Genomic DNA, 102,080 nt, shown 5'->3' on the forward strand with positions numbered 1-102,080 from the left:
TTTGTCATTGTCAGCTAGCTGAGATGTTGGTGGAATGATGAGTAGTACCGAGGCATTGATCCATTTATAGGCCTTGCCCAAAACAACACTTCTTTCAACCAAGCTCACACCCTGTGACACAGCAGACAAAGCCAAGTGAGGGCAGGATGGGAGGGACATGATAGCTCTTTGTGCTTTAGACAGAGTAACTTGGACTGCTGTCTGTAAGACGACCTTAGCATAAACAGCGTGGTCCAGAACATAATCATCACAAGAAAAGATTGTGAGGAGGAAAAGAGAGAGTGATTCTTTTTCAAAGACACTCCACCCCCCACACTCACTCAGAAGACCCCCTACAGCTCTCTTCTCCCACATTCACATCCCCCAATTTTCAATCCTCGCGTTACTTTCTAGTCTACCTACTCCATTTTCCTTATTTAGTATTTTTTCTTAAAATATTCACTTTTACTTTGACTCCGACAATCGACCATTCAATTTCCCTTTTCCTCTCATTCGGTATTGTGCCCCTTTTCTTTGATTACAGAGATGGTTTTGATGGACAGATAAGCTGCTGGGACAGAAAGAGGATCTCTCTGAGACTGCTGGATGTTATAACCAATGCTCCAGAGACTGTGGACTTCTGCCCTACTTCAGTGCATTATTCTGTTGTTCCAGACACAATCTTTCATAGTAGCTACAGTTCCTTTAAGTAAATGGTCACTGTGTTACTCAAACAAGTGCCACCAAGCACCTACAGTAGAAAACAAAATGAAAAATGAAAAAAAGAAGAATGGTGATTTCATGGCAAATGCATCCCTTTATGAAAACATGTCAACATAAATAAGTAGTGCCACAGTTTATGCTACAAATCCTTTTTCAGTTGTAGTATTTATTGCATTATTTGTACTTAGGATCGAATACTTATCAACATTACTCATTTATTTAGAGCTTGATTTTCTACATGTTTCTGTTATTGATATATCCCCTTGTGTTCGGTGTTCACTGCTGTTATCACAGTGGAATTTCCCCTCTGGGATTTGCAAAGAAGTTGTTATCCATTTATCTATCTATGTCTAGGCTTTATTCGTGTCCAGCACCCCTGCCTTCCAGTTCTACTTTTGTACATTGTCTTTGGGAAAGACCAGGTGGGCCACTAACCTCCAGGATACAGAACAGACCCCTAGTGACAGACCAGACTCCTCAGTCTGCCAGCCATTAGGGACACTTCCGCAATACGGCCAGTACCATGCCAACAGTGCCCTGGGAATGACCAATCCCTTCACTCGAAACACTTTGGTCCCCCTCTGCAGAACTTGATGGAACCAGAGCCGATCCGATTATACTTGGCGGTTCTGTGAAAAATGAAAAATGAAACGACAAGGATACAAGAGAAACCCAAGCCATCGAAACAAGGCTCTAGTACAATGACAATAAAGGACCATGAATGCTTAACCCGAATAACTGGCCTCATTTCCACACCCTCAGACACAATCAGACACTCTGGAGGGAGCCAATCTGCTCCCTTTTTACATCTAATAGGCTTTGTATCACAACGACTTTGTTTGTGTATTTGTGTACGTGTGTGTGGGGGGAATAGAACATGCCCTAAATCTCAATTTTAGCAGTGAGGTACAGCAGTAGGTGCCTTCTAATGGCCACGTGAGTTGACATGTCAGGTGAGCTCACGATGCACGTTGAAGGATGACAATGTAAAAACTATGAGCTCTATTATTAGAGCAGGCTGTCCCCTATGTACTGCAAGTTAAGTGTGACCAAGGTTTACATGCTGTACAGTGATACTGTACCTGAACCTTATCTACAGAAATGATCAAAAAACTCTACGAAGAGCTGTGATTCAAGATATAATCACACAGAAATCGGTGTTGGCATTAGAGAAACAGGTATAGCAATACAGGAATTAATGTAAATTGTCACTTAACAAAGTTACAGTATGGGATATGGAGTCCGTGACGTTTTTTAAAGACAATTCAGAAATGACCAGGTTTTCCAAAGTGGCTAAATAGAGTACAGTTCTATTTTATAAATAGTTATAATTACAATGTGAATGTCCATCAAACTTTGATAAAAAATAAAAGGAAATGGAGTACGACTAGAATGTGATACCAAGTATTCAACTGTATCCTTATCATGTTAACTCTTTCTGACCCATATAAGATCAAAAGGTATATTATGCTGAGGGTCGATTATACACCTGCCCATGTCAACTGGTGAGTGTGTGGCATGTTTGTAAATTATATTCATTGAAAGTTAAGGATTACAGTAGTAGTCTAGTTTGTGAATTCCTTTAGTGACAGGGGCCCTGCATAACCCAACTCTTGGGCCAAAGTTGGTGTAATAGTAGTTGGCAACAATATCTGCAAATCAAGCCATATATATTCTCACTTCTGTAGCTTTTCACTTAACATCAAATACTATAAAGATGATGATGAATTGTGACATTTGATTATTTGATTATAATAGTATTATTATTAATCACTATAATGATTCATTAATTAATTTAATATCATATTATCTTCATATTGTAATAATCAATAATATGTATTTTCATGTTTCGCTGAGGCTTGTGTTTGTGACACTGCAGGAACTACAAAAGGAAGTGGTTGTATTGGAACGTTGGCTAAGGTCAGACTGTGGACTCACAGTAAACATCTATGGTTAGTCATTAACACAGTTTAAACAGTTTATCCATCAGTCCTGTGCCGTCCTTGATTCTCAGGATGTAAGTAAATCAAATCTGTCTACTAAATAGTTTCTTCTGACATACCGATAATGTTACTTCTGGTGTGAAATACCTATGCTTAATATTGTTGTTTGTCACTGAAAACATTCAAAAATGTGGTTGATGGGGTTGCAAGATAATGTTTGTTCGCACAAATATCCTTCCTTCTGATCTATGATCATTAGGACAAGGCCATGTTGAACTATTGGTTTGAGCTGTTGATAAAAACTCACAGAGAGGTAAATGTTCAATCCAACTACTTCACTATGTGCAACTAAAAATATCACTTTCATATCTTGTTTAATTGTCTCTTCCCTTCAAGCTCTCACCCAGAAGGTCAGACACTACACAGAGATTGTTGGTCTTCACTATCTGGTGCGGAAACCTGTCTCTAATTTCACAACACATTTGTATACTTAATTAAGGAAAAATGATCCTCCATACTCTATGGAATTGGACAGAACACACCGTATTGTGGCAAAATCTAGATGAACATAATAATTAGGTAAATCCCTCAAGCACATTGCCTTACATGTTTTTTTCTTGACAGATTACATTGGCTGAAGGGTCTGTTGATATCATGGGCAGCCTCTTACTGTGGGTGTCACTGGCTTTTGCTTTGTGGTCATCCTCTGTTCTGAGTATGACAGGTAATAAATGTTGCATTTAAGAAAAACCACCTTGCTTCCTTAAGTATCCTTATTTGTCCATTCAGTGCACTTATCATTCTTCTACCATTCTTTTCCTCTGAAAGAGCCTTCATGGCTGCATTCATAGATACATTTATGGATGCAATATTGCTGTTTGATAATTGTCCATCTCATACATGGACTAGTTTTGTTCTTATTCTACACAAATACATGATCTCATAGTCCAATCAATGTCTATATCCACTTAGTCCCTGTCTATACTTGGTCAACTTATTTACTCCTGGTTGTGTTTGTCAGTGTTCTCCAGTGGCCCCGAAGCACACATGCTTCTCCGCTCTAAAAGAGCTAACAGTTTCCTGGAGGAAATGAAGGCCCCTTCTCTGGAACGTGAGTGTGTGGAGGAGAAGTGTGACTTTGAAGAGGCCAGGGAAATCTACCAAACCAGAGAGGCCACGGTAAGGCATCCAAGGCATTTTTTCCCCAGCATGTTCTGTGTCTGAAACAAGAATGTTCTTCATTAAACATTTGTTATGAGTTTGATTTCAGATGGAATTCTGGACAAAGTACACAGGTATGTTAACACAATTTATTAGTCACAGAGGTGCCTTTCTTTTTTTTCTGTAAAAGCAAGCCCACTATAACTATATTGTCGTTCAATACACCATAGGAAACTCTTGCATTATGGTGCATATCTAAATGTGATGTTTTATAGATGGGAACCAATGTAAACCGAATCCCTGTGTGAACGGAACTTGTGTGGACCTTTATCAGAAATATGTCTGCTCCTGTCATCCAGAGTTCGAAGGAAAGCTCTGTGACCACCGTAAGTCCTTCTTACCACCAATTCTGTTGTGCTTGTGATACTAGGTTATAAGGTTTGTTTGTTTTTGAGACCATTTAACAGGTTTTGATTGTTTTTTTGCAGCTAAGACAGCCACAAATTGTTCAATTGACAATGGCGATTGCGATCATATATGCACGGAAAGCAAGGACAGTCTGGAAAGAACATGTAGCTGTATCAAGGGATACCGTCTCCAAAGTAACTCCAGAACTTGTCGCCCTATTGGTAAGAATCGTAAAATGTTTACAAGGCAGTGCATGTGCTAGTCCAAGTGAAGATGTGCATGTATTGGGAGCACAAATGGTCACATATTTTCTCTCCATGCCCTTTTGGAATAAAGATGATCATTCTTGTGGACAGTTACTGACAGAGAAGAACTCCTACAGTGAACCCATAATAGGTTTACTTCCCTGGCTGATGGGAGGTGAGGTGGGCAAAAAGGGGGAAAGCCCCTGGCAGGTACAGTACAGCCAATGTCATTTGTGTATGATATGAGATCACTACATTTAGAGAAAACTGGATGGAAACATGTATTTTATGTCTGTAGGCTCTCATTATTAATGCAATGGGGATGTTCCATTGTGGAGGTGTCCTCATTGATCCTAACTGGGTACTTACTGCAGCCCATTGCTTGACTAATAGCCTACGCTTCCGTGTCAAACTGGGTAAGTAGTTTCTGTACATAATATAAACCAAATATCCTCCTCACTCCATCTTAGTCTACATTGGTAATGCCTTGAGATAGTGTGTGTCATGTTTCTGAGAATAGTCCATCAACACTCCAGGTGACTATGAGCGCTTGAAGAAGGAGGGCACTGAGGTGACCCTGCAGGTAGCTAAAGCTATCCCGCACCCTAACTACAACGGCAAAACAATTGATAATGACATTGCCATGCTCCGCTTGATCACTCCGGCACCACTCTCCAAATATATCGTCCCGGCGTGCCTCCCAGAGCGCAGTCATGCGGAGCGAGTCCTCCACCTTAACGGCACGCCCACTGTCGTGTCTGGCTGGGGCAAAGATGACCTGGATTCTCCGCTCCATACCTCTGCCCTCAACGTCATCAAAGTACCACTGGTCGACCACAACACATGCTCTCGCCAAATGACTAACAATGTGTCAGAGAACGTGTTGTGCGCAGGTATACTGGGCAAGCGTGTCGATGCATGCGAGGGCGACAGTGGTGGGCCCATGGTCACTCTGTACCGTAACACCTGGTTTGTCATAGGCTTGGTTTCATGGGGGGAGGGCTGTGGCAAACTGGACAAATTTGGTGTTTACACCAAGGTCTCCAATTACAATGAGTGGATTGATAGCGTGCGTAATAAGTGGGACCAGGATCATCCCTGATCCCATGTTTGTTTTAGTTGCATTGAACCCACAATTTCTTGTCCCTAAGTGTCAGTCATTTTGCCGCTTTGTTAAATAAATTGACACCCTCAAAGATGTCAGTGATTCTTTATTGTAATTTGTGTAATTTATGATAAAGATATATAATCAATACAGAAAACAAACAGATGTATTCTTATGCTATCTACTAGTGAAACTGTTTGAAACGCACACAGCAATTGTTACGTTTTACTGAGAGCTAATCACTATTTTGAAAGTAACAAGTGTCAAGCCTTTACCTTCAAGCCTCCAGCCAACTGTGTTCCTCTATTACTGTTAGTAGGCTACCAATCACAATGTGTGTGTTAACGGGTCAATTTTTTGACATGCCTCATTCATAAACTGTTTCTGTCTCAACACGCTCAAGTTTCCTGAGTTGCACAATGCATCATGTAGAAGCTAAAGTCTAGTAACAGTTCAAATAGAAAGTTGACTGCTGTAGTTTTAAAGGGATTTCACAGTAAGGGTCAGTACTACAGAAGTTGTAGGTGACCTCTACTGTCCTTGTATGGCACTGATCACAATACCAGCAACATGATCGCTCTCCTAAGATGACCATGCTATTGTGTGATGTTCTCGCTTAACCCTGTTAGAAATATAGCTGTGATGCACATTAACATATTTTTGCTACTCAAGCAGCAAATAACACCTGATAAACACTCATACATACACAGCAATAATACATACATCTACATCATCATTAACATTTCTACAAGTATGTTTGCTGCAGTGAGCCTCAGAAATGTTCATATTTTGTTCACATACAGTAGCCAACCAGTCAAAAGTTTGGGCACATTTTCCCAATGTGTCCAAACTTTTGACTGGTACTGTATATACACATCTAGACATTGAGAATACACAATATTGTTGCATACAAGGTTTGAAAAACTGATATGGGGACCATAAAAAGCCACCCATTTAGTATTGTAATTTATTTTGCATTTCACAGTCATTTTAAGGTAACTAAGCAGCATATGCATGTGCTGTTCAAACCATGGTTGCAAAGGCATACAATCACTGCAACTATCTGTGTTTGGAAAATACACAACATGATTCACAGTGGTTGGATACTAAAGCTCTGTCTAATGCACCTTGAAAGTACTAGTGTACTTCTAATAAGCCCTTCAGATGTAGATACAGTTGGAGATTACCTGAGCATAGTGTTTCACAAGTAGCTGCTCTAAAAGTTGTATCGGATTATACCGTGTTGACAAATGTTTAAGACATTTGACAGCTTATGCGTTTCTGTGTATTTTCCTGCAATTTTACAATATAGCATTGTTTCTTATACTTGTATTTTTTTTCTTTGAAAGTGTACACGTTTAGTCCCCCCAAAAGGAATCCCAATGGTCTTTTTTTTTTCAACAGTTGTTTTTGAATAGATGCATTCTTTTGTGGGGAAATGTTTCTCTCTGGAGGTATGAAGTGGCACTGCAATTTCTCTCAATTTGATAGAGTAGACCAGGGCTGCGCAGTACCTAGGAAGCAACAGTCCGGTAGGTTTTCATTTTTTTCAATCTAACCCTAATCCAACACAACTGATTTGAATAATTTGCTGTTTGTCAAATGGAATCATGTTTGTTGCAAAACAAATGTTTGGAGGGAAACCTACAGAAGGTTGGACAGCCCTGCTGTAAAGTATAAGGTTCAGCAGATGTCCAAGATGCTTGGTACCAGTTTACAGATTGCACTCAAGGTTTACGTCTATAGCAAATATTTGTGTCCTGGCTACAAGGATATAGCCTATGCACAGAACTGAAAAAGAACCCAGTACCCATATGGGACATAACTCCTTGCAGGGCAGGGAACTGGACAGACAATGGAGGGCTGCTGTACAGATATTTAAAGGAAACATATATTCTGTGTTTTTAATGTTTTTTGATTGAAGGCATAGCGGTATAAGATGGGAGATACTACAGGGTGCAGGTTACCACAGAGGCTTAGCATTTACTCAACCTATATTTCCCAGGTTCTGGATGGTTTAAAGGTGCATTCTGGTTTCAACAGTGTTGAGAGGTGGAGCATCCTTCAGGCTGGCATTTTGCCTGCCTCCCCACGTCTCTTTTTCAGCTCTTGCTCATACCTTTCCAACTGGGCCCAGAACCCTGGGTTGGGCTCTACTACTGAGCGAGAGGTCTTCACTTTCTGCAAAAGAGGAATAGTCAGTTGTTTTGGTCCCAGAGGTATGAACTGCTGAATTTCAGCACACAGGATCTGATACTATTGCCAAAGGAAAAGCTTAGACCATTCAGGATACAGAACAAATCAACTGATCCACAGAATGGTTGCTTTCCACACCTACCGTAAAGGCATCAGCCAATGAGAGCTGCCTGTGCTTCATGAGGTATGCTAAACAAATGGTGGCAGAGCGGCTGCGTCCGTTCTTGCAGTAGACGACACTGTGCCCTCCCCTCGCTGCCTCATCTGCGATGCGGTCTGCACAGGCATCAAAGTAGCTGTACAGGTCTTCGTTAGGGTCGTCATATACAGGGATGCGTAGCACGGCCACATGAGATGCTGGAAAGGGCTGCTTGCGGGTGACGTTGATACACAGCGTCACCGCCTCCTGCTGGATGAGGTCGTCACTGCAGGCTGAGCGTGCGTTGCTTATGAACAGGGCTTTGGTGACCTTGCACAGCTGAAGCATCTTGTACTGTAGGACTGTGATACTTTAACAGAAATGTGCACTGCCCCTCGCTGAAATTATCTTGTTACATTCAACCACACACACTTACAGGAAACCTTATTGTCTGCCCCCTCTCTTTATCTTCATACACATTCATTCACACACAATTAACAATATAATTTTAACACACAATAACATTTTACACTGTGGCAGATCAATACACACAAGTGCATACATTCACACACATGCAATGCCTACCTAAAGCAAAAACACAGTACAATTACTATTATAAACATCAAGGATACTATAAACCTTGTACCAACAATCACACTCACTTATTCCATCAATGCCCTTGCCCTCTCTATCAAGCACACACGCTCTTCGTCTAGAGTAGTGACTGACTATTCTTCAAGCAGGACTTGTCAAGGGGGTGTTCTACCAGTCAGCTTGAGCCTTTTCCTGACTTTGCCCTAATGAAGGCTATATTTACTGCCGGGATAGGCCATTCCACGGTCAGGCAAGCCCTGGGTCCTAGTACCACTACAGTTCCTGGTGGATGGTTTTAGTGCAGATAAAACTACTTGAGAATATGTGGGAAATATACTGACAGCATTCTGTAATCTGTGACAACCAAGTTCACAGATAAAAATCCTGTGTACACACACATTTATTATCGAGAGACGAGTAGCATTCATAGATGGACATTATAATGTGTAAATAGATGAATGAATAGATGAGCAAATACAAATGTTAAACTATTATATAATTCATGATAAGACATGTCCATATAGTGTATGTCTGTAAGACAGGGGTTAATTTATGATCAGTGTGGCATTTCTAGAAAAACACTAATTCTTACGTACTTACGTACTGACGTTACGGTCTCCCGCGACTTGCGTGATTTCGTCATCTTGAAAAATCACCAAGGGGAACGGAACAAAAAACGAGGAGGAAACGCAGAGATGAAGGCCGTAGGTGGCTAAACACGAGAAAAGACAACTCGAAACAAATTAAATAAACATTGAAACGCTTATGATTCAACAAAAGAATACATTTCAGAAGAATCTAGTTTATCATAGCTAGATTACTCTGCTTGGATATTTTTGGTGAGTTTCTAGCATCGCGTTGTTGTTGTGAAGACAACTTCTACCGGGCGCCATTTAATTCTATGTTGTCAAGCGAGTGTACGCCGAATAAATCAAATGAAGAAGAATTTCACATTTTATCTTGGCACACTGTATCTTCCAAATATCATAACCAAATGTAATTAGTATGTTGCTATTCCCTTTATGTTAGACAAACTCGCTTGCTATCAAGTCTAGCATCCATACCAGTACACATGGACTGTCGTTAGCATTTCGCCAATTACGCTAACCCCTGCCAAGCTAGCTAGCCTAGGTTTTTAGATTTAAAAATATGTTAGCTAGTTAGATATCAATTGCCAAATTACACACACTGTCCTGCATTTGTTTGAATTATAGTGAATTAATTGGCTTTGTGTGTTTAAAACACTTGCTTAACCACCAAATCTCAGAGGTAAGCAACGTCAGATCAGTGTGCAGCATAACAACAGGCTGCCTAAGAGCTGAGAAACCCATGTGCGAAACCTTGCTAGATAAGGTTAGCCAGGTGGATCCAACTATAGTTTTCCATAACCTTGCTAGAGGATTGAAATAAGATGTATAACTAATCGACAATCGTCTCTGAGGTAGCATGCACCAACTTTAAAGACAGGTTATTTTGGCCTATTATCAACGCTTTTGTTTAAATGTAGACCCAATCAAGTTAGTCAGATAGAACGTGTAATGTTGATTATCTTATAATATGGTTCAGTCACTGTTGATGTAGAGCTGGGGATTCAAACGTCTCATTGTAGAATTTATGGAAATTATTATTAAGGAAAGTACTCAATTCAGCAAATGTTTCTTACATTTGACGGAGAATAAAACTCCACTTCTCGATTAAACTGCTATTTTAATGTAAATATTGTTGCTTGAAAATATGGTGTCTTGACTAATGAAAATTAATTATTGTAAAGTTGGCCTATAGAATAAATTATATTCCAAATGTAGGATAGTTTATTTTCACTGATTCAGGTCACTTAAAACGTAGAATAGTAGGTCGGCGCAGTAGTGGTGAGGGAGGTCCTTTAGTAATAAACTTTATTAGTGGGATGTGTGCTTTGAGACTTTTTGATGAGGACGTTAATTTATGGCTTTGATGGGGAAGTTGGAGCTGTCTCCAATTTGTGTTGCATATGTAGTTTGTCTGACAAGTGTCCAAACTGACTCCCAGATACTCCATGCATGCACTGCTAATAAATAGAGATGGACGTGGACAATGATTAAAAAAATTGTTGCTCACGCCTATCAGCTTGTACAAAAGAGCTTGACTGTGGTCTCGTCATTGAGACATGGGGTGCTAATGTGCTCACGTGCTTACTACCAGTTGTATTTTACTGGCCATAACTTAAACTTCAGCTGTGAGTAGAAAAAATAGCAAAATATAGTATCATTTATAATGTAGTAGCCTAGTCATTGTCACACACTGATATGTAAAAGTATTACAACTTATTACATTGTCTAAATGCTTTAAAGGGACCCAAAATATGTCTCAATTTATTATTTTAGTAGGGATGTGTATTGTGTGCTATGTAATAAGTTATGTTCATGGATACAATTACTCTTATGCTATGGTAATAAAGCCTTTACCACTATTTGACTTCTGTTGATAATGTCGGCAATTTAATTTCTAGTGAGTTAAAAATATATTGAATGTTTTTATGGCATGGGGGGAAAAAAGGTGGTTGAAACGGGCGTCTCAAAATCATCATAAATGTTGCCTTGTGAACGTAGAACTTAAGCTCTTATTACCTCCCAATAGTTTGTGTTGAACGTACAGCTACAGTGTGGTCGAGTCTTCAGCTAAAGCCAATCAAACATTGAGCCGGTACTGATAACACCCCCCCCCCCCCCCCCTGCCTGCATTCATAGATCTAGGCCAGCTACCATGGCGACAGACATCGGCTCCCCGCCGCGGTTCTTCCACATGCCGAGGTTCCAGCACCAGGCCCCGCGGCAGGTGTTCTACAAACGGCCTGACTTTGCCCAGCAGCAGGCCATGCAACAGCTGACCTTCGATGGCAAGCGCATGAGGAAGGCAGTCAACCGCAAGACCATCGACTACAACCCCTCAGTCATCAGATATCTGGAGGTACAGAAATTGGAGTTGAAGCCTGTGTTAAGTTTTAATTTTTTATTCCGGTGTTTGTGACCTGACTTGCCCATAGTACTCCACGTGGCATTTTCCTTTTACCAACATCAATATAGCCTGAAATGCCTGTAAATGTACGTGTGTTTCTTATTAATAACGGCTTTCCCCCTTGCAGAACCGGTTATGGCAGCGGGACCACAGGGATTTCCGTGCCATCCAACCAGATGCAGCATGCTACAACGATGTGAGTGTTGAGACCTTCTTCACACATTTGTGGAATAACTGATTTGAGCAAATGCACCAGTCTTCGAAATTGATTGTGCATGTTAGGCTTTCCCTTTGATCAACTGCTGAAATGTTTTGACTCGTACAACTTGTGTTGTTTTTCTGTCTGGTCTTATAGCTTGTTCCTCCAGTGGGTATGCTGAACAATTCCATGAATGCTGTCACCACCAAGTTTGTCCGAACTTCCACCAACAAAGTGAAGTGTCCTGTGTTTGTCATAAGGGTAAGTACCCCTCTCTCTGCCTTGGTCTCACCACCATGTTGAGCTGTGTATGAAACCAAGCTGGAGTATTTGAAGCACAGCGTTACATAACCATGTCCAGACACACACTACTACTGATTCATGTTTAAGTGTATTTTGCGGTGGGATTAATGGCTGGCCTTTTTTCACTCTCCCCTTCTAAAACATCTCATTCATTGTTCCTTCCTCTTGTCCCCTTATTTCATCCTCTTCTTCTCCCAATCCTCATCTCTCTCTCATCGCTCTCACAGTGGACTCCTGAGGGTAGGCGTCTGGTCACCGGGGCCTCCAGCGGGGAGTTCACCTTGTGGAACGGACTCACGTTCAACTTTGAGACCATTCTACAGGTGAATATCAAATCATCCTCGGCAGTGAAGCCGGCCGCTTCATGAAAGTGATACCCGGTGTGTTGTTGGTGGCAGAGCGGTCCTGGTCAGTGATGCTGATGCTGTGCTGCTTTCCGTCTCCTCAGGCCCATGACAGCCCTGTGAGGGCCATGACCTGGTCTCACAACGACATGTGGATGCTGACTGCCGACCACGGAGGCTACGTGAAGTACTGGCAGTCCAACATGAACAACGTCAAGATGTTCCAGGCTCACAAGGAGGCGATTAGAGAGGCCAGGTCTATACCCAATCTACCATTTTCTGTAGTTAACCCAAGTCTGTTATTGCTGCCCCTGTGTCATGAGGGTTTTGTCAGCAGGGGGCGCTGTTCAGTGTTCTCCCTGCACTTGTGTCGCCTTCAGTTCTTGTCCTCAATGATTGACAGATGTATGTGTGTGCTGTCGCGACACGGCACTGATTTATTTTTGATATTTCTCCTATTATTGCCTTCATTTCCTGTGGCTTATGAGTTGTGTATCTTGATTTTTTCTATACATAATTACTATGTACAGAAAAGGTTGATTTTCACGGTCTTGTTAAATAAAGTGTTTTATATACGCACGTTAAAGCAGTACTGGTTCACACAGATAGGTCCAGTGGTATACAGTAATAAAAAATAAAGTGGGACAGAGGGATACATTAAGCACAAATAAAGTGGAGAGTTTGAACATGAAAATACTTAATAGCGAAGCGTTCTGAGTGGATCTTCTACAAGGCCGTGGGACATCAAGAAGTCCCTCAAACGAACACATAGTGTCACCCCTGCACACTTCGCCACAAAGTCACACTGTTGCTTTGAAGGGTCTGAGGTGTCGGCAAGAGCATGTCTATCATTTGAATCCAAGCCACCCCCTTAATCGGCCTCCCCGAACATTCCCTGCTTTTGACTCTCTAGACATGCAGTTCTACTTAGCTTTTTAAATAAAGATTTCCTTTTTTTCCCTGCTTTTAAGTGCACATTGCTTCTGGGGTAGGAACAGTTGGTGTACACCTTTCACTTTTAGTTCCCATGCAACCCACCACTCTGTCATAAAACATCCACTCAGCCACCAGAACCCTCTTCAATAACTTGATTTGGCTGCATTAAAGGTTTTGCTTTGTTGCTAATGTCTGCCATTGGTGGCGGATGTCCTCAAGAAAATCGAGGAGAAAAAAAATCAATAAAGATCGTATAGCATGCTAATACTACTGTATTTACAGACCATGCAACTACTCAGTTAAAATTTGTGATGCATCCCTTTTGAATACATAACCTCCTGTGCCACAATTCATTTATTTGCTTACGCTAATTATATAATTTTTATATTATATATTATTTAATGCATATTGAATCACAGGGCCAATGGAGAACGAAATAGGGCTGTGGTCATGGTCCTCTGATATTGATTCACACATGGGTTTGGGGGAACATGGTTAACACTGGCACCGGGCAAGAGAACTGCGAGTTTTCATGGCAATTTAGTCATCTGGCATTGGACAAAGTAACTTTCAGTGTGCTCTTGTAGTTTGGGATTTGCTCAAGATCAAAATGGTCTCCACCAACCATTTGCTTTTTTTTCCTTCAAGGTGTGTAAAAAATACCCTCTAGATGGAGCCATTTAGTTTGGTGGTGACCAAAGGCTGGTTACTGGCAACTTTTTTCCGTTTTCTTCTAATACACACATGTATTAGGCCTGCTTCAGCCCTAAAGACAATCAGCCAAATACTTTAAATAGAAGAACTTAGCTGAAGACATTTGTCTGTAATTAATGATCACCACCAGTGACGTATTTGACCTTATAGGCCTAGGGGATGTGCAACATGTATTAGGCCTACTGTCTGCTAATGGAAGAAGGTATACTATGTGCTTAACCACATCAGATGTGCAACACTCCTTTCATTAATTGTTATGCAGATTTAACATTTGCTATCGCTTGCCATGTTTTGTGAGATGTCTTGTCACAAATTGGGTACATTGTTGGAACAGAATGCCATTGTTGGACTTGTTGAAATGTTAGATGGATCTATTTTGGTAAAGCACATTTTCTTTCATGCTGGTGGTTTTGGCATGGCAGGGGTGATTCAACTTAGGCTTTAGTGGTATTGTGAATCTAGACTAGGTGGATTGACATACTTGTCTAGTCAGTAATGTGTGTTTTCTGCAAAGTGACAGGTGCAGATAAATGTTACGTATAGTCTTGAGATGGCTGTGGCTTGCCTGATTACACCAGTGTGAGCCATGTTTGGATTTGTTTACGGATGTTTGTTGACATGTAGTGTCTGCTGATGGAGATGGCTACTAGTCCTTCTGCTTGAATAAGACTTGCTTGTTGAAGATGCTCAACTTAGACTCAAACTGGGTTTAATGTTAGTGTAACACTGTAAAAGGAATGGATGTGAAACGGCGGCCTTTCATCCACTGGTTGTGCCCAGCCAGTCAATCCTTCCACATGCTGGGTGGAAGGGGTAGCAGCCACCTGTGTGAACCCTGGTGGCCCAGCTGTGACTGCCTGCATTATTGATTATCTTCCTGCCTGTGTCTTCAGTTTCTCACCTACGGATAATAAATTTGCCACTTGCTCTGACGACGGAACAGTCCGCATCTGGGACTTCCTGCGCTGCCACGAGGAGAGAATTCTAAGAGGTATGTTTCTGTGGATAAAACACACTAATGTACCTTCCCCATACACTGCTCTCATACTCTAGAACCTCATACGCAAACATGCACACCAGTGGGACAAGAACTTCAGCTGTGGGTCTGTGCAAGGAATTCCAAACTTAAGTTTAGTTCTGATTGTTGAGAGATGCAAGAACTACAATTTATTGGAATATTTGTCAGAGTACTCCAAGAGTGAAAGATAGGCTGCCTCAATCAAAGGACTTTTTAGACTTCTACCACAACAGAAGAAACATTCTGTTAAATCCTACACTAAGCTTGTTTATCATTTGTTGCTGGTCAATAAAGTAGGCCTTACCACCTTGCTTTGTAGAGGGCTGTGCAGTTATGTCATTTAGATGCTTTTCTTTGGTCAGATTTTTCCAAAGTCATGCATGTGACCGTGAAAGCGTAAGATGATTGAATAGTATGTTTGCCTTCAGGTTTTTTTTTTTTTTTTTTTACAATAAAAAGTTGCGGTTTCAAAACTGAATAAACAAAGTTGAGTCCAGAATTATGAGGCAGTTTAGAGGTCCAGTTTCACTTTTTTCAATAAACATTGAGTAGGGAATCTATTTGTGTCTAATAATCCTCTCATTAATGAGAATAAAATGCATTTCCCCCAAATTGTTTGCTGTTTTAGGCTGTCGTCTGTAACCATATCGCAATAATCCTTCACAATATAAACGTTAAAATAAACACTGAAATGTCCTCTCAAAAATGGTTCTGCGATTCTTTCTATAAGCTACACATTCCTGATTTGATATGACCCATCTGGCTCAATTGTAGCAGGCCAGTTGTAAATGGAGTCATCTCACACACGGACCGCTTCCATCATATACACTGCTGTGGGATGCCCAAAAAAGATACAAAGAAAGTCCATATTTTCATTAAGGTTCCAGATGATCTTAAATATGTAAGCACTCATATTTGGACTGCACATGCACATTCCTAGATGAAAACATTATTTAAACCTTCTGAATGTTTTAATTGAACAATGAAAAAGTTATCTGGATGTCTTTGATCTATAATTAATGGTTTGTATTTTATGTATTCGCCTGGCTTACGTTGTGTCATGCAATGGCTGTTTAACTTGGCTGACTGAGTACACATCACTACTGTCTATACTGGCTCACTCACATGTAAAGACTTAAGCTTAAATGAAGATGCACACTTCTACCTTTTCTGTACTATGCGATTAATTACTTCACTGGCCATCACTCATTTACCCATTGAATATTCCAACACATACGTTTTCTTTGTAATGTACCACAACATGTTTATTGGAAATCAATGGTCTTCTGTGTTTCAGATAAATCATTCACATTTTGTATGGTGTTTTTGTCTCACCCTGTGTAAACACTGTAAATGTCCTTTACCCTTGTTAGGTCATGGTGCTGACGTGAAGTGTGTGGACTGGCACCCCACCAAAGGCTTGGTGGTCTCTGGTAGCAAAGACAGCCAGCAGCCAATCAAATTCTGGGATCCAAAGACAGGCCAGAGTTTGGCTACACTGTGAGTTTTAAAAGGCACCACCAAACCCACTGCTTTCTAATTAAATGTGCAGTTGAACGTTAGCCTACATGCGCACTCACTCCTTTTCCTGTTTCCTTAACCCTGCCCAGTCATGCCCATAAGAACACTGTGATGGAAGTAAAGTGGAACCTCAATGGTAACTGGCTCCTCACAGCTTCGCGTGACCACCTGTGTAAGCTCTTTGACATCCGCAACCTGAAGGAGGAGCTACAGGTGTTCAGGGGACATAAGAAAGAGGCCACAGGTTTGTGAGAGGACAAATCAGTCATCCCAATCTTTTTGTGTGTGTGTGTTGCAAATGCTCTGTTAAAACACCTTGTGTGTGTGGATATCAATGGGGTGTATTTTGTGTTTGACACAATGTCATCATTTCATCAGATTAGCAGGAGTTGGTAGCTTCGTATTGTAAAGTGTGCTGTGCTAATGCTATGTTTGTGTGGTGTGTAGCCGTGGCATGGCACCCCGTCCACGAGGGCCTGTTTGCCAGCGGAGGCTCGGACGGATCACTCCTCTTCTGGAACGCAGGGTAACAGTGACACCTCAACACCGCTCCCCCCCTCCCCAAACTGCACTTACAATCCCCAATCGTTGCCCCTTTTCCTCTGGCTTTTTACCCCTGCAGGGCTACATGGGTAGATCACTCTGAAGGTCATTAGTGCCGAATGGATTGAATGACATGGTGTGGTTTTGGTGCTTGTGCTCTGCTCTCAGGGTGGAGAAGGAGGTGGGTGGGATGGAGATGGCCCACGAGGGCATGATCTGGAGTCTGGCATGGCACCCTCTGGGACACATCCTGTGCTCTGGGTCCAACGACCACACCAGGTAGGACAGTGGTTGTTCTTGTTGATTGAATGTAAAGTGAATTGTGAATCAAATACAGGTGCTTTGTCTTTTTTATCCTCTGTGAAAATGTGTGTCCTTACAATCCTTTTTTTTTTTCTTTCTAAGTAAATTCTGGACAAGAAATAGGCCAGGAGACAAAATGAGGGACAGATACAATCTGAACTTGTTACCAGGAATGTCAGAAGATGGAGTGGAGTACGGTGCGTTGTGTTATTGTGACCGTGAGGTCACTGTGTTGGAGGTTGCATTCTGTCGGCCGGTGTTGTGACATGGTTGTGGATTTATGTTTCAGATGACATGGAGCCCAACAGCATGGCTGCGATCCCTGGCATGGGAATCCCTGAGCAGCTTAAAGCTGCTATGGAGCAAGAGCAGAGTGGTGAGAGAAGCTTTTTCCGGTGGTGGGGGGGGAGGGGCAAATACTTTTTCTCTGGATCCATTTCTGGTCCTAGGCACGAAAGAGACTGTTATACTGCATAGTAAGCAAAATCACTTTAGATGTGGTGTTGGATGTTAAAATGAAATTGTGTGTGGCATGGTAAAGACGCTACGCCCGAGTTGGAGATGTCCATCCCGGGCCTGGACTGGGGGATGGAAGAAGTCATGCTGAAAGACATGAAGAAGGTTCCACAGAAGAAAGTGCCCTACGCCAAACCCATCCCTGCCCAGTTCCAACAGGTACGCAACTCTACAGATCCAAGGTCTCCTCGACGAGCGTGGAAGGAAGAGGGATGCAAAGTTCTGCACATAACAGGATATGCACAGCCGAACACAGCATGTGCTTTGTTTCATAGACCTCTCTCTCTCTTCCTCCCCCTCTCTCTCTCTTCCAGGCCTGGGCAGACAATAAGGTGCCCGCGATGCCCCCGGGCGGAGAGATGCCCAAAGAAAGGAAGGTGGAGCCGAAAGGGGACGGGAAGAAAAAGTCACAGGCTGACATGGAGCAGGAGATGGCCGCTCTGCAGTATACCAACCCCATGCTTCTAGAGGTACGGAACCAGAGCACTTGAGAGCCACCTGCACGCAGACCGACGCAAACTCGGTTCACACAAGTTCAGAATGGACTCTGTGGTGAAGCACTTTGTGGAGTACCTGTTTAGTGTCAGGGATTAGGAGCCTCCTCATGCAAATTTACACGAGTCCTGCTGAATGACGAAAGCCAGGGTCATTTCTCTCTTGGGCCACCATTGGGATTTGACATTGGGATCATGCTCTTCCTGCATGTTTCTTGTTAAAGTGCCTTTGTCCAATACTTCTCAGTGCCAGTAGTAATGTCTTTGTTCTGTCCCCAGCAAATGAAGATGGAGCGAATGAATCAGCTTCAGGCTGATGGCAGCTTGCCTCCACAGGGCCAGCAGGGACCAATGCCCCCCTTCCCTGGCCAGGGAGGGCCCATGCCCCCTCCTCCTCAGGGCTTCCCACAGTCCATGCCCCCTCAACAGATGCAACACAATATGGGCCCCCCCATGGGCCCAGGTGGAATGCAGGCTCCATTCATGCCTCCTGGACAGATGGGCCAGCACCACCAGGGGCCCCCGCAGGGCATGATGGGGCCACCAGACATCCATGGGCCCCAGGGCATGCAGAGGCACCCAGGTCCTCACAGAAACATGGGCCCACAGGGGCCACATGGAATGCCTCCTGGACCCAGAGGTCCGCCTGGTGGCATGCAAGGGCCTCCCGGTGGGATGATGGGTCCCCCACCTCGAGGAATGGGGCCCAGAGATACTCAGGGGCCCCCTCCACATGTTCCCCAAGGGAACATGATGGGTCCCCAGGGCCCCATGCAGGGCGGGATGATGGGACCCCCTATGCAGAACCCTACAAGGACACATGGAAATTATGGGATGGGCAATATGCAAGGGCCTCCTCCTGGAGGGATGCATGGCCCACCTCCGGGTAACATGCAGGGGCCCCCAGGCAATATGCAGGGGCCACCCGGAAACATGGCGCCATCGTACATGCCACATCAGGTGAGTTTGTAAAGTTCTTAAATTAAGTTTTCCAATGACTTGATGGGGAGGAACACAATAATGAATTAAGAATCAAACAATCTAACTTGGACTACTTCAATTCTGTCTTCCCTACTGCTAACCACTGAACTTTTATGGTTGGATAAGCAGACTCCCTCTAATGTTAAAACTTTGTCTAGCAGGCGGGTCAGAACTCTGGACCAATGATGCATGGGATGGGACAGCAAGGACCCAATGGCAAAGGTAGCTGGAGGAACGTTTCTGCCATGCATAAGTGATTGTGTTATACATAAGTCTTATCATTCTAGTGTACTGACTGTTACTGTGTCCTGGTTCTTCCACCCATTAGATTCTCGAGGTCCTCCTAACCACCACATGGGTCCTCTAGCCGACCGCCAGGGCCCAGGGGGACCCGGGGGACCCGACCAGGGCTCGGCGCCTTACTGGGGGGGGGACTCCCAGCAGGGGCGTGGGCGTGGACACCCAGACTTTGAGGGGGGTCAAGAGTTCCATGGCAGGGGAGAGGAGAGCTGGAGGCAAGGGCCTGGCCAGGGTTACCAAGGAGGGCATCGGGGAGGAGGAGCAGGAGGTGGTGGAGGCAGTGGAGGAGGAGGAGGTGGAGGAGGGGGTAATGGAGGGAACTGGGGCTCCGAGGAGAGGTTCCCCCGTGACGGAGGAGAGTTCCGCGGACGCAGAGATGAAAGGTGAGCTTCTTCTGAAGTCACTGGGGACGGAACCACATTCTAATGTGACCATACTAATATTCATTCTAATGCAACCATACTAATCTTCATTCTAATACGACCATACTAATCTTCATTCTAATGCGACCATACTAATCTTCCAAGGACATAACTCTCACCTCACATGGGGCTTCTTACGTTTTTTTGTTTCTAGAAACTTAGCTAAAGCTAAACCCTAATCAAAGCTAACTCCTATTCCAGTGGGTGCTGAGGCAGTGGGTTAACCTGCAAGCTTGGCGTGTGTATGTTTGTGTTAGATATGATAATTATGGGGGCCCGGGAGAGGAGTTTGACCAGAGGCAAAGAGACAGACGTCCTCCTCCGAGACATGGCCAGGACTCTGATGACACGTGGGTCTCATGCGCTAATTAGCTTTCCATGTTTTCTACTAACACACTTCCCAACCTATCTAAAATGCACCTTCTTCCTAACTTGTGCTTGTGTTTGTGGTGGCACGAATGATCCATGAGACTTATATATTTATTTTCAGTGAGAAAGAAACCTATCTTTATTCTTCTGAAGTGAACCATTATGTGCTGATCCACCGAACTATGGCACCTTGTTTTGAAGGACCTGAATAAAACACAAAGAGTGATGGATGTGTCACCCAGGAATCTGTCGGGGACAGAAAACTCACTCTCATGGGGTCCCTCTCCTCCACACAGGTACAGAGGGGGCGGGCCAGGGCGCTCGGGAGGCCGGGGGTTTTCTGACGAGTACGGCGGACAGGAGGAGAACTTTGAGGGCCCAGACGAGATGGGCCGAGGGTGGGACAACGGAGGAAGGGGGAGACCCCCCCGTGGAGGTGGACCACCAAGAGGAGGTTAGACTGGGTTGTGTCTCGTCCAGCCATCTCGCCTGGCTCTCACACCACTTTCCTTCGCTGTCATCCCCCCTTCATTCTGTCATCCCCCCTTCATTCTGTCATCCCCCCTTCATTCTGTCATCCCCCCTTCATTCTGTCATCCACCCTTCATTCTGTCATCTACCCTTCATTCTGTCATCAACCCTTCATTCTGTCATCTACCCTTCATTCTGTCATCAACCCTTCATTCTGTCATCTACCCTTCATTCTGTCATCCCCCCTTCATTCTGTCATCTACCCTTCATTCTGTCATCCACCCTTCATTCTGTCATCCCCCCTTCATTCTGTCATACCCCCTTCATTCTGTCATCTACCCTTCATTCTGTCATCCACCCTTCATTCTGTCATCCACCCTTCATTCTGTCATCCCCCCTTCATTCTGTCATACCCCCTTCATTCTGTCATCTACCCTTCATTCTGTCATACCCCCTTCATTCTGTCATCCACCCTTCATTCTGTCATCTACCCTTCATTCTGTCATCCACCCTTCATTCTGTCCATCTATCGCTTTCTTTCTATTGGTTATCTCTCGGTCTTTTGCGCTACCTGTACCTTTATCTGTCCACCGATCTATCCATCTTCCACTCAACCCTGGTTGTTATCTCAGGTGGTGGACGCATGGGCTTGCTCCCCACCCCCGATGAGTTCCCCCCACACTTTGAGGGAGGCAGAAGTCAGGAGTCCTGGGAGGGCGGGAGAGACCAAGGTAAAGGGGTGTCTCTTTATCTAGGCTATTGAGACTAGTCTTTTTGATAAGGGCTTTGGATAAGGAAACCAATTAGGTTTATGGGGGTTAAGGAACATAACCAACACAAGCTGCTGTTACCAAAGTGAAGATAATGCTGAGAATGGCATTTTTCCAGAGATTGGCGAGACCAATTGATCTGAGCTTGTCAATGCACACCTCAATTTACAGGAAATATTAAAAACATATATGAGAAGATGACTACAATGGCTACCAATGACTTTAGTTTGACACCCCTGTACTGAAACTAGAGCAGCAACTGCACAGGGGACAAAGACAGCTTAAAGAATATAAATGCCACAACCAAGTGTGATAGTGAAGAGGAGTTGGTTTGACCAACCTGGTCAAAATGAGTTCCAGGGGATAAGGTTTGGGCTTTATCTCAGGTCACGAACCGTACCGTGAGGGCCAGAGACCGGAGCACACGATGCATGACAGCCCGTCACCTGCCAGCCGCGAGCGCTCCTCCTCCCTGCAGGGCATGGACATGGCCTCTCTGCCCCCGCGGAAACGGCCCTGGCATGACGGCCCGGGCAACGGAGACCCCCGCGACAGAGAGTCCCCTGGGACAGGGGCCGAGGACAGGACAGGAGGTAAGGGGGAAAGATGAGCTGGGGGCTGGGAAGAACGCGTCAGGCAATCGCTTGAGGATTATCCGCCTGGCCCTGCCAGTCGCACTCTACACTCGTTGATGTCTTTCCACGACTGCAAATGGAACTTCCCCCTTCTCTCTCCAGGCCGACCCCCACAGCGAGAGGATGGCAGTTACGGACCCTCGTCCCGTGGAGGCCGGGGAGGCTGGGGCCCCGGAGCGGGTAGCGCGGGGCCAACCACCAGGAGAGGGACGGCCCGTGGCGCCCCCAGGGGAGTACGTGGTCGGTAGGGCTGGAGAAAGACTCAACTACCTACCCCCAACACCCGACCACCCCCTCAACCCTGCCCTAATACTCTTGGCTCACCCCACCCTTACCCCCTCACAAGGACAGACTGCAAAGAGGACAGGGACCAAAAATGAGACACAAACACTATCCCAACAACTCCTGCCCCTCCGGACCAGGGTATTAGGTCTGTGTTCAGACTACATCTCGTTAGACAAGCTTGAAGGATGGATTGTTTACTTGTATGTATTGGGCCCTTAGTGGGTGTGTTGTGTGTATGCGCGTGTGTTTGTGTGGAAGGAGGGTTTATACTGTATGTATCTGCACTTCTACAGCTTGCTGACTGACAGACACCTCCTCTTGACTTCCCCCATGAACTTGTGACATCTTCAACCTGAAGATTCCTTGATGGAAACCCATTACTGAAAAAAATAGAACTTGTCTGAAGCTCTGAAATTGTCACAAGGCGTGGGCCTTGTATGAAAACATTCAAATGGTGTGCCTGGTTCCACTTTGATTCCTTGCCTTCCGTTAGTATCCCTACCTCATTAATGTCCACTTATCTGAAAGTATTGGATGGTTGAAGTTGATATGGAAAAAGCTCTTTTTGTACCATTGGAGGGCTACATTGAGCCAGTTGCATGTTGCCCTCCCTCGTCTGATTTGTGCACATTGAAGATTTATGGACTATTGGAAGAGGACAGGGACGTAAATGGAACCAGGTCTTTGGTTTTCATTTTCTAAATGCACTGTCTCAATCATACAGTGGCAAATCCAAGTTCAGGTGGATGTAACAATCAGGCTTTCACAGAACTGCTGTGTGGTGAGTATTCTGAACATACAATATTCTTTATGATGTAAAATAGTGTGGCTTCCCTGTACATTAGGATTCTATCTGTAAATGTTCAGATGACATATCAAGCTGAATATGCCATTTTTCTAAATTCCAAACACTAGGAAAGGAATATTCTGAAATAAAAGTCACTCGTAGGCGTTTCTTTCTGAAGTTGTGTTTTGTCACTGTTGGTTAAAAAAAAAGAGGAAAAAAACTAACAGGAGGGCTTTGAATGTGTCAGTCCCCAAGTCCTTGGCTCCATTTATTTAAGTTTCAATGTGAAATAATGGAGAAGATTCACGCTATCTCATCGCCAGGCACCTCTGAATATCAAGGGTTGCTTCTTCTGTTTCTAAATGTACAGTTTGTCATGATATTGTCATATTGTTTTTGTCCATTTTTGTATGAGACTATAATAAAAGAAATTGTGCAAACTTTACCGAAATGATATCTCCTTGAGAATAATATTGTAATGACAAGCACACCCATGTTAATACCCATATTTGAAATATATCCTCATTAGTTACTACAGACATTTGAGGGCAACAGGTCAGACTTCCGAAAAATCACGTAGCTGGTGAGATGCACTGTATCGATCGACTCTGGAACCAACAAAAAAAGGTTATATTGTATCAAGGTACATTTTATTAGTCAAAATTACAACATATACAATGGTTTGCCGAGGTTTGCTTCCATTCAAGTGTTTATTCTCAAATTGTATCTGGGTTGTTTGTCCATAGGAAATTCCCCTCCAATCTTAGAATGTAGCCAGCAGGAATGTTTCTTTGGACTGTCCATCCCTGGAAATCCTAACAGCGCACACTGCTCAGTCCTTATCACTGCAGCGGCCTGAACAAAGTTCAGTGTGAATCATTGGTCTGTTTGACAGCGTGTTAACATGTCTATGATCAAATAGGCATTGTTTTACCAGTTACAGTCCGTTTGATTGCTGACGCTGCCATCCCTCCCATGAACCGTATACCTGCACTGCCGCCAGGCAACAAAGAAACGACGTACCCAGCGATGACAGCAATCTGGACAATAGCTCCAAGTGCGGTGAGCACAGTGCTGTGAAGGCTCAGGGCCGCATATAAGGTTCCGCCAAGTGAACACAAATATACCGCTGCGCCAGGAGTCGGAGTTCCAATGAGCTTACTCGGTCCTTTTAGTATCGCCGCTCCCATTAACGCGAAAAGCGAACCTAGAGACCAAAGTAGTGCAAATTTGCGAGCATACAACAATAGCAACGGCGCGTAAAGGGCGGAAAGTCCAAAGCAAATAGCAGAGAAAGTAATGCAGGTCCCAAACGCTACCAGTCGTTGTGAGCGACTCATTCCGGGCAGGCATGGGTCCGGCTCCGTAGACCATGGCCAGGAAAAGCCGGTGCTCGATCCTTGGCCCGATGAGCTCAACCTGCTGCTGGAACCAGAGAATGGACTTGACCAGTTACCGAACCAGCTCCCGGGAACTGATGCAGGGTCATCTATGTCTATGGAGGTACTTGAGCTGGACTGAGATATCGTCTTGGCACCCCCTTTGGATTGTGCCAAGTACTCTTGAAGTTGTCGATTTAATTCTGCCATTACCTCTATATCTACTTTCGATTGTTGACAAATCCCTTGCTCTATGTTGATACAGACAAGCAGTGTGAAGCTAACTTCAGTAAGGAGTTTACATTTCCGAATGTTTGCAAAATAAAAGTTACGAGACAAATCTCTTTATATTATTAAAAGGTCCAACGTTGAGCTGTTTCTGATCCTCGATCTTCTACTGTACATTTCATGCACTGTTTTATAAATAATTGAGTCTGTTGAGTGAATACAATTTTAAATTTAAGATAAATCTCGGGCCATGCTCTTATTTTGTAGACAAATCCGCAGAAACGGAAATGATGTTATGTTACTCTGGAAGCAACGCGAACAGGAAGTTGTTGTACAGAATTACATCACATTTCGCGACAAGCAGTTGAAACGCGCTCTGATGACATACTATTTTATTTTTGCATAATAAAGAAAATTACACCCAGAATCTAGCCTGACGTTAATATCGAAGGAGAGTTTTCAGACTCATATTCTGACTAGAATTATGAGTATGACAACTCTCCTTTGGGCGTGTTTCAACCGAACTCGTAAAACAAATGCCTCTTCGCTCAATTGGATAGAACTACAACCAATAAGAGCAACGTAATATGTTGTTTGTTGAAAACGAATTCAAACAAAGAGCTCTTTCGTGACGTTGTTGATTACGTTACTGTTGATCATCTGTCCATCGTCGTATAAAGCCCGCCCTGGCAATTTCATTGGTCTGCCCAGATATTGGTTTTATGTAGTTGTTCCCAATACAATACCCTCCAGACCCAACTTCCCGACCAAATTTTTTTGTGGCGGGGAGAAGTTGGGCTAGCAGCCAGGCTACCCAGAATCAGCTGTGGGAACCAATTTCCCAAGTTGAAAATGTGCTTCTTTACATTAATCCACACATCATACACAAAGATCAATAAAAGTACACGAATTATGTCCAAAAAGACCTTGGCCTTTGGCTCCAGTGATACCACAGGAGAAATAGTGTAATTCCACGCAATACATAGCCTATAATTACTCTTTGCCAAGTATTGAATTTTAATGTAGAATTAGTTAGTCTGGTAATATCATGTTGTGATTAACTGCCACTAGTACAATTGGCTGTAGGCCTATGTAGCAATCTGATTAGTGAAGATGTACTGCCCTAGATATTGGGGTGGGGGTAAAGGGCACAGAGGCACGTGTGTAGGTTTTTCAGGAAGAGAACCGCAGCTGCTTAGGTGGTCTAAATTTATTCTGTCTCTCCATTGGCCACCTGACCCCAGAGCCTTTTTAGGGTACAGTATGTGTATGTGTGTATAGCACTAGGGCTCTTGGACCACGAGCAGACACAGAAAGATCTATTCATATATGGATCATAATAGAGGGACCAGGTAAGACATACAAACACACACACACATAGGGAGCGGGGAAGACACATTTACACATTTTACAGTCAAATACAAACATGCAAACCTCATATTATGCACTTAACGTCCTTACATTTACAATGTTTACACAAACCTTACACACAAAGCCAGAATTGTGTTTATTTAACCGCTTGTTATCACTAATGTGTTGATATTTAATAGCCAAATTACTCTATAGTGGATGGAAGCTAACTAGCCTATCTTGTGTAATGCCATAATAATGTAATTGTCATCAAGCTAAATAACTTAAGTCAAACTAAAAGTGAGTGAAAATCTTTGAATGAAACTAAAATCTTTTAATACATTTCTGCTAGTGTTATCTGATCTAATGACGTACATAGTAAAGTAGAGGAGAATACCTATTCTGTCATCACATCTCCATGCTGTCTTGTGTGTCTGGCAGCCCCAATGTCGATGTCACAGATCACCCCTACCCTCTTTCTGAGTGGAGCCGATGCCCCCCTCAACCAGGCACTTGTGTCTCGCAAGGGCATAACCCTCATTGTCAACGCCACCCTCAACCACGCTTGCCCCATCTACCCGGGCGTTGAATGTGTTCGCGTTCCTGTCTCCGACCTACCCAGCGCTCGCCTGGGTGACCACTTCGACCGGGTGGCAGAGCGTATCCACAGCAACCGCGCAGGGGGCACCCTCGTGCACTGCGCAGCGGGCATGAGCCGCTCTCCTGCTCTGGTCATGGCTTATCTAATGCGTTACAGGGGTACAACCCTCAGCCAGGCCCACTCCTGGGTTCAGAGGAGTAGGCCGTATGTCAGGCTCAACGCAGGCTTTTGGGACCAGCTCTTGCAGTACGAGAGGAGACTTTATGGGAAAAACACAGTCAAAGTAGCACCTGCGATGGAACCACAGTCTCCCCTGCCACCACGGGCGCCTTTGTCACGCCTGGCTGCTGTACCCAGGTCACCACTGTTGCCTCGGACACCACTGTTGCCCAGGACACCACTTTTACCACAGAGAACCAAAAAGGGAATGAGACGCTCAAGGATTTGACTGAAGATGTTTACCACACCTGTAATTCCTGGTTTTTATCTTGGCTAGTATTTCAACAATGCACAGGTTTTGATGGTAATATAACAATGTATTGTCAAGGCACCCGTATAACCTAGGAGTATTGCCTGAGAGAAAATGTTTTAGCTTATTGAAGTGTTATGTAGTTATGCAAACACATAAGCAATAAGTATGAGCTAGATGTTGAAATCGTTGTTTCAGTGCTCCAATGCTTTAGTGTTCAAAAACATTATTTGACCAATGGACCACATAAAGTCGACATAAGAATTGAGGTTTTTATTCTTGATGACAGTACGTTTAGCAGGCTGTAGGGGGCAATATGACCAAAATGTGGACGTTGTTTTGGTTACTGGATTTATGGAAAACTAAAACAGACTTTTGTGTCAATTAACTTAGGAATTGATGAATGAACAATATCAAAAAAGTGAATTATCATGAATTTAATTGGCTACTTCTGTACAGTCTTACTCCATGAAGCACCCCAAATGTTCAAAGTTAGGATGAATGTGTAACCTTTTGCCCTCATTTCTCCATCTCCTTACTGCTAAAACAAATTCACATTGATTTAGTATAATGGGTACAAAATCTATAATTGTGTGTGTGTGTGTGTCTGTTCATAGCACATGTCTCCACGTCCGATTATAGTGAGACATTGCTTTCAGCAAGCCCATCATGGAGTAAGTACTCCTACCATTATGAGTTGCTCATTTTTCTTTCGGCACATTGCTTGACATCTATCACGCCTTGTACGGTAAGGCAGACTTTCTGCGAACCAGACATTAGAAATATCCTTGGAAGGTATAGTGTGTGTGTGGCTCTTTGCCAAGCATGAGGCGCCACTTTACGAGAATGATCTCATCCAAATCCATCGGATTCATCGTACTTTGTGTGTCTGTGTGTGCGTTCGTCCACAGATTCAGTAAGTCCCACAGCAACAACAGCTGTATGTTGTGTTTATGCAAAGTTAAACTTTTAAGGATGTTTTTTTTAGTATCTATTCAAATAAACATTTATTGAAAGGTTTTATTTTTACTGTCATAATTCATGAACTTACTGTTTGATATAGAGATAATATAGCTTCATGTATATAATTGAAAACTTGAGAATATTAACTAAGTACACTGTAGAGACAATGACCAGAATCAATACATTTTTTTATTTAAAGCAAAATATATCCTCAACGTTTTTATCACAACCATAAATGAATAAATATTATGACATTTATATACTGTTAGCATGTTGAAAAGAACCTGAAAGTAGCACTAGACAAATACAACTATATGGGCATTATATGGTTAGGGTAGATGCTGTTGTTTGTTGGATGACTGAATGAATGTTGTCCTGAACATGTTGATAGATAAGTGAAGTGCATGCTTCTCTTCATCTGATACGGTACTTGTCAATGCACTCTTCCCACTCAGTCTTGCCAGTTTAATGCTTTTATGTGAGATTGAGAGGTGCACACTGGGTATGCATGTGTGTTTCAAACCTTACATATTGTTCCTATACGTGCCTTGGTCTATGTATTTGTTGATTGCAGTGTGAACATGTGCATGCATGCTGATCATCTTGGTAGCTCTAAACTCCCAGAAGTATCCCAGAGAACAGCGTGTCTTGGCGGACCGTGAGGGCAGAGCCGGTTCCATTGTCGACAAAAATGGACACATACTCCCCCGCCTGAAAGCAGCACACTGAGGGTTAATGAAAATCGTTCACTCATCGTTCTACTATCTCTCCTGTCACCAAGAGCAGTCCTTAAGACCATCAATCACTCTGAGTGTTGATATCAGCTCTGGCTACAGGTAATAGCCCATAATTATAAATATTTGCCTTTATCTGTAGGTTGAGTGTTGATATGAGTATGATATCAGTTTACATCAGACAATGGATGGCTAGACACATAACCTAACTTATAAGACTGCATGCATGCGTGTGTGCGTGCGAATGAGCCTGGGTGCCAGTGTGTGTGTGTTTGGTTATGTTGTTACCTGTAGGTAAAGGGTTCCTGTCAGCAAGATGCTGAAAATTCCTCCAGTCGTACCCACCCCTGTGACTGCCTCCAAAGACCTGAAACATTCAGACAGGCATGACACAACTAGCAGCGACTTAACTTCATTTATGTGACTGTGGCGTGGTATTTTATGAATGTTGATCTTTGTTTTTACTTTGGGAAAGTGTGTTTTTACTAATAACATGATGATTGTGTGGGCGTGTCAGTTTGACATGTGTATGTATGTGTGTGTTATTATTGTTCAATACTCACACATTGCTTTGACAGAGGGATTCAATGCAGATGGATGCCTTCACATTATCTCTCATTCTGGCGTGTGACCGCTCATTGGGCTCTGAGAAAACACATTTGAAACCAATCTGAATGGTTAAACTGCTTAACCTCTTGACTGTGACTACAGTACTGCCATAATAATGGTCAGTCAGTGGCTACATTACTGCCATAATAATGGTCAGTCTGTGACTACATTACTGCCATAATAATGGTCATTCTGTGACTACATTACTTCCATAATAATGGTCATTCTGTGACTACAGGCTCACACTTGATGGTTTTCTTTGGGTAGACATTCTGAGGAAAAAACCCCACCCCTGTTCCACCCCTATTCCACAGAACTGGCTTATCTCACCACACCATCTAACTGTGATTGGTCTGGGCAGTGGATTGGCCTTTTCTGATTGGTCCAAGCCATTGACACACCCAAATGTCCAAACTGTTTAGTTTCTAGCTCCAACCTTAATTCAACCATACCTCCCTGTGAGCTGCAACCAAATCTCTTACACTAAGATGTGCGAGAAGGCCAAATGGCAAATGGACAACCAATGCCGTTTTCTTCTTATAACCTAACAATATGCTTTAAATACCAGTATTGGTTCCACAATCCCTATACTCTCTTCTCCTATGTCCTTCGTTCCTGTTTTAACAAACCAACTAATGACATATCATGTATGTATGCTCATCGACCACCAACATGTCAGCCATGTGTTCTCACCTATAAGGAGGCTGGCGGTGAGTTGGTAGAAGCCAGGGACGGCGGCGGTGTAGCGGCCTGTGCTGGCGTTAAACCCCTGGCCCCTCTGAAGACTCTGCTCAGAATCAGAGGGCTGGAGGGGTCGCATGGGGAGGAACAGTACAAGATCACAGGTCAGACAAACTGTTGTTGTATCTTACATGTTGCTTGTCTGTGTGCAGATGTCCACGTGTGTGTGTGTGTGTTGGGTTAGCTCACGTAGTTGAAGGGCTGCAGTTCCAGCAGGCTGCGCCTGGGCACAGTGAGAGGGTGCTGGAGGCGGCAGTGAAAGGCTGTGGCCACGCGGGGGGTTCGATCACACAGGAGACAGGGACCCCCTGCCATATCCAGGACAGAGGAAAAGGACAAACGTAATATCACGTCAACGTCATTTTGGTTTTTGTTTCGTGTGAATGTGAATGTGTGAGTAACTTAGAAGATTTGGTTTGTGCATACTGCGTAGGTATGTTCATTTGAGTGTGAGAGTATGCTTTAGTTTGGTGGATAGTGTCTGAGTGTGTGGTTTAGTCTCTGAGCGTGTGTGTGTGTGTGCGTGTGTATGTGTGTGTGTGCGCGCGTGTGTATGTGTGTGTGTGCGCGCGTGTGTGGCGCCACCCGGCTTGGCTGTGTGAATAAGAGTCTTTATGTTTTAGATTTCTGTCAGAACAGCCTGCAGCTTGCAGAGAGCACAAACAGACCTGTGTCTGCTCACATGGCTGCCAGCCAACACTCATTCCACACACACTCTCTCCCTCTCTCTTGAGCGCTCTCTCTCTCTCTCTCTCTCTCTCTCTCTCTCTCTCTCTCTCTCTCTCTCTCTCTCTCTCTCTCTCTCTCTCTCTCTCTCTCACACACACACACACACACACACACAATTACTCTACACACAAACACACACACAGACACACTCAATTATACACTTACTTAGTCACCCTCTTTTTCCTACATACACAGATAAACACACACACAAACACACCTCTCAGAATCATAGAAGCTTCAGCAAATATAAATCCATTTGCACACTAATGCTACACTCACACACAAACAGACTCAAAGTAGCATAGACACACTAGTGAGTTGAAGGAATCTGAGGAATTCTACAACTGAGCCAAGTCACATCCACGTTCCGGAAAATTACCGCTATTAAGGGATCAGACCAGCCCACAATCAGACAAGTAGCCTCCCCAACAAATGAGAAAGACACCCCAAACAAAGCAGACAAGATACATACACACCCTTGATACTTTTGTTCTAATTCTCAGAGACATACATAAACTGAATACATACATACATACATACATACATACATACATACATACATACATACATACATACATACATACATACATACATACATACATACATACATACATACATACATACATACATACATACATACATACCGTATCAATGTGTAAATATATATATATGTATATATATGTTAAAAAAAATAATTACATTTTAACTGTTTATACATTATGGCTGAAAAAAAAATACAGCATTTCCACTATCTTAGAACTTGAATTCCTACATTTTGGTTTGCCCCAAAAAATCTAATGTGGAAAATGATTTTTTATCAATTGACCTCAAAACCCTTTCGCAAAGTCAATCAATGTCAAATTATTGCACTGATGAAAGGTTTTACTTGTGTCTTTTAATACAAAATATTGTCTCGCAATTGGCTAGAATGCAGAGCATGTCATTCATTAGTCAGTGATGCTTTACCTCTTAGTCGCAGCTGAAACTCCTGCATGAGCTCTTCCTGTTGTGGCAGCAGGGGGGCCGGGGGCCCGGGGGGGCCCTGGGGCCCAGGGGGCCCGGGAGGCCCCGGCAGACCATGCTACAAAGACAAAATCACACTAATTCAACTATTTGTGCACTATAGTATGAGGCAAGTCCCTTCTATCTAAGGAGCCGCAGTGATGCCTGAAGTTCAAAGGTGTTGTGACGCAGTTAGACAAACAGGCTCACAGTGATTTGGTAGTCAGGATTAAATTAAAGGAGTTGCTGATTTAATGTTTGGAAATCCATATGAAACCCATGACTTGTCTATATCAATGACAATTAGCAAGCACCCCAACTGTAATAATTTTTTTTTATTTTTTTTTATTGCCACCCTGGCCCAAAAACGCCCCAAACCTTTTAGAATTAGAGAGGTGTTTGTATACCTTGAGGGAAACATCACTTTTTCCTGTGTGGGCGTCTTACTGTAAACTCAGTAGCCTAACCACTCCCACTGTAAGCTTTGCTGGGGCAACTGTATAAAGAATTCTGGGAACAGTCGATGATTAGAAAGACAGCTGATGTTTCTAGAACAATACAGTAAAATTGTGTAACTTAAAAATACGTTTTAAAATATGAGCTTTGTACCTTTACTTGATGAAAATCCTCAGACAGTTAAAATTAGTTGGGTGCACCAGCACTGTAAGTTAAACTACACAGTGTCCTTTAAAAATAAGAAAAATATCTGGTCCTGTCTTTTCAACGGCAAGGCTCCTAATCAGTAAATTTAAAGGAGTAGCACTTAGAGCAAGATAACCCTAACTTCTGTTGTTTGTAATATCCGATTATGCTTGCTTGTCAGCTTTCCTTCCTTACTGTGTCAATGTACCTACAGTGCACATGCAAGCAGTATAGCATAGTTATCACTCTCTTCATTGCTCCGGTCTATAACCTGGGTAGGCCATGAACCTGCTCACCTTTGATGCTCTCTTAGGGGCCTTGATCTTTCTGTTCTCCCCTTTGTTGGAGTTCCGTGTGAAGACCAGCCAGGAGCTACGAGGACTCACTATGTCCAGATCTGAGGACACTGTCTCCTGGAAGGCCAGAAGAAAGTTCAATACACAGGATAATGCTGATTAAGACCAGGTTAAATTGACCAATCTATTTTGACCTATTATACACAATTCACCAGCAATAGTGTGAGCGCTGTGGATTATTCAAGCAATGTGAGTGAATAATGGTGAAGTAATTGCATATGGTATTCAGACTGTATAGTTACCGGGCTCTCTGTACTGGCAGTGTTATTCTCCCCCTGGCTCTCATCACTCTGTGTAGCAGAAACAGTCACCAGCAGTCCCAGAATAAGGGGCAGCATGAGCAGCCTTTGTGGCCCACACAGGGCACCTCTGCCCTGGGCTGAAGGAGGCAGCATGTCTGGTAGGCCCTTGTGGTGCTCCTTCAAGAAGATCTGCTCTTCAGCTTCTCAACAGGCTTTGAGGGATCCCATCCTGGGATGTGATCCACAATAGTGTAGCTCAGTGGATGGTTCGATAATAGGGGGTCCAAGAGACACTTCAACAGTTGTCCTTTTTCCAGAGTGATGTTCTCTGGTTTTGATGATTGTATATCCGCTGGACGATTGGTTTCCAGTTGTTCTTTTGCTGCTGTGTCTCTTGTGATGTTATGTGTCTCTCAGTCTCGGTGTCACTGCAGAGGATTGCCAGTGCATTCTAAAGAGTGTATCTCAAAGTGTCTTCCAAGCTAAAATGATATGTTTGAATTGCATCATGTCAAATACTCAACGCCCTGTATACGTTACTCAAATGTGTGTGAGAAACTTTGTTTATATGTGTGTGTGTGTGTTTTGGTCACCATGCAAGACATAAATACTGTGTGTGTGGCACAGATAGTGTCTCTACATGAGAATGTGTGTGCATGACAAATTCTGTCTGTGTGTGGTATAGGCACTGTGGGTGGTAGAAAGACTATTACTTTTTTCACCCTTGTCTGTGAAACAGATTTTTCCTTTTCTCTCTTTACTGACCTGCTTTCTCCATGTTGCTCTCCTCTCTCTCTTTCTCTCTTTCTGTCTCTCCCCTTTTTCTCTTGACTTTCTTTTGATCTCTCTCTCTCTCTCTCTCTCTCTCTCTCTCTCTCTCTCTCTCTCTCTCTCTCTCTCTCTTACCACCTCGGTCTGTCTGTCTTTCTCAATTCTTCACACAGTTGTAGTGTCTTTAATTGCTGGTTAAAGATGAGTGTCCTATTCCAAAACAGACCTCCCGTTTGTTTTCACATCAATCCATATTCCTGTGTCCCAGCAGGCTGGTCCAATGATGCAAGTATGTTTTGACTGGTTCTGTTTGCAGAGCTGCTCCTCTCTTTCTCTCTTTTTCTCTCTCTCACTTATTCTCTCTCTCTGTGTGTCTTTCCTCAGCTCTCAATCCCTTGGTCCTTTTTATCTCCACTCTTTCAAGACTCCTCCTTCATCCCCCCCTTTTTGGTTGGCTCCTCCTTCCCTCTATATGCCTCTCAACCATCGCTCCATCCATCCACAGTCTTGTTCCCTCTGTCTGCCCTGCATTCCCCTGTCTCTGTATCTCCCCTGTGTCATGAATGTATCTCTCTCTCTCTTTCAGCCTTCCTCTTATTTCTACTTTTTCTTTGCTGTTGGCCTTTTTGTCCACTCTTTTGCAAGACTGCCCCTTGCAGGGGTTTTCTCCAGGGTCCTAGCACCAATAGGGTGACCATTCCCCATCATACCAAAAGAAGACATAATAAGGACTAAGTCCAAATACAGTTTTACATTTGGTCAGGTCAGCAGTTAATAGTTTGCCAAGAAAAGAGAGGGAAGGGGAAAAAGTCTCGCTCACATTCGAGATAAGGAAATGGGAGGGGTCTGACGTTGTACCAAGATGATGACATTTGTCAGCTAAGTTGGTGTATGTGTGATGTAACTCTCATAATGATGAAACATTATTTAGAAGTTGGGTGAAAATGTAATGGTAGTTCACTCCCTCCGCTCAAAGGATCATGGTGATAGGGGACACCACATTTCTACATCACACATTTAATAAATAAAATACAATGTTACCTCTCTAATTGTAGTTAGATTTAAACTTCAGCCCTTCCATGGCAACACTTCAACACAGTTTGAACACTTCTTTGAAAACAACTTTAAATAATTTAAAGGGAAGTCAAAAGAAATTACCTGTCAAAATATTAGTGCATAGCTCTTGTTATCCGTGGTACATCAAAACACATGAAAGTGTTATGAGTGGTTTCATAGGGGTGTCATAAATACTTGTTACAAAGTCTGAAGCATCAACGTTAAATGTCCCATTTTACAGATTATAATTCAGCACCAGCACCCTCTAATGGCCATATAATTGATTTGCACTGTGTTGACTAGTCAGCGGGGCAAATTACCTCTCAGTGTTCCTTGGTGAGATTAAAGCCTACAGCAAACTTGTGTGTTGCAAACTTTTAACCTGTTTTTTAAATGAGTGCTCAAATAGTTAAATACAATAAATAAGTGCAGGACTGATGGAACACAAACTTAAAATACATTTGAATAAATAGTACATTGAAGTTCATGTGTCGTGAGAGCTCCTCCTTCATCTATAGCAACAACCAGATAAATTAAATGTAAGCTTGATATAATATTGTGTTTGAACATTTCCTGTACAAGAGATTGCATGCATGTATTAGATATACAGTAGTACATAGAAAACCAGTCATACACAACATGGTTGATGCACGTGATGGCTGGAGGTGGACCCCAGACTGCATCACCTGTTGCAGTACTCTAAGTCCCGGATAAGAGGATTGGAGCTTCCTGACTCTACCTTCACATGCACTGTAGACAGAGATGTCTGTGAACACACACACAAGATACACAAACACAGCTGGTCAGCCTGCATAATTCCACTGCGCCTTCAAGATCTCGTCTTGTACACAGATGCAAGGTAGCTTCAGGACTTGAAGGAGACAATAAGTGGTGACACAGCACTTATTCAAACAGATGTAGCTTAAAAGTAGCTAAACATGGTAGCTAAGAATACAAATTCTTTGGCCCAGTGAAGGGTGGATCAGACCGCAGGAATACTTGTTTTCAACCCTGTGCCATCATCATGTAAGAAGAGTAGCAAGTTTGAAGATTTAGAGGGACGGTAGGTGTAAATACAAATTTGATTCACTCAAAATAACTACTTGAGGTAAGTGATAGTTTACAATAGAGTTATGTTTTCTATGCGTGTGTGTGTCCGATAGTTGAAATGGACCAGGGAGACCCTTCCCCACTTAGGCATTTTGTGGTGGCAAAAAGGACAATCAACGCTGTGTTTGATCTGCTGCTGGAGTATGTTAAAGAAGGATCAGAGTTTGTGGAAGGTAAGAAAATCCATTAGAGCTGCCTATAAATATGTGCGCTGACGTTCATTGGGGATCCATCTGGTCCGCAAAGCGATCAAAGGAATCTTGACGTGCTCTTGACCTGCTGTGGGATGGCTCTTGTTAAAGTCCTCATGTTCAGGAGCATGTGCAAGAGCATGTCTCCATTCATGTGTTTGATCATGGTTTCCAATGGCAGCGACGTGGCGTAGTCCAGACCTGGAGCAGGTTGCGGTGGAGGAGCAGTGCCTTGAGGTTCAGTCCTGCGCCAAAAAACTGGCCGTCATCCGTGAGGTCCTGGCTCGCAGGCACATGAAAGTGTCCTTTTTCGGCAGGCGAGTAGAAAGGTTCTGCGGTTAAAAAGCGTCTGGCCCAATCAATTGCTTTGTTGCTTTGGTGGAGCGACCTTCTGTTTTAATTTCCCATCTGGCTTGAGCAAACCACTTTTGAAAGTGGGTTTTCAGGGAAAAATTCAGAGGAGGTCATTTGACAAGAGAGGTTTTCCACCGTTGCCAACTTGCAGGACAAGCAACGGGAAGAGCACAGTTATCAACGCCATGCTGCGGGACCGGGTGCTGCCCAGTGGCATCGGCCACACCACCAACTGCTTCCTGCGGGTAGAGGGCACTGACGGAGACGAGGCCTACCTCACCATCGAGGGGTCAGAGGACAGGAAGAGTATCAAGGTCAGGGGTCAGGGGTCAAACTAGTAGGTTCTTTACTGTTTGTGTGTCATTTATTGAAGCATTCTCTGCAACACGAATGGTGTTTTTTCATACAGATGATATGTTTATGAAAGGAACCGCTGGCTAGGGTATTTGTCTTCATCGATGACTACAAAACTCTACACTCATTTGCTGCCACATTGTTGTTCAGAACAAAGCAACCCTGTTTAAATACTCCTTTGCAATACAAGCTTCACATTTGCATCGTGCCTATTGAGTGTATTGCAGCTCCCCCAAACCCTCTGCTTTCTCTACCCTGCTACTGTACTAACACCACTGCTACAGACAGTAAACCAGCTGGCCCATGCCCTGCATATGGAGGCCATGCTAGACTCAGGATGTCTGGTGAAGGTGTTCTGGCCTAAGTCCAGGTGTGCCCTGCTGAGGGACGACTTAGTTCTCATGGACAGGTACTGTGAAGCACAGTCACATACACTGTACACAAACAAACATGTTCATTTGACAGACAACAATTGATTGAAGTTTAACAACAGCCCGGGGACGGATGTCACTTCAGAAGTGGACAGCTGGATCGATAAGTTTTGTTTGGATGCGGATGTCTTTGTACTGGTTGGCAATGCAGAGTCCACACTGATGAACACAGTAAGAAAGAACTCTAAACTGTTCACAATCTCAACCGTTGCTGTTCCTCCTGCTCCATATCATCACATTTAAGCTGCTTGATGTCTTCTACTCTCTACAGGAAAAACTGTTCTTCCACAAAGTGAGCGAGCGGATATCTAAACCAAACATCTTCATTCTGCACAACCGCTGGGACGCCTCTGTGTCAGAACCTGAGTACATCGATGAAGTGAGTCAGAGACTGACACAACCCCATTAGGGGTCTGGATATTAATCCTGCCAAATGGGGCTCATCATGCTGGTGATTGATGGAATGCAAGAGGCAGAGAGAATTAAGTTGGACCAGCTTTAGATGTCTCAGAGTAATACCCAACCATTACGGCAAACCATGTGGCAAAATCTTCCACAACTTTATCAACGGTGGTCTTTGGAGAGATGATGCTGCTCCTGTGGCAGTGCGTGCATGACCTGGTGATGCCCCCTGCAGGTGCGAAAGCAGCACACGGACCGCTGTGTGAACTTCCTGTCGGAGGAGCTGAGGGTGGTCAGTCCAGAGGAGGCCCCAGGGAGGATCTTCTTTGTGTCGGCTAAAGAGGTTCTGAGCTCCAGGACGCACCGGGCCCAAGGCATGCCCGAGACAGGTGAGACAGGTGAGACAGGTGAGACAGGTGAGGGACCAGAGGCATGCCCGACACAGGTGAGACAGGTGAGACAGGTGAGAGACCAGAGGCATGCCCGAGACAGGTGAGACAGGTGAGACAGGTGAGACAGGTGAGACAGGTGAGGGACCAGAGGCATGCCCGACACAGGTGAGACAGGTGAGGGACCAGAGGCATGCCCGAGACAGGTGAGACAGGTGAGACAGGTGAGACAGGTGAGGGACCAGAGGCATGGGATGAGGGGGAGAGGAGGTGGTAGCCGAGTTGTTCATGTTATTTGTGAGGGACCGCAGTGAGAGGAGCATCCATACGATTGACATATTTCTGACATCGTAGGTGGTGCTCTGGCAGAAGGTTTCAATGAGAGACTCAGCGAGTTTCAGAGGTTCGAGAGGACATTTGAGGCAAGTAAACGGTCTCGAGCGGCCCATTATTGAGGTGTAATGTGGTTTGTTCAGTTTTGTTGCGCTTTACTTACACACTACATTTGATTCACAGGAGTTCATCTCCCAGTCTGCAGTCAAAACCAAGTTTGAGCAGCACACGGTCAGAGCCTGGCAAATCATCGAGGCGGTCAAAGCTGTCATGGACTCCATCAACATCAAATCAGCTGAAAGGAAGTCAGTATCTCCATGTCCCGTCTTACTGTACACCCATGGAGTGACCAGCTCAAATCAAATATTTGGCCTTTAGATTGGCTTGAACGAGGATGTCAAGGGAAATTCTGTATTTTGTTGATGGCGGTCAGGATCTATTCTCTGGAAGAGAGAGAGGAGCAGAGGGACCGGTTGGAGTTTGTCCGCGGCCAGCTTAACCGTCTAACCGAAAACATCAAAGAGGGGATCAAGGCTCTCACAGAAGAAGTGGCTGTCAAGGTAAGGGACACTGGGACACCAATATAATTATCTTTACAGGTTGGGGGACAAATTGATAATGGCAGACAATCTGGTTACATGGTTATGGTGGAAACACATTTTTCCCAGCTGAAATTAAAGCAGGTTGAAACTGAATAAACGTCTTAGGTGTGTGACATACAAGGAAAGCTTAGAGGGTGCTAAATGCCAAATATGTTGATAAAGAAAGTTCAGTGTAATCACTACCAGGGTGAGCTGATTCATGATCACAAAAGGGTTTTGTCTTTGGCAGGTTGCGAGAGCCATTGCAGAGCAGATCAGCTGCCTTCCCTCGCTGGTTGATGAGTTCAGCACAGATTTTAACCCAACGCCAAACACATTAACAGCCTACAAAGCAGTAAGTTCCCCTATAGATCAAACGTCAGTCTCCTGACTGACTAACATTAAAGCCTCTTTGACCCTTCACTCCTTTGTATCCTGCATTTGCTTTATCCTGACTTTTAACCTCACCGCCACATGCAAACACACACTGGTTCAAACACACACACAAGCATTCACCCTCACATACACGTACATACACACAGCAGGGTAGTGCATCCACTGCCTTAAACAGGATTAAAGAGAAAGCCTCTTAAAGTCTTGCAGTTTACTGTACCGTGTGGGTGACTCGTGTGTGTGTGTGTGTGTGTGTTTGTGTTTGTATATGTTCTCAGTTCACATTTGTGAAGAATGAAACTTGCCTGTTCTCTGTAGCACACGTGTGTACTGCATAACGGTACCACTGTATCAACTAGTAATCATCTGCCTACTCTCCTCATCTTCCTCCTTTCCTTTCACCATTTCCTCTGCAGAAACTGATTGTCCATGTGGAGGACAGGATGAGCAGTTCTTTGGGTTATCGTTGTTCTAAAGGGATCATTGGCAGTGTGCAATCTTCCCAGACAAACATGATTGGTAATTATTTAAGCCATTCGTTCATTATTCAATTGTATCACTTGTCTTTATACGGTTTCCTGTCATCATCACTCGATTTCTTTTGCTGTGTGTGATTGTCCATTCACAGAGAGTATTCGCCCCTTGCTGCCCCCTGTTGTGCAGGAGCAGCTGCATATCCACTTACCTAGCCGGAAGTTTGACCTGAACTATGACCTCAGTCTCGCTACCCTCTGCACAGACTTCCAGGAGAACATAGAGTTCCAGTTCTCTCTTGGCTGGACAGCATTGGTCAGCCGATTCATCGGTCCCTCTGGTGCCAAACAAGCCTTGACAGGCATGGAGCAGAGATTAGGCCAACAGGTTAGCACAGGATGTGATCAATAAAGGTTGTTTATTTTACATTTGGTTGTTTAATTTACAAGGTGAAAATGAATGCACACTGTATTTGGGCTAACTAAGTAATGCGTGTTTTAAGTAATATGTGTTGTCACATTGTTTCCATCTTCAGACTGCCTCCTCCTCTGGTCCACTCAGCCTTCAGACTCAGAGGGAGAATAACCCAGGAAATGAACTGGTCTTCTCCATGGCGACTGGTCTAGTGTCACTAACTTCCCGGGCCTCCATGACTGTGCTTGTCATTGGCGGAGTGGTGTGTAAACTTTTCACTCAGTTACTGCACATGTATATGCCAAGTTTTGTTCCATTATTTTGTAATCGTGTGCTAAAGTAACTAAATGAAGCTAAGTTCACTTCAACCCTTGCTCACAATGACTCGTGTATGCTGTGACAGCTAACGGCTACAGTACTGCTAACACCGACACGTCTGCCTCATGGCTAACGCTAACAGGTCGTCTCCTCCTGCCCTGTGTGGCAGGTGTGGCGTTCAGTCGGCTGGAGGCTGATCGCTCTGTCCGTGTCGCTCTACGGCCTGCTCTACCTGTATGAGAAGCTCACATGGACCAACGCCTCCAGGGAGAGAGTACTCAAGCAGCAGTTTGTGGAGCACGCCACACAGCGGTTGAAGGCCATTGTCCCCATGACAAGCAGAGGCTGCAGTCAACAGATTTATCAGTGAGTCACGGGGGGTGAACCCACATTTATCTGCTCTTCTGCTCTCTTCTGGAATCAACTAGTACTGCAGACACAACTCTTGTTTTTGATGTCAAAGTCTGTGATATCCAAGATCAGAGGTGTGTCTTTGACTAGATAGCAACATAACTGACCCTTTTCCTTTTGTCAAAAGGCATGTGGATCAAAGTAATAGAAAACATCAACACAAAGCTACAGGATTTAGCCTGACTCTCACCATTGATCCTTTTCTGTCAACTGTTTCCCACCTTAGTTCTAACCTCTTTTCTTGGATGTGGCAGGGAGTTGACAGAGACATTTGCTCGTCTGTGTCAGCGAGTTGATGTGAGTGAGGTGGAGCTGGAGGGCCAAATCCGCCACCTGAGTTCCAGGATCCAGAGACTGGAGAAGGTCCAGCAACGCTCCAAAGCTCTGAGGTTTGACAAGGCTCCTTTTATCTCAAAGCACTCTCTAAGCTTTGCTATGCTCTGTTGCCCTCTAATTAATTTCATTTTATTTAAATATAAAGTCTGTTGTGTCTTTTAATACTGGCATTGGGTTTGAAACTTTTCTCCATATGTGACTTAAATTGTATCTTAAATAATTAGAAAATTGACTGCAAGTTCTGTGATTAACACCCTTTAAGCCTACAACCGATAGGTAAACTGGTAAATTGAAAACAGCAAATCCAATAGTTGTAGTTGTATCCAATTGATTTTTGGGGGAAATCTTAGATGTGTCCATGCTTGTGATTTAGGCAGTGAGATACTGTATCAAATCAGTTCAGTGTTAATACCCTGTCCATTGTTTTCTACAGAAACAGAGCCACAGACCTGGAGTCTAAGCTTGATGCCTTTTCTGTCCAGTATCTTCAAGGACATGGGAGGAGCTGAGCAACTGATGAACACAAATACAGAGATAGATATATTTTCTTCTTATTTTTTACAATTGCATGTTGGCAATAAGCGTACTGTTTGTGTGCATTCACACTCTATAGAAGAAGATACAGTACAATGATAAAAAAAGATAACAGTTTGATCAAGCTGCTATGTCAAGTGCATGAAATATTGCAATATATATGGTACTTGGATTTTAGAGATAATGTAGTTTACCATTCTGAATAGAATTGGATTGGATTATTTCCCTCATCCTCTTCAATTTTATAAAGGAAAGTGCAATAAATATGACTGTTGAGATTACTTCAATAGTTGTAATCAAATTATGATATTTATGAGATGGAAGGAAATAAAATATCAATGAAACCAACTGTTGCTTGCTAATTCCAAATCCATTCTAATTAAACTAAGAAAATAATCTCAACTGAACCATCTTTGATAGACAGCTATTGGATGATGCCAGATGGAACATTATGGAGCAATTAATGTCAATTTATCAGTCGGTTATAACCAGACTTTTTACGTCAAATAGTTTGTTTTGAACATTAGGTATCACTGCCTGTTACAGAGCTCTGGCGCCACCTAGTGCTGTTTTTAAACTAATTATTTATTTTGGCAGGGCTGCAGACTGAAAGTGGTTGGTAGTTGACTTGAAAACAATTACATATGTGTAGTGTTTTGTGGCTAACTTCAGGAACACCAACATACAAATTCAATTATGTATCAATTCTTTAATTTCTAAAATATCATTCAAATATTGATTATAAACCTGTAATAATGTCATTTAAATATTGACTATAAACCTGTATTCATTCATCTTTACAGAAATACAGTAGGCTGTACAGAGGCATGGATATTGGTCAGGGATTAGAGACAACTACAAAACATGCTTACAAATAATAATCGAACAGTGCTTGTTTACACACAAAATGTTGCATATCAGTACAGCAATACCTTGTTGCCATTTTTGCAAAAATACATGGTTGCAGTCAGTGTGTAGCTAATACAGTGTTTGCGCTGTAAGGTTCAGATGGATCTTGATGATGCAGCTGGCCATGCTATAGAAATATGTTTCTACATTGTAATAGGTAATAATTACATCATACTGTTTGTGCCCAACAGTTTCATATGAACTGTGCAGTTCACAGTGCATTAAGAGAGTTTTTTTTACATAAATAGAGAATTTACATACATTTTCATAGTACATTCTAGAAGCCAATCTCATGCATTCTGAACCTAAATGATTCACCTGAGTCGCTATAGTTCCAAAATCCACAATCTTCTAATAGCAGAGGAGATCATTGTGCTGACACAGAAGTAGTACAACTTTGGGAGATCATCATGGAAATAGTGATTTGTAAAACTGAAAAAAATGAATAAAATCAGACTAGCCTTAAACCCATCCTGTCACATGTTGAAGATTGAATCTTTGGATAGGATGAATCATTTATTGGTGATAGTCAATAAACATTCCATGGCAATTCATAATGAATTAAGTCATCAAATTATCCCAAGTATTTTCTACTAATCTGTTCTAAAGAGTCAAAACCAATGCTGTGTGCTGAGTAAACACAACTTTAACTTTTTGTTTGTGAATTTAACAACTGGTGCTTGGAAATCTCGGAAAGACAGATGTGATATGGGTGTGGCGCGGCACTATGCATTGTTTTACAAGGATGTGACAGTCAAATCCACTACCTGTCTCTTTTTCTAAACTTTGAATGCAGTGTCCAGTATTAATGACAATTCTAACTTTTGAAACAATGTTTAAGTAGGTATACATTTGATCAGGCTGATTGTGGTGGGATCTTATCTTAATCAGAGCCTGACTTAAGTACAGTAACAATTAGCCGGTTCAGGCAATTCTACAACAACAAAGAAGCAAGAAGAGACTGGCAAGGGCCAGAGGCATTTGATGTGGCAATGTTAGTGAAACAGATGGACAAGAGGGTGTGTGTGGGGGGTTTGTCTGTGTGTGTGTGTGTGGTGTTTCTTTATTTTTCTATCAGGAATTATGTGTCCCTTGTGTGGGTAAATCCTGATGTAGTAATTACCTTTGGGCTGAGGGAAACAAATTAATGGCGCCAATCGCAGTTACATTTAAGTACCTCACACATGCACACAGGCACTCGTATACACACCAAACCTCAAATTGGTTAGGCTGGAGGGGGGGGGGGGGTTATAGTAGTGTTGTACGAGTGGCAGGCTGTGCACTTGCAGACATGGGAGATAAATCATCTGTGACTGGGGGAGAGACTCTCAGCACCCACCTGGACAGAGAGGGGAGATTGATCTCCTAAAAGATTACTGAACACAGAGACACTAGGCAATCACAGTGACTGATTCCTGCCCGGAAGAAAGAATGGTATGTGTGTGTGCGTGTGTGTGTGTGTGTGTGTGTGTGTGTGTGTGTGTGTGTGTGTGTGTGTGTGTGTGTATGTGGTGTATGCAGAGGCAGATGTGACAGTGCATTCCTCTTTCCCTGATCCAGGTTCCTATTTAGGTCTACCTCAGGCAAGGAAGTAGCTTCATACTGTAGGAATATTCAGGGAAAGAGGGACACAACACATAGCATAGCAAGTACAGAGGCAACAGAATAGTGACAATCACAGTAGCCTCTAACATAAAATATATTGTTTTCTATGACTTGTGCAGTTGATGCAGATTCATTTAGTATAAGGCTTTATTACAAAGTGTGATTGCCAGGCATGCATGGCTTTTAATTCCTCTATTTTGAAACATCTTTTTTTTTGTCAATGTTGTGTTCTTCTTTGGGAATTCCCCATTACTGTTGTGCAAACCCATTTCAAAAGGACCAAACTATAAACTCCACTTCACTGAAATGGTGTCTCCTTACACAGGAAGTCCCATAGAGTGCAAGAAAAAGAGATTTGTGGTTTATGTGGTTGGCTTTTAGTCTATGGCTGTTTGTATTATACGGCGAGTTGGTTGCAGTCACTGTAAAGATTTAGTAAAGTTGTTTATATTTCCTAGAGATTGTTGCAGTTATTTCATTTTCCACCATGATAGCATCCAAAGCTTGGGTGTCATTCACCTCCAGTATTCAGCTCATCTGTTTTATTACTTTCTATAACAAACTATTCACCAGCCACTTCCTAAAATACACTCTCTTGACATCATATTGAAGGACATCATATTTGCAGCCATGTTTGGCAACCCACTGGCCAAACTGGCAACCCCTTAACTACTGGCACATTGTTTCCCTATGGGCTCCAGAATACCTTGTCACATATCCCCCATGTCGAATGCCCTCATTAAAAGGTCCAGGTCTCCGATGTTGGCAGCCTGGTAGAGCTCTGGCCGGTCCATCATGGAGATGGCAATTCGCAGGGCGCCCCAGATGTTGGCTGACATAACCTGGTGAGTCTGGCGGTGACTTTGTCTCTGTTGATTCAGTGCTGTCAGGAAGTTACTGGCTGCTTCTCTGTGGGAGGGCCAATCAGAAGAGAGGGGATGTTTACAGTGCACAGCCCTGCACAGTTTGAACAATTATAGCAAATCTTGCTATTGCCATTTTTAAATGTTTCCTTCTCATCAATATCACATGCATGCACACCAATATTGAGAGATGGGAGACATTTTCACATTACTATGGTTTCCTAAAGAGAAGAGAAGATAAACATGACATGAATACTGGCTCATACTGCCTCTAACGCTCAGTGGTGACCTAAATCCTCCAGCTTCTCATTCCCGCTCTACCTGTGGGCCCCAAGGTTGATGCAGCTGATCCCCAGGTTGTAGCGGGACCTGATGAACCCTGGCTGGAGCTCCAGCGCCCGGGTGTAGGCCTCCACTGCCTCCTCACTTCGGTCCCCGTTGGCCAGTGTGGCCCCCAGACGGTTCCACAGCAAGTAGTCCTGGAAGGAGACCCAACATGTCATGAAAATATGTGTGTTTGTGCATGTGTGTGTGTGTGTTTTTGTTTGTACCTCTGGTCTGACAGATAATGCAGCGTTAAATGCCTCCACAGCCTTGTCAAACTCTGAGCTGAGGTTAAAAAGGACCCCAAGGCCTGTCTGGAGGTCCGGGTCCACTCCATCTGTGTTCAGCAGAGCCGCGTCCTGGAACAATCCTTTCACCTCTGCCAGCTGGCAGCTGTTACACACACATAAACACACACACACATCTTCAGATTGCCGGCTCACTGTGCAGTCTGAGCACATTAAGACTGTTGCTGAAGGGCATAGACACAGCAAGTTTGACCAAAGTCAGCAGAAATGGAAGTTGAGAATTAGACAACGGCATATAAATGTTTTATAATTTTTGGGGGGCCAGACATGGCAAAAAGGAGTCTACTCAATGCATTATTAAACCAAGAATATTAAATGTTCATTCCATGTGTACTATATTGAATATGAAATATTTATTATATAGAAAAAGGACGAACTGTATCAGGACCCTAATAAATCAAATACATTCAATATATTGAATGTCTTAACTATTGAACTGATCAATCTATTACCACAGGGCACTGCACATACATTAATATATTCTTCCGCAAACCAAATGCCAAATCCAACCCTACCTGCCCAGAGTGGGTGTGTGGGGACCCCTGCGCGGTGTGGCGGGAGACCCCTGCAGCGGGCTCCTGCTCCCCAGGAGAAGGTGCTTGTAGCGGGGGTTGTGGCAGATCCAGCGGTGCAGCGCCTCACCGGCCTCCTTCTGCTGGCCTGTGTTGGTTAGACTCACAGCCAGGGCCATGAGCGCTGGCAGGTTGTTGGGGTTGAGTTCCAGACACCTGCCACGAGAGATGACACAGTTAACCACACTACATGTGGTTTGTCTGTGTTCTTACAGTTCCTCCAGTACTTTACTACTGTACTAGTTGGAGCTGTCAAGTGGATGAAATAGACGGCAGATCATTTCAAGAACTCCTATAACAGTCAAAAAGGACCAAATAATTAATAATTCAAGTAAAATTGACAGTATATGAGCTATGTGATATACAGTAGGCTAAACATGATTGTATTGATATGAGATATATATTATTTATATAAAATCACTATGTGATATCATGATCCTTTTCCATCTAACCTGGCATCTTCATTTAAATGTAAAATGTAAACAAAAGTCTATTTAAAAGTCTATCAGCATCTTGTAAGAGAGAGTCTGTCTCACCTCTGAAGTGACACAATAGCTGCTTGTTCATTTTCATTCTCAGCCTGTGTCGTGCCAAGAACCTGCCAGGACTGAGGAAACAGAGGACACTGAATCATAAATATAACTCAACAGGTTTACAAGCCTAAACTAAATGGTCATTTAAAAAGTGAAATGTCTTATAACCGATGGATGACTGCCGAATGTATTGTTCAACTCTTTATGGGCAAATGTCACAAACATTTATTCAGTTTCATGTACAGTAACACTGTTATTTTTTGTGTCCTTTATTTTACCACTGAATCCTGAGGATCTTGTAAGATGGCCGCCTCAAGCAAAAGGACAGCATTGTTCAGGTCACCCTCTCTGGCCTTCTGCTGGCCCTCTTCAAAAGCATTGGGCCACTCTCGATACGGGTTATTGGTGTGAAAGAAGTAACCCTTTAAGGCAAATCAAGAATGAACCCTAGCACAGATCTTCTAAACATACAGTAAATACATAAATATAATGACAAGTTACCAAACACAACAGTTGAAACTACGGGAAGTCCTTGAAAGGTAATTCAAATGTTTTGCCAATATTCAGATACTGATTAGTACTGGAAAGGTTGTGCTGTCAGTATTTAATATTAGCTGTGTATAAAATACTGTCAGAAGGACATGGACAGTAATTTTGTATAATTTTCATATGACAATAGGTGCATAATACATTATTCCGTAGTTGCTTAAAATTAGACCATTGTTAAGTGACTAGGGCAGACAGTATACCACAATGTATATCCATAATGTGTATGACTCACAACTATGCATCATCCCATTACATGGCAGAGCAGTGCTGACCTCAGCTATTTAGGTTAGAGGGTGGGCATCATGTTCAAGGCCACAACAGACAAGATCTCCAGAGCAATTTGAGCCCTTGCAGTCCAGCTTCACTGCTGCCTAAACCATGTACCGTACTGTAGGTCATGTGACGATAACAAAACAACAACATTGATCCTGCAGTTTCAAACATTAATCATTATATTGTCCGGGCGATACTCAGTCAAATTAGCTTCCCTTTTTTCCATGACGTTTCACATGTATCTCATAACATGCTTTATAGGCTGGTATTGTATTTCAAGAAACTGTTCCCAGACCGGTACTTCAGGGCAGCTCTTTGGGGGTTAGCGCTACTCCTAATGTTGACAGCAGCCATATGCTCAGATGGTGATTCAAGGACAAATTCTGCCCTACAACATATGAACGTCACAAACATAATAGCTATATATAAAGAGAGCAACAATATAGATAAATAACTTTAAAATATATTTTGTTAACCTGTACCAACCGTGAAAAGGACTGAGAAGATTCATATTTCAGCATGTTAAAGTATTGTTTAAAACAAATACCATACACATATATCATCATTTATGCATTGTTTTATGACTCTGCGATATTAAACATCAGTTGTATAAAAAAAAAATGAAATTCCTCTATAAATAAATGTTAAACAGAACAGGACCGCAAGATCCAAATGTGTTAGGTGTTCTAAAGCAGGACTGTAAAATCAACACCCCCTCTCTCTCTCCGCAGCTCTCTCTATGGTCTCTCTCTCTCTCTGCAGCTCTCTCTTTGGTCTCTCTCTGCAGCTCTCTCTATGGTCTCTCTCTCTGCAGCTCTCTCTATGGTCTCTCTCTATGCAGCTCTCTCTATGGTCTCTCTCTATGCAGCTCTCTCTTTGGTCTCTCTCTGCAGCTCTCTCTATGGTCTCTCTCTATGCAGCTCTCTCTATGGTCTCTCTCTATGCAGCTCTCTCTTTGGTCTCTCTCTGCAGCTCTCTCTTTGGTCTCTCTCTGCAACTCTCTCTATGGTCTCTCTCTATGCAGCTCTCTCTTTGGTTTCTCTCTGCAGCTCTCTCTTTGGTCTCTCTCTGCAGCTCTCTCTATGGTCTCTCTCTCTGCAGCTCTCTCTATGGTCTCTCTCTATGCAGCTCTCTCTATGGTCTCTCTCTATGCAGCTCTCTCTTTGGTCTCTCTCTGCAGCTCTCTCTATGGTCTCTCTCTATGCAGCTCTCTCTATGGTCTCTCTCTATGCAGCTCTCTCTTTGGTCTCTCTCTGCAGCTCTCTCTATGGTCTCTCTCTATGCAGCTCTCTCTATGCAGCTCTCTCTTTGGTCTCTCTCTGCAGCTCTCTCTATGGTCTCTCTCTATGCAGCTCTCTCTTTGGTCTCTCTCTGCAGCTCTCTCTATGGTCTCTCTCTCTGCAGCTCTCTCTTTGGTCTCTCTCTGCAGCTCTCTCTATGGTCTCTCTCTATGCAGCTCTCTCTATGCAGCTCTCTCTTTGGTCTCTCTCTGCAGCTCTCTCTATGGTCTCTCTCTATGCAGCTCTCTCTTTGGTCTCTCTCTGCAGCTCTCTCTATGGTCTCTCTCTCTGCAGCTCTCTCTTTGGTCTCTCTCTGCAGCTCTCTCTATGGTCTCTCTCTATGCAGCTCTCTCTATGGTCTCTCTCTATGCAGCTCTCTCTTTGGTCTCTCTCTGCAGCTCTCTCTATGGTCTCTCTCTATGCAGCTCTCTCTTTGATGTCTCTCTGCAGCTCTCTCTTTGGTCTCTCTCTGCAGCTCTCTCTATGATCTCTCTCTCTGCAGCTCTCTCTATGGTCTCTCTCTCTGCAGCTCTCTCTATGATCTCTCTCTCTGCAGCTCTCTCTATGGTCTCTCTCTCTGCAGCTCTCTCTATGGTCTCTCTCTCTGCAGCTCTCTATATGGTCTCTCTCTCTGCAGCTCTCTCTATGGCCTCTCTCTCTCTGCAGCTCTCTATATGGTCTCTCTCTCTGCAGCTCTCTCTATGGCCTCTCTCTCTCTGCAGCTATCTATGGTCTCTCTCCCTCTCCGTCACCCCGCCCTCTTCTATACACTGATCACAGACATCTTTTAGCATTCCCGCAGCGCAGCCTGCTTCCCTTCAGACAGTGACAGATAGATGAGAGAGTCTTCGTAGATCAAAGTATCAACCCTCTTGTGTTTGATACTACTCAATAGTTTTCATTCAGCTGTAAACTGTGTTTACCCAATAGAAAGAACGGTGAGCTACACAGGAGGACATAAGGGGGAGATTAAAATGCCCATAAGCTGTTACTGACATTCTCATAGAATTAATGATGCAATGTGAAAAAGAAAAAAAAGAGTTACCTTTAACTCTAAATAACCCCTAAACCTGACCCTAGGAATTAGATTTCCCCAAAGTGTCTGTTGACCCCAATCTTAACCTTCACCAAATGGGTTATGCATAACTTGGTGTTCATACAGAATTACTGTCCCTTTGGTTGGAGATAGGTTTACCTGTGCTTTAATATATCATCTGGTCTTTGAATACTACATACATTAATGGCTCATATTGGGGTATGGGATGAGCGTGGAGGGTCTTTGTACCTTCTCTACTGGAGAGACTGTGGGGGGTGTTGGGCCTTCGGGGTCCATCTCCTCCAGCCAGTTCCTCCGAGCTAACTCCTCCCACTCTGCCTGCATCTTGTCCCAAAATTCTGTGTCAGACTGTGAAGGAAAAGGAGAGAGAGATTTAACACATCACTGCCACCAAACTAGGGAGTAACTCTCTCCAGTAGTCAAGAGGTTTGTCCCTTAACACAACATGCAATAGTGTGTGCCGTATGATTGTGAACCCAATACCTACATTATAAAAGTTTAGAGGTAATATATGTAACCCCCACTAGATCATAGATACAGTATTTGTTGATGAACAAGACAATTGAGATAAGGTACCGAACTTAGATAAGTACTGAATTTCAATATACCACACATGAAAAAACAAGCTATAGTAAATACTTGAAGAACATTTCAGTTCTAACGTCATGTTTGTCTTAGTGACACCACTTCAAACAAAGAACAGTACTTCAAAATCTGAAAATTGGACCCAGAACAAAAATCCATAATTTCTCATGGTTTACTGAGGCATATTTTTCCCAGCGCTTGTCAGTTCAAATGAGTCTCATTCGACACATTTGTAGTGAACCCAACCATAGAACCCAACAGAATAATTTAATCATGTGCTCATTGAAATGGAAGCACAGTGCAGTAAATAGTGTTCATCGGAAGGAAAACAGATGCCTATTTAGCCAAGTAAGGAAGATGGCTGTGCCAGTTGGCTCTGATAAATTGGTAAAAGGCAGTTTGGTTTGACTTGAACCAGAGAGGATTAGTTGGATACAATAAAAATACAGGTTCTGCTTCTCTTCCAAGTATTGAATCAAATGAGCCTTTGTATTTATTTGAGTCATGGTGGCATTTGTCCCATTAATGGAAACATTTTCAAACACACACACACACACACGTACACGCAGAACGCACTAATGCAGTTCTCTTATGAGGGAACTCATATTATTTTATTCCCTGGTCAAATCAAGGCTTAAGCCTAACAGTTTGTTCTGAGGTGATCTGTAGAGACTCATATATTACTGTAATGCAACATGCAGTCAATTGGATATCTTGTATAACTTAAGTAACCCAACTAAGATTTGTAGCTTCATATTTGACTGAATAGTCAGCACAATTAGTAAGGTTGAAATGATACCACAGTATGCACACAGTTCAGTAACATTAAAATGAAAGGAGATATGTAAGGTGAAAAGGGTTAGAGGAGGTAGAAAACTGAGAGGAGGTGAAGGGAAGAGGAGAGAGGAGGTACCACACCGAGAGGAAGAGGTGAGGGGAGGTAGAGGAGGAATGTGGATACTGAGAGGGGGAGGAGGAGGAGAGAGGTGGAGGACAATGGTGGAAAAAAGTATTTGTTATTATCCAGTCATTAGTAGTTAGCCTCAGTCTGGGCCTATACATAGACACTGTGAGTCATGTGACAGTGTTGTCGTCTCATTTTAGCCTGACTCCTTTGTGCTGTGTGACGAAAACTCAGCTTATCAGCTTTGGCCTTTTTTAGCCATTATTCACACTGGATTAAGTTTCCACTCTCACATCGAACACATAGACAGGAGCCGAGAAAGGGCATGTACAGACACAAAGTCTGTATACTAGAGATGCATGTGAAAACAAAAGAGACATATTGTACAAAAATTCTTAACGACAATGGACAAGAATTCTTAAAAAAGCTAGAAGCAAGAATCCACATTTGACTAAATGCCTCGAGGGCATGCATTTACAGTAATAACAATAATACAAATTATGTCCGTTTACGGTAAGACTTGGGTTTAATATTGAAACTGACAGTTGTATTCAGGACAATTCTCCATATTATTAAGAGTAATGGTCTAATGTTTTCTGTAGGAAAGTGACTCTTCATGTAATACTATTTTATCTGTGATTTTCCTCTGTCTAAACACCTTTTTTGTATTTTTGTCTGTTGTTCTTCCTTACTGGAGCTCACTCTTTCCCATCTCATCTTTGTCCTCCTCACTTCCTCCAGTCATCATTCAATAAGTCTCTCTCTCTCAAACAGAGCTGGTACACAAACTTGTCTTCCTCTCCCTATTCCCTCTTTTCTCCGTCTCATTCCATTCCTCCTTCCTTCTTTTACCACGTGTGATTGTCCACCATCATTCTTCCTAGTTCCCTATGTATTTTTCATCTACCTCTCCCTCTTCTCCCAGCTGACGTCAGTTTATAAGTCTCTCACTCTCTGTCCTGTCGTCGGTCATCGACACCTTCTTCCATCTTCATCTGGCACTGTCTCACTGGTCCTTCCTTTGTCAGGCACCTAAAACTACAACTCGGTGGTTCTGAGCTGTGCAGATAAGCTTGTTTTGAAATGATGTATGAGACGGTGGGTCCATATATCTCTGATCGTGGAATTATACGTTGATCCAAGATGATATACGATCTGTGACACTAGATTAGCTGACAGTAACTCTAGATGTAGATGCTGATATTGTGATACTGTCTTTCTAAATGATGGATGATAGTCTTGGGTTGTTACACAATGTGTGTGTGTTTCTGTGTTTGTCTCACCTCTACGGCAGCCTTTGCTTTCACAAACTCATCCTCCATAGACTGATTTCTGGCCAGGAGGGCACGGCCTAGACGCCTCTCTCTGCCCACGCAGCAGTCCTGGGGAACACAGATGGCAACACACACACAGACATAACACAAGGGAACAGGTCAGCCAACACCCTCAGCTCTAACTGTGAGAGGTCACTGACACCTCCTTTGCAAGCCTGTGGAAACTAAGAGACAGAAACATGTCCCCCTGCTTCCTTTTTCCAATCCAGTGTCAGTATCAGTAACAGTAATTTTATTCATTTTTCCAGATATAAATAGAGAAACATAGACCTGTGCTGCTGATACAAAATCAATATCATCTATGCTGTTGACCTCGAAGGAGTTCTTGGTGGATGGATCTGTTTTGAAATCTGCAGACCTGTTTGGGGAGAGAGTAGAGGGCAGTCCATATCAAATCAAATTCTATGAAAAAGCAACATCACATGCAACTCAGTTTTACATTTCGCAGGGCATATTTCTATAAGTGCTTTATTTACCACAATAGTTCGCTGGAGGAGTGTTGTGATGTGCACCTCTTCTCGAATCTTCTCTTCCTGCCACTGTTCAGGGAGCCTTCCGGTTGGAGGTTCACTTCCTCCCATTTGTCCAATGGGGAGCTGGAGAGACTGACTGGACATGGGAAAGGAAAAGAAGCATGAAAAGAAATATGGACTGTCCAATCAAGCCTGTACGCCGAAATAAATCCCGAAATGATAACCATACAATGACACAACCAGTTTCATCAAAGTAATACCATGTAGGTATAGGTGGGTACGGCAAAGTCATAATGCATGTTGTAATAGACAGGAACGTGAGCACTAACTGAGACCTGAATCGAGTGACACTCTCTCTGGGGTGCGAGGGCTTGGGGACGAGCGGTCCACCTCCACCTGGATGAGCTCTGTGTCCTCGGGCCTCCTCCTGCGGGGGCTGCTCTTGGCGCTGCCCCTCTTGGGGACCGTGGGGCTCCGACGGGCCCTGCTGCTGCCCTTCCTGCTGTTGAAGCCACTGGAACTCTCCCCAGGCTCACTCAGGTCCACCAGGTCCAAGGCTGTGGACAGAACTGAAGCCCGTTTTGAGTGTTTCTTTATGTTTTGGTGGAAATCAATATGGCTTTCCAAGGGTGTCTAACTGAATACTGATTATGAGGATGATTCTCTCATACTGAGGAATGGCTGGCTTGTAGTAGAATGATTTGCTTCATCCACCATGGAACACGCTGGCTTATATGGCTTAAGAATCCTTTGAGGATGACCTATGCTTCCCACTGAGCCTAAGGGTTTAAGTCAAGCAAATTCACTTTGACCCTTATTGACTTCTTAGATATTATCATGGTATCTGTTTCAGGGAAACATTTATAATAATGAAAAAAAAATCAGGGCATAAATGTCAAGGCAAAGCAAAGCCCGAGAAGAAGATTTTACAGACAAAGCAAGAGGTAGAAAGAGAAATGGAGCAGATTAATGGTGTGTAATGAGTTGCGGAGGATACCTGCTGTGTTGGAGGTGACCAGCCGGGCCACAGGGCCGTCGATGCGGCTTTCTGACAGGAAATCATCGATGGAGGGACTCAGCAGTGGGCGGCTCTCTTGCTGCTCACCGACCAGCTGTTGGGTAAAGAGAGGTGACATTAAATGACACCAAATGGAAGTATGATGGTTGAAGAATGATACGTGCATCGTATAGCGCAGTCATATACAACATGGATATTCTAGAATGTTTCAGAGATCCCAGACAGTTAAAAGACAAGAAACAGAAAGTGAAACACCAACCAAACTACTTGAAATCAAAACCAATTTGATCAAAGAGAACCTTAAATAGAATACAACATGTATTTTGTATCATAAAAGCTTAAATTGCAACCATGCAAGTACAGCAGACAATGTTTTCATGTTTTTAAATCTCTTAGACCAAATTATTGCATTGCTCATCTTCTTTTATTCTAAACTCTAAAAGCAGGCAGCCTATTTGATCATATTCATAGTGGATTGGACACATTCCCAATTCAAAATGCAAGTCTTGGATTGAAGTCTATGAAATGAGACTGTTGGAAGCATCTTCCAAAGGGTACATGTAAGTAGGGTTTGCATTCTTACCCAGTGAGCCACCTACACATAATTTACAAAATGTAAAATGTAACTTTGATTGTAGCTGTGTAGCATGTAGCTGTGTGTGCATGTGTGTGTGTGTGTGTGTGTGTGTGTGTGTGTGTGTGTGTGCATATGTGTGTGCGTGTGTGTGTGTGTGTGTGTGTGTGTGTGTGTGTGTGTGTGTGTGTGTGAAATGCATTTCTGCCTGTTTGCGGTCCTGATTGTGACAACATGGGAGTCTGCTCGTGCTGGACCCTGTGTGATTGGAGCTGATATTACTGTAAGGGTGACCTAGAGCTAAAATTGTCTCTTGGTGGAATCGCCAAACCATTACAAAAAACATTAATTTTTAATAAGACATTTTACATGGCTTTTATGATCACCCTCTCCAAATGAGTTGACCATGAAGAGGCTTTATTGGATGGCTTGGTCGCTGGATGTAGAATAGTTGGCAGTGGAAATGTCACAACATTGAATGCATGTTAAAAATATATATCTGTGTGTGTTTGTATGTGTTTATCTGCATATGTGTGCATGTGGGTGATTGATAAAAAGTCCTATTGTTGTTACACAACCATCTTTGACAAAACTCAGTTTTGTTCCGTTCAGTCCATGAAATAAACAAAAGACAGCTGGATACTAATATGTTTCGACACACACAAGAGACACTCCAGTACACTGATATCAAATTAAATCACAGGCAAATAATCACTTGATTGTTAAGCATGGCTTAATCCCTGGTGGTAGCCCTTTCTGACATCAATCTGCGCTCTTTTTTTCATCCTTATCCACACGAGATGTTTGAACTCTACCACCCTAACATGAATGGGACTGGACATCCATCCCATAGTGTAGTGGATCAAATAAAAGGGGTGTTGTTATTTAATGAATGTACGGTTGCAGTTTATGATGAGGTACAGAAACATGAACGTTCCTCCAAAAATGTAAGCTACGGTAATTTCAAATTGTAATATTTTTTTGCAACTACTAGACCATCCATTTTTGTTGTAAGGTTTTACGGTACCCCAACCTCCTTTCATTCGTCATGTAAAAGTAATCTCAAGTAAGGTGTTCCCCAGTGCACATTTTTCATTAAGTGAATACTACAATGTAGAGGTCCATCAAGGGCCTGTTGGCATATGTTCAATTTCTTAATAGAGGGTTTTCAGGCCACCAATACAGACAAAAGACTCAGACAAAAGAGTGAACCTAATGAAACACGAACAGCACACACATCTTCACATAACCGTACTCTGCACACATACACACACACATACACACACACATACACACACACATACACACACACATACATACACACATACACACACACATACACACACACATACACACACACACACATACACACACACATACACACATACACACACACATACACACACACATACACACACACATACACACACACATATCATAAAATACATTTACGCAATCTGCATATGTAAGGGAATTAAAAACACTTCAAACTGAAAGCGTTTGTGACTTGAATATGTAACCAAAGCCACAACAGAATGTATATATCATGAGGCAACACAACACCGGAGCAATAGCAAAAGTCTTTGCTAAAAGGCCAGCATTCTAGATTTCTTACTCACTTTGCTCAGAATAATGGCATGCTGGATGAAAACAACATGTTTATACAGACAAACATATATAGAAAACCTAATCAAAAGATGAACGCTTGGAACAGTCAAGCAAAGGGTAAAAGCTGAGCCACTTTTTGGTTTGATTTGTCATTTACTGGTTTGTCATTTGACAAGTATTGAGGTTCTGATTTGGTTCATCAGTTTGGGGATCTGCTGTTGCCTTTTAATTGCAAGAGGAGTGATATTGAGAGGTAGGGGTAAAAATGAATTGTGCTAATTTTATGTTAATATCATCAAATGGATGATGAAATGTTCAGAATTAACTACATTTATTGTATTTCATTTTTTGGGAAAGACAAAGCTTTAAGCCATCACTTGCAATAAATGCATACTGTACAAGCAGCAAGCATACCTCCAAGCACAAGTTGTGGTGGTGATAAGACAGCGTTGATTCAAATCCCTGGAGGGCTTGTGAATTATGTACACCCTCTGACGCAGAATTTATCGTGAATAGGTTGACTGCCTGACTATTCAAAAAAACATGTGCAGAGTTTTAACGGATAATGTGTGATAAAAAACAATATAGCAAAATAAAGAATAAGTTACTACTGTATACCAAACCAGGAAGGGCTTGTTGCTTCCTGATGGTGGTTGTCATGCCCACCTTGGTTGTCACGCTGAGGAGGGGGTTTCCTTCTGAGGATGCCTTTTTACCCGGAAGCTCCTTCAGCACCATGGCAACAGCCCTTTCCCCTTTCCCCTACAACAGTGAGATCAACAATGACTTAAGTCAGTAGTCACAAATCCTTCCTATTCCAATTCTCAATCAGGTTGATTTCCCAAAGCTTTTTTCCACACGGATGTATGCTGTATGTTGGATGTGTTGTATCATATCGTATGAAGAAGGATTATTGAAATATACCTGTATGCTTAAGATTGAACATGTTACACAAGCTAGCAGATGGAGATTGTGATATTCAATTGAAATCATTCCAAAACTCTTTTGTACGTCATATTCTTCTGTCACATCGTGTCACAGCAGTAGTGTATATCCCACAGAGTGAGATGGACCTTTTCTCAATGAAATATGGTTTTCTGTGGTCCTGACGGACTGGGGACTGCCTGGATGTGCACATACATAATGATGAGGAAAGTATTTAGAATTTAAAGTACATGTCAAATAAAATGCAAGACCAAAACAATGCCGGAGTAAGTCTAGAGTATGTCTCCCTTCTTTGAACTCAATGAGGAACATCGCCCTTTAGGCACAGCCTAAAAAACGAAGATATTAACATACAGCTTAATGTAATGTTCTTGCTTTTTCTTGTATGTGCACAAATATATTTGTTCTATTCTTTATATCATGTTTCTTTAGTTAACATATTGGCCAGATATCTGCTTGAAAATATCTTCAGGTCTAGTTAGTACCTCAATGAAACTGCATGAATATTGGTTTATTGACAGCAAAACACAGCATGGCCAACCAAATCAATTGGCAGAGGAATAGTTTAGTGAGGACATTTACAAAGCATCCATTCACTTTAGGATACTGATTCAGACTGAATCTGTTGGTGCAACTATTTCTCAGGAACAGTAGTAGGCATTAATGGACCTGCTTTTCTTTTTTAGTTTTCTAACATTTATTCAGCATTCAGCAGTGCTCCAACATGACGTTGATGTGGAATAATCCACATAGACCTAGTTAGGTCAGACTGCAACATGACATAACCACTAAGCAGCCACAAGTCTCTTGGGTCAATATCCCTAAAAGCACCCAGAAGAAAAATCCAGAACAGACCCTGCTCCAGTGTAAGATTAAGTTTCTCCTCACTGCCGTCTTTTAACATAAATAATACGGAATTACTATATACAACTATGTAAAGTCTAGTTGTTTATTGTCAACTACTCATTGCAATTCAAAACCTTCACAGTGGCAGTTTTGGAGGGAATAGGATGCAACTATATGTCACTAATACTTTTAACAACATTGGTTTCAGTAAGGTACACACACACACAAACACACACAAGCCTACATTAATGCAGATGCAGTGAGCACTTAAGAGAGCAGGGATGTTATAATTACCATGGGTCAAAGTAATGTGTTAAAGGCTTTGTAATGCTCTGGTAAACACAGAAGACACTAATAAAAGTATGATTTATTCAGATCATCTTTATAACATCTGCTAGAACTGTGGCATGGTAAGAATGTTGTTGCATGATATTTGTTACATTTAGAACCATTTTATTTAGCATTTTGGAAGTTAGTTTCAATCCAACAGAGACCAGGAGTGAATCATTAAAGTCATAAGAAAGCTCAGATGCACATCACAGAAAATCTGTTAATATATAAACAGCTGGATGCTTTGATACACTCTTCATCACACCTGGCAGGTAGTTCTCCGTACTCATGAAGATCAATAGCCCAGATGATGATCAATATCAGCAGGACGTCCAGCATTTTAATGATTAGATCTACAGTATAGTGGGATCAATCCTTAAACAACCTTTTAATGTTGATAGATGATATCAGGGAGTTTGAAAGAGATAATATGATCTTGAATAGGTCTTGGAAGTTAAAAAAACTGTCCAGTGATGATAGGAAATTTCCCATAGTGACAGTGAGCAACCTACACATTTTATGACCATTGACTCACCTGAACATTGGATAGCTACTGTATAAAGAGCTGTGTGTAAACTCCTATTGATGTAAGAACGTTATAGAGATACGTAGTGAACAATTGCTTTAAAAGACACTGTTGCTCACTTTTTCCACATATCAAAAATGCAGTCAAAATGCAGACAAGCGAGTCTGGTTCAAAGTTAGCTTTTCTTAAAAGGAACCTTTCGTGAGTTTGCATTGCAAAGTGAAGAAGTGTTTCTGCTGACTTCTGAAATACCCAGACACACCAATAACAGTTACAAGGCTAAAGTGAATGGAGAAAACAACCTCCACAGATATTTTGATTCTTTAACTCCGCTCAGCCAAGCACACTTTACCTTTGACCTTTTTCCCAACTCCCTTGCGTTCATCTCTTTCATCCTTATATCACTCTCTGTCAAGAGCACAGTGCTCCAAAACGGTAACATGTTATCTTCAACTTCATCTGAGAGGATTCAGACTAGTTACTTTGCAGAATTGTGAGCACTGTCTTCTTACCGTGCCAGAGCATCTACAGAAATATCTAGGGCTTAAAGTTTAGCTTGGAACATTGAAGATAGTGGATATATATGTCTCTCTCTCTCCTTGCTTCTCTCTTTCCCTCCCTCTCTCTCTTTCTCCATCTCTCTCACACCTTCCCCTTTTCTTGAGACTATTGCGTCTCTGAGTCTATTACCATGCCAGTTGTCCGACTGTGAAGCACTTTAGCATCGTTGCGATTTGGGAGACGCTGTTGTGGCTCAGACCTAAAAATAAACCAGCTGTGTGCTGAGCAAACAGTCAACCATCAGCCACGTAGAGTCCCGGCGGTGCTGAGCAGGGCTGATCTGGGACAGAGCTCATAGCTTTTTCCACAGTATCTAATTAAACCAAGAATTTGCAACGATACTTCACTATTACAATCATAGGGAAACGTCTTGGTCATGACACATATGGCTGCTACGTCAGGATAAGAGAATGCCATGACAAAGGGATGTGACTGCTGATTGTAGCCTTAGTAGCCTATTAGCAAGTCTAATACCTTATGTAATGGATAGGAAACTGTGGATATGAAACTGTTCTAACAGTGAACCAGTGTTACTTCTGTGAGTCTTCTTGGCACTGTAGGTCAAAATATGGTATTACCAGAGACACACAGTTATGGTGACCCCTTACTTTGTTCTTGTTATTAAAAGGCTGGAGGACATATGGGAGATCAGAATCTGGACAATACTTTGTTGTTTGCAAGGACACATAAAGATAGTGGAAGGCTAAAGAAGCATTTTCTGTGAAGAATTACAACAGGATGGAATGTATTTCTATGTGTTATTTTGAGGGGAATTAATAATTCACAGTTATGTAGGAATACTTACTCATCTCCTCAATGTCATGATCAGCATGCAACCAAAAGGCTGGGTAACATCGGCAGGAGACAGCCAGCCAAGGGCAACAGCAGGGTGCATAGGGACGCGCCTCTAGACACCACCTTTCGCAAGTGTCAGTTAGGCAGAAAAATGTGTTGACTGAAATATTTGACCCAAAGGTTTTATGTATTTATATCCTCCAGTAATCCGGCAGCACTCTTTCTAATTAATCTTGTATGAGAGCATCCCCACTGTGGTTATTTCTGCCTGAGTCGCTGGCTTTAACTACTGTACAGATGCCCTAGAGAAGATAGAAAGGACACACAACAGGATTATCAGAGGAGTTCTTTCCTCACTCTTGTTTCATTGAATGAACCAAAGATCATGAGAAGAGGTTTTGTTTAGGCTCTTCCATTTCTTTAATTTCTCTTCATTTCCACTACCTGTTCGTGTCAGCAGGTGCTGAAATAAGCAAGGTATGCAATTACTAAGAGGATATCCAGATGCTCTATAAGCCTGATCTATTGTATGGTTACATTGGTACAAAAGGAACTCCAGAAAGACTAGTGGTGGCTTTAAAGATCTTCAACTGGAATAAACAACCACCTGTGTAAATACATGCGTATAGGTTTACAGGAGCTCACTAGTTCAGAGTCCACATTTCCTCAGATTTGGATCAAAACAAAATGTAGTTACATTACATTTTTTATTACATTTTAAAGGTGATGTAGACTTTCTAACTATAGGATAATATATTTATTTCCGCAGAATAGGCCCGTAAAAGCATTTCTAGTCTGACTGTCCAATTAGTCCAATGGAGCAAAGAAGCGCTCACTCTTTCACAGCACTTAACCTGAGTTGCCCTTGTAGACACAGCTATTAGAAACTGAAACAATGTGTCAGATGTCAGATCTGTACGCCACGTTCTGCTATAAACTTCTAATCAGCAAAGAGAGGGTGAAAATTATCCATTTGGAAAAGAGAGAGAGAGGTGTCTGCCAGGTTGTTTTTTTACAGTTGTATCTATTTGGTGAAAATGCATACAGCTTCAGGGGATGTTAACTGGCTTGGGGGTCACTGGGGTCATTTAGTTTTGTTAGTGAGGTGTGGAATAGCTTTAGGGCTCCGAAAGGGTGCCATCTCATTATTATGGTGTTTCAAAGGGTTCAAACAAATAATTTCTGTAAAATATAAACTACCAACTTTCAGCTTTACAGTAAATGTATTTATTGGTTAGGGTACTGACATGTACAAGACCAACAGTGCGTGGTCATATACGAGATGTAATTAATTGCAAGGCTTTGAAGTACAAAAGGCAGTTGTGTTGCACTACAAACGAAAAAGTATTTAACTTTTATTGGGCTTTCACTGGGTTTTGTAACTGTCTATGAACTCTCTTGCTATAAATAAATACATCTGCTTTTGTGTAAGGGGTCTTGTCTTAGAAATATACTTTAAGTAAGTTGTCTTGTTGAAGTGTTAGTTGTGTAGTAAAGGCAAATGTGTGTTTCTGGTAGCCTGAAGTCATGATTATAGGTCCGGATTATGAACTGTTCCAAATTAAGCAAATAATTTATTTTCTTTACACAAAACTCCATTGATGTGCTCCTTCAAAGAGCATCTGCTTTGTATCAGGTAATTTGGCAGAATGCATGATGAACATCAATGCCTAGAGCCTTCAGGTTCTTTAAAGGATGATGACGTAGCATCCTTTCTGCTTTGATCAGGCTGACCACACAAAGTGATTGTGACATTATTATTGAGCTATCTGTCAAATCAAAACCATTCCAAAGAGGCCTAGAATATGTAAATACATGAAGCCCATTGGCTACGAGGTTCACAACCTCAGACCCAACCACCACAGCTAACCACCCACAACAACAGAACTATTTCTCAATGCATGAAGCCCTTCACTGTAAAATAATTTTTTGTATTGATATAATGCCTTCCACAAGATGTATGTGACTATGAGTATGTGGCCACTAACTAAAACTTTCTGTGTTTACATTTAGCATAGAGAAGTGCATGTCCTGCACCTCCCATTGATTCATAAGTAACCTCAATGACAAACTCTGGGATTATACTATATTTCTCTGTCCATTCAACAAAACGTTTTAAACATGAATTTTCCATTAAGTTGTTATTATTCTGTACTCTATGTTAAGTTAAAACCCTCTTTTGGTTTCACTGTTCTCTTTCACAAGAAAGGGCACCTTGACTTGGCAGAGTCATAAAGAGTTTGGGGGATTATTTAATGCCCTTTGAATCTTTTTAGGGGACGTGAACAGGATTTCTTTGAGAAGACGTCTTCTGAAATGACTATCTAAGGATGTTCAGTGAAGAGCAACGGAAAATAGGGGAGCAGAATTGAACTCACTGTTCCGAAAACTAGCCCGAGGCTTAACATAAAGAAGGGAAAGTCACAAAAATATCCTTTTGTAATTTTTGTAAATTTGAGCTGCAAAATATATGGGGATTTTGGTATTCTACTGAAACATTTTAAAATATAACTTCAACACTGTAAAACAATTCACTTTGAATGTATTAATGGAGGTATTCCAATTTAGTCCTTACTGGTGATGGCATTTTAAATAATGTACTCTGCACTGTATAACATGGAACAGGCTTCTCCAAACACAGCCTCTTGAGAAAATCCATCTCATCCCCAAGCCCTAAGTCTCTTGTGTTCGCTTAGACTCCAAGGTCAGATTTGCCCTATCCCTGAAATTCAGGATGCTCATTATAAATATACATTCATTCTTAAGTGTCCTAAGGGGAAATATCAAACCCAGCCCACACAAGGCAACTTGAATCTCCATTCAAAAAATCGAATCAATTTGAATCAAAAAATCAAATTGCATTTTTTTCACGCACTTTCTACTGAGACCGTCAAGTGTGGCTACATACTGTAGGTTGAGTGCTCCTTCTCAAAGGGCACATGAGCTGTACAATCCACTGGGAGTTGACCCTATTACTTTTTTCTACTAATTTCGACTCGTCAGTTCACTAAGTTTGTTCACTTTGAGTCACTTTTTGAGTCTTATGTGGCTTTTGACTGACCCATCATAGTGACCGTTTGTAGACAAATCAAGTCTACTGTAGCTTGTGGACATGACAAGTCATTTAGACGTGGCATGCCAGGAGGGAGACAGCAGATCACAGGAGGGGCCTACAACCATGTAGGCTTTATTCACATACTGTATGTGAACCATAGCAACAGGTCTAGTCTTCAATGTGGTAGGATAGCTGCAATACAGACGCAACCAGGACATGGCCCTAATCCTGTCTAGTTCTTTTCAAAACATCTAGAGAAATCCGTCATATGTTGTCTATTATGTTTTCTTCACGATCTGCACCGCACAATAGCGGTACACAAATTAAAGTTGAAACAAATCGTATCTTTACACAATATTTACCCGTTGTCCAAGTGTGTTAAGCCTAATGGATAATTCAGTGGATCCTACTGCAGCTTATGTCCTAATATGTTGATGCACGACCAGCTGACTTGGCCAGGGTTTAAAGCCTATTCTTAAGCTTGAAATAATAATCATATCTTCGCTTTAGAGTATGGGAGCTTGAGAGATGAGTCTCCCTCTAAACAAGAGATAGTATTTGCCAAACACTGTTGTGACGGAAAACTGCTTCTCTGCTTTTCTAGACAAATTATGCGAAATATTCCAATGAGACTGTTCATAGAATAAAAGGAAGTCCCAGGTGAATCCATTTATGTGACATTAAATGTGCAGATACAATAAAGTGATGGTGTAAATGTGCAGCATCTGTTTAGTTGTTATTCACACCCTTGGTCCTGTGAGTGTGACTACAACTATTAACTATTAACTACCAAACACAAATGCAGACACACACACACACACAGCTCATCTGCTGATCCAGGGATCAGTAGACAGACCCAGTCGATTAAGAGGTCAAAGGTTGCACAACCACTTTTGCATCACACAGCACCTTTCTGGCTAGTCTCCCTTCCCCCCCCCCCCCCCCCCCCCTCTATCTCCATCTGTCTAACAATACAGGGTGCAAAAATCCAAACTGTGGAAACACACAGAGGACATTGTATGTCAGGCAAACAGCAGTGATGTTAACAGTCCCGGTGTTCACTTCACCATGAAGAATGAAAGGTAAACATTTAGATTCATAACCACCTCTGGCGACTGTGTCATTCCTTTTTCCAGTTTCCGTGGCTGAAGTGCACTTACTCATTTGGAGGCCTAGGTTGCTGTGCACATTGATGTGCATTAAGACTGATCTCTATGTTTTCCATTACAAAGAATACATGTAGAACAAGTATGAGTTTATAATGTGGCAATACATCTGAATTAATACATTAATTCTAAGTTCATGCATTCAACCATAAATTGCTTCTTTTTTTTTCAAAAGAAGTGGTTGTTCTACAAGCACAGGTTTGAAACATGCTCATACTGTGTATGTTTGAAAGATTATTTGCGTCAACTTCTAGTAGATAGTATTGAGATTTACATTTGAGAGGTTGCCAATTATCATATGGGCTCGTTTTGTTTGAGATTGAGGAAGTGAGATTAGCATGATGTTTTTGTTCCTGAATCTGGTGATTGTAGTTTTTTCTCAGTTGTTGCAGTATTGTCTCCCAGTTTAAGAGGATGACAGCCCAGGGAGCAAATAACTCTTCTAGACTGACTCTGAGAGACTCCCTGTGCACTTAACTGCATGTAGCTGTAAATGGAGTCTCTCTGGTACTGTTTTACCATCATTCTCTGAAAAAAAAGACCACGACATAAACTCCAGGTTTTCACTTGTCATAACGTGCTGTATCTCTTCAGGCATGAGCAGGTATATCTTTTCTAATAGGACTTATACAATTGGACCCATTCAAATCCTTTTGAGGTGGCACCTTAAATTGGCTTTTAATTTACTAAAATGTTACAATGTTGAGGCATCAGAATTCTTAAGGCAATGCTTGGTCTATAAAATCCAGAATGGGAAAAATACCACATGTGCCGGAAGACTTGAAATATTTACGAGCGCTTGGCCCATTTTTTCTTCTCACATAGCTTATTCCTTAGATGACAAAACAGTAAACTTCAGGTTTCAAGTCATCAGCTCCCTTGGTCCTCACAGCTCAAACCATCAAAAGTACCTATATGCACTCAATGCATCAACCCTTGAAGGCCAGCCTTTGACAGTGATGTCAAATGGACTAGTAACACAGACAATTTATCTTCCTAGTATAAGAAAGTGAGGGCACGGCTTCCATGTTTACAAAATGTATTGGCAAGCACAGCAGTTATAGGAAGTTTAAGATTTTATCCATTTTGATTGCAGAATTGTATATACATTTTTTTATATTACCCATTCAAGTAATGTGCCGGACAACTTATGTGTGTAGTGACTTTGTGTCACCAAGAAGTTTTTTCTGTGTAGAATACTTTCACTAGCTCACGTTGGAAACCAAAGTCATTTTTATATCTGTCTGTTTCTAGCATTCCATCAAAGAGCAGTCGTTTTTTGTTTGCACTGTGCACTGTTTGGTTTGATCAATGTAAAAGACTCCAGGACTTCAGATGTTGTTTGTCCCTTTTTCAGTTTCTACATGTATCTACAGTATGTGTGTTTAATTTGTATGATCTTTTTAATTAAATGTGCTGATAGTGTAACAATTATTGACATATCTTTGTTAGTTACATGTATTAGCTTTCTATTCATACAGACTTAACAACTAGTTATTTGTGCAGTGAAGTGGTTGTCTTTATTTTCCATGTTGTGGTTTGTAGTTATAGCCCCTGTTTCTATTTCCAGCATATGTCTTGGAATCATTTAACATCCTGACAATGTCCTCACAGCAACCCAATGTACAGCCATTAATCCAGAGCTATCTTGACATGTATATATATAGACAGTAACTTTTGTGTTTTGCCTTTGATAACTGATCTGCATGGTTACATTTGATAGTTTTACTAAGATTTGGGAAAGCAAAACAAATCCCAAATTGGTACCCTAAACCCACTTTACCCCTTGATGGACAAATAATCTTCATTTGTTCCAGTCTCCAAAAATTACTGTAGATAATTATTTTCTAACCGAATTCTTTTTTTAGTCCAATTCAAAGACAAATAGCATAAATCACAGCTCAGGATCACTGAATGGTGAAAGTGTTCTCGGTCCACTGAGGGATGGACCCTTTTTCTAGAAAATGAACAGGATGCTGCTAGCCTGCTGCCCAGTCATGTACCTGCAAGTGTTAGTAGCATAGCCAATTCCTTAACTGCAGCGGATGGGATAGTTTCATTCATCCCCACTTCATTTTAGTAGAGACATTTTAAAGAGTTAGTGTAACCTATGTTTGTGTTTTTGGATCTATCAGTGGACGTGCAATAATTAAAAATAAACGAATCGCAATTACAAAAAGGCTCAGGAACACCTTCTGTGTTCTCCACGTGTAATATGCAACGGTTAAAAAGAGATGAAATAAGACTGAAATAAAATATTTAACTTACCTGTGAATGCCCCTGATACATAATGAAATTGGTAGGTGGTTAAAATGAACTCGACGAGGTCAGCTCCACGATCAACCCTTAAACGTTGACTTGACACTATCCGAAAAGGAGCTGTCCCTTGCCGTGGTCCTGCACACCGAGTTTACGCTCTGTTGTATCTGTATCCAGCTGCTATCCCATCGGAAACGAGGTCCCGTACAACAGTAGTCAAAGGCTAGGCGCTGTTCTAACCCTTCCCCTTTTTCTTGGACGCTTCTTAGACGTTATCTGTTTAGCCTGTAAATCGTTGTAGTTTATGTCGTGCTCTTCTCTCGAGGTCACGATAAACTGATTCTCCCCGTCCCATACCCCGAAGTCAGATCCCGAGTAGCTTCTCCGGCTCACGTGCCCCCTCGCATCGTGAGCGAGAACAGAGGCTCAATCAACGTGAGAGATGCTGATACCTCGAGATGCATCTTTCGGTGAGGAGGCGTAATTGAGAAGTAGGCTACAGAATGTTATTTATATTCACTAAAATAAATAAACTGCTCACATATGCTTAGAAACTTGGTTTTGTAGACGAATATTTCTTAAAAACCTGTAATATTTTTCTTTTAGCTGCAGGCAAGTTCTTAAAACCTATGCAAGTTCAAAATAAAGGTGATATCTAGTGCCGAAAGATAAAAATACAGAAAACAGATGAGCAGCCAAATAGGCTGTTCCATTTGGTCTTGTTGGCACCATGATATTTTAACTTGAGCCAACATCTAGTAGCCTGTACCACTATGGAGAGCCTGCAATGACGCCATCAATTTTTTCAAACAAGAACAGGGGAGTCTGATTAAGTTCATTGAGCTGAGAAATTGAGTTACTGCAGTCATCGTGTAATAATGATTAACACGATCTCATTGAAAGGAGGCAGTCTTTATCAGTCTTACTGTTGGCTATTCATGGTATGGCAAATATTTTAATTGAATATGGACATAATATAACCAAAACAATTACTAACTTCAATGATAGAAAATTGACCCATGTATTATTTTCTAAACAATCAGAACTTAGATTATTGTCCTTATCTGCCAACAGTCCCAACATCGGATAAATATTTATTCAGTCGTTTTTAAGGATAATATACATCACATTGAATCAGGCTACACTAGAATGCCAAACAAGTGCTCATTATATCCTCTTCACCATTTTTATTGCGTGCAGTTATTGTATGCCCAACATTGACACATGCTAAATGACATGAATAGACTGTCCTGATTCTGTTGACGGGATTCTGTCAAACATGTTACAGGACTGTTGTGATCCCCATGCTCAAACCCAGACCTTTAGATTATTACACATGTCTGTTGTGGAGTCAGGATTATAATTTAATTACTGAAATTTGATATTTTATTCACCATAGAGAGAAAGAGAGCTAATCTGTTACACAGATGGTGTAACCCAAAACTGAGCAAGCTCAAATTACCATAAATTGCATCTGTGTGCTGTTGACAGAGAGTAGGACTTTATTTAGCTTTTCTCCTGACCTTATCATAACCTTTGTTGCATCCAATACAGTCTGAAAAGATCTCATCTTATTGATTTTTCAAACGAGAAAAGAGACGCACAGAAAAAGGGCCAAACAAGTTCACTGTTAGTTCATCAGAATTAGATGGAGCTATTTGTGAGAAATGAAACAAACAAACAAAAACACACATGCGCATCTACAAACATACACACTGTTTCTATTCCTTATTCCTATTGTATGTATACTAACTAATACTAAGATACTAACTTTGGACAAAGGTAATAGGGCCAGGAGATGACTAAATAGCACAATGCTGTGTTTTTTCAGACTTAAGATCTGTAATAAAGAACACTGGCACTCTCCATCTAGAAGCCTATCAAGAAGCAGTCTATAAGTACATTGAATCCCACTGAACTAAGTCAGTCTGGAAGAGCCCTAGCTGTTGGGGGCTCAATGGGCTTGTAATTGTGATTGACTGGCCTGAAGACAGACAGCTAGGCTTTCTCAGACTTAATCAGTTCTTCAAAGCATGATGCTTTTCAGGTGCACACTATTTCCTTTCCATTTAATGAGCTTGGTGGGACTTCATCAAAGATAACATAATACCTGGTACATTATGCGGCATAATCCCTGAAATTGGGACATTGAAATGCTGCAAACTGTGAATGCTGGATGTTAGTCACCCTATATTCTGAACTGTAGAAAGACAGGATGGACAAGTCTGGTATGGATGCAAATAAAATGTTGTTGGAAATGCTTTGATTGGTTCTTTGTCTTTTTGAAAAATGTGTTATTTTGCATAGATCCAGTGGCCACTTGACAATCAAACAGAGGCTTCTGTCAGCTTTGATCATTTAAAACATCAATATTGAATTAAATTAGTTTTCAGATTCTTGTCAACAAGTTTTAGAGAACCCATTATGATGATTGATAGATAGGATGACTTACCAACATCTCCCCTTTCTCTCTGCCCCCCTCCAGCTCATTCACTTCCATTTTGTCAGTTACATAAATTTCTACCAAGGGCGTATGTTGTTGGCCCCTAAGGCGGCAACAACTGACTGGGAATCGATTAAGGATTGAATTCTGCTCCTTACTGGGGAGTAAGGATTAGAAATGACACATGCATTCCTTGTAAGCACAAAATTAGAGCTCTACACAGATATATTCAATGAGGTCTCTAAGGTCTAGAGTGCACCTGCGTGTGTATACACACCCATGCATGTGAGTGCGTGCATGTGCAAGTAATAAGTAACTTGCTGATGTTAAGTAATCACAGTTATATATTACGTAACATGCTGTTTTTATTCACCACAGACCGCAGCTTGACAAATTCTGAGAAGGAACTCAACTACCCTCATATTTTATCGCTGGTACTCCTTTTCCGTAGGGACAAACATTTTACACTAACCACCTCTCGTTTTTTGTTCTCTTTGTTATCTGTCAGCATAATTCATTTAATGACATTAGCATAATGTCATTTCAAAAAGAGCTTGATGCTACAAAGGTTATATATCATACATTTGTGGCCTTGCCATGCCTGAGTACCCACTAGCATAGACAGCAGGGGAGCCCCCAGTAAGTAAATGTTAAAGATACTGAAAGACACTAACACAGGGTGAAGTGGCATAGCACTAAGAGGAGCACCCACAGTAATAATTTACAATGATTCACTTACTCAGACCTGCGTGCACGCATGCCTGCCTTATTTTCGGCCTGTGCCTGTCAGTCAGTCAGTGTCTGTCTGTCTGTCTGTCTGTCTGTCTGTCTAACTGCCTGCCAGCCTGTGTGCGTGCTTGCCTGCCTGCACGTTTCATGCATGCAGGCCTTGTGTTTGTGTGAGTCTATGCAGTCAATTTAGATGCACTGCTTAGATGTGGTGAGAGCTGAATGGGGCACCTTGACACTGTTTCACTGATTACAAAAACATAATTACTAAAAACATGATCATAAAAAAATCAATTACTATATTTCCTACGTTATACATTTCACAGACAATTTCACAATGACAAGGACAAGAAAACATTCCAGTCTTTCCCCCCCACCTGGGGTTTGGTGGAGATCTATTTAATTAAATGTCCTCAAATCCTGACATGTTTCCAGCAAGCTTGGCTCTCTCTCTACGTCTGTCCCGCTAGTCTGGTGAGTTGAGTGCCAAATTTCAAGTCTGCCCAGCTCAGGCTGACAGCAGTGCTAGGAAGAGGAAGCTGTGGATCGAGGGGGACATATGCGTGGCTGTCAAACCTGCATGCCCTTCGGGTCAGAATGTGAAGCAGAAAAAAAAAGTGACATAAGATCAGATCAAATAAATACATTAATAAATGATATAAAAAGAAAAGCATAAAGGAACCCACTGTTTTAATGGTGTTGTTTTAACCAAATAACTATGCACAAAGTCTTATTCACCATGTGGAAACACACACATACTGTAGTTCTACAAAGTTACTTGGAGACATACTGTACATTTCAGCAGAGCCTGGGATAGATACTGGGTTCACTATGGGTTCACTAAGGATCAAAACTTTTCATTTAGGGGGTTTGCTCCAAAATCATTCACTGACAACAAACTGTGTTATACCTCAACCTTGAAGGACCCCAATTTGTCCCTGTCCTCAAGATATCCAGGAACAACAACAGATCAGCCAGCCTCTCAGTTCCAACAGTCCTTCATGAAAACATACTTTTCTCACCCAGAAGTGGTTTGTTTTTTCTCTTGCAGACTCATGCCTCTCATTCAAGAGCAAGGTGTTTCACTGGCTCAAAAATATTGGGTTGCCCGTTAAGCGCTAATCCTGTACAGGTGAATTTGTATTGCTTTCTACAGTCTGTCTGTTTGAAAAAAAATATTTTGGCATAGCTGTTTCTTGAAAAAAGGAAAAATGAACCCACATGTCCTTATGATTTTGCCATCTTCAATACGCACGTTAAAACTTTGTTCATAACCAAATATGCCTTGTTTCATGTATTTTTGACGATCAATTACCTCCAACCCCAAAACAACCTAGATCTACCATAATAGCTTGAAAGGCATGTCCACTACAGGACATCCTGTTTTCTGTAGCGTTAGAGTCATTTGAAGTTATAAAATATTGCATGCAGACCATACTGCTTAGTCAGCTCTCCAATCCAGGATTAAATCATCTTCCTGAATCAGAAAACAGTATGACAGAAGCTTATGCCATCTGGCAATGTTTGGCTACAATGATGTTGATGCAAGTTTAATGGGAATTATTTGCACACTTTCTCCATTTGCTGGTTTTCGAACGGATTTTGTCTGTCTTAACCAATATAAGACTTCAGTGAGTGAGTGGTGTAAACTCTGTCTTTAAGCTCCTTTGCATACTGGCCAGATGTTTGTGTGGACTCAATTCCACTCACACGATTGTTGGGTTGATTATGAAAAAAAAGCAAATGAGTATGGAATGTCTTGACCCATAATAACTGGGCAAGACAGGGCAACCTCTTTCAAGGCTGGATGCAGGTCGTATGTGTGTTGTTTTCAATCATTTAATCTCTAGTTTTGTCTGCACTTTCTCAGTCTTTCAAACTCAGACACTCACACACTCCTCTCTTTGTTATCCCATCTCTTGTTGGCCAGTGCTTGTCTCCAGCCAGGCATTCTGATTTAATTCAAGGAAACCAACCCTAATCTCTTGTCATTTTGCTGTCTGACAAAAATACACTGATTGAATATAGAATACGTTGATTGGATATACGTACATACATTTAGGCAATTGAATGACCTTTGTCTCTGTTCAAATAAAATCACAAATCCCTTGCACCTGTAGTCAGGAACTCTATTGCAAAAACCAAAAGACCTCTGGTATGTCAGCTACCTCTGATAAAACGTCTACCATGTGGATTTGATTGCCTGCAGATCTTTTCAGCGTAGTGGTCAAGTATATTTAACATTTAACACATTATTTTCTGATTCATCCTTTGCATTACATGGCTTGATCAAATCATTGTTTATTTTAATATATGTTGTTAGTTTAGGTTTTTCTGGTCCTAAATGGAAAATTCTCTAAGCCATGTTTCGAGGAAAAGGCTTTAACCAGATCGCTTCTCTTAATCTCTTGATGTAGTCAGATTGCAGAGCAATTAAATCACTATTCAATCAGCGTAGCTGGCACAGTTTTATGGGTAATGTAGGTAGTAATGGGAGTTTGCAATGTCTGGAACTGGCAACTTATGTAATATGTACATATCTTCTGTGATAAGCTTGTGTGAAAGTTAAAAGAAAGGCAGGTTGGGTTGTTTACATTCTGACATGCCAATCCCTCACAAGTATTTGAAGTGATGTTGAAGAATAAGGTTCCATTAACGTAGATGACAATCTGTCATGGTTGTCCTTCACTCCTCTCAGTCCTTTCTGTCACACAGTAGGTCATGTGTCAAATAAGCTCTTTCCGTGTTTAGTCACTGACAAATGTAAGTTGTTTATCTTAATGTAAGTTGTTTATCTTATGGCTGTTTATATTTTATTTTTTATTCCCCTGAGTATAAGCTAGACCCCCCTTAGTATTAGCTAGACTTTGCTCCTTTTGTATAGTTAGTCCACATGTTTAAGTTTCAATATTCTTATATGTTTAATGTATGCACCTCCCTGCCAAAGTAAATTCCTTGTTTGTGCAAACATTCATGGCGAATAAAATCCCTTTCTGATTCTGATTCTGATTAATGTTTGTAAGCAAATCTTGTGCAATGTTTGTAATAGAAGTGTTGTTATCCATCCTACTAGTAGCTTTTTTGAGTATGATAATAATCCACATTCCTGAAAGCATCATATGAAAACTCACAAAGTGATGAATAGGCTACATCTTGGAAAATATCCATGGTTTTCATGGCATGTGGTCGTTTTCTTAGGTGAATGCAAACAGGATATCAGTTTAATGCATAGTGATATGCTGCCATCTCCTGGTGAAGAGAAAATAATCACCATGATTATTCTCTAAAGTCACAGAAGTTTTTCATTATTTAACAGGGCTCTCAAATTTTCTAAAAAATGTTTGCGTGAGATTACCCTGGGATTACCCATTATGTTTCTGATTGTTTTCTGACACTATCAAATCGGCAGAAATCTTCCCTCTGTATGCCTGCGCCTCTTCTATTAATTTTATATAGCGGGACAATGGGCCTATCCCTTATTTGTCAGCGTGAGAAATTGTTAAAATGCATGAGAAATACAAGGTGTTGCGTGAGACCGTGAGAAATGGTTGAAAGGTGTGAGTCTCACCGCGAATGCCTGATACTTGAGAGCCCAAGAGCAATACGTGTTCTAAAATAGTACATAAGTTCAATCAAAATGGTATTTATGTATGGTGGGGCTTATTTGCCACCGGGTATGAGTCCACGAATTGGCTTATTTTACATTTCACTGTATCAAAATGTAATGTATTTTTATGTGATAAATCAGCATCATAATGAGTAAAAAATATGACTTATAATATATATAAATATATTTTGACATGGAACTGCATAATATGGTCACGAATTATAAAATATTATACATCTGTACATTCACACAAAATATGATGCATTATTTGACCTGATACGTAATGTATAAAAATGAGACAAACCCTAGATATCCCAACATGCTCCTCTCAAAAGTTCTTCTTAACCTATTACACTAATTGTCTCATACATTTATGGGGGTACAAGTTATAGATGTTTTGAAATCCACTGTCAATTGGCATGGCATAAAACGAGTCTACTGTATGTCGTAAGTAGACAGTTAAGGGTCCACGCATCAGCTAACGTTTGCCAAAGCAGTCAGTAGTAGGCTAACAGGCACTTATTAGTTATTACTCAGTATATGATTGGGTCCAAAACCAAGGTAGAAACTCGCTTAGCTTACAGGCCCACAAATACCACAAATTTGTATTACATAATGTACACCAATTTCCCCCAGAACAGTATTTAGTCTTACAGCTTGATATAATCAACGACAATCACTTACAGGCCTCTCACAACTGTCATCCTTGTTTTCTCCCCAGACCTGCAGATGGTGAACATCGCTCTGCGTGTGCTGTCCCGGCCTCTGGCCTCCAACCTGCCCTCCATGTACCAGCAGCTGGGGAAGGACTACGATGAGAGGGTGCTGCCCTCCATCGTCAGCGAGGTGCTGAAGAGTGTGGTGGCCAAGTTCAACGCCTCACAGCTCATCACCCAGAGAGCCTAGGTACAGCAGTACTACGAAGGGAACTCCAGGCGTGTGGTCTAGTATGGGGAACCGTGCCATCAACATGGGTTTTCAGTCAGAAGTGCCATTTTTATCTCTTCGATCAAGCCAGTTAAATAGCTGTTTACACAGGGGCACTGGGAGGCTGCATGATGTCACTCCCATCTACACCATGGTGAATACCAAAGAATACCATGGTGCTTGTAGACACAGTTACTGATGGCGAGTTATGTATTATGGTACAGGTGTCTCTGCTCATCAGGCGAGAGGTCTATGAGCGGGCAAAGGACTTCAATATCATCCTTGATGACGTGGCCATCACCGAGCTGAGCTTCAGCAGGGGGCATACTGCTGCGGTAGAGGCCAAGCAAGTTGGTGAGCTCTTCCACGCACACACGTTACTCACCCTAACTACACCTCTGTCACTGCCACTAACATGTTAGTACACACTGGGTCAGTGGCCTCAAAGACCCCAACCACTTCAAACCACATGTGGGGAGGTGATGTTTTGCAGGGATTCCAAATCCTGGTCCTCAGGGACCCCCTGTCCTGCATGTTTTAGATGTTTCCCTGCTCCAACACACCTGATTCAAATGAATGAATCAGGTGTGTTGGAGCAGGGAAACATCTAGAAAATGCAGGACAGGGGGGAGGGGGTCCCTGAGGACCAGGGTTGGGAACCACTGATGTTTTGTGTGTGTTACGACCTGCACTGTGGTGTCCTTGCACCTCCAGCCCAGCAGGAGGCGCAGAGGGCCCAGTTCTACTTGGAGAAAGCCAAGCAGGACCAGAGACAGAAGATCATCCAAGCTGAGGGAGAAGCTCAGGCTGCCAAAATGGTGAGCTCCCTCATCTCTCCTCACCAGCCTCTGTGATGGGAGTCGGAGTTCTTGCACTGGCCTGGGCTCTGTTCAGCTCGATCTGAAGTCAACCAATATGTTTAGCTTTGACAGTGTAAATGGACTTCAGTTTTAGTTCTCAATTTTAGACAATTAGGACCTTTCTTAATTTAAATTAGCATTAAAGGACATGCAAAAGTCACTTACGAAAACAACAAAAGTTATGATTCCATTCTGTGTGAACTGTGGCTATTTGTATCAATTTGTCCTAAAACAATAAACCTAAATCCTTGTCTGAATGCTTTATCTAAATCTTTGTAATTATGAAAATCATTTCTTACAGTATGAATAGCCATCTCTGGCAAGATCAAGAAAATAGGAAAATTGGCAAGCATTCATTGACACAGTGTTCTCAAAAAGCAGTCAGTCTCCATCTGTTATTTACTCAGCAGAATCTGAGCTGGTCAGTGTTCAGTATGACCACTATAAGGCATCACTGTCACAGAACCTCACTCTCACATCATTAAAAAACCTGTACTGGGTTATTTTTGTCTTTATGCTCAGTAGAAGATTATATGAATGGGAAAATACTGCCTTAACTTTTGCACAACTGAGGAACTTGACTTGAATGTAGACGGTGGGAGGCTCGCAATTGAAATCCAAAGACTTGTCGAACCTGCAAGGAATCTAGAGGTTGTATTATGTATTTTTCTACTTGTTTCTATGTTTCTTTGTCTGGCAGTTGGGAGAGGCAGTGACAAAGAACCCTGGTTACCTGAAACTCCGGAAAATCAGGGCCCAGAACATAGTAAAGACGGTATGACCATTGACTATAGCTGGAGAAAATCAGCAATAATACTGTTTAACTACATGGTACATTATGCACATTTCTATGGAATGTACTCTACAGGAAAAAAACAATAGTTGATATGGCTAAGGCTTTATCTTATTGACAGATGATTGCATAAAACGTATTGTGTTGACGCATGACTTGTAAGATTGGTGTGTTTAAAAATAATTCTGCATTTTAAGCCGAAATGTATTTACATACAACAACAGGCTACTATTATCACCTGTAATATAGATCAGTTACCAATAGCACTTGTTTGAAAGTGTCCTTACCATTCTTATCATTCTTATCGTTGTAGCCATAGTTTCTAGCATTTATATAATTTTCTCTCTTCGCAATCTCAGTTTTAATGGTTTTAATCATATGAACCAGTTTATATTGGGTATTTCTGTTTGATCACTGGGTGGCGACATCACAGAATAAGGTGTACCTTAGTGCAAACAGCCTGTTTTTGAACCTCCAAGATAACTTGAGCTTCAACAAGTAAGTTCAAAGACTTATTTGCTTTAATATTCCAGCATTTAACGGATATACTTTATAGAATGCACTCATCATTATGTTTAGGGTATAATATAATCCTTATCTTTCACAAACATGATCATAGATGCAAAACTGAACTTTGACAACCACCCGTGTTGGTACACAAAGATCATTCTAAAACGCACTCTTTCTCTTTCAGTTTGACGTTGCAGAAGTCAAATATAGCGTCTCTAAAGAGTGTATGCATTCCTCATGTTACGTTTGAACCATCTCTGTAGATCACGTTTCACTCCTTCACTTCAGCGGTGTTGAACACAGGTCCTCGGGGAGACCCATATTTACAGGTTGTCAGCCCAGATGTTGTTAGTGAATAAGGCCCAATTTGTGTTGTTAAGGACTGATTTCTGGGATCATGTTACAAAAGTCAGCCTGGTTTACATCAATCATAATTGCCAGGTTTTTATAGATGAACTGAACTAATTTCCTTATTACAGTGCCTCAATCTGGTTGGGTTTAAGCAAGGCACCAAAATGGCAGTAAATCAAGTGATTTCTCTCCATCAGTGTTGTCACTACACGCCTGCATTGAATGAATTAGGTAATCTCTGAGAACAACCTATTTGGGTCTACTTTGTCCTATGAACAAAGAAAATTGACATAATCTATATTTAGCTATATTTGTGCTTTTGTAACAGGTGACATTTTGTCACACAGTTACTGTGTTTCAAGCTTCTAACATGTCTCAATCTCAAGTTAACAAAGGCCCTTCCAATTCCAATTCCTATGTGTTACTTTACTACATTACTAAGGGGAAAACATTTGCTTGGATTTCTTTATACACAATATTTACCTAAACATAAACTGTTGTGTGTCTATTATATATATTTAAGTGTCTTTCGTGTATGTGATTGTTTTTGTTTTTTTGTGTTTATTTATATTTTTACAATTGAGTGTTTTTTGCAAATCATGTGTCTCTCTGCTTAGCTTAGGACAGGTTCTCAGTAAGATGTTAATGTTGTCATGACGAGTTCAGGTACTCAGTTAAGTGTTTAAATGGAAAAATAAATATTTATTTGGAGCACTTCAGCATTCGAGTCACCACTGTAGCGCTTGATCTACTAAATCGTATTACACCTTGACATGGTGAAAATGATGACAGTTTGTTTCTCTGGTCATTATTTTTGTGGCTAGTTTGCTCAATATACATCATCAGCCCAATTTCAGATGCGCACTGCCTGGCCAATGTATCTTTCTAAACATGTTAAAGCCACAATTTTTGGGGAAATAAACATTTGGATTGCATCTTTCTTTCATCTGTTTTTACATGAAATGTAATGCATGTTACAGAGAAGTAGGTGAAAGGTCATGATATCAACTGCCTCTGTGCAGACACTGAGCAATTGCATAAAGTGGGTTATGAACTGCATGGGGGAAATAAATGTACACATGTTTTTGTGGCGATCTATAGCACCAGGCTCAAAAAACAAAAGGAAGACCAGGGATTCGTGTGGAGAGCCTAAAGGTCCTATTGTGTATCACAATGGCACTGCCAGCCATCTCACGTTCTCCCTAGAGGTCCTATTGTGTATTAGAAGGCACTGTGCCAGCCAGCTCACATTCTCCCACCAGGGATGTGTGAACGTGCCCTTCTTTGATGGCCAGCATGTAGGGGGCGGGGGGGCGGGGGGGGGGGGGGGGGTGACAGGAGCAGCAGGGTCATATTGCAAAGAGATCTTTCTTTTCCCCCCTCTGGCCATCTGGGAGGATGCTAGGTTTAAATATTCATGAAGTGAAGGGGGTTGGGAGAGGGAAGGAGTTTGGGATTGGCTCCCGCCAATTTATCACTCTGAGCCTTAGCCAACCAGGTGTGACTGTATTGTTTGAATGATACAGAGAAGGAAGTTTTATTATATATGAGGTGAGAATTGATGATGTGATGTGAATTCAGGTGTGAAACCCCCCACAATTCAATAATATAAGCTTAAGCTACACCCAATCTGGCTCTTAATTGTCTTCAATGCAAACATCCAACACACTAATGATTGTTACATATTTAAGCACAGCTGATTTCACATGCCCTAGTGGAAGGTTACCTCGTCATTTCATCTCCGTGGTTTCAGTTTGTCTGCAGAGCATCAAGGGTGATTTGCTAATAGGAGAATGGTATTATGATGGTAATGCAGCTTGGAGATACTGTAGTGAACTCAAACACATACACAGGACTCTCCTTCCAACCTCACTCTTTCTGCAGCACATAAACAAGGACAGATTACTGTTCAGTTGGTCCATCTCCATGGAAACACTAACCTCACACTGTGACCAGCATTGGTCCGGTAGTCATGGCGATCTTCCGCCACCCTTTGTCGGAGTGCTAGATCTGCCCTGGTCGCTGTTGCGCACTGCAATGCAGTTATATGTCGTCTTTTTTCTATCGGGGGAGGTTTACATTTTCCATGTAACGCATTCACATGTCAACTGTCTGTGCCTCTAAAGCAATCCTCCCTTACCTATGTTTCCCTTTTAAATGTTTTCCCCCTGAAGACAGTTAGGGAGACTGCAATCTGACTATAGCCCATTAGCGAGCAATGACACTATCTGTTTTGGGTGTGAACTGACTGCATAGGACTTGCCGGGGTGACAGCTTTACTGGTGTCATAATGTTCTCATAACAGATGGGATGTTGAGATTACTTTTGCACTTTGCTGTGAACTGGTGTCATGTCCTTGCTGATGCCGCAGTCCCCAGGGATCCAGAATATGGCCTTTCTCTTCTATTTGTAACAGGTTTTTCACCAGAGAAAGTAATACGGAGTGGACACACTTCAGGCTTATGACAAATCGTTTGCCATCAGGCTTGGGCCATGGCTGAACAACATTACAAAACAGAGCAACCATGTAATGTCAGCATCCAATTCTCAAGGGAGACTGTCTTTATGAAGTCAAACTCTGATTTCCTGTATCATTTGGAGACGACTAGATTATCGATGATCTGGCATGGGGCTCTGAACATTGAGCTCCCAGCAGGTTTGATAAATATGTGCCACTCATCGTTGGAGAGGCCCACTTGATTTGCTGAGCAGATTTGGCTAATTAACCTGCTTCTGTTTAATGGTTAGCCTCATTAAAGAGTCTAAGGGGAATAGACAAATCTTGCCCTAGTTCACAGAACGTTCTTCATGCTTGTTTTTTTCTCATTTTCATTTAGAGAGCTTTTACCTACCTGCAAAACTTGACTGACTCAGAAGGATCATCTTTGCAAGCTTAGCATTTTCCAACAACCTGATTAACTAAACAACTTTAGTCATAAAACAGTGCTTTAAGTTTTGATGTTCCTTATGATCATTTTGATCTTTTTGGTACAATGCATAAAATGGAAACATATATATATAAAAAATAGGGGTCACTTGTCAAATAAAGATTTTTTTATAATAATACTTAACTGTCATCATTAAAGTTGCATTTAGATAAAAGTTCATACAAGCAAGAAAAAACTACCGTTGAGTTAAATCCAAGTATTTTACTAATTCCAGTTCAGGCAGATACATGTGAACCAGAACATGATGACAGTTCACCTCATAGCCTCAGGTTCATACTTGGCCATGAAATTTGAATCCCTTCTCTTTGTTTGAAGAGTAATTACTATTCTCACACTCAGTTCAATGAGGACAAGCAAGAGAGCTATAAACAGCTTAAGGCTAAGTCTTCAGTGGTCCTGTTTCAGCTTCATGATGCAGAATGAGGGGAAACTAGAACCTCTTTGTAGAGCTGTTTAAAGTCACCCAGCCCATACTATTATGGTTGGGCCAGAACAGGCCTCTCACGACTTCCTGTTTCTTTATGTGACTCAGGAAGTAGATCTGGATGTTACTCTCTGGAAACCTAAATTCTCTGCCTATGCATTGTTTTTTGAATTTGGAAGGCTGATTTAAGTCAAAAGACTGAACTAAAAATGTATAATAAGTATATTATGACCCTTTCTGATATTCACATGACCTACATTGAGCTACTTCCTTGATTGTGTACTAATGTTAAGTCTGCCATTCTTGCTTTACAATGTGAAAGGTCTTATTTCCCTAAATTCACCACCTGGTCATGAATAACAAAACAAGTATACCGTAGCTTACTTTCCACTGAGAAAGGAACAGAGAGAGCATAAACAAAATAAACACTGATAGACCTCTTGTAACGGTTGATGGACCAAAACTTCCTCATTTGTTACATTTTCGCCCTGAATGTATCTCAGATATTGGCTTTCTTCTCAGAGGGAATGGGAGTGGTTTTTCAAGTTTCCTACAGCAACCACAGTTTCATTTTAGTTTCAACAGCGTTATCTTGGATAGGTGAAGAATAATAGGTTAGGACATTGGAATGGGAAATTTGCTCTGATCACTGTTCCAAAGACCAGTGTTTCCTAGCAGCCTGTATCTCCTCATGTGTGCCTTTGTGTGGAGTGTGAATGTTCGTGTAGTGTGCATGTGTGTGTAGTGTGCATGTGTGTGTAGTGTGCATGTGTGTGTAGTGTGCATGTGTGTGTAGTGTGCATGTGTGTGTAGTGTGCATGTGTGTGTATGTCTGTGGAGTGTGTTTATGTTTGTTTTCAGGACATAGCCCAGCCCACCCATCACTCTTCATCCACTCCTTGTTCCCGCTTTCCCAAGTCCTCAACCCGCCTCTCTCCATTTTGAGACTTCTTCTCAAGCAAGCCCATGTATGGTATGCAATGGATAAGTAGAGGGGGAGGAGAGAAAGGGATGGATGTTTCAAATCTCCAGTGAGGAAACGTAACTGGGAGCAACAATTTTCCTGAAATCCATCCGAAATTCAGATTTTTAGATGTTATACGCAATTATGCAAGTTTCTGTGTGTGTGTGTGTGAGATAGATGGGGTTTGTGTTTAAATTACTGTATTTTTTGTATCTAAAATCATAATATTTAAGATAGCACTATGGAAAATCAAAACATTGAGTTAGGTTATGTGTTATAGATAATGTATTACTTTTTTGTCATGTCGTTTATCCAACACAATTTTTGTAATAATGCTGTCTGAAAAAAGAATAGGATTGGAAGAAGCAAAATGTTGCTCCAGATCCAGTTTTAGATTGAGATCCGCTCCACATTTCATGTTTATTTTTCTATCGTCGGTTCAGATTTCACTGTCCTTTTCTCCCAGGTCCGCCATTTCACGTTGCTTGAAAGGGGTTTTCGCAAGTCGTGTCATGGAAGAACACAATAAAACGGTCTTTGTTTTCACTGCAACGGTGAAGCTTGGAAACGTGCCATTTCACTGGCCTAGTGGCCTATAGTCATTTGATCAATGCATTGGTAAACATGGGTAGTAAAGCAACATTTAAATATCCCAAAATATATAATTTATGGCATGACACTTCAGATAATGCCCCAAATACCTTTTGATGTAGGAAGGGGTAACAGGCAGAGTAGATTCTAGTTTTAATTCACATCTGTTGAAATATAGAATGTATCCTACTATTAAAACATGAAATGTATAATATTCTCAAATAAAATCATGGCATGTATGTTTAAATACAGTTTATGTAACAGCCAGCCACAATACCTACGATACTATGGTGAACTGCCTGAGATATTGGGATAGCTCACATTTATAAATCTGGAGAAAAAAAGGCTGGTTGGTGTACTTTATGTTAATGTGATCTCTTTTAGTTTAGGAAGTGCTGAGTAGACCACCAGCCATTTCCTTGTCATTGTCATGGATAGAGTTGAGCAAAGTCATGAAGAACAATACAAAGGAAAATCATGACTTCGATAGATACACCCAGAGAGCCTATAGTCGGCATGATTTGTATACATTGCCAGGTGAATGACCATGGTGGTTGTAAGGTTAACAACGTTACACAAATGGATAGTGTACATCGCTCTCTTCAATTTCTATGTAATTTATTTTTGGAAAAACTGTAAATCAGTAACTCTCTTTGCATTTGTTGTGTCAGTACCCTGTCAGAAGAGGTTGTCTTTCATTGTTTTGACTTCTGCATCCTGTTTAGTGGGATGGAGATTTTTTTTAAATCTGGATAATCGCAATGCAATCTCAAACCCATGAGCCTCACCAAGTTGAATGGACGCTAGATGGCAGCAAGTGACCCAAAAGATCTAGTCTTTTTTGAAGTTTTCAAAGAGTAAACATGAAAGGGACCTTCTGAGCCAAAGGCCACCATGTCAATATATTTCAAATCTCCTTCTTTATTTCAGTTGGTTACAGATCTGCAGTGGATTAATAATAAAGTAAATATTGCATTTATAAAATTGTAGTGACCTGTAACTTTGTCTCACATCATTCATTCATGGCAATGTGATTGGTTTGAAAACACTGTAGGATTCAGACAACTTCTGTCCTCCTTTGACATTGGGAATGTTTGAGGCATTTAACTCAGGTAGCTCTGTGTCTGTCCATTTTTGCATGACGTGCCACAGAGAGATTATTGATACAGATTCATTCATTTATGGTACTACATATAGTTTAATCTACATGTACAATATCTTGCCACAAGATGGTGATAAAGTATTGTAACAGCAGGTGAAGTAGTCACCTTTGAAAGAAGGCTGGCGGGTTTGCATGAGGCACCCAATCTGGAATTGTTTTGTTTTTTTCACCGTATCCAACCTGCATCTAAATAAATGTGCCTACTTAAGGGTTAGGACATGTGTAGTCTGTACTTAATTATCTGATCATACAAAATTATTTAAATGTAGCTTTTATGATGACTGTTGACAATGTTAAATGTAACAGTCTTGTATTTGTGCAATTTTGTACTGTAATCTTTATTTGTCAGAAAGGATACAAATATATGTAACTTGGAGAAGTACAGAAAATAAGTCTTCTAAAATCCAATGGTTTGTGATGTTATTTCACTCATCACATAATTAACATGCTATAAATTCTAGTTGACTGAATCAAATATATTTAGTTTGGTGCCCCATCTGTATTAGATAATCTAATTGTAAATCCAGACAAACAAACTGTAGAGATCAATATTTAAACATGTGTAATGGGCCAGGACATAAGACCTGAGAAAGACATCTGCTTTGCTCGAATGGCTACATACGCTTAGAGTGTGTGTGCGCGGCATCTGTGTGCCACTCCAACTATTAATATATGTATGTATATATGTGTGAGTTTGTGTAGGAGACAGAGATAGAGGGAAAGGGGGGGGGGGATAGTATGTCCAGATGGATAGGTTTGAAAATGTGTGAGTGTAGTATCATAGCAAGGTCAATGATGTTACACATTCCACCCATAAGCCTCCATTTGACCTTGTGACCTCTGCCCTGAGTTTGATCTAAAGGGCATCGGCTTAGTGTGCTAAACCCCTACAGACAATGTAAAGACAGTAAACCCATTTTATTGACTCTCCTAATCTTTAAAACGTGTTGTTTTAGCAGCTAAGTACTCAATTATATCTGAGTAGAAAAAATCCATGATTTAATCTGTCATTTTGTTAGGTTCTTCTTGCTAAATAGATAATTTGATACAAATAAAGGCTCTCTGACAACAAACTCCATGGACCAACACCACATGAGAACTTAAGCACAGATAATTACTTTTCATGTCTGTTTAGGGCGGTATGGGCTCATGTTTTCTAATGAAAGTGAACACAGGAATTAGTCCAAATGTATTATTATTGGAAAATAAAGTGACAGTGTGCCCCAATTGGAACCTTCTCCATTCAGACACAATTACTGATGGGCTGTGTGGCCCTCTTGTGTAATTATCCAGTGATATTTTGGACTGGAGCTGCAGCTTCTCATGCAAATAAACAATAATGTGCTCTTAAATTCTCTCCAGGAAGTCAGTGTGAATCAACTCCTTAGTGAGCTGGCAGGGAGTTGTTTCAAATTTAGAATTGACGAAGATTCAGAAACCCTCTCAAGATGTGGTCAACTCTGTGACTCATTAACTAACTCTCTAAAACCTGAACTCAGTGAGCCATACATGTAATCATCTTTGGAGGGGGGAAAATCTAATTATTTCAATAGGTTAGAACAAATAACATTCATTGGGAAAGAGCAAGCACCACTAAGTTTAAGGCCTTAATGCAGGGTGCCCAGTCAATTTTTTGCAGGTCTTACCCTCTCTCTCAAACTTTCTCTATAAAAAAGGAAAAATGATCGATCAAAAAAATAATGAAAACATAAACCCTTCTACACATCATTCCTACTGCTTAAGACTAACAGGAGAAACAATTCCTGCTGTCTATTACTTGTCTGTCTGTGAGTAAAAGAGGACAGGCTATGTGGAGGGGCTGATGTGGAGCCTATGGTAAACTGACTGGAGAAGGCTGGGGGAGGCAATTAACCAGGAAGTCATGTGGGTGAGGGCGCGGGGGAGGGTTCAATCTCTGCAGGGGTTCTCTTAGGAATGAAGGGGAGTTTCTCCAATAAAAGATCTGGATGTTGTCCCTGTCTACAAACCCCTTTCACAATAGAAATGTGAGATATACAGTAGTTTGTTTTTAACTCCATACACTTCATATACTTTTTTGAAAGAAAAACACAGAATTTAAGATAGAGGTTTTCTTCTGCCATGGTTCTTTAAACAGAAAAACTTTATTGTCAAACAAAAATACAATGTTTTTACAAGAAGCACACACAACACCACTTTCCTGCCTGATAGATAGAAGCTGTTCATCTACTCTCCCTCTTCAAACTGTTTGGTATCCTCATTCAAAAACCTTCCCCTCTAAATGCAAAGTACTTTAGCATTCACCTCCAGTGAATTATGTCCATGGCATATAGACGAATACTATGCAAGACACAGAAACTTTTAAGTGGATTACAGTCATTGGCCTGAATTAAGTTTGCTTGGTGGTCAGGTTTTACATCAGTTGAGCATAACATTGATGTTTATTTATACTGTGCAATAATTTACGTTTATTCACTGTTGACTGTCAGTCAAGAACACATTCAAGACTATGTAAGTGATTTATTTATCATGTGCACAGTGTAACATCAGGTCGTTCTGGACAATGAAATTTATAAGCAGGATAAATGTTTACATCTACAAGACCTTATAGCACTTCTACAAACATAGTTTGTACAGCAGTAACCAGTTATTTCCTAATTCTTAAAGATGTGGCCCCTTAGCTTGCATCAGCACTAGAGCGCCATCTGTAAATTTTTAGGGCTCGTTACACTGAAAGCTGAATACAAATGTGATATCTGATCCATTTACAAGATGATTCTCAGGGGCTTTTGATGCAACTTAATATTCTATGAGGTTTTTTATTATTATCTGCTTTATCAACCAAAGTAAAGTTCAAATACTCAGTGTTTCACTGACCTTTTACTAAAAGTGCTTATACTTTCGAAAATAGTACCTTTTGGACAGTGTTGGTACGTTGATTGTAAAGGTGAAAGAGGAAAACAGCTTTGATGGTCATCGGAGCACAACACATGAAGTCTATGTGGGGACAAATACTTACTACCCCACAAGCTAGCGTTTGAGTCTTCCACAAGCTATTGTTAATAATAATATACAATTGTAATAGCTACAGGCACATCTTCAGTGGTATTTAGTTTTCAAGTTAATGCATTTCCAACAAAGGAAGTACCTTAATGGTGTTTTCAAATGGTGTGTGCTCAACAGGGGGTGGGGTCTACAAGACACAGGCAAGTGTTACTGTACTGTATATAAAGGTTAGAGAAAGGTGTTTTTTTTTTTATTATAGGGGAGGGTGTGGGTAAACTACTGGGGTTTTAAACATCATCTAAAATCAAACAAATGTTTGTACTTAATCTAAATATTCGTATCTGACACAGTACGTTTTAAAATCCACATATCATCCACAATTTAACACAGATGCAGACTCCACACTGCACTGAAATGCATTCACACCCACCTACCCAAACCACTTTTTTTTTTCTCCTATTCTTCGATGCGTGAAAATCCATTCCCTGATGAATACGGCTTTGAAGTAAATAGGCAAATTATTCGAGAGGATTATGGAGACTCTTTACGTATGATGTTGTTTTCTTCTTATCTTTAACTCAATCCCGACTGTCTCAGCATGCTCTTCAAGCATAACTCTAAAAACTGAGCCTCAGGGTAAGGATTCATAAAAACCTGCAGAGACACCTTTTTAAAAACTGTGCCTTGAAGTTACATACGGCCACGGCATTCATTGACATGTGGGTGCACACATACTCGTCAAACTGGTATTTCATGTTACTTCTAAGGTAATTCCAGCCCTGTTGCCAGTGTGATCCATACATCATTTTATTTTGTCATTGTGTATTCATTATTTAAAGAATAATCATTTATCTCACCTGGTTAACACTACAAACTTATCTTGACCCACCCTCTGATCACCTGTACTGTCCATCTGTCTACATTGCACTACCCACCCCCCACTCCCGTCACATCTATCTATCTGCATACCAATCACATTTCCCCCATCCATCCCTTCACTCTTTTACCCTCTCTATCTCTCATTCTCTTTCGCTCCCTCACTCTTTCTCATCTTTCCCCTCTCATTCTCTCTCATATCCTTTTGTTGGTTTGCCTTCTTTCCTCTTTGACCTTGAAGAGGTCTGAGTCAGGCACCACTTACTGTAAGTGCAGGTGTGACACACACACACAGGTGTTTATCAGTGCAAGAGCAGAAAGAGAGAGACAGAGTGTGTTCTGTTAGCTTTATGGAGCAAAACCGCTTCACAGTCAAACTCGTCTCTTTTCCAGTTCTCCTCCATCCACCCTATGTAATGTTATACATCAGGCATAACGCCCTTGTCCAAGCAATCGATAGAGAAAGGGAGGAAGAGAGCAGGATGGGTAAGGGTGGGAAAGGAAATAGATCACAAGATGATGAGAGGGCGAAGAGGAGGAGACAGACCAGCAAGAGAGGGGAGGGGAGCAAGGTAGAGAAGAGAGAAAGACAAGCGAGACTGGAAGGAACAGAGAGGAAGAGAGTGTGTATATGTGTGTGTGTGTGTGTGTGTGTGTGAGAGAGAGAGAAAGAGAGAGAGAGAGAGAGAGAGAGAGAGAGAGAGAGAGAGTGGGAGACAGTTACATAGAGAGGAATCAGGGAACAGAGGGGTGGAGAGGGGGAGGGGGAGATGAGATGATAAAGCAATCTGAAAGAGGAGAGAGACAGCTAGTGATTGAGGGAGAGCTAGCTATGAAGAGCGAGGGATGAAACTGAAAAAATGAAGTCAGACCAAGACGTGTGGGAGAGACTGAGATTGCAAAAGAGAGAAGGCTGGGAGAATGTTCCAGCAAGATAGTGGGACAGAGAAAGACAGGGGGGGGGGTTGATAGAGACGGTGAGACAGAGAAAGAGGAAGAGCCTGGGGAAAGAGAAAGAGCAATGAAGACAGAGAGAGAAGGCTGAAGACAGTAGAATGCCAAAAGTACTACAGTTAACGAGCCCAGAAAATCAGGACACAAAAGCCATGCGTTCTGTCAAACTTTTTATACAGGATACTAGTATTTTACAACAACCCACACTGATTTCATTTGCCACAACTATTTGAAGGTGTACCTCAAAATAAGCTGACTGGCTTGCAAGTAAGGTTAGAACTGTTGTCCTCTTAATGTACTGTGCTACATGCACGAGAGAGTGGGACTTTTAACATGAATCTGTTAAAGGAAGTTGATGTCAGAATATCATTTCTTCCTATTAGTCTCTGGTTCCTCTTAATGTGCAGAGTGGGGGAAAACCACATACGTACACACCCACACAAACACACACACAGTCAGGTAACACATCCTCTTATCTCCAATATAACACTCAGTGTCCTTTCTCATTGACCATAGCCTAAATTGTTTTCAGTGTTCATTTTGTTGTCCTTTTAAACTGTATGTTGCTAATATTGTTAGTCCACTGGACTTGTAAGTCATGTATTGACCTCTTGACTGGCCCAAACTCTACATAGAATGACATTTGCATGTGTGTGGTAGTCTAATACGCCACCAATATTAAATTAACATAGGCCCCAGTTGGTCTGATCAACTCGAACATAAAGTTATTTGTATCACATTAAGTGTTTAAAACAAAATGAAATACCATTTAGTTGGGTCCAAACCAGGGTGATTGCTATACTCAGAATGCCGCACTAGAGGGCGAGCATATAACATCTAACAATCCAACCCACTACATAAAATGATATCATGTTTCTTCCGGTTTAAGGTATCAACTCAAAACCATAGATAGTACCACTGGACTAGTGCTGCTCCCCCAGCCGTCGACATCGCAGAGACAGGTTTACACATGCACTCCTGCTCGGCCTAGCCTACTATAGAGAAAGGCAGCTATGGATTCTCAGGTAGTAGGAGTGTGAACCGAGGCATCTGCTCCACAATTCCAACCGGTGAGAAGCACAAAGGAACATTTAACAGCTTATGTCACATTGATTTGGAGGAATTCTTATCCCTGAAAGTACTCTCTAGAGTTCGACGTCATCGGAAAGTTGTTTGCAGTTATATGCTAGCCTATATTACAGTTAAACACAGCAGAATGTGAATTTATGATATTAATATATAATATAGATTGTATGTTTCAGTGTTTAATTGTTTTAATGGATTATTAATTGGCTGTGTTATTCAATGTGTTCATATAGGCCTATGTTCATCTGGATATTTGCAGATGTAAGTCACCTGGCCCAAAAAGTTGTAGGTCTAATCACACCTAGAAAGGAATCTTTCATCTTTTCTCCTTCTAAAACCTATTCTAAATAGTGCACACATGTATAAGGGGATTATGAACGTGGAACCATGACAGTCGGTAGTACTTTTAAATTAAGGGGCAAAAAAATAAACACTGTAGACTCTTATTCTGCATGCATAGTGTACAAATCCATAATCCAGATCCTCTTCCCATGCTTATCAACAACCATTTCTATACCCTTGAAATGATTGACTTTCATAGTGACCAATCGTTGCGCGCGAGGAGTCAAGTGAGTGTTAAATCTGTGTATTCAACCAATCGGGTGTCTTTGCTGCCAGATAATGCGTCATCAAAGTAGAATGCGAATGTGGGTTACTTGTGTTCAGCCAGGCGCTCTGTCTGGCGGTCCCCTCCCCCATACAAGCGCACAATGTCGGCATTTTGCCGCTTTATTCAGCGCTCTTCCAGCTTGTATTTACCATGTTCTATACTGGGTAAGAATCATACGTGTTTGCCCTCGTGTTTGAAAAGAATATACGTGATTGATAACACTGAGCACTGTTTTCGCACTTGTTTATAGCATGTAAATGTGTAGCACTGCTTTTTGTCACGACGCGCCATTATACATGGATGAAAGTAATATCATATTTCTTTGCCATTCAACCACACATTGTATGCGTATTTGTTGCACCATATGTACATTTGGGTTATGTGAGAATTTTGCTACGACCTTGACGCGTGAACGTATGTTAATGCGCACACATTCATTGCTGGGGCTGGAAGGATGTTCCAACGTAGGCTATGTTAGAAGGGGAGGGGCAAGCATGTTTTTGACGATCGCCGGCTTGGTAGATTAAAAGGTGTACGATATCCTCGTTTCGGTAGACCAATTTGAAATCTAAATAGTTTAACAACAATGAATCCAAGTTATTGCGCACCTGAAAGTTGGCCGATTTAGACTGCTAAAGCCAGTTAATCTTAGGTCAAAGGTATGCAATCAAGTGCCCTAATGAACAGAACTGCAATCAATCAAGCTCTAGTGCTACGTCAACTCCAGAAAACATGTCTCAATTGTTCTGAAAAGGTTATGTTCTAAAAAAATATCAGTTTACACGATAACTTTTTTTGGTATGATATTTGGTTTTTTAGTTGGTATAATCAAACTATTGGTTGCTGCTGGTAATTGATATTTGCTATAGCTGGCGAATAGAGGTGTGTCTTGTGGGTTTAGAAATACTACCCATTGTTCCACTCTAACGCGCAAGACGCACACCTCTGCGTTGCCACTGACCAATCAGGTATCTCAGACCGCCTTCTTTATTCCGCCCACAAGGCTATATTAAAGCCTCCGCTGTTAGTTGAATTGGCAACTGGCACAATATTATAGTGTGAGCCATATCCCAGAAAGGATTTAATCTAAAGCAACTATTATTTTCGCCTGTCCATTTTATTACACACACATAATGGCAGATACGAAAGTTGACTCTGGTTCGGATATCTCTGCCAAGGTAAGACATTCCTGCTTATCATTTCGTCGGCTGATTCATGTGATATTTAACGGACTCGCAATCTAGAATTTTTGTAAAGGATTTCCTTCCATTGATTCGCGCTCATTTAAACACCTTTAAAACACCGACAATGTTGGCTAATTCGAATGGTCACTTTGAACATTGCCTATTAACGCTGCACTGACTACACACTTTTATAGAAGTGGATGATGGAACGTTATACAATAGCAAGAGTATCGCGCCCGCTCGGTGGAAAGCGTTTGCTTTCATTGTCCGTATAGTGTCAGTCTGCGCGGGTTCTTTGTTTATACAAGCGTGCCGGTTCTTTGAACTTTAATAATGTTAAAGCTGCTGTTATACTAAATCCGTATCTTGATATTTCATAGTTTTTTCCACCAACAATCTGTTCGACTCTTTGTCTTTTCTAATTCATTTTCATCTGGCGATTTGTTAACGATTTCATACAGTATAGATGCTTTGATCTAATAGTGTTTCAAACATGATAAAGCTATACCGTTTTAACAGTGGACATGCATGTGCATCCTTAATTCACTGACCCTGAGATTCAAGATAAATGTGGAGTTCAGAGCCCACTTTGATTGAGGTGTGATGACTCTTAAGTTCACCGGCTGTTCCGAGGCAGAGCTCGTCTGAATGGACAAGGAGTCCATAAATAAGCGGTTTATGTAATGTGCGCACATAAAAGGAATGAATGCCAAATATATAGGCTGCAATTAACCTACTTACTATTACACAGAACAATTGTAGTCTATGTTATGATTTGCCATCGTGTTAAAATGGTCTACACTTATCGGCTAAGCTATAGCCTAGTTTGTAAGCTATAAAAAAATATTTTTTATTGGCTCCCGAGGACGGAGGCGCAACTCAGCGTTGGAATGATAACGCTTGGGGTAGTCTATAGCTGTCCAGCGTCGGCGGTTTCCTCAATGACTAGTCTAATTATAGTTTTTTCAACAAAGACCGCGAATATAGTTCAGCTACTTGGCCCAACCGACCCCAATATAACAGTTATATTTTACAACCGTTCTGCACAAAAGCAATGGTTGTAGGTGTAGCAACCACTTTTCCCTCTCATGAGTAGTAGTTAGTAGTAATTCTACAGAAGGCTTGATTGTTTTCAAACAGAATTTGTTTCCTGAGATCAACAGTCGGGCCTAAACAGTGGTCTTGATTACTAGTATGACCTTATCAACAACAGTTATCTTCCGGATGCTGGTTTGGCCAACTAAAGGTGAACAAACGATTACGCACAGAATAGAATAATGTTGTGAACGCATAGTCTGATGTGATCCCAATGCATTGTCTGAGGTTGGAAAAATAATTGTCACAAACTTTCAAGTCCAATACTCCGGATGCTGAAGTTCTTTTAAGTATATTTGTTTATCCTACATGCGTAGCTTAAGTGTAGGCGGCGCTGAGATGGTGCAGATAAACGGATTTAGGGCTAAAAGATTATATAAAGGAACCAAGAATGCTATTTATCTGATCTAAGCATACGTGCTTGTTGCATTATAAATCGGTGTGAAACAAGGAAACAGATGAGAAGCACAGTGGTCCCAATATATTGGTGAACTAGAAGCCTACATAAACGTGATGCGTAGTAATAAATAGGTTTGCCCCGACTAATCTCGGTGTGTGTGGCCAATGGCGCACAATTACAGTTGCTTAGTCCAGGGCCATGTGTCGTTTTCTATTGTCCTTTGCCTTCTGTTAAATTGGCCTTGCTCTTTCAGGCCCGAGGCTTCTACTTTAATTTAGCTTTGCACCCTGGGTATTGCAGTGTTTTCCCCGGGCGTGTCTAACGTAACATATGGTGCTGACGAAACCTGCTGAACTACAATATCCACAGTAGGCTACCCCCAACCACAAACATCAGAGTATCAGATTACAACACAGACAACTCCGTAAAGTAGGCGGGAGTCGAAAAGGAAGCGTTGCTTTTCGTTTATTTAAATCTCTGAAGCAACCAACATGTTTACTCGAAGCCATCTTTTGGCAAAACAATATGTAAAAGAGTCAGCTCATTGTGGGCTCTTGGTTGTCATGCAAATGTATACATGTTATTATTTATGATCATACAATTGTGTATGTATATAAACAATTGTCTTACTTTGTGGGTCATTTTTTATTGTAACATACTAATACATTGTATTTTTCTCCTATAGGACCTCAAGGAGAAGAAACTCCTGGATGAGAAAGAGAATGGTAAAAAGGTTGCCACCAATGGAAAGGTAGTGTTTGAGATTGCTTTTCTCTTTACTGTAAATACGTTTTACACCAACATGTGCTCCTACCTTTAATATATGTTAGTAGTGTAGGCTACTGTCCCAAGAGCAGGTCCCATATCTCATGTGAATATCAGACTATAACTTAAATCTAAGAACCTCAAGGTAGCATTCAAAGACTTATGAAAGTACCAAATTACATTCGTGCCAGGTTTTTGATTGTTTTTTTGTTTTTCCCATAGGAAAACGAGGAGAATGGTGAGCCCGAGATAGACGATGAGGATGATGAGGAAGTGGAGGACGACGATGAGGAAGATGAGGGAGAAGGTGATTGGAAAACACAAGTTTTATTAGGGGGGGGCAAAAGGAAATGCTTGTTTTAAATGTGAATGAGGGACTGTGGGTATATGGTTCTGTGTTGATGTTGAATTCATGGCAATTGTTTTCAGGTGATGATGACGACGATGACGATGATGACGATGATCTGGGGGGAGGCACAAAACGGGCAGCTGATGAGGATGATGATGATGATGAGGATGATGATGATGATGAGGTAAGGACAGACCTTTTGGTATGAGTGGATGACTGCATTTTATGACTTTTCAATATGGCCCTTCTATTTAGACTTAACAAAAAAAAACTCTTTATTTAATAGGATGAAGTTGAAACCAAGAAGCAGAAAACTGATGACGATGATTGATGTGTTTTCCTATCGTGCTGTACACTTCCTGATTCTTCACCTTTGACCTTTATGTTGGAGGTGACAGTAATGGAGGACTCAAAAAAACATGGTCATTAGAAAGTAGAGTTCAACATCCATGTTCACACAAACACCCCAACTGTAAATTTTCTAAAGGAAACACCACCACAGCAATGCAGATCAAGGCTCCACATTCTCAATGAAATACACAAAAGGAGAATTTGTTTGTATTTTTATTTACATTTTATATTTTTGTACATATTGTTAGGGGATCCGTTTCTGAATAGTGACCTCCTGTGACCAAATCGGTGCTTCTTTATGAAAGATTTATTTGGTTGACCATGTTATGATATTTCAGCTGAAGAGGATACAAAACATGTATAAATCTTAAACCGTTGGACTCGGAGCATTCCAGTAAATTTTATGTATGTTCTTTAGTTGTACCATAACTAGCGTTTGTTTGTATGGGAGGGCATGGCCAAAGAACAGGAGCCTCTATTCCTTTTCATTTCTGTTTTGTCAGCAATTTGTTTTATGATGGCCTGTTTCGATGTATGTGTGAAGTTTGTTGTTTGACAATAAACCGGACTTTTATTTTGTGACTTGTATATCCTATCCCCTTATTTATAACACTGATGCGTTTGCAGACAAGGGAAACGGCACTGCAAGTATCAACATATCAGACTCATGGCAAAATCAACTTTCAAATGTTCCAAAAAACTCAATTTATACTTGATGTCACTAGAAGATTATCTTACACTGAAGAAGGTAACCACTGAATGGAAACTTGTTTATTAAAAGTATTGAACCTTTCTAAGCAAGTCCCTGGAAGGAAAAATGAGACCCAAGTCTGAAGGCCACTTCCTTGGCTCCTATCCACAAATCCACTGATGCCCTTGTTAAAAGGTGAGTGTGGCTTATCACTTGCTTTATTGTCCATGTTTGTATTATGATTATAGTTCCATCTTTCAGATACCTCTTCTTTTGTACATATGAGTTTGCAAATCCAACTCAAATTTTTATGAAGTAATATAAATCAACCTCAAATATTAAATGTTTTTTGACATACAAAGTATTCTTTGCCCCAGACTAACATGACCAATCATGAAGTAATCTCATCAAACTTTCATGTCAACTCTTATTTGTAATATTTTCATATACTACAGCTAAGTTTGAAAGATGTTACATGAGTTTAACCAATGGAATCACACAAAACATCTAAATTATGTTCTACAGCAGTAAGTCTAAAATAACACTCAAAACTGTTAGGACCTACAAACATATTAGACAAAATCCTGGTCTGATGTTGCTCTCCCATGTTTACCTCCAGTAGCTTGAACTCCTTACAACAGGCTTTGTATTGTCCCTGTTGGAGTCAGAGCGCTGCAGCTTTAAGATTTTAGGATCCATGTTTGATTGACCTCAAAAGACAATTGAAGATTTCCTCTCTGGGAATCTGGGCTCTGATCTAGTAAAATGGAATACACCTTTGGAGCACAAGTCTCTTTTTTCTCTCCCCCCCCCCCCCCCTCTCTCTCTGAAAAGTTTCCTTTGATTGGCACTTTGTTACAAAAGCAAATGTTAATTTGAATACAATTAAGTATGGTTTTTGCCAATCCCAGTTGACAAAGATCAATATGAATGAAACACTGGACATAATGACTAACACAGCAGCACAGTTTATTGACTCTGCACACAGGGCTTAGTTGTTCCGTTCTAGGCTGTCAGAACTAGCCTGTGAGGAGCAGCTTACTGAAAAGTACGTAACAGTGGCCCTGCTTTAGGTCAGAGGGACTTGGGAGATCAAGCCAGAGCTTTCAGGTGGATTTCAGTGTGCAAGGGGAGAGATGCACGTAAGGGAAGCAGTCAGGCGTACTCTCTCACTATTATGTAAGAGGTAACAGTATTTCTCTCTTAAGCATCTCAACTTTTTTCAACTCATGTCTCTAAATGTATACATACAAAAACACAAACTGTTGACAATGGGTGATGCTGATCTGTATTAGCAGAGCTCATTTGCACTGTCTAGACTGAATCAGGGCAATGAACTCTGACTAAGCTTGCAGCAGAGGCTAGGCTGTGCACTCCGCACCTCAGACAATCCTGGCTAACACTCACCATAACCAACACATCTAATCTAATTCCGCACCCATTGTCCTATCTGACCAAGGACATCAATCTAAGGTTAGGGTTCACTGCAAAATACATTGTCCAGTCCCCTAGATGTATAGTATACACAGATTTTCATAGAGAAATTGTACAATCACACTAGGTATCAGTTTCCTTTAACAAGAAAATCTGAAAAAAAAGATTGAATTTAAGGTCATTTTTGACATTTGATCATTTTTAATACCCCTACGTGATAGGTGAAATACTATTGAAGAAGGATGAAAACACCTAATTAGAGAGATTGACATCAGTCTAATGAGATAAGGAGACAATCTGTATGAGGTAAGGTATCCCACACAGGCTCACCCAGCCCATTCAGCGGTAAATACAGCACACATCCAGAGCAAAGGTTTTTCAAAAAGTGATCATAAGAGTTCATCCTAACCATCCTCTGATTCCACAAGTTTGATTTCCAGGTATTTTAGGGATCGACATCCAAATATTCACTGAAGTGAGCACTATAAGAAATACTATATAAAGGTATGACATTGACCAGACTAGGTGATTTATTTCAGTATTCACAGTTATTTGGTTAACTTGCCATTGTTTCCTGAAAAAAAAATCCAGTCTTTAGAACTGCTGCTAGTATAAATGCTGTGTTTGGAATATGGGCAACTTCTGGGTTTCTTATTGGACGTTGCTCCTCCTACTTAAGTATTTAGAACCTTGGGTTGTTCAGATGAGTGTCTGCTGCCACCATGTGGACAAATCAATCCTTGCATTGTTAGACACCCATGTTTTCACGAATGATAAGATTTTGTAATTGTAGTTTAATCAATCTATTTAAACAAACAGGTCAAACAGTCACCCTATTTTTTTTCTAAGCTCCTCTATGTAGAGATATTTCTGTTGAAATATTTTGTTGTTGTTACCCACGATGCCCATTGTTCTGATACATTGGAATGATTTGCTCAACCTACTTGACTAATGATACAGGGTGTAGGACAACTTGCAGGGAGGTTACCTGTTTTAGAGAACAGTCAGTTCCCAATACTCAGGCTTCGCCTCTGGAAGAAGATATAAACACATAAAAGACACATGTGCTCCCCCCATTTCTTCTTCTGTTGTTATCTCTTTACTTCTCCCCCAACCCCCATGCCTCAACACACAGAGAAGACAGAGAGACATACATACACCACCCTGGGGGGCTTCGTGATTGCTCCTGAAAGGAACGCCCTAAGAAAGTCAATGGGGATTGATGGTTTTGGATAAGTAACAGAGAGTAGAAGTAATAAGACTCAGATCCTCTACCCACTCATCCAGCACCCTGGAGATAACCACCCCCCCTTCACCCTCCTGACCCCTCCTCCCTACATGTACTCACCCACCAACTCCCCTCCACAGTCCCCCATAGAATAGAAGGAATAAATACTCCCACCATATCCACACTCAGCTCACCCCACCCTACTAACATGTCAACCCCAAGAGACTATTATACCACTCCCTGGCAACCATGACCTCGCCTAGCAACGGAGCCAACCCAAGTCTCCCCCACAGCAAAATCACTTCCAAATCACTTCCAAACAACGCCCTATAGTCAGTGTTGTAAAAGAGAGAGGTTGTTTTATGGCTTACAAGAAGATGGTGTCAGTGGGTAGACCACCAACCAGACCTCAGCTGCATGAGTGGTCCTGAAGCAGCTCTCAACATGGGGCTTAATGAATGAGACTGGTTCTATGGTTGCTCTGTCCTTTGTTACTCCTTTGTTTTTTTTCCATTGGAGAACCGCCATCCCTTATTTCTTGGTTAGAAGTCATTTAAGTTAACAAACGGACATGTTAATGTTTCCATTTAGGACAGTGACAATGTTTTTACAGACTTTTTAATCGTTACCTGAGTTGACTTTCAGGGGTATTGAATGTATTTTGTATATTCAATATTCATGCGTTTTAGACAAGGGAGAGAAACAAAAAGATTGCTAAGTACCCCAAATTGTAAGGCCAGACAACTGTCTTTGCGTTTGATTTAAACTGCAGTGCTTCATTTTAACCACTAGATGGTAGCAATGTAAAACATTTAGCCCTTTTTCCCAAGTGTCATGTCATGCAAGAGGAATCAACAAGTCCATAATCAAAAAAGGTCATACAGCGTATTAGTAAAATAATCTGGGATTGAAAACTCTTAGGACACACAACAGACCTTGAGGCATGACCTAAATGAATGCATTATATAGTGAGACTTTGCATGTGTCATTGTAAGAGATGGAAAGTAAAGTGACCTATGATGCCATTAAACTGGACAGGTTATCAACATATTTCCGCAGCATCTTTGCAGAAGTAGGCCTACTAAAACATATATTTGAGTCTAAATGTATACATGCACTTGAATGTAATGTGTGTGCATTTGATACCTGTCCCTGCCCCCTTGACACACACATGCACACATACACACATACATACATACATACATACATACATGCATGCACACATACATACATACATACATACATACATACATACATACATACATACATACATACATACATACATACATACATACATACATACATACATACATACATACATACATACATACATACATACACACTGTCCATACGTGTCTCTCTCCCTTAATCCTATTCTGGGTCTGGGTGCTAATCGGCTTAGGGGCCCTGCTTGGTATGTTTGGCCCTGGCTGATTACCTTCGATCAGGGGAGGCTTTGTTCCACCTCCACTCTGGAGCAAAGAGCAATCAGTTGTCTCTCTAATGACAGAACTTATACGTGATTCGTTCTATGCTATCCTGTGTTTCCAGTATCTTGCTTTACACAACATAAATAGTCAAAGAGACAGATGTGGAAAAAGCTCTGTAATACTGCAATCTTCACATGTAATTTATTCAAATACAATTGATTATTTACCAAGACAATGAAGTAAGGTTGGGTATGTGCTAATTTGTGGTAGTGATGGATCCCAGCATTATTAAACAGAAAGGGTGGTTCCTACTGCTTTCTTCCCAAGGGGCAGCTATTGAATGTTATGTTTGTAAAAACAGCACAATCTATGCAATTTAATGCATGTTGAAGATTTGCTATCTTAACATAAGGTTAGTTGGTGTTGGGGGTCATCATTTTCCTTTTTGTAAAATAAGAATCAAAGCTTCACTCCGCAGGGGGGCCAAAATAGGACTTGATCCAGAGTGTTGTCACTGTGATGTCATAGGACTGATGCCCACCAATGCCCTATAGTCAGGATATCAGTTTGACTGGGACATCAGACACAGGTCTGGTCTAGGAATAAAGACACACAGTGGCAGCAGCAGTAATGCCAGTCTTTTCCCCTAGAGTCAAAATTCAGAATTCATAAATTCAAGATCTGTACGTGAATTTGCACAACATCTTGGACAGACAAGTATGAGTGTTACTTCCAATACCATCCTCCTTTTAGAAAAACAATACTCAGTGTCTAGAAAGTGAAAGCAATCCCATGTCAGTCTGTAAACGGCAGCTTATCTACTCCACTGAGCCGGGATTCTGGTCACTATAAGACATCCCTGAGCTGCTTTGTAACCCTGGGTTTGGGCACCTACAGTAAACCACCTGACTTGCAGTAAAAGCCGATGATAAAGTAGAGGTCACCTGAAGTCAACGGTTCCTATTCCTCATTATAGTTAGAGAAAGAAAATTAAAATACAACATGTAAATCTGCATTTACCCATCCACTTCACTCAAAAAATAACCTTCTGAAGAAACTGTACAGGTTTATCAATTTGTCTATGGGTTAGATATGGAAATACATGTTCAAATACTTACTGTATGTATATAAGATATAGCTCTTGTAGTACATGGACTGTACTTCAAATTACAGTTAAATATTTTTTATGTTTTATTCGTTTTTGAGTTTACAACAGAACAAATAGAATACTGTGACTACTGCAGATTTTTTCTTCTATAGTTCATTTTAACAACACAACACATATTCCTTTGCCAAGATAAAAGGAACACTTCAATGGAATCTCACATTTGCCTAAGAATGAACCATTTGAATTTCCATGCTTGAAAAATGGGATAAGGCCATTGGCCATTTGCATTACTAAGGGTGTGACATCAAACAGCTAGCTCTATTCATTTAGCCTCACTGCCATCCAGGATTTCAGTGCTTGCACTTGGTCTGTGAGTCTTTCAGTCCATGAGTCTACGATGTTACTAAGGCAGCAGTGCCTTTAAAGTAGCTGTGTGTTTATTTTAATCTGCAACGTAAACCTATTATGATACCTCAGACACTGGTGCTTTTTAGTAAGGCTGGCTATACATGGCGAAATGACAAAATAATAGAATAGAACATGACATGGTGGAATAGAATAGAAAAGAACAGAAAAGTGTTTCTTCATATGCTTGCAAAAGAAAGTTTCCCTGCAAAACCCAGAAAATGCATTATAGACTTATAGTATTAGTGACTCATATGACATTTCCTCAAGGCTTGTCATCCAAACTGACAGAGAAAGATTTTTCTTCAAGTTGAAACATGTTGTGAACTTGCCCTTGCTGTTTAAAACCATTTAAAACATCTAGAACATTGTTGTTATGACCACATGTCACGTTTGAAGCTTTTGATTTGATTTTAGTAGGGTAGGCTGTGTCTAGGTTAAACTATGAATAAGGTTTGATTCAAGAGGACAAGAGAGGAGCTCACTTTGAGTTGCAACGGTCGTGTGAATGTGTGCTTGTGACAAGGAGGTGCTCACAGGCAGCCACATGCCTTCCCTCACGCCTCTACTTTCAGAGAAACAGGCAGGGCTTTTGTCCTGTCTGTCCAGTACACTGACGACCACAGCCATGACTGCCATCGCTAACTCCAACTAATGCCTGGTGCCTTTGTGCCCCTTCTCTTTCCTTTTTTTTTTTTACCCTCCTCTTCATCCCATTCACTCTTTCTTTAACGGCAACCAGACACCAGCTTTTTTGGCAGCAGGTCCTTCTTTAGGGAATTTGGGGTTTGGGGAGTGATGTGAAGGTTTCTCAGACTTGGAGAACAAGACAAGGCCCTCTTTCTGCTTTCTCACTCTCTCTCTGAGGTGAACTGGAAATCATGACGCACGCCAGTAACTTGGTTAGAGTGAAGTGCACAGACAAAAAAACTGACACATTTCTGACTACCAAGAACATGATGAGAACTGGATTGTTTTACCCAGGACAGAGTTTTGGTTATATGTACATGAAAGGATCTCAGCAGGTCTGGGAACTTGATTTAAGTCCAGCGAGAATGAATGGGACAGCATTTGTCAGTACTGAAAAAAATGTCACGGGATATTAGAGTCGGACTTCTTCAATTTAAAATACTTAATTGTTTCTGTATTGGTCTCCATTAAAGTTGCATAGACTCGGACAGATCTGTCTCATAGGTTGCAAGATCCAGTACATCAGAAGTTTATCCATAGGGGGTACACCCAGCCTGTGTCAATAGCTGACAAAGACTTGTGT

The 102,080-nt window shown here is 41.5% G+C and overlaps 10 protein-coding genes across 15 annotated transcripts; 6 read left to right on the plus strand and 4 right to left on the minus strand.

Annotated features, from left to right (window-relative positions):
* The first annotated feature begins 2,673 nt into the window (after positions 1 to 2,673).
* On the plus strand, positions 2,674 to 5,655 carry proca (protein C (inactivator of coagulation factors Va and VIIIa), a). Its single transcript, XM_084708299.1, has 10 exons — positions 2,674 to 2,719; positions 3,042 to 3,094; positions 3,270 to 3,369; positions 3,667 to 3,824; positions 3,916 to 3,940; positions 4,082 to 4,192; positions 4,295 to 4,435; positions 4,551 to 4,669; positions 4,758 to 4,875; positions 4,996 to 5,655. The coding sequence occupies exons 3-10, from the start codon at positions 3,300 to 3,302 to the stop codon at positions 5,559 to 5,561; spliced, it is 1,308 nt and encodes a 435-aa protein (XP_084564425.1). The 5' UTR covers positions 2,674 to 2,719; positions 3,042 to 3,094; positions 3,270 to 3,299; the 3' UTR covers positions 5,562 to 5,655.
* A 9-nt stretch (positions 5,656 to 5,664) lies between these two features.
* dusp28 (dual specificity phosphatase 28) lies at positions 5,665 to 8,667 on the minus strand. The gene is made up of 2 exons (XM_084708300.1): positions 7,903 to 8,667; positions 5,665 to 7,745 (listed from the first exon to the last, which is right to left on the minus strand). The coding sequence occupies exons 1-2, from the start codon at positions 8,245 to 8,247 to the stop codon at positions 7,629 to 7,631; spliced, it is 462 nt and encodes a 153-aa protein (XP_084564426.1). The 5' UTR covers positions 8,248 to 8,667; the 3' UTR covers positions 5,665 to 7,628.
* A 455-nt stretch (positions 8,668 to 9,122) lies between these two features.
* On the plus strand, positions 9,123 to 22,707 carry wdr33 (WD repeat domain 33). Of its 4 annotated transcripts, XM_084707198.1 has the most exons (23): positions 9,123 to 9,332; positions 11,220 to 11,439; positions 11,615 to 11,683; positions 11,843 to 11,947; positions 12,217 to 12,312; positions 12,438 to 12,589; positions 14,877 to 14,974; positions 16,375 to 16,501; positions 16,612 to 16,766; positions 16,970 to 17,048; positions 17,234 to 17,344; positions 17,471 to 17,565; positions 17,658 to 17,744; positions 17,910 to 18,043; positions 18,199 to 18,354; positions 18,658 to 19,338; positions 19,518 to 19,581; positions 19,688 to 20,042; positions 20,339 to 20,431; positions 20,747 to 20,904; positions 21,554 to 21,652; positions 22,078 to 22,284; positions 22,429 to 22,707. In XM_084707198.1, exons 2-23 carry the CDS (start codon positions 11,236 to 11,238, stop codon positions 22,572 to 22,574), a joined length of 3,471 nt encoding a protein of 1,156 aa, XP_084563324.1. In that variant the 5' UTR covers positions 9,123 to 9,332; positions 11,220 to 11,235; the 3' UTR covers positions 22,575 to 22,707. The 4 variants fall into 4 exon arrangements, with proteins under 4 accessions (XP_084563324.1, XP_084563325.1, XP_084563326.1 ...); XM_084707199.1 differs by lacking the exon at positions 20,339 to 20,431; XM_084707200.1 differs by lacking the exon at positions 20,339 to 20,431 and having other exon boundaries at positions 19,521 to 19,581.
* Positions 22,708 to 24,026: 1,319 nt separating this feature from the next.
* On the minus strand, positions 24,027 to 25,249 carry sft2d3 (SFT2 domain containing 3). The gene has a single exon (XM_084707202.1). It carries the CDS (start codon positions 24,985 to 24,987, stop codon positions 24,313 to 24,315), a length of 675 nt encoding a protein of 224 aa, XP_084563328.1. The 5' UTR covers positions 24,988 to 25,249; the 3' UTR covers positions 24,027 to 24,312.
* Positions 25,250 to 26,273: 1,024 nt separating this feature from the next.
* LOC146271549 (dual specificity protein phosphatase 18) lies at positions 26,274 to 28,445 on the plus strand. The gene is made up of 2 exons (XM_084707752.1): positions 26,274 to 26,357; positions 26,797 to 28,445. The coding sequence occupies exon 2, from the start codon at positions 26,802 to 26,804 to the stop codon at positions 27,402 to 27,404; it is 603 nt and encodes a 200-aa protein (XP_084563878.1). The 5' UTR covers positions 26,274 to 26,357; positions 26,797 to 26,801; the 3' UTR covers positions 27,405 to 28,445.
* A 112-nt stretch (positions 28,446 to 28,557) lies between these two features.
* Positions 28,558 to 34,215, minus strand: LOC146271550 (erythroferrone). The gene is made up of 8 exons (XM_084706530.1): positions 33,444 to 34,215; positions 33,142 to 33,258; positions 32,168 to 32,282; positions 30,662 to 30,780; positions 30,425 to 30,536; positions 29,686 to 29,767; positions 29,411 to 29,489; positions 28,558 to 29,099 (listed from the first exon to the last, which is right to left on the minus strand). Exons 1-8 carry the CDS (start codon positions 33,594 to 33,596, stop codon positions 29,001 to 29,003), a joined length of 876 nt encoding a protein of 291 aa, XP_084562656.1. The 5' UTR covers positions 33,597 to 34,215; the 3' UTR covers positions 28,558 to 29,000.
* A 1,970-nt stretch (positions 34,216 to 36,185) lies between these two features.
* mfn1a (mitofusin 1a) lies at positions 36,186 to 42,383 on the plus strand. Its single transcript, XM_084707302.1, has 17 exons — positions 36,186 to 36,553; positions 36,753 to 36,888; positions 37,077 to 37,239; positions 37,564 to 37,688; positions 37,773 to 37,881; positions 37,982 to 38,089; positions 38,348 to 38,510; positions 38,856 to 38,923; positions 39,018 to 39,139; positions 39,268 to 39,394; positions 39,666 to 39,770; positions 40,225 to 40,327; positions 40,437 to 40,669; positions 40,818 to 40,958; positions 41,184 to 41,380; positions 41,680 to 41,814; positions 42,195 to 42,383. Exons 1-17 carry the CDS (start codon positions 36,439 to 36,441, stop codon positions 42,268 to 42,270), a joined length of 2,226 nt encoding a protein of 741 aa, XP_084563428.1. The 5' UTR covers positions 36,186 to 36,438; the 3' UTR covers positions 42,271 to 42,383.
* A 3,136-nt stretch (positions 42,384 to 45,519) lies between these two features.
* pex5lb (peroxisomal biogenesis factor 5-like b) lies at positions 45,520 to 57,820 on the minus strand. 3 transcript variants are annotated; one of them, XM_084707760.1, is made up of 14 exons: positions 57,731 to 57,805; positions 54,862 to 54,976; positions 54,200 to 54,433; positions 53,868 to 54,000; positions 53,617 to 53,749; positions 53,341 to 53,439; positions 50,797 to 50,916; positions 47,688 to 47,831; positions 47,413 to 47,483; positions 46,820 to 47,032; positions 46,734 to 46,749; positions 46,224 to 46,382; positions 45,994 to 46,151; positions 45,520 to 45,718 (listed from the first exon to the last, which is right to left on the minus strand). In XM_084707760.1, the coding sequence occupies exons 1-14, from the start codon at positions 57,800 to 57,802 to the stop codon at positions 45,520 to 45,522; spliced, it is 1,866 nt and encodes a 621-aa protein (XP_084563886.1). In that variant the 5' UTR covers positions 57,803 to 57,805. The 3 variants fall into 3 exon arrangements, with proteins under 3 accessions (XP_084563886.1, XP_084563889.1, XP_084563888.1); XM_084707763.1 differs by lacking the exon at positions 46,734 to 46,749 and having other exon boundaries at positions 46,224 to 46,389; positions 53,662 to 53,749; positions 57,731 to 57,820; XM_084707762.1 differs by lacking the exon at positions 46,734 to 46,749 and having other exon boundaries at positions 46,224 to 46,389; positions 53,868 to 53,987; positions 54,190 to 54,433.
* Positions 57,821 to 74,941: 17,121 nt separating this feature from the next.
* phb2a (prohibitin 2a) lies at positions 74,942 to 77,408 on the plus strand. The gene is given in 6 exon segments (XM_084707580.1): positions 74,942 to 74,966; positions 75,048 to 75,232; positions 75,478 to 75,607; positions 75,968 to 76,071; positions 76,814 to 76,888; positions 77,325 to 77,408. Coding segments are annotated over 6 exon segments (603 nt in total).
* A 13,978-nt stretch (positions 77,409 to 91,386) lies between these two features.
* Positions 91,387 to 95,093, plus strand: ptmab (prothymosin alpha b). Its single transcript, XM_084706544.1, has 5 exons — positions 91,387 to 91,545; positions 93,732 to 93,797; positions 94,034 to 94,118; positions 94,241 to 94,344; positions 94,447 to 95,093. Exons 1-5 carry the CDS (start codon positions 91,501 to 91,503, stop codon positions 94,489 to 94,491), a joined length of 345 nt encoding a protein of 114 aa, XP_084562670.1. The 5' UTR covers positions 91,387 to 91,500; the 3' UTR covers positions 94,492 to 95,093.
* The last annotated feature ends 6,987 nt before the right edge of the window (positions 95,094 to 102,080 follow it).

This window comes from Hypomesus nipponensis, chromosome 10, assembly GCF_054491055.1.
Source record: "Hypomesus nipponensis isolate SF chromosome 10, ASM5449105v1, whole genome shotgun sequence".
Classification (NCBI taxonomy): domain Eukaryota; kingdom Metazoa; phylum Chordata; class Actinopteri; order Osmeriformes; family Osmeridae; genus Hypomesus; species Hypomesus nipponensis.

Coding starts and splice junctions, on each gene's coding strand:
- proca (XM_084708299.1), top strand. CDS start 3,300: ATGGGCAGCCTCTTACTGTGGGTGTCACTGGCTTTTGCTTTGTGGTCA. Junction 4,193..4,294: donor AGGAAAGCTCTGTGACCACC/GTAAGTCCTTCT, acceptor GTTTTTTTGCAG/CTAAGACAGCCACAAATTGT. Junction 4,670..4,757: donor AGGGGGAAAGCCCCTGGCAG/GTACAGTACAGC, acceptor TTATGTCTGTAG/GCTCTCATTATTAATGCAAT.
- dusp28 (XM_084708300.1), bottom strand. CDS start 8,247: ATGCTTCAGCTGTGCAAGGTCACCAAAGCCCTGTTCATAAGCAACGCA. Junction 7,746..7,902: donor CATTGGCTGATGCCTTTACG/GTAGGTGTGGAA, acceptor CCTCTTTTGCAG/AAAGTGAAGACCTCTCGCTC.
- wdr33 (XM_084707198.1), top strand. CDS start 11,236: ATGGCGACAGACATCGGCTCCCCGCCGCGGTTCTTCCACATGCCGAGG. Junction 14,975..16,374: donor CGAGGAGAGAATTCTAAGAG/GTATGTTTCTGT, acceptor TACCCTTGTTAG/GTCATGGTGCTGACGTGAAG. Junction 22,285..22,428: donor GGCCGAGGACAGGACAGGAG/GTAAGGGGGAAA, acceptor TTCTCTCTCCAG/GCCGACCCCCACAGCGAGAG.
- sft2d3 (XM_084707202.1), bottom strand. CDS start 24,987: ATGGCAGAATTAAATCGACAACTTCAAGAGTACTTGGCACAATCCAAA.
- LOC146271549 (XM_084707752.1), top strand. CDS start 26,802: ATGTCGATGTCACAGATCACCCCTACCCTCTTTCTGAGTGGAGCCGAT.
- LOC146271550 (XM_084706530.1), bottom strand. CDS start 33,596: ATGCTGCCTCCTTCAGCCCAGGGCAGAGGTGCCCTGTGTGGGCCACAA. Junction 33,259..33,443: donor CTGCCAGTACAGAGAGCCCG/GTAACTATACAG, acceptor CTGGCCTTCCAG/GAGACAGTGTCCTCAGATCT. Junction 29,100..29,410: donor CAGGAACCCTTTACCTACAG/GTAACAACATAA, acceptor TGCTGCTTTCAG/GCGGGGGAGTATGTGTCCAT.
- mfn1a (XM_084707302.1), top strand. CDS start 36,439: ATGGACCAGGGAGACCCTTCCCCACTTAGGCATTTTGTGGTGGCAAAA. Junction 36,554..36,752: donor AGGATCAGAGTTTGTGGAAG/GTAAGAAAATCC, acceptor TTCCAATGGCAG/CGACGTGGCGTAGTCCAGAC. Junction 37,882..37,981: donor AGTCCACACTGATGAACACA/GTAAGAAAGAAC, acceptor TACTCTCTACAG/GAAAAACTGTTCTTCCACAA.
- pex5lb (XM_084707760.1), bottom strand. CDS start 57,802: ATGGTGCTGAAGGAGCTTCCGGGTAAAAAGGCATCCTCAGAAGGAAAC. Junction 53,440..53,616: donor GAAAAATGAATAAAATTACT/GTTACTGATACT, acceptor TGTGTTCCCCAG/GACTGCTGCGTGGGCAGAGA. Junction 50,917..53,340: donor AAGCAAAGGCTGCCGTAGAG/GTGAGACAAACA, acceptor TTTCCTTCACAG/TCTGACACAGAATTTTGGGA.
- ptmab (XM_084706544.1), top strand. CDS start 91,501: ATGGCAGATACGAAAGTTGACTCTGGTTCGGATATCTCTGCCAAG. Junction 93,798..94,033: donor AGGTTGCCACCAATGGAAAG/GTAGTGTTTGAG, acceptor TTTTTCCCATAG/GAAAACGAGGAGAATGGTGA. Junction 94,345..94,446: donor AGGATGATGATGATGATGAG/GTAAGGACAGAC, acceptor TTTATTTAATAG/GATGAAGTTGAAACCAAGAA.